Source organism: Monodelphis domestica, chromosome 4, assembly GCF_027887165.1.
Source record: "Monodelphis domestica isolate mMonDom1 chromosome 4, mMonDom1.pri, whole genome shotgun sequence".
NCBI classification, from domain to species: domain Eukaryota; kingdom Metazoa; phylum Chordata; class Mammalia; order Didelphimorphia; family Didelphidae; genus Monodelphis; species Monodelphis domestica.
This window is the reverse complement of record NC_077230.1, coordinates 426714469-426850690: the sequence shown is the minus strand read 5'-3', so window position 1 is coordinate 426850690 and position 136222 is coordinate 426714469. Positions and strand designations below refer to the sequence as shown.

At 38.6% G+C, this 136222-nt stretch overlaps 3 protein-coding genes across 3 annotated transcripts in view; all 3 read left to right on the top strand.

Annotated features, from left to right (window-relative positions):
* The first annotated feature begins 18317 nt into the window (after positions 1–18317).
* Positions 18318–32952, top strand: LOC130458752 (carcinoembryonic antigen-related cell adhesion molecule 1-like). The gene is made up of 3 exons (XM_056825374.1): positions 18318–18578; positions 31952–32227; positions 32607–32952. Exons 1-3 carry the CDS (start codon positions 18569–18571, stop codon positions 32933–32935), a joined length of 615 nt encoding a protein of 204 aa, XP_056681352.1. The 5' UTR covers positions 18318–18568; the 3' UTR covers positions 32936–32952.
* Positions 32953–48457: 15505 nt separating this feature from the next.
* On the top strand, positions 48458–106318 carry LOC103103868 (carcinoembryonic antigen-related cell adhesion molecule 5-like). Its single transcript, XM_056826225.1, has 10 exons — positions 48458–48539; positions 50709–50984; positions 51355–51606; positions 58648–58923; positions 59294–59545; positions 72913–73188; positions 73568–73892; positions 91694–91995; positions 92366–92617; positions 105991–106318. The coding sequence occupies exons 1-10, from the start codon at positions 48458–48460 to the stop codon at positions 106272–106274; spliced, it is 2577 nt and encodes an 858-aa protein (XP_056682203.1). The 3' UTR covers positions 106275–106318.
* Positions 106319–125348: 19030 nt separating this feature from the next.
* The window catches only part of LOC130458756 (carcinoembryonic antigen-related cell adhesion molecule 1-like), an 18795-nt gene continuing 7921 nt past the window's right edge, over positions 125349–136222 (top strand). The window contains exon 1 of the mRNA XM_056825375.1: positions 125349–125619. Coding sequence (XP_056681353.1) covers positions 125610–125619 — 10 coding nt within the window. The 5' untranslated portion in view covers positions 125349–125609. The remainder of the gene's footprint in view (positions 125620–136222) is intronic.

Here is a 136222-nt window from a genome sequence, read left to right as displayed (position 1 = left end):
CTGGTCCCATGGCACAGTGCATTGTGGTAGAAAGAGCCCTGAGCTCAGAATCATAAAACTTGGATAAAATCCTTTCTTTTCTGTCTACTCTCTGTGTAGTAAATGACTCCTCCTTTTGAGGCCTCAGTTTCTTTATCTGGAAAAATGAATTACATTTTCTCTGTATATAATAGCATTCTATGAGTAAAGGTCCTTTTTATATGGTAGGTATAAAAAGCATGTGAGTTGTCTTCATCATCCTTGTTATTGATATTGTATTATTCTCTTCTGTCCTAGTGATATACAACCTTCTTCATCTCCCAAATTCTAGGACCGCAGGTTCAATGACTGCCCAATACTCTTTCCTTCAATCCCTTTCCCTTGGTGCTGTGGAACCATGGAATATTTCTAGTCTTGGTTGAGTATAAGCTATGGTCATGCAATGGGGCTGGCCTTGATTCCCCTTGGTAGGGAAATTCTGGAGATGGAAAGGAAGATATAAACTTTGTCTCCTTTCACACAAAGAGATTCACCATTGGACATATATTTTCCTCTTTGTGGCATTAAATGCCACATGGAAGCATGTCTCTTGTGAGGCCTGGTTCTGATCTATTGGCTTTAGCATTCAGTAGCTGGATCCACTGTAGAATTCCTGCTGCCCAATTAATTCACTGGTCTGACTTTCTTATGTACAGATGACAGACCCTCCATTCCCATAATCACATTAATGTACAGCAGGACCAGAGAGAGATCATCTCTGGCCTTAGTTTCCTTTTATTTCATGTAGTTTTATTGTTACAAAACTTAGGGGTATCCCAACTTCCTGTCCCTGCCTCTAGGAATGTTCTGAATGGAGAGCAGTGGGGAGAGATAGAATTGTGAATTGGGGAAGTGACCTTGGGGAAGTCAGACACCAACAGGATATACTTTAGAGGTGGAATGATTTTTTATTGGCCTCAATCTGTACATGGGGATGATGAAAGCACACATTTTAAATGATCATATAATTATCTGTTTGTCATTTTCTTTTGTTAACTATTTTCCAATTACCTTTTCCCCTGGTTCATACAGCATCTGAGAATGTTGCAGGCTATGTATTTGACACCCATGGTTGAAAAGAGCTTTTTCTTAATTTATTTCTTTCCAATTAACTAAAATCTATTTTCTGTCCCCCTTCTACCTTCTACCAGTAATGAAAACTAAAATCTTTGGGACAGGTATGAGTTGTGCCTGCCTGTAGCCACAAATTAATATATTCCTAGGTGGACACCTGAGAAGGAGAGTTAGAAACTGAGAGAAAATGGGTGAAGGGGATATAGAGAAAGAGGAAATAGAACAAAGGAAGAGAGACTCAGAGACAAGGCTTCAAGAGCTTGGGATCCAGCCAGTGTGCTCCTCTGATGTTGGTAGAGAGAAAGAGAGAGTGAACTATATATGTCCTCAATCTTTTATTGGAGGATCAAGGAATGGGGAATGGAGGTAGCTAATGATCATTTTACAAGGCACAAGACTTAACATTGGTTCAACTGACTACCACAAGATCAAATAGGAGGGGTTTATTCAAACATGTGACCTGGTATGTAATCTGGTCAGACAAGGTGTGAACTAGGACCCTATGGCAGCTTACCGGGGAATTCTTCTTATTTTTGGACTGTAGATTTGGAGAGTAGTCAGAATTAATACAGTACCTATTAAATGCAATGATCAAGACTAATAAGCCTATGAATCCGGTACATGAGCACATAAGTTGCAATATTTACATATTAATAATTGTTTCAAGATTAAAATACATGTATAATGCCGCATGGACAATCAAGGAAAACTAATTTCAGAGCTCAAAAAATATGTGTTGCAACTTACACCCTCAGTCCATCCCATTTCTGAAGAGAGGCAGCTGATTTCATAGGAAGTCTATAGCTTTTTGTAGAAAGTGAGTAACTTATTTCATCATGGGTCTTCTGCAGTCCTGGTTGGTCAGTGCAGTGATGAGAGGTCCCATGGGTTTCCAAGTTGTTTGCCTTCAGAACAATGTGGGTATTGTATATATTATCTCTTGGTTCTACTCACTTCATTCTGTATCTGTTCAGATAAATCTTCTGAAGTTTCTTTTCTTGAACTCATTCTGTTCAATGTTTCTATGAGTGACTTGGATCAAATGAAATAATATCTGTAAAGAGTTTTGTAAATCATGACCATTAATGTTCTACTAATTCTATAGACAAGCAGAAGGCATAATTTTGAAACTGGAAGGAAAAAAAGAAATAATGAGAAAATTGGCAGGATAGGGATTGTTGGAACAGGTAGGATGCAGAAGTAGTTTAGGATGCTGGCACAGTAGACATAATGTGATAAGATGAATGTCATTGGGGATTGATATCAGGTCCTATCCTTGAGTAGAAAAAGTCCAAAACACAAAAAAGCATCGGCCTCGATGGGACAGTGACTGGTACCTATGCCATAGAAAAGAGTTGAAGTAATGGGGTATGGTTGATTTAAAAAAGGGGAAATTGGAAACAGACTATTAATGCCAATTTGGATTGCATAAAGAGATGTTGGGGATTATTGAGAGATCCACAAACTTATTATAAGTGGGAAAGGTAACAGGGTAGTTGAAAAAGCATAATGCATACTTTTTTAACCCTTCCCTTTTAGCCTTAGAATACATACTGTGCAATTGAGGTTAAATGAGTGGCCTAGGGTTATATATCTTTGAATTATTTGAGGTCAGATTTCATCCCAGAACCTCTGATCTCTAGGCCTGGCTCTTGATCCACAGAGCTAAACAACTACCCCAACCAATGCAGTCTTAAGAGAAGCATGTCCATTTCCAAGAATAAGGAGAAAGCTGCCCTTCTGTACTATCAGATGGCACTTGGATTATTGTATTTGGTTCTAGATGACTATTTACATGTGGCAACAGTGAACTGGGGAATGTTCAGCCAGATTGGTGAGGAGTCTGGAGTCTCTGAAGATCAATTGAGGGAACTACATATTAGAAAAATGCCTGGGACTTCTACTGAGTCACAATAGGGGGCTGCTAAAGAGTTGTAAGAAAGAAAGACTGCAACATTATCAAAGCAGGGATAATTAACATTTATTTTATGTAGCACACAAGGTTATCCTCAAGAAAAAGGTTGGGGATGTAATATGGAGGCCTCGAAGGAGCAGAAGTTCAGACCTCTGAATACCCTTCCTAATGGATCACAAACTGAATGCTCCCAGGGGATTGAAAATCAAACTTAACAACAAGTCTGAGCCAAGGAACCATCTTGCTGGACTTAATTCAAAAGGTACGCCCCCCGTCCCCCCATAAAGCCAGAATCTGAGAACACTCAGGGTTAAGGGGAAGACTGAAGGAAGGTCCCAGGACCCATCCCCCCACCCACCCAGAGTGCTGAGATTCCAATGGCAGCAGGAACTTCTGGGTGGTCAAAGGTGCTGGTCTGAAAGGCATAACTTGCAAGCAGAGCTGTGCCAAGTTCAGAGTGTCCAACACAGGTGTCGGGGAAGGAGCTAGAGAGGGAGCATAGACCTGGCAGCCGTGTCAGAGTGGTGGAGATCCTCCATATTTGCTCCAGCCTTCCAGGAAGTTTTGGACTCAGAGCACACCCAGCCCAACTAAGCTGAACTTAATCTCATCAAAAGACTCCAGAGTTCAGGGAAACCCAAGCTCCATATCCATCCTCATTGCCTGATGGACTTTAATGCAATCAAAAGCCTCCAGAGGTCAGGGAAGCTCAAACCCCACCAGAGGCTACACTGAGAGATCTCCTATTAAAGCTCCAAGAGGGGATACTGACAGAAGCCCCCAAAACCAAAAAAAAATGAGAGGAGTAAGAGCACAGACAAATATGGGGAGTAAAGAAGGGGTGAATTTCAGCAAACAACAGATAAAGAAGAAAGAAACTACAATAGACAGCTTCTACTCAGCAAATGGAACAGAGGGGGAGAGATCAGCAAACGATAAATCAGAAATCCCAGTGAATTGGATACAGGCTGTGGAAGAATTCAAAACAAAATCAAAAGAAGCTGAAGACAACTGGGAAAATAACTTAAAAATTAAGATAAGTCATCTGGAAACAGAGGCACTTGAACTAAAATGAGAAAATAGTGTCTTGAAAGCCAAAATCAACCACCTGGAAAATGAGGCAAAGGAGATGAAAGATGAGGCAAAGAAGATGAAAGATGGGACAAAGGAGAAGAAAGACAAGGTAAAGAGGATGAAAGAAGACCTTAAAAGAAAATCAGATCAGAAGGAAAAGGAGGACCAAAAATCCAGGGATGAAATTCAGTCTTAAAGAATCAGAATACAACAACTGGAATTAAGTGACCTCACAAGGAAACAGGACACTATACAACTAAACAAAAAGAATGAAAAAATTGAGGAAAATATGAAGCCTCTCATTCACAAAGCAGACAATTTAGAAAATCGTTTGAGAAGAGATAATTTAAGAATCATTGGTCTACCAGAAGACCATGACAAAAGAAAAAGCCTGGACATAATACTACAGGAAATTATTCAGGAAAACTGTCACAATATCCTAGAACAAGAGGGGAAAGTGGAGATTGAAAGAATCCACAGATCACCTCCTGTATTTAATCCCCAACTGATAACACCCAGGAATGTTATAGCCAAATTTAAAAACTATCAGACCAAAGAAAAGATATTACAAGCTGCCAAGATGACGCCATTCAGATGCAATGGATACACAGTGTGGATAACACAAGATCTGGCTACATCCACACTGAAGGACTGAAAGGCATGGAATATGATATTCTGGAAAGCAAGGAACTCTGGAACTAGGTCTACAACCAAGAATCAAATACCCATCAAAACTGACTATATTCTAACAGAGGAAAGTATGGTCATTCAACACAATAGAGGAATTCCAAGCATTTGTAAAGAAAAGATCAGACCTGAACAGAAAATTTTATGTCCAAGCATAGAACTCAAGAGAATCATCAAAAGGTAATTAAAAAAGAGGGGGAAAAGAAAAACAAAAAAAGAAGAAAAACATGTTTAAGAGACTCAATAAGTTAAAATTATATGTATCCCTATAAGAAAGAGAGGTCATTGGTAACTCATAAAAACTGTTGCTATCACCTGGGCAGTTGGTAGAATTACACTTAGAGGGAACTGTGACAAACTGTATAGGATGAAAGGACAAGACACAATAGGTATATAGATATATGCCTGCATAAATACATATACATGTGTGTGTGTGTGTGTGTATACAACCAGACCTAAAAAAAGAGGTTAATACTAAAAGAAACAAGGAAAGAAACAAATGGGGGTAAATTTATATGTCACAAAGAAGCTCATGACAGGGGGGGATAGAACATCGATACACTGGAAGGGTAAAGAGGGTGGAGATAGGAATTACTCATCGCTTATGTGCTTTGAAACTGACCTAAAGAGGGAAGAATAATCCAATTCATTGAGGCAGAGAATAGATTTGCGCCCTATATGGAAATAGAAGGGTAAAAAATGGACTGGTGGTGAGGGAAAGAAATACAAGGGAGGTTGAGGGTGGGGGGGAATTTAAAAAGATTACAGGGGAAAATAAGGTGGGGGATAAAAAGGGAAGGGGGGTAGAAAGGGAAGTAAAATAAGGGTGGTAACTATGTGGACTGATTATAAATAAACATTAGTGTAGAAGGAAATAGTGAAAGAAGAAAAGACAGGACCAGGAGTAGAAATCACACACGAGGAAGGTAGATAGGCATAGGGTGAAAGTTAGAGGATGGATCCAAATCTATTGGGCATCTACTGATAAAAAGAATGCAGGAGTCACAATCATGATATCTGACAAAGCCAAAGTAAAAATAAATCTAGTTAAAAGAGATAGGGAAGGTAATTACATCCTGATAAAAGGCAGTATAGACAACAAGGAAATATTTGTACTCAACATGTATGCACCAAATGGCATAGTATCCAAATTTCTAAAGGAGGAACCAGAGGAGCTCAAGGATGGAATAGATAGAAAAAGTATATTAGTGGGAGACCTGAACCTTCCTCTATCTGTACTAGATAAATCAAACCAAAAAATAAATAAGAAAGAGGTGATAGAAGCGAATGAAATCTTAGAAAAATTAGAGTTAGTAGACATGTGGAGAAAAATAAATAGGGACAAAAAGGAATACACCTTATTTTCAGCAGCACATGGTACATTCACAAAAATTGACTATGTATTAGGGCACAAAAACATTGCAAACAAATGCAAAAGGGTAGAAATAATAAATGCAAACTTCTCAGACCATAATGCAATGAAAATAAAAATTAGTAAGGGTACATGGAGAAGTAAACCAAAAATTAATTTGAAATTATACAGTATGATTCTCCAAAACCAGCTAGTTAAAGAACAAATCATAGAAACAATTAATAATTTCATTGAAGAAAAAGACATTGGTGAGACATCCTTTCAAAACCTATGGGATGCAGCCAAAGCAGTACTCAGGGGGAAATTTATATCCTTGAGTTTATATATAACAAATTAAGAAGAACAGAGGTCAATGAATTGGACATGCAAATTAAAAAACTAGAAAGTGAACAAATTAAAAATCCTCAGAAGAAGACTAAATTAGAGATCCTAAAAATCAAAGGAGAAATCAATAAAATTGAAAGCCAAAGAACTATTGATTTAATAAATAAGACTAGAAGCTGGTACATTGAAAAAAAAAACAAAATAGACAAAGTACTAATCAGTCTAATTAAAAAAAAGGAAAGAAAAAAACAAATTGACAGTATCCAAGATGAAAAGGCAGACCTCACCTCTAATGAAGAGGAAATTATGGTAATCATGAAAAACTACTATGCCCAATTATATGGCAAAAATATGGCTATCTAGGTGATATGGATGAATACTTAGAAAAATATAAATTGCCTAGACTAAAAGAAGAAGAAATAAATTACCTAAACAACCCCATATCAGAAAAAGAAATTGAAAAAGCCATCAAAGAACTCCCTAAGAAAAAATCCCCAGGTCCAGATGGATTCACAAATGAATTCTATCAAACATTCAAAGAACAACTAATCCCAATGTTATACAAAGTATTTTACAGAATAAGCCAAGAAGGGGTTCTACCAAGTTCTTTTTACACCACAAACATGGTACTGATCCCAAAGCCAGGCAGGTTAAAAACAGAGAAAGAAAATTATAGGCCAATCTCCCTAATGAATATAGATGCAAAAATCTTAAATAGGATACTAGCAAAAAGACTCCAGCAAGTCATCAAAAGGGTTAGCTACTACAGGTAGAATTCATACCAGGAATGCAAGGATGGTTCATTATTAGGAAAACCATCTACATAATTGATCATATTAACAAGCAAACCAACAAAATCACATAATTATCTCAAAAGATGCAGAAAAAAAAGCCTTTGATAAAATTCAGCACCCATTCCTATTGAAAACACCAGAAAATATAGGAATAGAAGGGCCTTTCATAAAAATAATAAACTGTATATATCTAAAACCTTCAGCAAACGTCATCTGTAATGGGGATAAACTCGAAGCCTTCCCAATAAGATCAGGAGTGTCAAACAAATATGCCCATTATCACCTTTATTATTTAATATTGTACTAGAAACACTAGCAGTAGCAATTAGAGAAGAAAGAGAAATTGAAGGTATTAAAATTGGCAATGAGGATACCAAGCTGTAACTCTTTGCAAATGATATGATGGTCTATTTAAAGTATCCTAGAGAATCAACTAAAAAGCTAGTGGAAATAATCAACAACTTTACCAAAGTTTCAGGATACAAAATAAACCCACATAAGTCATCAGAATTTCTATATCTTTTCAACACATCTCAACAGCAAGAATTAGAAAGAGAAATTTCATTTAAAATCACTCTAGACAATATAAAATACTTAGGAATCTATCTCCCGAGACAAACACGGGAACTATATGAACACAACGACGAAACACTCTCCACACCATTAAAACTACATCTAAACAATTGGAAAAATGTTGATTCCTCATGGGTGGGATGGGATAACATAATAAAAATGATCATCCTATCCAAACTTATCTATCTATTTAGTGTCATACCCATGGAACTTCCAAAAAACTTTTTTTTACCGAATTAGAGAAAACCATAACAAAGTTCATTTGGAAGAACAAAGGTTCAAGGATATCCAGGGAAATAATGAAAAAAAAAATACATAGGAAAGTGGCCTTGCCGTCCCCGATCTCAAAGTATATTACAAAGCAGTGGTCATCAAACAATTTGGTACTGGCTAAGAGACAGAAAGGAGTATCAGTGGAATAGACTTGGGGTAAATGACCGAAGCAAGACAGTCTATGACAAACACAAAGGCCCCTGTTTTTGGGAAAAAATCCACTATTTGATAAAAACTGCTGGGGAAATTAGAAGAGAGTGTGGGTAAGATTAGGTTTGGATCAACAAATCACACCCTACACCAAGATAAATTCAGAATGGGTGAATGACTTGAATATAAAGAAGGAAACTATTAGTAAATTAGGTGAACACAGAATGGTATACATGTCAAACCTTTGAGAAGGGAAAGATTTTAAAACCAAGCAAGACTTATAAATAGTCACAAAATGTAAAACAAATATTTTTGACTACATCAAATTAAAAAGATTTTGTATAAACAAAACCAATGTAACTAAAATTAGAAGAGAAGCAACAAATTGGGAAACAATCTTCATAACATAAAGCTCTGACAAAAGTCTAATTACTCAAATTTATAAAGAGCTAAACCAATTGTAGAAAAAGTGAAGTCATTATCCAATTGAAAAATGGGAAAGGGACATGAATCGGCAATTTTCAGTTAAAGAAATCAAAACTATTCATAAGCACGTGAAAAATTGTTCTAAATCTCTTATAATCAGAGAGATGCAAATCAAAACAACTCTGAGGTATCACCTTACACCTAGCAGATTGGCCAACATGACAGCAAAGGAAAGTAATGAATGCTGGAGGGGATGTCGCAAAATTTGGGACATTAATGCATTGCTGATGGGGCTGTGAACTGATCCAACCATTCTGGAAGGTAATTTGGAACTATGTCCAAAGAGCACTAAAAGATTGTCTGCCCTTTGATCCCGCTATAGCACTGCTGGGTTTGTACCCCAAATAAGGAAAAAGACATGTACAAGAATATTCATAGCTGTGCTCTTTGTGCTGGCAAAAAAAAAAAATTGGAAAATGAGGGGATGCCCTTCAATTGGGGAATGGCTAAACAAATTGTGGTATATGTTGGTGATGGAATACTATTGTGCTAAAAGGAATAATAAAGTGGAGAAATTCCATGGAGACTGGAACGACCTCCAGGAAGTGATGCAGAGTGATAGGAGCAGAGCCAGGAGAACATTGTACACAGAGACTGAGACACTGTGGCACAATTGAATGTAATGGATTTCTCCATTAATGGTAATGCAATGTCCCTGAACAATCTGCAGGGATCTATGAGAAAAAAAAAACGGTATCCTTAAGCAGAAGAGAAAGTGTGGCAGTAAAAACACAGAGGAAAGGCAACTACTTGACTACAGTTGTTGAGGGGATATGATTGAGGAGAAATGCTAAATGAGCACCCTAATGCAAATACCAACTTCAAGGATTAGGGTTCGGAGCAAGGGCACATGTGATACCCAGTGGAATCTCAAGTTGACTTGGGGAGGGTTGGTGGAAGGGGAGGTGAGGAAAAGAAAATGATCTCTGATTCCAATGAATAATGTATGAAAATGACCAAATAAAGTAATGTTTAAAAACTAAAAACTTAAAAAAAAAAAGGGAAATTGGATACAGACTATTAATGCCATGTTGGATTGCATAAAGAGATGTTGGGTATGATTGAGAGGTCCACAAACTTATTATCAGTGGGAAGGTAACAGGGTAGTTGAAAAAACATAATGTATACTTTTTTTAATCCTTCCCTATTAGCATTAGAATCCATGCTCTGCAATGGAGGTTAAATGAGTGGCCCAAGGTCATATATCTTTGAATTATTTGAGGTCAGATTTGATCCCACAACTTCTGATCTCTAGGCCTGGCTCTCAATCCACTGAGCTACACAACTACCCCAACCACTAATGCAGTCTTAAGAGAAGCATGTCCACTTCGAAGAATAAGGAGATAGCTGTCTTTCTGTACAATCAGATGGCACTTGGATTATTGTATTGGGTTCTAGATGACACAATTTACAAGTGGCAACAGTGAACTGGGGAATGTTCAGCCAGATTGGTGAGGAGTCTGGAGTCTCTGAAGATCAATTGAGGGAACTGCGTATTAGAAAACTGCCTGGGACCCCTAAGGAGTTGCAATAGGGGACTGCTAAAAAGTTTCAAGAAAGAAAGACTGCAACATTATCAAAGCAGGGATAATGAACGTTTATTGTATGCAGCATGCAAGATTTAAAGTTCTCCTCAAGAGAAACAATCTATTCTCCCCAATACTCCCCAGAATGTGAACAGGGGAGTTAACCCATTCTCAGGAGATCTTGGAATTGTTTATGCAGCCTTGAACTGAGATTTCTATGTTTTGGTATACTCAGCAGGAATAGTTTGTGTCAAACACCTGGGAAGAGGAATTTTTTCTCATGGGTTCCTGGAAGGTTCACTGCAATTCCCCATTTATTTTTAAGACATCAAATTCCTTTTGGTACAGGATCCCATTAATAGTTTTTTTGCAATTCAGGAAAACTAGTAATTAAAGCTTTTAGCAAACAAGACAAGCATAAGCAGATAAACAAAATCACAAGTGCACCAACTACAAGAAGAGTCATATCATTAAATAAGGAGGAAAACAATCCTTTTTATGTTTCAATCCAATTATACAAAGAATCTGCGATATGCTGTGGTTAGAGATCCTCCTGAGAGGATGAATCAATATTCTGAATTAATATACTGAGATTGTTAATATATTTGGTGATGTTTTCATGGTCCCATAATTCCTGTAATTGTAATTTAATTTTTTTCCAATGTTTTTGTGTCATTATTTACTCTTATATAGTAAGCAAAATGCAGTATATCTATAATCACATTTCATGTGTTTTTTCAATGACATATTCTACTTCATTTGTTAGATCAGTCATATTTTTCTGTAACATCATAATACTTTTGTAAAAACTTGTATCAATTTCTTTTTCTCTTTCTAATGCTGAGGTTAAATTTGTAGCCAATGCTTTCAAATGATTGGCGTCATTCTCCAGAGAATGTAAGTTAGATACTGATTGTGCTAAAGATACAGAATCTATTATAGTAGAAGCCAATGAAGAAACTAATGCTACTATGCCTAATGCAATACAAGTAATACATCGTTTATGTTGTGGTCTTATTTTTTGTTGTAATACATAAAGAATTTGATCCCCTGGGCTACCATACCATGAATCTTTATGTTCAGTGGCAAAAAGGGCCATGCGTGGTCACTTAATGATTAAGACAGGCCCATCCACCTGTGATCCTACACAGTAACTGACCCTACAGTTGCTACAGGTTACATTCCAATATTCAAATATCTAACTCTTTTGCTTGTTATTTCAGTAATGTTCAGCTTCAGGATGATTATTTACTGTAGGTATAAAAGCATATCCCCCTGTTAGGCAAGTCTGAATGTCTAATGTAACACTTGTATTTACTGGTTTTTGGACTTTTCCATTATTAGAAACATTAACATAGTGATACATATTTACTTTATCCAATGCCAGGGCTGTCTTTCCATAATCAATCAAAATCTGTATGAAATTAGCAGAACGTAACCAATTAGCTCTGGGGGCATCACCCACAAAGGCAAGCTGTATCCTCCTATAAAACTATGATGAAATTTATAAGAATCCAGTTTCTTTCCAATACACCTTGTGTCGTTATGCCAAGATACCCAAATCATATTTTTCCAATGAATACATGGTGCCCTTTTAGATCTACACAATAGCAAGGGAGGAAACATATTAACAGTGTCTCTTTGTTCATATTCCATCACAGAAGGACAAATAGGTATTTCTTGTCCCCAAGTACCATCACAAGATTCCCCTAGCCAAACTAAATATTGCAGTTGGCTGTACCCTTAATATTTTACCCCTTTGTCTACACGATAAGATCCTATCCAGAAAGAGTCTGACAGGTCAGGATGACCATAATAATGCGCCTGCAGAGATCTGAGGGGCAGGCATTCAGGATGGTCTCGTGTGAGGCACACTGGGGGTGCCTCAACTAGTCCAGTCCAATTGAAAGACACAAACAATTATTGGCCTGATTATTGTCCTTAGCTTGTCTCTCAAAATGGTAAATGCCAGGAATATCAGAATTAGTTTTTGTATATAAGATGACTTACGGTAAAGTGTGTCCCATGCCGACATACTCTACCCAAGGTGGTTGTTCCCAAAAAACCCATCTCTTTATTCCAGGAGCTGTACTTAAATTCTGGAATAGAAGTAGAAGAGTCAGTATCTTATTGAGACGTAGTCGAGTCTCCTTGTGAGGCTTCCGGGGTCCTCTTCTCGTCCTTCTCTTTATGGTCAGTCAGTCTCTTGAACTCAGCAGGAAGGGAGCCATACACTGTCTTTACCTGTGGAGCCACAAACAAAGCCTTGGCCTTGCAGGACCACTGGGTGAGGTCCTTGCCAGGATTGATCATCATCTTTCCATATGACAAATTTTTCTTCTGTAGCAGGGAATACAGGAGTAGTGGTACCTCAATTTCGTTCATAAGAAAATGCAGAGAAAACATTTTCAGCTCTGGATATATTATTGGAAGTAAAGATCAAATTATTTATAGTATATACAGTTATTGCCGATCGTTGATGTGGGGTGCTGTCTCCCCCTTTTTGTTTTAAAAGAAACATTTTTAGTATTTGATTACTATGCTCCACAATAGCTTGTCCTTGTGGAATGTATGGGATACCTGTGAGGTGTTGAATATCCCAAGTTTTACAAAAATGAAAAAAGTTGTTTGGAAGTATAAGCAGGTCCATTATCTGTTTTAAATGTTCTGGGGGGACCAGGCATCTGAAAAGTAAGCCCATAAAAACCCTGAATAAGTATCCACAGTGACATGGATATATTTAAGTCGTCCAAAGGACGGTTTGTGAGTCACATCCATTTGCCTTATATCTGTACTACTTAAGACTCTGGGATTCACACCAATATACATTGGGAGATGGTTTGGAACACAATTAGGACACTTTTTAACAATACTCCTGGCTTGATCTTTAGTGAGTTGCAACATTTGGCCTAAAGCAGTACTATTTTGGTGAAATCTATGATGGATTCCTCAGCTAATTGCATATCAGTTAGATAACATTGAGCAATCAAAGCTTGATCTATGATATCATTTCCTTTAAAAATAGGTCCAGGTAAATTGGTATGACTGCGTACATGCATGGCATACACTGGATGTGTCCTTTGTCATATGACAGTTTGTAATTTACAGAATAACATTTGTACTTTGCTTTGAGTAGATCTGATGACAGCTTGTTCTACACCTTGCAAAGACTGAAAAACATATTTAAAGTCCATTATGAGGTTGAAAGGCTCCTGAAATAACCAAAATTCTAGCAAAACAGCTGTTAATTCATTTTGTTGGGTAGAAGAAAAAGGAGTGGTAAAAATGACAGGTAGCTACCTTCCTTGTATACTCCTGCCTTATAACTAGCATTCGCATCAACATGAACATTAGGTCCTGATACTGGAAGATCTCTTAGAACACTAGGAAAAACAACAGGATGTTGGGACAAAAAAGAAAATTAACCTTGTGGAGTGTAGGTGGTAATAGTAATGGGGTATGCTAATTGTAAAGACTAAATATTTCTGTAGTATATCTTTAGCAATGGGTACCCAGATTTCATGAGGATACCATCCTAAACCTGAAACCACATATTCTATGCCTTTCCATATTAATTGAGCCATAAGACAATCCACAATTATAACTTTGTAAAGCCTTTCCCGATTTGCTTTTTAGATGTAACCCTTCAATGACTCTTTGTTTCTGAGTTATGGCTGGTACATAATTGCTCAAAATAATTGCTCAGAATTTCCTTAATTTCAACTTCATTGCTAACTTATTCATCCTTTTCATTTTTGCTTTTGGTAATTATGATTTCCTCTTTCTTTAATGAAATTAACCAATGGGTCATCTATTTAGTTGTATTTTTATTAAAAAAAAAAAACAGATCCTAGATTTATTTAATTCTGCATTTTTTCTTTTGATTTTATTAAATTCTCTTTGGATTTTCAGGATTTTCTGTTTAATTGGACATTTCCTGATCTTTCCAGGGAACTGAAGTCAGTTGTATCCACAGACAGCCCTAGAGAGGTTAAGATGCCCTAGATCACATTAGGTGTCAACTGCTACTCTGAAACTTTTTATGAGCCAGAGTTCTTCCTGTCCTGTGTAAACCTCAAAATTTCTTAGACTTATAAATGTTGGAAATTTCACCATTGGGAAATTTCATACTTGAAAAATTCCCTATTGATAGTGGGTCTTGGCTATTGGAATGTGAACCCCATTGGCATGGGAGTTTCCTCCTCTTCCCTTCTTAAGATTACTTTAGGACAGAAACCTTTTGCTGAACAATGGAAAGGACTTTGACCTATGCTTAAAGCATAGAACAGGAATTTCTTTGAGTCATGATTGATTTTAGAATTGATACAATGGAGATACTTGGAATCAATTTCCACCCTATTCAGTCCTAACAGGATTGAGTAAGGGCTGCAGCCTAGATCAAAATTTAATTATTCCAATCTCTATCCTCCTCAGGTTAACAGGATTTAGAAAGGGCTGTAGCAAAGGATCAAAGATTTAATTATTTGAAAATATGACCTTCAACAGACATGTGCAAAGGCCAGAGACCTCTGGGTGGTCCTGGGTTAAGCTAGAGCCTCCATTGGCACAGGGAAATTGATGGACATGTGATTGGGAGATGTGAGGACTGAGGGGAGAGAACTTGGAGGGTTTTCCTTAAGGATAGGAGGGTCTGAAGACTGGGGGTGATTGAGGAGTTTGTCTGAGTGGTTGCTGTGTGCTCTGAGAATCTTGCACTGAAGGAAGCTGAAGGTGGGGGCCCTGGAGACTGTTTCTCCATATTTGGTCACGTGAGTAATAGGGACTGATCTCCTTTCATTGCCCCAGCTATCTAAGGGCTTGGGCCTTTTGGCCCAGCCTAAACAGAAGGGGTATTCAAGCCCTATTCCCTTCTCTCCCCTTTCTTTCTCCCTCTATCTCTCTATCTCTAATTCCTTTCTTCCTCCTGTTTGTAATTAAAACTCCATAAAAGGTTGACGACTGACTTGAGTTTTCATTAAGGAATTACATAGCTGAATTCCTTGGCGACCTTAAATTAATATATATCAGTCTTTTAAAAGTGATTTCCTTGTCACACCTGGTAGTTCCACCTAGTGGACAGAAGGAGACCAATAGCAAGAGAGGAATATCTGAGGCCAGGGATGATTGAGCCAGCCTGATTTGCATCTGATCATAGAGGGGCAAATGTTGGAGTCCATCCTCACCCATGAAGGGATTGTGTTGGATGTGGACCTGTTTATGGGTCTCAGCACTGTTGCAGAGTCAGGCCAGGAATCCTGCTCAGTTAGTTCCCCAAGGCATCCCAAATCATTTTTGGAAGAGAAATGATCAGGGAGTGAAGTCCATTAAAACTGGATCCTCTTTGGCTCTGTGACCTTGAGCTAGTTACTTAACCCCCATTGCCTGGCCCTTTTGCTCTGGAAACAATACATAGTATTGATTCTAATGCAGAAGGTAAGGGTTAAAAAAAGGGTTGTTCTGTGATACACAAGAGATGAAAGGGTACCTGAATGTTGCTGTAAAGAGAATGGAAAATAGTCCCCGCCTGATCAATGTAAGCCACTGAACATCCCCTGGCAGGGGCACAGAACCCATTATAACTCCACCATCCATGGAGACACGTCTCCTCTCCCACTCAAGTCTTCTCTTCTTTGGGCTAAGCATCTCTAGTGCCCTCAATTGGTCCTTCAATTAAATATGTGTGTGCTCTAGTCTCTTCTCTGCTCATGACTCTCTATTGCCTACAGACTATCCTTGAGTGTTCTTGGTCTGTCATTAAACCTTAGCCATTCACAAAAGGGCATCAGGCCTTTCAGATACTTCTGGCCATGCATTGTGTGCTCAGACAGCATGAGTCTACATTTGGTACTCAGACTTACACTCTGTACTTTCCTTCCTCTGAACCGTTGTTTGGGCTATTTTCAGGATTTATACAGAACTTCTATATATGTTCTCATTTGGTCCAATAACACTAGGACTGAGAGTTTATTTTACCCATTTAACAGATCAGGAGACTGAGACACAGATAGGGACTTGCTAGTAAGACACACAGCCAGTAACATTTTGAGACAGAATTTGAACATAGGTCTTTCTCCCTCTTAGGCTACCACTGGTCACTATGTCATGTCAAGCACTGTATCCATTGATGCTGCCAAAACACCTTCCAAAAAGTCCTACCATGGCCTTCATGCCCAGGAGAATGCTCACTGTTCCTTCATATTCTCCCCCCACTACAAAAGGTAGCTAGCTGACCTCAGATTTGTCACTGTCCTGGCCAGTGTCACTTGGCTTTACTGGATACAAATGGGAGGCTCACTCTTCCTCACATTAAACTTCCCAATGGAGACCCAGGGATGGAGTTCAAGCTCTACCAAAATAACAAGGAGAAAGGTCAAGGAAGCTGAAATATTTCTAACTTATGACTATCAATTTGGAAATTATTTTTAAGACAGCTGGCCATGGATGACCCAGGACAGAGGCCTGACGATCCTCATGCATGTGCCCCAGAGATTGCTCTGGCATACATATCTCTCTCAGTGGCAAGGCCTTACTTCCAACTAGAGATAAGGAAACGGCTCTCCTTGGGCCATGAAGACTCTGGGAAAATTATTCCACATTAGTTTAGATTCCCAGCATAAAACCATATCTGAGCTTGAAGATCACCTTCAACATTCTCATTCTTATCTTATAGGGTAGGAAACACCTAAGGAAAAGGGAGAGGCCAAAGCAGGGAATTCCAGAATCTTCTGTAAAGGGTAGGAACTACTTCCTGTGGACAAATCATGTCCTAGGCACCAGAGATGTTATTGTGGGTTTGAAATCTCCAGACTTGAACCAGGTCTGACCTGACTCCCAGCCTGAGGCTCTTCCTTTTGTTCCCTGATACTAACTGATCTTTTTCCACTCTCTGCCTTTCCTTTTCTTTTCTCTTCAGAATTAAAGTAATGTTTCCCTTTCTGAGCACAGTCTCCCTGTGGCCTGTCCCTAGTCTATCCACACCAACCTCTCCCAATATCCTTATCAAGCTGTCAAGGTAAGGAACACTGGCTTCCGAAAGCCCAGGCCAAGGAATCATAAACTCTTGGTGGTTCTGCCAAGCTATAAAGGCCTCAAATCCAAGCCCAGGTGCTGGATGAAGGGGTCTGTCATCCCCAGTCCTGCTTGCCTCAGCCCAGAAAGACTGAGCACCCGGGGCTTGGACTCCATGTGAAAGTCTTTGTCAGTCACAGGAACTGAAGTTGAACTTTTCCTAAGGCCTGGAGGAGATGAGATCTGCACCAGAAAAAGGGGGGAGCTTTGCTATTGAAATCACAGGTTCTTGGTGTCTGGCCTCCAGCCTGCCAAGGTCTTAGACAGGCCACTTCTAAACCACTTATTTGGTTATAAGGTAAGAAAAAGAACCAACACAGTCATTTTCTGTCTATTCTCTGCGCAGGGCCAGTGTCCAAACCTACCATTGTCACCTCCAACATTACTGCAGTGGAGACCAAGGACTTCTCATTGACATGCCAGGCTACAGGTCAAATTCACGCTTACCAGTGGTTCATAAACGGAGTTGCCCCAGCTGGTAGCAGGATACAGCTGTCGCCAGATAAGAGGACACTCACTCTCAGCAGGCTCACAAGAAGAGATAACAAAGGGCCATATGAGTGTGAAATCCGGAATCCATTTTATAGCAATAGGAGTGATGCATTCACACTGGATGTTGCCTGTAAGTATATTGCTTCTTCCTATATGGTGCCTGCTTATAGCCTGGTGGTGTGTTCCCAGAGGCCAGGCTAATTCAGTCCCTTCTCTGAGAACTAAAGAGCTAGGCTCTGAGGTTCCCAAACCCCTTCATCTTTAGGGAGCCCAGATTGGCCTTGTCATGTGTTCTGGTGGAGGGTGGCCATCCAGGGTGCTGAACTGGAGAAAGCCCTAAGATCTTCCAAGTTCAGATCCAAACTGTAAAAGTAGAGGAGGAGCTGTGAATTTCCCAGCTCAAAGGAGCATCACAGTGGTCCCTGGTGATGGGTTACAGACTAGGAGATGCCCTTCTTTTCTGCCATAATCTAAATATGGAATCCTTCTTTTTCCCCCAGATGGCCCAGATATTGCCACAATTGACCATATAAGCGATCAGTTCGCAACTGGGATAAATGTTACCTTGAGCTGTGTTGCTGATTCTAACCCACCAGCACAATTCACTTGGTTACAGAATGGACAATCTGTCAGCAACTCAGCCTCATTTTCTATTATTACATCCCTGAATCATATCGGAAACTATACCTGTATTGCAACTAACTCATTTACTGGCTTGACGCGCACTGCAAACAAGACTCTTATGATCTATGGTGAGTAGCTTGATTGGGCCCCCAACTTTGTGTTGGGCTCTCTCTTTCCCTGGCAGAAATAGACATGGAGAGAAATAGACATAAGTGACATTCTGCCTCCGTGGTCCCATGGCACAATGCATTATGGTAGAAGGAACCTTCTACTCAGAATCATGAAACTTGGATTTAATCATTCCTCCTCTGTCTATTATCTGTGTGGTAAGTGTGTCTCCTCCTTTCACATCCTCAGCTTCTTCATCTGGAAAAGTGAATAATATTTGCTCTGTATATAATAGGATTTTATGTGGGGAAATTACTTTTTACATGTTAGGCACAAAAACATGTGAATTGTCATCATCATCCTTGTTATTGATATTGTATTATTCTCTTCTGTCCTAGTAGCATACAACCTTCTTTTTCTCCCAACTTCTAGGACTGCAGGTTCAATGACTGCTCCATAATCTTTCCTTCCATCCCTTTCGCTTGGTGCTATGGACCCACAGAATGTTTTTAATTCTTGGTTGGAGTATAAGCTATGGTCATGCAACAGGGCTGGCCTTCATCCTATTTGGCAAGGATATTCTGGAGATGGAAAGGAGGATGTAAACTTTGTCTCCTTTCACACACAGAGATTCACCATTGCACCTATATTTTTCCTCTTTGTGGCATAAAAAGTCACATGAAAGTATGGCTGCTATGAAACCTGATTCTTATCCATGTAAAGGGATGATTGGCTTTAGCCTCCAGTAACTGGGTCCACAGTAGAATTCCTGATGCCCAATTAATTCACTGGTCTGACATTCCTATGTATCGATGACAAAACCTTCAGTCTCATAATCACACTAATGGGCAGCAGGTTCATAGAGAGATCATCTCTGGCCTTAGTTTCCTTTTATTTCATGCAATTTTATTGTTACAAACCTTAGGGGTATCCCAACTTCCTCTCCTAGACTATGGGGATGTTCTGAATGGAGAGCAGCGGGGAGAGATAGAATTGTGAAGTGGGGAAGTGACCTTGGGGAAGTCAGACACCAACAGCATATACTTTAGAGGAGGGATGATTTTTTATTCGCCTCAATCTGTACATGAGGATGCCTAAAGCTCACATTTTAAATTATCATATAATTATCTGTTTGTCATTTTCTTTTGTTAACTATTTTCCAATTACCTTTTCCCCTGGTTCATGCAGCACCTGGGAATGTTGCAGGCTATGTATTTGACACCTGTGGTTGAAAAGAGCTTTTTCTTAATTTATTTTTTTTCCAATTAACTAAAATCTATTTTCTGTCCCCCTTCTACCTTCTACCACTAATGAAAATTAAAATCTTTGGGACAGGTATGAGTTGTGCCTGCCTGTAGCCATGAATTAATCTATTCCTAGGTGGACACCTGAGAAAGAGAGTTAGGAACTGAGGGAAAATGGGTGAAGGGGATATAGAGAAAGAGGGAATATAATAAAAGAAGAAAGACTCAGAGACAGTGCTTAAAAAGCCTTAATGTGTGCTCCTCTGATTCTAGTAGAGAGAGAGAAAAAGTAAACTACATATTTCCTCAATCTTTTATTGGAGGATCAAGGAATGGGGAATGGGAGGTAGCTAATGATCATGTAACATGTCATAAGAGTTAACATTGGCTCAACTGACAACCATTAGATCAAGGAGGAGGAGTTTATTCAAACATGTGACCTGGTATGGAATCTGGCCTGACAAGGTGGGAACCAGGACCCTGTGGCAGCCTACCCAGGAATTCTTCTGACTTTTGGACTGTAGATTTGGAGAGTGGTCAGAATTAATCCAGTACCTATTAAATACAATGATCAAGAACTACTTGCCCATGAATCTGGTATATAAGAATATAGGTTGCACTATTGATATATTAATAATTGTTTCAAGATTAAAATACACCTATGATGCCACATGGACAATCAAGGAAAACAAATTCTGATGCTCAAAAAATATCTGTTGCAACATACACCCTGACTGCATCCCATTTCTGAAGTGAGGCAGCTGATTTCATAGGAAGTCTGTAGGTTTTTGTAGGAAGTGAGTAACCCATTATCATGGGTTTTCTGCAATCCTTGTTAGCCACTGCATTGATCAGAGGTCCCAAGTTTTTCAAAGTTCTTTGACTTCGGAACACTGTAGTTATTGTATAAATCACCCTCTTGGTTCTACTCACTTCATTCTGCATTAATTCAGAGAAATCTGAAGTTTCTGTTTTTGAACTCATTCTGTTCAGTGTTTCGTTGAGTGACTTGGGATCAAATGGAATAATATCTGTAAAGAGCTTGGTAAATCATGACCATTAATGTTCTACTAATTCTTTTTTCCTTAATTTTTCTTTTGTATTTTTATTGTTGTACAAAACACTCCATTTGGGACATTGTAGTAAGAGCACATTTATACGTAACCAAATTCCAAAATAAAACCACAAATATACTAATATGAAAGGAAACTCCAATAGTTTTTTCCTCTGGAAGTGGATAACATTCCCTGTCATAAATCTTTCAGGATTGTCCCAGATTATTACATTACTGAGAGTAGCCAAGTTTTCACAGATGATCCTTGTACAATATTGCTGTTACTGTGTATAGTTCTTCCAGATTTGAACCCAGGACCTCCCATCTCTAGTCCTAGTTCTCAATGCACTGAGCTACCCAGCTGCCCCTTGTTTATCGTTTCTTTTTTTATTAATTTAATTTTTTTTTGGTTACAATAATCTCTTTATTTCCCTCCCTCCCCTCTACCTACCCTTCCCACAGCTGATGTGCAATTTCATTGGGTCTTACTTGTGTCCTTGATCAGAACCTATTTCCATGTTGTTGTTTGCACAAGGATGTTAATTTAGAGTCTACATCCCCAACCATATCCCTTCATCCCATGTATTCAAGCAGTTGTTTTTCTTGGGTGTTTTTACTCCCATAGTGTTTCCTCTGAATGTGGATAGTGTTTTTTTCTCGTAGATTCCTCCAAGTTGTTCAGAATCACTGCTGATTGTTCTTTAATGCCCTTTGGACATAGTTCCAAATTGCCCTCTAGAATGGTTGGATCAATTCACAACTCCATCAGCAATGCATTAATGCCCCAACTTTGCCACACCCCCACCAGCATTCATTACTTTGCTTTGCTGTCATATGAGCCAATCTGCTAGGTGTGAGTTGATAACTCAGAGTTGTTTTGATTTGCATTTCTCTGATTGTAAGTGATATAGAAAACTTTTTCATGTGCTTAATAATAGTATTGATTTCTTCATATGGAAGATGCTTACTCATGTTCCTTGCCCATTTATCAATTGGAGAATGGCTTGATTTTTTGTACAATTGATTTAGCTCTTTATAAATTTGAGTAATTAGTCCTTTGTCAGGGGTTTTTGTAATGAAGATTTTTTCCCAATTTGTTGCTTCCATTATAATTTTGGATGCATAAGTTTTGTTTGTACAAAAACTTTTTAACTTGATGTAATCAAAATTATTGATTTTACATTTTGTGATTTTTTCTAGCTCTTACTTGGTTTTAAAGTCTTTCCTTTCCCAAAAATCTGACAAATATACTATTCTATGTGCACATAATTTACTTATAATTTCCTTCTTTATATTCAGGTCATTCACCCATTCTGAGTTTACCTTGGTGTAGAGTGTGAGATGTTGATCTAAACCTAATCTCTCCCATACAGTCTTCCAATTTTGCCAGCAGTTTTTATCAAATAGTGGGTTTTGGTCCCCAAAACTGGGACCTTTGGACTTATCATAGACTGTCTTGCTGAGGTCATTTACCCCTAGTCTATTCCATTGATCCTACTTTCTGTCTCTTAGCCAGTACCAACTTGTTTTGATGACCCCTGCTTTATAATATAGTTTTAGATCTACGACTGCAAGTGCTCCTTTCTTTGCATTTTTTTTTCATGATTTCCCTGGATATCTTTGATCTTTTGTTCTTCCAAATGAATTTTATGTTTTTTTTTCCTAACTCATTAAAATTTTTTTTGGGGTATGGAACTAAATAAGTAAATTAATTTGGGCAGGATTGTCATTTTGATTATGTTAGCTTATCCTACCCATGAGCAACCAATGATTTTCCAATTGTTTAGATCTATTTTTAATTGTGTGGAGAGTGTGTTTTAGTTGTGTTCATAAAGTTCCTGTGTTTATCTCAGCAGATAGATTCCTAAGTATTTTATATTGTCTAAGGTGATTTTAAATGGTATTTCTCTTTCTAATTCTTGCTGCTGAGATGTGTTGGAGATATATAGAGAAATGTTGATGACTTATGTGGGTTTATTTTGTATCCTGCAACTTTGGTAAAGTTGTTGATTATTTCCACTAGCTTTTTGGTTGATTCTCTAGGATACTTAAGGTAGACCATCATATCATCTGCAAAGAGTGATAGCTTGGTCTCCTCATTGCCTATTTTAATACCTTCAATTTCTTTTTCTTCTCTAATTGCTACTGTTAGTGTTTCTAGTATAATGTTAAATAATAGAAGTGATAATGGGCATCCATGTTTCACTCCTGATCTTATTGGGAATGCTTCTAGTTTATCTCCATTGCAGATGATGTTGCTGATGATTTGAGATCTATACTGTTTTTTATTTTTAGGAAAGGCCCTTCTATCCTATACTTTCTAGTGTTTTCAATAGAAATGGGTGCTGTATTTTATCAAAGGCTTTTTCTGCATCTTTTGAGATAACCATGTGATTTTTATTGGTTTGCTTGTTAACATGGTCAGTTATGTGGATGGTTTTTGTTACCATGAAAATGTGGGTTCAAGACTGTGAATTGCCAAAACTGTAGAAATAATTTTAGTGTCTTGATTTTATATCAAAAATAAGTTGTTGCCATGGGAAAAACCCCAAATATGAAATACCCAAGTCAATTGGGTTTTATAGAGATTTTAATTAAAATGAATGAAGGAATTAAGGGAAAGGAGAGACAGAGTAAGAGGAAATAGTAGGAAAAGGCCTAGGGCCTAGGCCAAATGGCCTAGGCCTTTCTCTTTAAGAGAGAAAACTAAGTCAGTCTTTTATCCACTCACCACAAGATTTTGTTCCAAGCAAGATTCCAACTAAGTTCAGAGACCCAGCTACTCCAACAAGTCTGAGATCCAACTAACTCCTAAGTTGAGAGAACCATCTCCTTTTAAAGAAAAATTTCTCTCATGTCAGCTCCCCTAAATTTTCACATCTACTAATCACAGTAGATGATTTCCACAGGACTTACCATTCTTAATTCACATATTCTTTTGTTATCACCTTCTCTGAGTAGACTAAAACTTCACACCTCTTTTGTTATGCTTCCTTTTGTAAGTTGCTTGACCTTTTACTGATTAATTTAACCTTTATAGGAACTTAGTACCTTTTTGTATTAGATCAAAAAATAGACCTAGCTTAAGGTTTTGGACTCACTGTAAGTATGAATTAGGGACTTTTTCATTGTTCCAGTAAGGAGTTTTACAACTTTATCTTCCCCTAAAGTATGCCTAAGTATGGGTGGAGTAATGTTAAAATTCCCAGTACATTCCTGATCAAGTACCTCCGTTTTTAAATGGGGAATAGCCTTAACCAAATGTTCCAAGGTAGAGTCTGAGCAGTTTTAAGATTCATATTTTCCTAATATTGAACCATTCTTGCATTCCTGGTATGAATCCTACCTGGTCATAGTGAATAACCCTTGTGATGACTGGATGGAGTATTTTTGCTAGGATCCTATTTAAGAGTTTTGCATCTATATTCATTAGCGAGATTCATCTATATGTTTCTTTCTCTGTTTTTGACCTGCCTGGTTTTGGGATCAGTACCATATTTGTGTCGTAAAATGAATTTGGTAGAACTCCTTCTTTGCTTATTCTGCCAAATAGTTTGTATAATATTGGGATACGTTGTTTTTTGAATGTTTGATAGAATTCATTTGTGAATCCTTCTGGACCTGGGGATTTTACTTAGGAAATTATTTGATGGCTTGTTCAATATTTTTCTGATGTGGGGTTGTCTAGGTAACCAATTTCTTCCTCTGTTAGTCTAGGTAATTTATATTTTTCTAAGTATTCATCCATATCACCTAGATTGCCACATTTGCTGCCATATAATTGGGCATAATGATTCTTTTAATGATTGCCTTAATTTCCTCTTCATTAGAGGTGAGGTCTCCCTTTTCATCTTGGATGCTGACAATTTGGTTTTCTTCTTTCCTTTTTTAAATTAGATGGTCTAGTACTTTGTGTATTTTGTTTTTTCAAAGTATCAGCTTCTAGTCTTATTTATTAAATCATCAGTTCTTTGACTTTCAATTTTACTAATTTCTCCTTTGATTTTTAGGATCTCTAATTTAGTCTTCATCTGAGGATTTTTAATTTGTTCACTTTCTAGTTTTTTTAATTTGCATGCCCAATTCATTGACCTCTGCCCTCCCTAATTTGTTAATATATGAACTCAAGGATATAAATTTCCCCCTGAGTACTGCTTTGGCTGCATCCCATAGGTTTTGAAAGGATGTCTCATCATTGTCATTTTCATCAATGAAATTAATTGTTTCTATGATTTGTTCTTTGACTAACCAGTTTTGGAGACTCGTATTGTTTAATTTCCAATTAATTTTTGATTTACCTCTCCATGTACCCTTACTAATTATTATTTTCATTGCATTGTGATCTGAGAAGGTTGCATTTATTATTTCTGCTCTTTTGTACTTGTTTGCAATGTTTTTGTGCCCTAATACATAGTCAATTTTTGTGAATGTATCATGTGCTGCTGAAAAGAATGTGTATTCCTTTTTGCCCCCATTTATTTTTCTCCACATATCAACTAACTATAATTTTTCTAGGATTTCATTCACTTTTCTTGCCTCTTTCTCATTTATTTTTTGTTTTGATTTATCTAGTTCAGATAGAGGAAGGTTCAGGTCTCCCACTAGTATAGTTTTCCTATCTATTTCATCCTTGAGCTCCACTAGTTTCTGCTTTAGAAATTTGGATACTATGCCATTTGGTGCATATATGTTGAGTACTGATATTTCCTCGTTGTCTATACTGCCTTTCATCTGGATGTAATTACCTTCCCTATCTCTTTTAACTAGATTTATTTTTGCTTTGGCTTTGTCAGATATCATGATTGCGACTCCTGCCTTCTTTTTATCAGTTGATGCCCAATAGATTTGGCTCCATCCTCTTACTTTCACCCTATGCCTATCTATCTTCCTCATGTGTGTTTCTTGTAGACAGCATATGGTAGGGTTTTTGATTCTAATCCACTCTACTATTTGCTTGTGTTTTATGGATTTGTTCATTCCATTCACATTCAGAGTTATGATTACCAGATATGTATTTCCCAACATTTTGCTTTCTACTTGTAGTTCTGCATTTTCTTCATTCACTATTTCCTTCTATAATCTACTTTTAATCAGCCCTCCTAGTTTCCACCCTTATTTCACTACCCTTTCTACCCCATCCCTTCTTATTTCCCTCCTTATTTTTGGAAGTCTTTTAAAACTACCTCCCAACCCTCTCCATCCCTTATACTGCTTCCCTCCCCACCAGTCCATTTTGTAATATAAGAGATAATCTGTGTAAATATTTCTGGTTGTGGTAACTGGATATTCTGGCTTGTGACTAGAGAGCTGCTACAAGGGGACACCTGAGGTTGCCTAGTTATAATGGAGATAGATGAGAGATAAGGCTAGAGAGATAGATACTGCTAGAGGGGATTACTCTGGAGCTGCCTAAAGATCACTAAAGGCTAATAAATCAAACTATTTTCTACTCTCCACCCTTCACCTCCCAGTCTTCCACCTGAAGCCCTCCTGCTACCCTTTCCCCTCCCCTGGTCTTAGTCAGCCACCTTCTAAGTAACCCAGGGGAACTATGCGATTTCAGAGAAATATTCTTTACTCTTCTTTTCTCAGGTAAAGGGTTTATTGGTAACAAACAGAATGTGGATTGAGGTGAGAGGGATGAAGTTTGTCCCTAACCTACAAGGAGAATTAAGAAGGGTTTAGGAAATGTCAGTCTAGTCACAATTGTGACACTCTGGCTACAGCCAGAGAGATGGAAGATAACTGTTAAATCTTCCTTCTCCAGTCAGATAATCTCTGCTTGAGTAATTCAAGTCCAGACTCTTTCAAAAAACCACAAAGGTCTTTCTCTCTGCCTGTCAGGAAAAGCCAGGTTCTCTTGATCAGGAATCCAGAGAAGAGATTTCTCTCTTGGTCAGTCACTCCCAGAGAGAACCCCAAAGTCCCAGTTTCTCTCCTCTGTCCAGGGTCCCAACTGCCTCCTCCTGGGAACATTCCTTTTGGAATCTTCACCTTGATTTTGCAGATCTTGTCCCCAGTTTGATCTGCATGCTTGGCTTGTCCTGCAAATCCTCTCTTTCTTCATGCCTCTTCCACAATCCCCCCTTTTATTCTCCAAAAAAATCAACTTGCATTTTTCAATGATACTTACACTTATTAATTCTATCTATCTATTCTTCACCCTGTGCTATCTTAAGTATTCCCTTAGCCACCCCCAGATAAAAAAATCCTAACTTAACTATTCTGTCTACATAGATGTTAAGCTAAGAATCGTATAGGAAAATGGTTTAGGTAAGGGATTTACATGAATATAGTTTCACATAACAAATCCTGTAACATTTGTCAAATCAATCCAACAATTTCACTAACATTAAGAATATGCAAATGTCCTAATTCCTAATGTCTATACAGTCACTACGAAAAGTTTACTATCATTAACAAATGCTAACCTACAATCATAATGCAATGTAAATTCTATACTTCAGAACTTCTATGTCTACTTTCCTAAGACTTAAACAAATTCACTAGGCTGTCACTAATGTTAGTAGTTAGAATATTAATAAATTACTCAAATAAAAGTTAGCTCATTAGTCAATAGTAATTTACATGTGTACATAGGATCCATACACATTGACATATGTACATCATACTATATTTCTGTGCAAACTCATACAGAAAAGAAATCTTTGAATTTTCCACAGAAATTTGTATCAATGTGTCTTTTGTTATGCCACTATGCATGTTTTGTACTTACCCATTCTATGAGATATCTTACTAAAGTGTATTCTATGTAGGATGTGTGCATATATGTGCATATATGTGAGGTAACATGTATTATGCATTCTTACATACCCTCATGATCAAAAGTTCCAAAATTCCAAAGTTCCAAAGTCCTACCATGTCCTTTAACGATGTTTGCATAAAATCTTTCTTACTCTCTGGTCCTCTGTCTGGTCTGCATGCCAGTTGCCATCTTCCAGTCTTGATTGAAGATGTGGTCTTCAAATCAGGATCCACTGGAATAATCAATCAGGAACCCAGAACACACGAACAAACCACAAACATGTATGCATGTGACATTTTTATGTGTGTGCAAATAAGAGTGAAAAGTATATTTGCATGGAAGTAAGTTGAAATCTTCATGAATGTTTGTCAGAATTTATCAATCTTTATGTCTGCAGGTAAGATTTACATGTATTCTCTTCGTGCATGGAGGTAAGCTTTGCATATGTATATCTTCGTGAAAAGCAAGTAAGGTCTACATATGTTTTTTCACAGATGGGTGTGACCATTATGCATAGGTTCTCAGGATTTTGTTAAAAATAGTGATTTCAAGTTTGCTAATTCTTGTTGTTTCACTTTTCACTAGAAGATTTATTGAATGTTTACTGTACTTAGTTCTTGGCAGAGACTTTGTATAGAAATATATCGAGGCTTTTTCTAAGGCTTCTAATGCTATTCTTTTGGCTGCAACACTGGCTGCATTTGCTCCAGGGGTGCTTTCACTTAATCATGTTAACATATGTAGGACTCTCTTGTCTGTATTCTGGTGGCAAGTAGTCATGTCCTTTCATGTGTTGTCAGTAGGGACGGTCATTGCTTATTGATTATATTCCCAGAGCTAATCAACATTATGGGTGTGATGCAATTTCACATGTGAAGTATGGAACTATGGATCTCTTTGATCAACCTTTATAGATGTTGGGATTGTCATTATGACCTTAGTTGGTCTGATCCATCTTGATTCTGTAGGAGATTCTCTATTAAGGTTCTTGACATATACCTTATCACCTGGTTTTATCTCATGCAATGAAAAATCTAGTGGTATTCTTTGCCCAAGCAAACCCAGTTTCCTTAGTTCTTCAATCCTACGTTGTATCTGTTTTAAGTATTCATGAAGAACACATTCCCCTCTTAAGATGGACAAGTAAGGTGGTCTTACTGTCCTACCATGCCAAACTGGCTGACCATGTAGCATTTCAAAAGGTGATATAATGCAGGTCAGTCCTAAGCCTGGTTCTAATATTGAACAAATCAAGAGGCAAAACATCTGTCCATTTTAAATGTGTTTCTGAACAGAGTTTGCCTATTTATGTTTTCAGTTCTTTGTTCATATGCTTGACCTGCCTGGAACCTTGGGGTCGATATACTGAATGGTAATTGCACTTAATCCCTAAATTCTTGTAGATTACTTTTAGAATCTGGGAAGTAAAGTGAGACCCCTTGTCCGAATCTATGGTATCAGGAATGCCATGTCTAGGTATAATCTCCTTGAATAGAAATCTCACTACCGTAGCAGTGTCACTTTTCTTGGATGGACATGCCTCAACCCATCTAGTCATATTTATCCATAATCACCAATGCATATTTGTATCCCTTGTCTCTAGGCATGTTGATATAATCAATTTGAATACACTGAAAAAGCATATAGCTGAGTGGTCTGCTTCCCAATGCAGCACTCTTAAAATGTCCTTGATTATATCTCTTGCATGTTTCACATGCCTGACAAGTTCTAATGGTATTTTTTGTAATTCCTGGTGCTGTCCAATATCTCTTTATGGTATCCAGAATCCCTTGCACTCCATAATGTCCTTCTGCATGACTTACAGTGCATAGATGTTGATATAACTTTTTAGGGAGAATAGGTTTACCCCCTTGAGCAATCCAGACACCCTTGATTAGTTTAGTACCTAGCTGCTCTTTCCATGACTGCATCTCTTCTCCATCCTAGGCTTCAGTGAGATCCTGCCTTTTGGTCAGAGAGAAATTCAGCACATGGTGAGGATCGAACCTAGCAGCGTACTTTGATGTTGTGCCTGCTCAGTCATTCCCTAGGGGTATTCTGTCCTTCCCATGAGTGTGTGCCTTAAAATGGATTATGGCCACCTCTTTAGGAAAGTCTACAGCACTTATGATATGATCTATCAGATTGCGATATGCAATTGGTTTCCCAGCTGAAGTTTTATGCCCTCTGTTTTACCATATGTATGATGACCAATGCACCGTGGAGAAAGCATATTGTGAATCCTGAAAAATATTAACTCTTTTCCCTCTAGCTAATTCTAGGGCCATGATCCTCCCTAAGCGCCGACATGGCTTGGCAGTGATGCATGCCAAAGAGTTTTGTCATTGTCAACAACTGCTGCCCCTGTGAATTTTCTCCCATCATGAACATAAGAGGATTCATCCATGTATAACTCTATTTCTGGATCCATAAGAGGTGTATCTTTAAGGCATTCATTTGGCCTATGCATGAGTTCCACTATCTGATCCCAATCATGCAATACTTCTCCATCCATTGGCAAATCAGGGATCAGAGTTTCTGGGTTCGATGGTGCATATCTATGAATTGTGATGTTATAATTGCCTAACAAAATGACTTCATACTGGGATATTCTTGCATCGGTGAATGAATGCATATTCTGCGACCATAACAGTTTTTCAATTTGATGTGCGGAATACACATGCAATTTACATCCTAGTATTATATCATATGACTTCTTGACCATTAGAGCTGTAGCTACTAAGCTCCTGAGGCAATGAACCATTCCTTGTGCAACCGTGTCAAGGATAGGTCTGTAAAATGCAATAGCCCTCAGATTTAACCCAAAATACTGTGCTAATATTCCAGAAGCAACACCTTTTGCTTCATGGACATACAAGTGGAATTCTTTCATATAATCAAGTATTCCCAAAATTGGAACTGATAAAATAGCTCCTCTCAACTGTGACAAAGCATGTAAATGTTCTTTATTTAATTGCAATGGTTCTTTAATATCTTTCTTTGTCATATCAATCAAGCACTTGGAAATATGAGAATATCCTACTATGTACTGCCTTGAGAAACCAGCAACCGCCAGAAAAGCTCTTAAGTTCTTTCTTAGTTCTAGGGGTGCCTAGCTTCTGTATGTCTGCCCTCCTTTTATTAGATATTTTCCTGGTGTCCCCCTCCAGGACTAATCCTAAATATTCAACTGTTGGTAGGACCCATTGAATCTTCTTTTTAGAAACTTTATGTCCCCTCTTATAAGGTTCTATCAATAATTTCTTTGAATCTTCCAAACATGTTTTAGGGTCAGGAGATGCTAGCAACAAATCATCCACATAGTGTATCAATCTGCTATGTTTGAAATTTATAGTAGCTAGATCTCTCTGCAACAGTTGACAAAATATTGAAGCAGACTCGCAACATCCTTGCACTAATCTTGCATAGCACAGCTGGGTTTGTCTCCATTGAAAAGCAAAAATATTTTGAGAATCAAGGTGCAATAGTATAGTGAAGCAAGTGTTGCTCAGGTCCAACACTGTGTACCACCTAGACTCTGCAGGTATTTGAGTTGTGATATTGTCTGGAGATGGTGTTATAGTGTGTTTTTTTTTCATATAAAATTATTCACAGCCCTTAAATCCATCACAAATCTCCAGGCAGGAGTTCCATCTTCATTTAGCTTATTCTTTTTAATAGCTAATATTGGGTAAATGTATTCAGATACCATAGGTCTCAATATACCTTGCTCAAGCAAACTATTTATGATAGGTGTTATCTCTTCTCTTGCTTCTCTACTCAATTTGTATTGTGGTATCTTAGATGGTATTCCTTCCCTGACCTCAATCCTAACAGGAGTAATAGATTTAATCTAACTCATATCATTTTGATATTTTGCAAACACCCCTTGTGGTATATCTGTGGGTATGTCACACATAGAAGTTACAACTTGAATCTTTTCAGGTTCTTCTTCAAGTTGTTCTAATAGTGATAGTGCTTCAGTGAATTGCTGGATAGATGCAATTAAATCTCCCCAGATTTTTCTGTCTGGGGTCTGTCATCCCCAGTCCTACTTGCCTCAGCCCAGAAAGACTGAGCACCCGGGGCTTGGGCTCCATGTGAATGTCTTTGTCAGCCACAGGAACTGAAGCTGAACTTTTCCTAAGGCCTGGAGGAGTTGTGATCTGCACCAGAGAAAGGGGTGTCCTTGCCATTGAAATCACAGGTTTTTGGTCTCTGGCCTCCTGCCTTGCCAAGGTCTTAAACAGGCCACTTCCAAACCACTTATTTGGTTATAAGGTAAGAAAAAGAACCAACACAGTCATTTTCTTTCTATTCTCTGCACAGCGCCACTGTCCAAACCTACCATTCTCACCTCCAACAATACTGCAGTGGAGACCAAAGACTTCTCATTGACCTGCAATGCTACAGGTCAAATTCACGGTTACAAGTGGTTCATAGACGGAGTTGCCCCAGCTGGTCGCAGGATACAGCTGTCACCAGATAGGAGGACACTCACTCTCCGCAGTCTCACAAGAAGAGTTAACAAAGGGCCCTATGTGTGTGAAATCGAGAACCCATTTTATCGCAATAGGAGTGATCCATTCACACTGGATGTTGCCTGTGAGTAAATTTGTTCTTCCTATATGGTGCCTGCTTATAGCTAGGTGGTGTGTTCCTAGAGGCCAGGCTAATTCCATCCCTCCTTAGAGAGCTAAAGAGCTAGGCTCTGAGGCTCCCAACCCCTTTCATCTTTAGGGAGCCCAAATTGGCCTTGTCATGTGTTCTGGTGGAGGGTGGCCATCCAGGGTGCTGAACTGGAGAAAGCCCTAAGATCTTCCAAGTTCAGATCCACACTGGAAAAGTAGAAGATGAGTTGTGAATTTCCCAGCTCAAAGGAGGATCAGGGAGACACAGTGGTTCTTTTTGATGGGTTATAGACTAGGAGATGCCCCCTTATTTCTGCCATAATCTCAATATGGAATCCTTCTCTTTCTTCCAGATGGCCCAGATATCGCCACAATTGTACATTCCCCTGATGAGTACCCTACTGGGGCAAATATTACCTTGAGCTGTGTTGCTGATTCTAACCCTGCAGCACAATTCACTTGGTTACACAATGGACAACCAGTCAGCAACTCAGCCACATTTTCTATTATTGCATCCCTGAGTGATGCTGGCACTTATACCTGTACTGCATCTAACTCATTCACTGGTTTGACGCGTACTGCAACCAAGAATATTATAATCTATGGTGAGTATCTGGATTGGGCCCCCAACTTTGTGTGGGGCTCTCTCTTTCCCTGGCATGACAGAAATAGACAAAAGTGACACTCTCCCCCCCCCCCTGGTCCCATGGCACAGTGCATTGTGGTAGAAAGAGCCCTGAGCTCAGAATCATAAAACTTGGATAGAATCCTTTCTTTTCTGTCTACTCTCTGTGTAGTAAATGACTCCTCCTTTTGAGGCCTCAGTTTCTTTATCTGGAAAAATGAATTACATTTTCTCTGTATATAATAGCATTCTATGAGTAAAGGTCCTTTTTATATGGTAGGTATAAAAAGCATGTGAGTTGCCTTCATCATCCTTGTTATTGATATTGTATTATTCTCTTCTGTCCTAGTGATATACAACCTTCTTCATCTCCCAAATTCTAGGACCGCAGGTTCAATGACTGCCCAATACTCTTTCCTTCAATCCCTTTCCCTTGGTGCTGTGGAACCACGGAATATTTCTAGTCTTGGTTGGAGTATAAGCTATGGTCATGCAATGGGGCTGGCCTTGATTCCCCTTGGTAGGGAAATTCTGGAGATGGAAAGGAAGATATAAACTTTGTCTCCTTTCACACAAAGAGATTCACCATTAGACATATATTTTCCTCTTTGTGGCATTAAATGCCACATGGAAGCATGTCTCTTGTGAAGCCTGGTTCTGATCTATTGGCTTTAGCATTCAGTAGCTGGATCCACTGTAGAATTCCTGCTGCCCAATTAATTCACTGGTCTGACTTTCCTATGTACAGATGACAGACCCTCCATTCCCATAATCACATTAATGTACAGCAGGACCATAGAGAGATCATCTCTGGCCTTAGTTTCCTTTTATTTCATGTAGTTTTAATGTTACAAACCTTAGGGGTATCCCAACTTCCTGTCCCTGCCTCTAGGAATGTTCTGAATGGAGAGCACGGGGGAGAGATAGAATTGTGAAGTGGGGAAGTGACCTTGGGGAAGTCAGACACCAACAGGATATACTTTAGAGGTGGAATGATTTTTTATTGGCCTCAATCTGTACATGAGGATGATGAAAGCACACATTTTAAATGATCATATAATTATCTGTTTGTCATTTTCTTTTGTTAACTATTTTCCAATTACCTTTTCCCCTGGTTCATACAGCATCTGAGAATGTTGCAGGCTATGTATTTGACTCCCGTGGTTGAAAAGAGCTTTTTCTTAATTTATTTTTTTCCAATTAACTAAAATCTATTTTCTGTCACCCTTCTACCTTCTACCAGTAATGAAAACTAAAATCTTTGGGATAGAGATGAGTTGTGTCTGCCTGTAGCCACCAATTAATATATTCCTAGGTGGACACCTGAGAAGGAGAGTTAGAAACTGAGAGAAAATGGGTGAAGGGGATATAGAGAAAGAGGAAATAGAACAAAGGAAGAGAGACTCAGAGACAAGGCTTCAAGAGCTTGGGATCCAGCCTGTGTGCTCCTCTGATGGTGGTAGAGAGAAAGAGAGAGTGAACTATATATGTCCTCAATCTTTTATTGGAGGATCAAGGAATGGGGAATGGAGGTAGCTAATGATCATTTTACAAGGCACAAGACTTAACATTGGTTCAACTGACTACCACAAGATCAAATAGGAGGGGTTTATTCAAACATGTGACCTGGTATGGAATCTGGTCAGACAAGGTGTGAACTAGGACCCTATGGCAGCTTACCTGGGAATTCTTCTTATTTTTGGACTGTAGATTTGGAGAGTAGTCAGAATTAATACAGTACCTATAAAATGCAATGATCATGACTAATAAGCCTATGAATCCGGTACATGAGCACATAAGTTGCAATATTTACATATTAATTATTAATACATTAATAATTGTATATAATATATAATATATAATAATAATAAAACATAATATTAATACATAATAATTGTTTCAAGATTAAAATACATGTATGATGCCGCATGGACAATCAAGGAAAACTAATTTCAGAGCTCAAAAAATATGTGTTGCAACTTACACCCTCAGTCCATCCCATTTCTGAAGAGAGGCAGCTGATTTCATAGGAAGTCTATAGCTTTTTGTAGAATGTGAGTAACTTATTTCATCATGGGTCTTCTGCAGTCCTGGTTGGTCAGTGCAGTGATGAGAGGTCCCATGGGTTTCCAAGTTGTTTGCCTTCAGAACAATGTTGGTATTGTATATATTATCTCTTGGTTCTACTCACTTCATTCTGTATCAGTTCAGAAAAATCTTCTGAAGTTTCTTTTCTTGAACTCATTCTGTTCAATGTTTCTATGAGTGACATGGATCAAATGAAATAATATCTGTAAAGAGTTTTGTAAATCATGACCATTAATGTTCTACTAATTCTACAGACAAGCAGAAGGCATAATTTTGAAACTGGAAAGAAAAAAAGAAATAATGAGAAAATTGGCAGGATAGGGATTGTTGAAACAGGTAGGATGCAGAAGTAGTTTAGTATGCTGGCACAGTAGACATAATGTGATAAGATGAATGGCATTGGGGATTGATATCAGGTCCTATCCTTGAGTAGAAAAAGTCCAAAACACAAAAAAGCATCGGCCTCGATGGGACAGTGACTGGTACCTATGCCATAGAAAAGAGTTGAAGTAATGGGGTTTGGTTGATTTAAAAAAGGGGAAATTGGAGACAGACTATTAATGCCAATTTGGATTGCATAAAGAGATGTTGGGGATTATTGAGAGATCCACAAACTTATTATAAGTGGGAAAGGTAACAGGGTAGTTGAAAAAGCATAATGCATACTTTTTTTAACCCTTCCCTTTTAGCCTTAGAATCCATACTGTGCAATTGAGGTTAAATGAGTGGCCTAGGGTTATATATCTTTGAATTATTTGAGGTCAGATTTCATCCCAGAACCTCTGATCTCTAGGCCTGGCTCTTAATGCACTGAGCTAAACAACTACCCCAACCAATGCAGTCTTAAGAGAAGCATGTCCATTTCCAAGAATAAGGAGAAAGCTGCCCTTCTGTACTATCAGATGGCACTTGGATTATTGTATTTGGTTCTAGATGACTATTTACAAGTGGCAACAGTGAACTGGGGAATGTTCAGCCAGATTGGTGAGGAGTCTGGAGTCTCTGAAGATCAATTGAGGGAACTACATATTAGAAAAATGCCTGGGACTTCTACTGAGTCACAATAGGGGGCTGCTAAAGAGTTGTAAGAAAGAAAGACTGCAACATTATCAAAGCAGGGATAATTAACATTTATTTTATGTAGCACACAAGGTTATCCTCAAGAAAAAGGTTGGGGATGTAATATGGAGGCCTCGAAGGAGCAGAAGTTCAGACCTCTGAATACCCTTCCTAATGGATCACAAACTGAATGCTCCCAGGGGATTGAAAATCAAACTTAACAACAAGTCTGAGCCAAGGAACCATCCTGCTGGACTTAATTCAAAAGGTACGCCCCCCTCCCCCATAAAGCCAGAATCTGAGAACACTCAGGGTTAAGGGGAAGACTGAAGGAAGGTCCCAGGACCCATCCGCCCACCCACCCAGAGTGCTGAGATTCCAATGGCAGCGGGAACTTCTGGGTGGTCAAAGGTGCTGGTCTGAAAGGCATAACTTGCAAGCAGAGCTGTGCCAAGTTCAGAGTGTCCAACACAGGTGTCGGGGAAGGAGCTAGATAGGGAGCATAGAACTGGCAGCCTTGTCAGAGTGGTGGATATCCTCCATATTTGCTCCAGCCTTCCAGGAAGTTTTGGACTCAGAGCACACCCAGCCCAACTAAGCTGAACTTAATCTCATCAAAAGACTCCAGAGTTCAGGGAAACCCAAGCTCCATATCCATCCTCATTGACTGCTGGACTTTAATGCAATCAAAAGCCTCCAGAGGTCAGGGAAGCTCAAACCCCACCAGAGGCTACACTGAGAGATCTCCTATTAAAGCTCCAAGAGGGGAGACTGACAGAAGCCCCCAAAACCAAAAAAAAATGAGAGGTGTAAGAGCACAGACAAATATGGGGAGTAAAGAAGGGGTGAATTTCAGCAAACAACAGATAAAGAAGAAAGAAACTACAATAGACAGCTTCTACTCAGCAAATGGAACAGAGGGGGAGAGATCAGCAAACGATAAATCAGAAATCCCAGTGAATTGGATACAGGCTGTGGAAGAATTCAAAACAAAATCAAAAGAAGCTGAAGACAACTGGGAAAATAACTTAAAAATTAAGATAAGTCATCTGGAAACAGAGGCACTTGAACTAAAATGAGAAAATAGTGTCTTGAAAGCCAAAATCAACCAGCTGGAAAATGAGGCAAAGGAGATGAAAGATGAGGCAAAGAAGATGAAAGATGGGACAAAGGAGAAGAAAGACAAGGTAAAGAGGATGAAAGAAGACCTTAAAAGAAAATCAGATCAGAAGGAAAAGGAGGACCAAAAATCCAGGGATGAAATTCAGTCTTTAAGAATCAGAATACAACAACTGGATTTAAGTGACCTCACAAGGCAACAGGACACTATAAAACTAAACAAAAAGAATGAAAAAATTGAGGAAAATATGAAGCCTCTCATTCACAAAACGGACAATTTAGAAAATCGTTTGAGAAGAGATAATTTAAGAATCATTGGTCTACCAGAAGACCATGACAAAAGAAAAAGCCTGGACATAATACTACAGGAAATTATTCAGGAAAACTGTCACAATATCCTAGAACAAGAGGGGAAAGTGGAGATTGAAAGAATCCACAGATCACCTCCTGTATTTAATCCCCAACTGATAACACCCAGGAATGTTATAGCCAAATTTAAAAACTATCAGACCAAAGAAAAGATATTACAAGCTGCCAAGATGACACCATTCAGATACAATGGATACACAGTGCGGATAACACAAGATCTGGCTACATCCACACTGAAGGACTGAAAGGCATGGAATATGATATTCTGGAAAGCAAGGAACTCTGGAACTAGGTCTACAACCAAGAATCAAATACCCATCAAAACTGACTATATTCTAACAGCGGAAAGTATGGTCATTCAACACAATAGAGGAATTCCAAGCATTTGTAAATAAAAGATCAGACCTGAACAGAAAATTTTATGTCCAAACATAGAACTCAAGAGAATCATCAAAAGGTAATTAAAAAAGAGGGGGAAAAGAAAAACAAAAAAAAAGAAGAAAAACATGTTTAAGAGACTCAATAAGTTAAAATTATATGTATCCCTATAAGAAAGAGAGGTCATTGGTAACTCTTAAAAACTGTTGCTATCACCTGGGCAGTTAGTAGAATTACACTTAGAGGGAACTGTGACAAACTGTATAGGATGAAAGGACAAGACACAATAGGTATATAGATATATGCATGCATAAATACATATACGTGTGTGTGTGTGTGTGTATACAACCAGACCTAAAAAAAGAGGTTAATACTAAAAGAAACAAGGAAAGAAACAAATGGGGGTAAATTTATATGTCACAAAGAAGCTCATGGCAGGAGGGGAGAGAACATCGATACACTGGAAGGGTAAAGAGGGTGGAGATAGGAATTACACATCGCTTATGTGCTTTGAAACTGACCTAAAGAGGGAAGAATAATCCAATTCATTGAGGCAGAGAATAGATTTGCACCCTATATGGAAATAGAAGGGTAAAAAATGGACAGGTGGTGAGGGAAAGAATTACAAGGGAGGGAGAGGGTGGGGGGGGAATTTAAAAAGATTAAAGGGGAAAATAAGGGGGGGATAAAAAGGGAAGGGGGGTAGAAAGGGAAGTAAAATAAGGGTGGTAACTATGTGGACTGATTATAAATAAACATTAGTGTAGGAGGAAATAGTGAAAGAAGAAAAGACAGGACCAGGAGTAGAAATCACACACGAGGAAGGTAGATAGGCATAGGGTGAAAGTTAGAGGATGGATACAAATCTATTGGGCATCTACTGATAAAAAGAAGGCAGGAGTCACAATCATGATATCTGACAAAGCCAAAGTAAAAATAAATCTAGTTAAAAGAGATAGGGAAGGTAATTACATCCTGATAAAAGGCAGTATAGACAACAAGGAAATATTTGTACTCAACATGTATGCACCAAATGGCATAGTATCCAAATTTCTAAAGGAGGAACTAGAGGAGCTCAAGGATGAAATAGATAGAAAAAGGATATTAGTGGGAGACCTGAACCTTCCTCTATGTGTACTAGATAAATCAAACCAAAAAATAAATAAGAAAGAGGTGATAGAAGCGAATGAAATCTTAGAAAAATTAGAGTTAGTAGACATGTGGAGAAAAATAAATAGGGACAAAAAGGAATACACCTTATTTTCAGCAGCACATGGTACATTCACAAAAATTGACTATGTATTAGGGCACAAAAACATTGCAAACAAATGCAAAAGGGTAGAAATAATAAATGCAAACTTCTCAGACCATAATGCAATGAAAATAAAAATTAGTAAGGGTACATGGAGAAGTAAACCAAAAATTAATTTGAAATTATACAGTATGATTCTCCAAAACCAGCTAGTTAAAGAACAAATCATAGAAACAATTAATAATTTCATTGAAGAAAAAGACATTGGTGAGACATCCTTTCAAAACCTATGGGATGCAGCCAAAGCAGTACTCAGGGGGAAATTTATATCCTTGAGTTTATATATAACAAATTAAGAAGGACAGAGGTCAATGAATTGGACATGCAAATTAAAAAACTAGAAAGTGAACAAATTAAAAATCCTCAGAAGAAGACTAAATTAGAGATCCTAAAAATCAAAGGAGAAATCAATAAAATTGAAAGCCAAAGAACTATTGATTTAATAAATAAGACTAGAAGCTGGTACATTGAAAAAAAAAACAAAATAGAAAAAGTACTAATCAGTCTAATTTAAAAAAAGGAAAGAAAAAAACAAATTGACAGTATCCAAGATGAAAAGGCAGACCTCACCTCTAATGAAGAGGAAATTATGGTAATCATGAAAAACTACTATGCCCAATTATATGGCAAAAATATGGCTATCTAGGTGATATGGATGAATACTTAGAAAAATATAAATTGCCTAGACTAAAAGAAGAAGAAATAAATTACCTAAACAACCCCATATCAGAAAAAGAAATTGAAAAAGCCATCAAAGAACTCCCTAAGAAAAAATCCCCAGGTCCAGATGGATTCACAAATGAATTCTATCAAACATTCAAAGAACAACTAATCCCAATGTTATACAAAGTATTTTACAGAATAAGCCAAGAAGGGGTTCTACCAAGTTCTTTTTACACCACAAACATGGTACTGATCCCAAAGCCAGGCAGGTTAAAAACAGAGAAAGAAAATTATAGGCCAATCTCCCTAAGGAATATAGATGCAAAAATATTAAATAGGATACTAGCAAAAAGACTCCAGCAAGTCATCAAAAGGGTTAGCTACTACAGGTAGAATTCATACCAGGAATGCAAGGATGGTTCATTATTAGGAAAACCATCTACATAATTGATCATATTAACAAGCAAACCAACAAAATCACATAATTATCTCAAAAGATGCAGAAAAAAAAGCCTTTGATAAAATTCAGCACCCATTCCTATTGAAAACACCAGAAAATATAGGAATAGAAGGGCCTTTCATAAAAATAATAAACTGTATATATCTAAAACCTTCAGCAAACGTCATCTGTAATGGGGATAAACTTGAAGCCTTCCCAATAAGATCAGGAGTGTCAAACAAGGATGCCCATTATCACCTTTATTATTTAATATTGTACTAGAAACACTAGCAGTAGCAATTAGAGAAGAAAGAGAAATTGAAGGTATTAAAATTGGCAATGAGGATACCAAGCTGTAACTCTTTGCAAATGATATGATGGTCTATTTAAAGTATCCTAGAGAATCAACTAAAAAGCTAGTGGAAATAATCAACAACTTTACCAAAGTTTCAGGATACAAAATAAACCCACATAAGTCATCAAAATTTCTATATCTTTTCAACACATCTCAACAGCAAGAATTAGAAAGAGAAATTTCATTTAAAATCACTCTAGACAATATAAAATACTTAGGAATCTATCTCCCGAGACAAACACGGGAACTATATGAACACAACTACGAAACACTCTCCACACCATTAAAACTAGATCTAAACAATTGGAAAAAAATTGATTCCTCATGGGTGGGATGGGATAACATAATAAAAATGATCATCCTATCCAAAGTTATCTATCTATTTAGTGTCATACCCATGGAACTTCCAAAAAACTTTTTTTTACCGAATTAGAGAAAACCATAACAAAGTTCATTTGGAAGAACAAAGGTTCAAGGATATCCGGGGAAATAATGAAAAAAAAATACATAGGAAAGTGGCCTTGCCGTCCCCGATCTCAAAGTATATTACAAAGCAGTGGTCATCAAAACAATTTGTTACTGGCTAAGAGACAGAAAGGAGTATCAGTGGAATAGACTTGGGGTAAATGACCACAGCAAGACAGTCTATGACAAACACAAAGGCCCCTGTTTTTGGGATAAAAATCAGATATTTAATAAAAACTGCTGGGGAAATTAGAAGAGAGTGTGGGTAAGATTAGGTTTGGATCAACAAATCACACCCTACACCAAGATAAATTCAGAATGGGTGAATGACTTGAATATAAAGAAGGAAACTATTAGTAAATTAGGTGAACACAGAATGGTATACATGTCAAACCTTTTAGAAGGGAAAGATTTTAAAACCAAGCAAGACTTATAAATAGTCACAAAATGTAAAACAAATATTTTTGACTACATCAAATTAAAAAGATTTTGTATAAACAAAACCAATGTAACTAAAATTAGAAGAGAAGCAACAAATTGGGAAACAATCTTCATAACATAAAGCTCTGACAAAGGTCTAATTACTCAAATTTATAAAGAGCTAAACCAATTGTAGAAAAAGTCAAGTCATTATCCAATTGAAAAATGGGCAAGGGACATGAATCGGCAATTTTCAGTTAAAGAAATCAAAACTATTCATAAGCACGTGAAAAATTGTTCTAAATCTCTTATAATCAGAGAGATGCAAATCAAAACAACTCTGAGGTATCACCTTACACCTAGCAGATTGGCCAACATGACAGCAAAGGAAAGTAATGAATGCTGGAGGGGATGTCGCAAAATTTGGGACATTAATGCATTGCTGATGGGGCTGTGTACTGATCCAACCATTCTGGAAGGTAATTTGGAACTATGTCCAAAGAGCACTAAAAGATTGTCTGCCCTTTGATCCCGCTATAGCACTGCTGGGTTTGTACCCCAAATAAGGAAAAAGACATGTACAAGAATATTCATAGCTGTGCTCTTTGTGCTGGCAAAAAAAAAAAAAAAATTGGAAAATGAGGGGATGCCCTTCAATTGGGGAATGGCTAAACAAATTGTGGTATATGTTGATGATGGAATACTATTGTGCTAAAAGGAATAATAAAGTGGAGGAATTCCATGGAGACTGGAACGACCTCCAGGAAGTGATGCAGAGTGATAGGAGCAGAGCCAGGAGAACATTGTACACAGAGACTGAGACACTGTGGCACAATTGAATGTAATGGATTTCTCCATTAATGGTAATGCAATGTACCTGAACAATCTGAAGGGATCTATGAGAAAAAAAAAAACGGTATCTTTAAGCAGAAGAGAAAGTGTGGGAGTAAAAACACGGAGGAAAGGCAACTACTTGACTACAGTTGTTGAGGGGATATGATTGAGGAGAAATGCTAAATGAGCACCCTAATGCAAATACCAACTTCAAGGAATAGGGTTCGGAGCAAGGGCACATGTGATACCCAGTGGAATCACAAGTTGACTTGGGGAGGGTTGGTGGAAGGGGAGGTGAGGAAAAGAAAATGATCTCTGATTCCAATGAATAACGTATGAAAATGACCAAATAAAGTACTGTTTAAAAACTAAAAACTTACAAAAAAAGGGAAATTGGATACAGACTATTAATGCCATGTTGGATTGCATAAAGAGATGTTGGGTATGATTGAGAGGTCCACAAACTTATTATCAGTGGGAAGGTAACAGGGTAGTTGAAAAAACATAATGTATACTTTTTTTAATCCTTCCCTATTAGCATTAGAATCCATGCTGTGCAATGGAAGTTAAATGAGTGGCCCAAGGTCATATATCTTTGAATTATTTGAGGTCAGATTTGATCCCAGAACTTCTGATCTCTAGGCCTGGCTCTCAATCCACTGAGCTACACAACTACCCCAACCACTAATGCAGTCTTAAGAGAAGCATGTCCACTTCGAAGAATAAGGAGATAGCTGTCTTTCTGTACAATCAGATGGCACTTGGATTATTGTATTTGGTTCTAGATGACACAATGTACAAGTGGCAACAGTGAACTGGGGAATGTTCAGCCAGATTGGTGAGGGTTCTGGAGTCTCTGAAGATCAATTGAGGGAACTGCATATTAGAAAACTGCCTGGGGCTCCTAAGGAGTTGCAATAGGGGACTGCTAAAAAGTTTCAAGAAAGAAAGACTGCAACATTAACAAAGCAGGGATAATGAACGTTTATTGTATGCAGCATGCAAGATTTAAAGTTCTCCTCAAGAGAAACAATCTATTCTCCCCAATACTCCCCAGAATGTGAACAGGGGAGTTAACCCATTCTCAGGAGATCTTGGAATTGTTTATGCAGCCTTGAACTGAGATTTCTATGTTTTGGTGTACTCAGCAGGAATAGTTTGTGTCAAACACCTGGGAAGAGGAATTTTTTCTCATGGGTTCCTGGAAGGTTCACTGCAATTCCCCATTTATTTTTAAGACATCAAATTCCTTTTGGTACAGGATCCCATTAATAGTTTTTTTGCAATTCAGCAAAACTAGTAATTAAAGCTTTTATCAAACAAGGCAAGCATAAGCAGATAAACAAAATCACAAGTGCACCAACTACAAGAAGAGTCATATCATGAAATAAGGAGGAAAATAATCCTTTTTATGTTTCAATCCAATTATACAAAGAATCTGCGATATGCTGTGGTTAGAGATCCTCCTGAAAGGATGAATCAATATTCTGAATTAATATACTGAGATTGTTAATATATTTGGTGATGTTTTCATGGTCCCATAATTCCTGTAATTGTAATTTAATTTTTTTCCAATGTTTTTGTGTCATTATTTACTCTTATATAGTAAGCAAAATGCAGTATATCTATAATCACATTTCATGTGTGTTTTCAATGACACATTCTACTTCATTTGTTAGATCAGTCATATTTTTCTGTAACATCATAATACTTTTGTAAAAACTTGTATCAATTTCTTTTTCTCTTTCTAATGCTGAGGTTACATTTGTAGCCAATGCTTTCAAATGATTGGCGTCATTCTGAAGAGAATGTAAGTTAGATACTGATTGTGCTAAAGATACAGAATCTATTATAGTAGAAGCCAATGAAGAAACTAATGCTACTATGCCTAATGCAATACAAGTAATACATCGTTGATGTTGTGGTCTTATTTTTTGTTGTAATACATAAAGAATTTGATCCCCTGGGCTACCATACCATGAATCTTTATGTTCAGTGGCAAAAAGGGCCATGCGTGGTCACTTAATGATTAAGACAGGCCCATCCACCTGTGATCCTACACAGTAACTGACCCTACAGTTGCTACAGGTTACATTCCAATATTCAAATATCTAACTCTTTTGCTTGTTATTTCAGTAATGTTCAAAGCTTCAGGATGATTATTTACTGTAGGTATAAAAGCATATCCCCCTGTTAGGCAAGTCTGAATGTCTAATGTAACACTTGTATTTACTGGTTTTTGGACTTTTCCATTATTAGAAACATTAACATAGTGATACATATTTACTTTATCCAATGCCAGGGCTGTCTTTCCATAATCAATCAAAATCTGTATGAAATTAGCAGAACATAACCAATTAGCTCTGGGGGCATCACCCACAAAGGCAAGCTGTATCCTCCTATAAAACTATGATGAAATTTATAAGAATCCAGTTTCTTTCCAATACACCTTGTGTCGTTATGCCAAGATACCCAAATCATATTTTTCCAATGAATACATGGTGCCCTTTTAGATCTACACAATAGCAAGGGAGGAAACATATTAACAGTGTCTCTTTGTTCATATTCCATCACAGAAGGACAAATAGGTATTTCTTGTCCCCAAGTACCATCACAAGATTCCCCTAGCCAAACTAAATATTGCAGTTGGCTGTACCCTTTATATTTTACCCCTTTGTCTACACGATAAGATCCTATCCAGAAAGAGTCTGACAGGTCAGGATGACCATAATAATGCGCCTGCAGAGATCTGAGGGGCAGGCATTCAGGATGGTCTCGTGTGAGGCACACTGGGGGTGCCTCAACTAGTCCAGTCCAATTGAAAGACACAAACAATTATTGGCCTGATTATTGTCCTTAGCTTGTCTCTCAAAATGGTAAATGCCAGGAATATCAGAATTAGTTTTTGTATATAAGATGACTTACGGTAAAGTGTGTCCCATGCCGACATACTCTACCCAAGGTGGTTGTTCCCAAAAAACCCATCTCTTTATTCCGGGAGCTGTACTTAAATTCTGGAATAGAAGTAGAAGAGTCAGTATCTTATTGAGACGTAGTCGAGTCTCCTTGTGAGGCTTCCGGAGTCCTCTTCTCGTCCTTCTCTTTATGGTCAGTCGGTCTCTTGAACTCAGCAGGAAGGGAGCCATACACTGTCTTTACCTGTGGAGCCACAAACAAAGCCTTGGCCTTGCAGGACCACTGGGTGAGGTCCTTGCCAGGATTGATCATCATCTTTCCATATGACAAATTTTTCTTCTGTAGCAGGGAATACAGGAGTAGTGGTACCTCAATTTCGTTCATAAGAAAATGCAGAGAAAAAATTTTCAGCTCTGGATATATTATTGGAAGTAAAGATCAAATTATTTATAGTATATACAGTTATTGCCGATCGTTGATGTGGGGTGCTGTCTCCCCCTTTTTGTTTTAAAAGAAACATTTTTAGTATTTGATTACTATGCTCCACAATAGCTTGTCCTTGTGGAATGTATGGGATACCTGTGAGGTGTTGAATATCCCAAGTTTTACAAAAAAGAAAAAGTTGTTTGGAAGTATAAGCAGGTCCATTATCTGTTTTAAATGTTCTGGGGGGACCAGGCATCTGAAAAGTAAGCCCATAAAAACCCTTTATAAGTATCCACAGTGACATGGATATATTTAAGTTGTCCAAAGGACGGTTTGTGAGTCACATCCATTTGCCTTATATCTGTACTACTTAAGCCTCTGGGATTCACACCAATATACATTGGGGGATGGTTTGGAACACAATTAGGACACTTTTTAACAATACTCCTGGCTTGATCTTTAGTGAGTTGGAACATTTGGCCTAAAGCAGTACTATTTTGGTGAAATCTATGATGGATTCCTCAGCTAATTGCATATCAGTTAGATAACATTGAGCAATCAAAGCTTGATCTATGATATCATTTCCTTTAAAAATAGGTCCAGGTAAATTGGTATGACTGCGTACATGCATGGCATACACTGGATGTGTCCTTTGTCATATGACAGTTTGTAATTTACAGAATAACATTTGTACATTGCTTTGAGTAGATCTGATGACAGCTTGTTCTACACCTTGCAAAGACTGAAAAACATATTTAAAGTCCATTATGAGGTTGAAAGGCTCCTGAAATAACCAAAATTCTAGCAAAACAGCTGTTAATTCATTTTGTTGGGTAGAAGAAAAAGGAGTGGTAAAAATGACAGGTAGCTACCTTCCTTGTATACTCCTGCCTTATAACTAGCATTCGCATCAACATAAACATTAGGTCCTGATACTGGAAGATCTCTTAGAACACTAGGAAAAACAACAGGATGTTGGGACAAAAAAGAAAATTAACCTTGTGGAGTGTAGGTGGTAATAGTAATGGGGTATGCTAATAGTAAAGACTAAATATTTCTGTAGTATATCTTTAGCAATGGGTACCCAGATTTCATGAGGATACCATCCTAAACCTGAAACCACATATTCTATGCCTTTCCATATTAATTGAGCCATAAGACAATCCACAATTATAACTTTGTAAAGCCTTTCCCGATTTGCTTTTTAGATGTAACCCTTCAATGACTCTTTGTTTCTGAGTTATGGCTGGTACATAATTGCTCAAAATAATTGCTCAGAATTTCCTTAATTTCAACTTCATTGCTAACTCATTCATCCTTTTCATTTTTGCTTTTGGTAATTATGTTTTCCTCTTTCTTTAATGAAATTAACCAATGGGTCATCTATTTAGTTGTATTTTTATTAAAAAAAGAAAAAAACAGATACTAGATTTATTTAATTCTGCATTTTTTCTTTTGATTTTATTAAATTCTCTTTGGATTTTCAGGATTTTCTGTTTAATTGGACATTTCCTGATCTTTCCAGGGAACTGAAGTCAGTTGTATCCACAGACAGCCCTAGAGAGGTTAAGATGCCCTAGATCACATTAGGTGTCAACTGCTACTCTGAAACTTTTTATGAGCCAGAGTTCTTCCTGTCCTGTGTAAACCTCAAAATTTCTTAGACTTATAAATGTTGGAAATTTCACCATTGGGAAATTTCATACTTGAAAAATTCCCTATTGATAGTGGGTCTTGGCTATTGGAATGTGAACCCCATTGGCATGGGAGTTTCCTCCTCTTCCCTTCTTAAGATTACTTTAGGACAGAAACCTTTTGCTGAACAATGGAAAGGACTTTGACCTATGCTTAAAGCATAGAACAGGAATTTCTTTGAGTCATGATTGATTTTAGAATTGATACAATGGAGATACTTGGAATCAATCTCCACCCTATTCAGTCCTAACAGGATTGAGTAAGGGCTGCAGCCTAGATCAAAATTTAATTATTCCAATCTCTATCCTCCTCAGGTTAACAGGATTTTGAAAGGGCTGTAGCAAAGGATCAAAGATTTAATTATTTGAAAATATGACCTTCAACAGACATGTGCAAAGGCCAGAGACCTCTGGGTGGTCCTGGGTTAAGCTAGAGCCTCCATTGGCACAGGGAAATTGATGGACAGGTGATTGGGAGATATGAGGACTGAGGGGAGGGAACTTGGAGGGTTTTCCTGAAGGATAGGAGGGTCTGAAGACTGGGGGTGATTGAGGAGTTTGTTGGAGTGGTTGAGGTGTGCTCTGAGAAGCTTGCACTGAAGGAAGCTGAAGGTGGGGGCCCTGGAGACTGTTTCTCCATATTTGGTCACGTGAGTAATAGGGACTGATCTCCTTTCATTGCCCCAGCTATCTAAGGGCTTGGGCCTTTTGGCCCAGCCTAAACAGAAGGGGTATTCAAGCCCTATTCCCTTCTCTCCCCTTTCTCTCTCCCTCTATCTCTCTATCTCTAATTCCTTTCTTCCTCCTGTTTGTAATTAAAACTCCATAAAAGGTTGACAACTGACAAGTTTTCATTAAGGAATTACATAGCTGAATTCCTTGGCGACCTTAAATTAATATATATCAGTCTTTTAAAAGTGATTTCCTTGTCACACCTGGTAGTTCCACCTAGTGGACAGAAGGAGACCAATAGCAAGAGAGGAATATCTGAGGCCAGGGATGATTGAGCCAGCCTGATTTGCATCTGATCATAGAGGGGCAAATGTTGGGGTCCATCCTCACCCATGAAGGGATTGTGTTGGATGTGAACCTGTTTATGGGTCTCAGCACTGTTGCAGAGTCAGGCCAGGAATCCTGCTCAGTTTGTTCCCCAAGGCATCCCAAATCATTTTTGGAAGAGAAATGATCAGGGAGTGAAGTCCATTAAAACTGGATCCTCTTTGGCTCTGTGACCTTGAGCTAGTTACTTAACCCCCATTGCCTGGCCCTTTTGCTCTGGAAACAATACATAGTATTGATTCTAATGCAGAAGGTAAGGGTTAAAAAAAGGGTTGTTCTGTGATAGACAAGAGATAAAAGGGTACCTGAATGTTGCTGTAAGGAGAAAGGAAAATAGTCCCCACCTGATCAATGTAAGCCACTGAACATCCCCTGGCAGGGTCACAGAACCCATTATAACTCCACCAGTCCATGGAGACACGTCTCCTCTCCCACTCAAGTCTTCTCTTCTTTAGGCTAAGCATCTCTAGTGCCCTCAATTGGTCCTTCAATTAAATATGTGTGTGCTCTAGTCTCTTCTCTGCTCATGACTCTCTATTGCCTACAGACTATCCTTGAGTGTTCTTGGTCTGTCATTAAATCTTAGCCATTCACAAAAGGGCATCAGGCCTTTCAGATACTTCTGGCCATGCATTGTGTGCTCAGACAGCATGAGTCTACATTTGGTACTCAGACTCACACTCTGTACTTTCCTTCCTCTGAACCGTTGTTTGGTCTGTTTTCAGGATTTATACAGAACTTCTATATATGTTCTCATTTGGTCCAATAACACTTGGACTGAGAGATTATTTTACCCATTTAACAGATCAGGAGACTGAGACACAGATAGGGACTTGCTAGTAAGACACACAGCCAGTAACATTTTGAGACAGAATTTGAACATAGGTCTTTCTCCCTCTTAGGCTACCACTAGTCACTATGTCATGTCAGTCACTGTATCCATTGTTGCTGCCAAAACGCCTTCCAAAAAGTCCTACCATGGCCTTCATGGCAGGAGAATGCTCACTGTTCCTTCATATTCTCCCCCCACTACAAAAGGTAGCTAGCTGACCTCAGATTTGTCACTGTCCTGGCCAGTGTCACTTGGCTTTACTGGATACAAATGGGAGGCTCACTCTTCCTCACATTAAACTTCCCAATGGAGACCCAGGGATGGAGTGCAAGCTCTACCAAAATAACAAAGAGAAAGGTCAAGGAAGCTGAAATATTTCTAACTTATGACTCTCAATTTGGAAATTATTTTTAAGACAGCTGGCCATGGATGACCCAGGACAGAAGCCTGACGATCCTCATGCATGTGCCCCAGAGATTGCTCTGGCATACATATCTCTATCAGTGGCAAGGCCTTACTTCCAACTAGAGATAAGGAAAGGGCTCTCCTTGGGCCATGAAGACTCTGGGAAAATTATTCCCCATTAGTTTAGATTCCCAGCATAAAACCATATCTGAGCTTGAAGATCACCTTCAACATTCTCATTCTTATCTTATAGGGTAGGAAACACCTAAGGAAAAGGGAGAGGCCAAAGCAGGGAATTCCAGAATCTTCTGTAAAGGGTAGGCACTACTTCCTGTGGACAAATCATGTCCTAGGCACCAGAGATGTTATTGTGGGTTTGAAATCTCCAGACTTGAACCAGGTCTGACCAGACTCCCAGCCTGAGGCTCTTCCTTTTGTTCCCTGATACTAACTGATCTATTTCCACTCTCTGCCTTTCCTTTTCTTTCCTCTTCAGAATTAAAGTAATGTTTCCTTTTCTGAGCACAGTCTCCCTGTGGCCTGTCCCTAGTCTATCCACACCAACCTCTCCCAATATCCTTATCAAGGTGTCAAGGTAAGGAACACTGGCTTCCGAAAGCCCAGGCCAAGGAATCATAAACTCTTGGTGGTTCTGCCAAGCTATAAAGGCCTCAAATCCAAGCCCAGGTGCTGGATGAAGGGGTCTGTCATCCCCAGTCCTGCTTGCCTCAGCCCAGAAAGACTGAGCACCCGGGGCTTGGACTCCATGTGAATGTCTTTGTCAGTCACAGGAACTGAAGCTGAACTTTTCCTAAGGCCTGGAGGAGATGAGATCTGTACCAGAGAAAGGGGGGAGCTTTGTTATTGAAATCACAGGTTCTTGGTGTCTGGCCTCCAGCCTGCCAAGGTCTTAGACAGGCCACTTCCAAACCACTTATTTGGTTATAAGGTAAGAAAAAGAACCAACACAGTCATTTTCTGTCTATTCTCTGCACAGCGCCAGTGTCCAAACCTACCATTGTCACCTCCAACATTACTGCAGTGGAGAACAAGGACTTCTCATTGACATGCCAGGCTACAGGTCAAATTCACGCTTACCAGTGGTTCATGAATAGAGTTGCCCCAGCTGGTAGCAGGATACAGCTGTCGCCAGATAAGAGGACACTCACTGTCAGCAGGCTCACAAGAAGAGATAACAAAGGGCCATATGAGTGTGAAATCCGGAATCCATTTTATAGCAATAGGAGTCATCCATTCACACTGGATGTTGCCTGTAAGTATATTGCTTCTTCCTATATGGTGCCTGCTTATAGCCTGGTGGTGTGTTCCCAGAGGCCAGGCTAATTCAGTCCCTTCTCTGAGAACTAAAGAGCTAGGCTCTGAGGTTCCCAAACCCCTTCATCTTTAGGGAGCCCAGATTGGCCTTGTCATGTGTTCTGGTGGAGTGTGGCCATCCAGGGTGCTGAACTGGAGAAAGCCCTAAGATCTTCCAAGTTCAGATCCAAACTGTAAAAGTAGAGGAGGAGCTGTGAATTTCCCAGCTCAAAGGAGCATCACAGTGGTCCCTGGTGATGGGTTACGGACTAGGAGATGCCCTTCTTTTCTGCCATAATCTAAATATGGAATCCTTCTTTTTCCCCCAGATGGCCCAGATATTGCCACAATTGACCATATAAGAGATCAGTTCGCAATGGGGATAAATGTTACCTTGAGCTGTGTTGCTGATTCTAACCCACCAGCACAATTCACTTGGTTACAGAATGGACAATCTGTCAGCAACTCAGCCTCATTTTCTATTATTACATCCCTGAATCATATCGGAAACTATACCTGTATTGCAACTAACTCATTTACTGGCTTGACGCGCACTGCAAACAAGACTCTTATGATCTATGGTGAGTAGCTTGATTGGGCCCCCAACTTTGTGTTGGGCTCTCTCTTTCCCTGGCAGAAATAGACATGGAGAGAAATAGACATAAGTGACATTCTGCCTCCGTGGTCCCATGGCACAATGCATTGTGGTATAAGGAACCTTCTACTCAGAATCATGAAACTTGGATTTAATCATTCCGCCTCTGTCTATTATCTGTGTGGTAAGTGTGTCTCCTCCTTTCACATCCTCAGCTTTCTTCATCTGGAAAAGTGAATAATATTTGCTCTGTATATAATAGGATTTTAGGATATATAGGAATGTTTTTGTGTCATTATTTACTCTTATATAATAACAAAATCCAGTATATCTATAATCACATTTCATGTGTGTTTTCAATGATATATTCTACTTCATTTGTTAGATCAGTCATATTTTTCTGTAACATCATAATACTTTTGTAAAAACGTGTATCAATTTCTTTTTCTCTTTCTAATGCTGAGGTTACATTTGTAGCCAATGCTTTCAAATGATTGGCATCATTCTCAAGAGAATGTAAGTTAGATACTGATTGTGCTAAAGATACAGAATCTATTATAGTAGAAGCCAATGAAGAAACTAATGCTACTATGCCTAATGCAATACAAGTAATACATCGTTGATGTTGTGGTCTTATTTTTTGTTGTAATACATAAAGAATTTGATCCCCTGGGCTACCATACCATGAATCTTTATGTTCAGTGGCAAAAAGGGCCATGCGTGGTCACTTAATGATTAAGACAGGCCCATCCACCTGTGATCCTACACAGTAACTGACCCTACAGTTGCTACAGGTTACATTCCAATATTCAAATATCTAACTCTTTTGCTTGTTATTTCAGTAATGTTCAGCTTCAGGATGATTATTTACTGTAGGTATAAAAGCATATCCCCCTGTTAGGCAAGTCTGAATGTCTAATGTAACACTTGTATTTACTGGTTTTTGGACTTTTCCATTATTAGAAACATTAACATAGTGATACATATTTACTTTATCCAAAGCCAGGGCTGTCTTTCCATAATCAATCAAAATCTGTATGAAATTAGCAGAACGTAACCAATTAGCTCTGGGGGCATCACCCACAAAGGCAAGCTGTATCCTCCTATAAAACTATGATGAAATTTATAAGAATCCAGTTTCTTTCCAATACACCTTGTGTCGTTATGCCAAGATACCCAAATCATATTTTTCCAATGAATACATGGTGCCCTTTTAGATCTACACAATAGCAAGGGAGGAAACATATTAACAGTGTCTCTTTGTTCATATTCCATCACAGAAGGACAAATAGGTATTTCTTGTCCCCAAGTACCATCACAAGATTCCCCTAGCCAAACTAAATATTGCAGTTGGCTGTACCCTTTATATTTTACCCCTTTGTCTACACGATAAGATCCTATCCAGAAAGAGTCTGACAGGTCAGGATGACCATAATAATGCGCCTGCAGAGATCTGAGGGGCAGGCATTCAGGATGGTCTCGTGTGAGGCACACTGGGGGTGCCTCAACTAGTCCAGTCCAATTGAAAGACACAAACAATTATTGGCCTGATTATTGTCCTTAGCTTGTCTCTCAAAATGGTAAATGCCAGGAATATCAGAATTAGTTTTTGTATATAAGATGACTTACGGTAAAGTGTGTCCCATGCCGACATACACTACCCAAGGTGGTTGTTCCCAAAAAACCCATCTCTTTATTCCAGGAGCTGTACTTAAATTCTGGAATAGAAGTAGAAGAGTCAGTATCTTATTGAGACGTAGTCGAGTCTCCTTGTGAGGCTTCCGGAGTCCTCTTCTCGTCCTTCTCTTTATGGTCAGTCAGTCTCTTGAACTCAGCAGGAAGGGAGCCATACACTGTCTTTACCTGTGGAGCCACAAACAAAGCCTTGGCCTTGCAGGACCACTGGGTGAGGTCCTTGCCAGGATTGATCATCATCTTTCCATATGACAAATTTTTCTTCTGTAGCAGGGAATACAGGAGTAGTGGTACCTCAATTTCGTTTATAAGAAAATGCAGAGAAAAAATTTTCAGCTCTGGATATATTATTGGAAGTAAAGATCAAATTATTTATAGTATATACAGTTATTGCCGATCGTTGATGTGGGGTGCTGTCTCCCCCTTTTTGTTTTAAAAGAAACATTTTTAGTATTTGATTACTATGCTCCACAATAGCTTGTCCTTGTGGAATGTATGGGATACCTGTGAGGTGTTGAATATCCCAGGTTTTACAATAAAGAAAAAGTTGTTTGGAAGTATAAGCAGGTCCATTATCTGTTTTAAATGTGCTGGGGGGATCAGGCATCTGAAAAGTAAGCCCATAAAAACCCTGAATAAGTATCCACAGTGACATGGATATATTTAAGTCGTCCAAAGGACGGTTTGTGATTCACATCCATTTGCCTTATATCTGTACTACTTAAGCCTCTGGGATTCACACCAATATACATTGGGGGATGGTTTGGAACACAATTAGGACACTTTTTAACAATACTCCTGGCTTGATCTTTAGTGAGTTGGAACATTTGGCCTAAAGCAGTACTATTTTGGTGAAATCTATTATGGATTCCTCAGCTAATTGCATATCAGTTAGATAACATTGAGCAATCAAAGCTTGATCTATGATATCATTTCCTTTAAAAATAGGTCCAGGTAAATTGGTATGACTGCGTACATGCATGGCATACACTGGATGTGTCCTTTGTCATATGACAGTTTGTAATTTACAGAATAACATTTGTACATTGCTTTGAGTAGATCTGATGACAGCTTGTTCTACACCTTGCAAAGACTGAAAAACATATTTAAAGTCCATTATGAGGTTGAAAGGCTCCTGAAATAACCAAAATTCTAGCAAAACAGCTGTTAATTCATTTTGTTGGGTAGAAGAAAAAGGAGTGGTAAAAATGACAGGTAGCTACCTTCCTTGTATACTCCTGCCTTATAACTAGCATTCACATCAACATAAACATTAGGTCCTGATACTGGAAGATCTCTTAGAACACTAGGAAAAACAACAGGATGTTGGGACAAAAAAGAAAATTAACCTTGTGGAGTGTAGGTGGTAATAGTAATGGGGTATGCTAACAGTAAAGGCTAAATATTTCTGTAGTATATCTTTAGCAATGGGTACCCAGATTTCATGAGGATACCATCCTAAACCCGAAACCACATATTCTATGCCTTTCCATATTAATTGAGCCATAAGACAATCCACAATTATAACTTTGTAAAGCCTATCCCGATTTGCTTTTTAGATGTAACCCTTCAATGACTCTTTGTTTCTGAGTTATGGCTGGTACATAATTGCTCAAAATAATTGCTCAGAATTTCCTTAATTTCAACTTCATTGCTAACTCATTCATCCTTTTCATTTTTGCTTTTGGTAATTATGATTTCCTCTTTCTTTTATGAAATTAACCAATGGGTCATCTATTTAGTTGTATTTTTATTAAAAAAAAAAACAGATACTAGATTTATTTAATTCTGCATTTTTTCTTTTGATTTTATTAAATTCTCTTTGGATTTTCAGGATTTTCTGTTTAATTGGACATTTCCTGATCTTTCCAGGGAACTGAAGTCAGTTGTATCCACAGACAGCCCTAGAGAGGTTAAGATGCCCTAGATCACATTAGGTGTCAACTGCTACTCTGAAACTTTTTATGAGCCAGAGTTCTTCCTGTCCTGTGTAAACCTCAAAATTTCTTAGACTTATAAATGTTGGAAATTTCACCATTGGGAAATTTCATACTTGAAAAATTCCCTATTGATAGTGGGTCTTGGCTATTGGAATGTGAACCCCATTGGCATGGGAGTTTCCTCCTCTTCCCTTCTTAAGATTACTTTAGGACAGAAACCTTTTGCTGAACAATGGAAAGGACTTTGACCTATGCTTAAAGCATAGAACATGAATTTCTTTGAGTCATGATTGATTTTAGAATTGATTCAATGGAGATACTTTGAATCAATCTCCACCCTATTCACTCCTAACAGGATTGAGTAAGGGCTGCAGCCTAGATCAAAATTTAATTATTCCAATCTCTATCCTCCTCAGGTTAACAGGATTTAGAAAGGGCTGTAGCAAAGGATCAAAGATTTAATTATTTGAAAATATGACCTTCAACAGACATGTGCAAAGGCCAGAGACCTCTGGGTGGTCCTGGGTTAAGTAGAGCCTCCATTGGCAAAGGGAAATTGATGGACAGGTGATTGGGAGATGTGAGGACTGAGGGGAGGGAACTTGGAGGGTTTTCCTGAAGGATAGGAGGGTCTGAAGACTGGGGGTGATTGAGGAGTTTGTCTGAGTGGTTGAGGTGTGCTCTGAGAAGCTTGTGCTGAAGGAAGCTGAAGGTGTGGGCCCTGGAGACTGTTTCTCCATATTTGGTCACGTGAGTAATAGGGACTGATCTCCTTTCATTGCCCCAGCTATCTAAGGGCTTGGGCCTTTTGGCCCAGCCTAAACAGAAGGGGTATTCAAGCCCTATTCCCTTCTCTCCCCTTTCTCTCTCCCTCTATCTCTCTATCTCTAATTCCTTTCTTCCTCCTGTTTGTAATTAAAACTCCATAAAAGGTTGACAACTGACAAGTTTTCATTAAGGAATTACATAGCTGAATTCCTTGGCGACCTTAAATTAATATATATCAATCTTTTAAAAGTGATTTCCTTGTCACACCTGGTAGTTCCACCTAGTGGACAGAAGGAGACCAATAGCAAGAGAGGAATATCTGAGGCCAGGGATGATTGAGCCAGCCTGATTTGCATCTGGTCATAGAGGGGCAAATGTTGGAGTCCATCCTCACCCATGAAGGGATTGTGTTGGATGTGAACCTGTTTATGGGTCTCAGCACTGTTGCAGAGTCAGGCCAGGAATCCAGCTCAGTTAGTTCCCCAAGGCATCCCAAATCATTTTTGCAAGAGAAATGATCAGGGAGTCAAGTCCATTAAAACTGGATCCTGTTTGGCTCTGTGACCTTGAGCTAGTTACTTAACCCCCATTGCCTGGCCCTTTTGCTCTGGAAACAATACATAGTATTGATTCTAATGCAGAAGGTAAGGGTTAAAAACGGGTTATTCTGTGATAGACAAGAGATAAAAGGGTACTTGAATGTTGCTGTAAGGAGAAAGGAAAATAGTCCCCACCTGATCAATGTAAGCCACTGAACATCCCCTGGCAGGGTCACAGAACCCATTATAACTCCACCAGTCCATGGAGACACGTCTCCTCTCCCACTCAAGTCTTCTCTTCTTTGGGCTAAGCATCTCTAGTGCCCTCAATTGGTCCTTCAATTAAATATGTGTGTGCTCTAGTCTCTTCTCTGCTCATGACTCTCTATTGCCTACAGACTATCCTTGAGTGTTCTTGGTCTGTCATTAAACCTTAGCCATTCACAAAAGGGCATCAGGCCTTTCAGATACTTCTGGCCATGCATTGTGTGCTCAGACAGCATGAGTCTACATTTGGTACTCAGACTCACACTCTGTACTTTCCTTCCTCTGAACCATTGTTTGGTCTATTTTCAGGATTTATACAGAACTTCTATATATGTTCTCATTTGGTCCAATAACACTTGGACTGAGAGATTATTTTACCCATTTAACAGATCAGGAGACTGAGACACAGATAGGGACTTGCTAGTAAGACACACAGCCAGTAACATTTTGAGACAGAATTTGAACATAGGTCTTTCTCCCTCTTAGGCTACCACTAGTCACTATGTCATGTCAGTCACTGTATCCATTGATGCTGCCAAAACACCTTCCAAAAAGTCCTACCATGGCCTTCATGGCAGGAGAATGCTCACTGTTCCTTCACATTCTCCCCCCACTACAAAAGGTAGCTAGCTGACCTCAGATTTGTCACTGTCCTGGCCAGTGTCACTTGGCTTTACTGGATACAAATGGGAGGCTCACTCTTCCTCACATTAAACTTCCCAATGGAGACCCAGGGATGGAGTGCAAGCTCTACCAAAATAACAAGGAGAAAGGTCAAGGAAGCTGAAATATTTCTAACTTATGACTATCAATTTAGAAATTATTTTTAAGACAGCTGGCCATGGATGACCCAGGACAGAGGCCTGACAATCCTCATGCATGTGCCCCAGAGATTGCCCTGGCATACATATCTCTCTCAGTGGCAAGGCCTTACTTCCAACTAGAGATAAGGAAAGGGCTCTCCTTGGGCCATGAAGACTCTGGGAAAATTATTCCCCATTAGTTTAGATTCCCAGCATAAAACCATATCTGAGCTTGAAGATCACCTTCAACATTCTCATTCTTATCTTATAGGGTACGAAACACCTAAGGAAAAGGGAGAGGCCAAAGCAGGGAATTCCAGAATCTTCTGTAAAGGGTAGGAACTACTTCCTGTGGACAAATCATGTCCTAGGCACCAGAGATGTTATTGTGGGTTTGAAATCTCCAGACTTGAACCAGGTCTGACCTGACTCCCAGCCTGAGGCTCTTCCTTTTGTTCCCTGATACTAACTGATCTATTTCCACTCTCTGCCTTTCCTTTTCTTTCCTCTTCAGAATTAAAGTAATGTTTCCCTTTCTGAGCACAGTCTCCCTGTGGCCTGTCCCTGGTCTATCCAAACCAACCTCTCCCAATATCCTTATCAAGCTGTCAAGGTAAGGAACACTGGCTCCCGAAAGCCCAGGCCAAGGAAGCATAAACTCTTGGTGGTTCTGCCAAGCTATAAAGGCCTCAAATCCAAGCCCAGGTGCTGGATGAAGGGGTCTGTCATCCCCAGTCTTGCTTGCCTCAGCCCAGAAAGACTGAGCACCCAGGGCTTGGACTCCATGTGAATGTCTTTGTCAGTCACAGGAACTGAAGCTGAACTTTTCCTAAGGCCTGGAGGAGATGAGATCTGCACCAGAGAAAGTGGGGAGCTTTGCTATTGAAATCACAGGTTCTTGGTGTCTGGCCTCCAGCCTGCCAAGGTCTTAGACAGGCCACTTCCAAACCACTTATTTGGTTATAAGGTAAGAAAAAGAACCAACACAGTCATTTTCTGTCTATTTTCTGCGCAGCGCCAGTGTCCAAACCTACCATTGTCACCTCCAACATTACTGCAGTGGAGACCAAGGACTTCTCATTGACATGCCAGGCTACAGGTCAAATTCACGCTTACCAGTGGTTAATAAACAGAGTTGCCACAGCTGGTAGCAGGATACAGCTGTCGCCAGATAAGAGGACACTCACTGTCAGCAGGCTCACAAGAAGAGATAACAAAGGGCCATATGAGTGTGAAATCCGGAATCCATTTTATAGCAATAGGAGTCATCCATTCACACTGGATGTTGCCTGTAAGTATATTGCTTCTTCCTATATGGTGCCTGCTTATAGCCTGGTGGTGTGTTCCCAGAGGCCAGGCTAATTCAGTCCCTTCTCTGAGAACTAAAGAGCTAGGCTCTGAGGTTCCCAAACCCCTTCATCTTTAGGGAGCCCAGATTGGCCTTGTCATGTGTTCTGGTGGAGTGTGGCCATCCAGGGTGCTGAACTGGAGAAAGCCCTAAGATCTTCCAAGTTCAGATCCAAACTGTAAAAGTAGAGGAGGAGCTGTGAATTTCCCAGCTCAAAGGAGCATCACAGTGGTCCCTGGTGATGGGTTACAGACTAGGAGATGCCCTTCTTTTCTGCCATAATCTAAATATGGAATCCTTCTTTTTCCCCCAGATGGCCCAGATATTGCCACAATTGACCATATAAGCGATCAGTTCGCAACCGGGATAAATGTTACCTTGAGCTGTGTTGCTGATTCTAACCCACCAGCACAATTCACTTGGTTACAGAATGGACAATCTGTCAGCAACTCAGCCTCATTTTCTATTATTACATCCCTGAATCATATCGGAAACTATACCTGTATTGCAACTAACTCATTTACTGGCTTGACGCGCACTGCAAACAAGACTCTTATGATCTATGGTGAGTAGCTTGATTGGGCCCCCAACTTTGTGTTGGGCTCTCTCTTTCCCTGGCAGAAATAGACATGGAGAGAAATAGACATAAGTGACATTCTGCCTCTGTGGTCCCATGGCACATTGCATTGTTGTAGAAGGAACCTTGAACTCAGAATCATGAAACTTGGATTTAATCATTCCTCCTCTGTCTATTATCTGTGTGGTAAGTGTGTCTCCTCCTTTCACATCCTCAGCTTCTTCATCTGGAAAAGTGAATAATATTTGCTCTGTATATAATAGGATTTTATGTGGGGAAAGTACTTTTTACATGTTAGGCACAAAAACATGTGAATTGTCATCATCATCCTTGTTATTGATATTGTATTATTCTCTTCTGTCCCAGTAGCATACAACCTCCTTTGTGTCCCACCTTCTAGGACTGCAGTTTCAATGACTGCCCCATACTCTTTCCGTCAGTCCCTTTCCCTTGGTGCTGTGAAACCACAGAATATTTCTAGTCTTGGTTGGAGTATAAGCTCTGGTCATGCAACGGGGCTGGTCTTGGTCCTCTTTGGCAGGGAAATTCTGGAGATGGAAAGGAGAATGTAAACTTTGTCTCCTTTCACACACAGAGATTCACCATTGCACCTATATTTTTCCTCTTTGTGGCATAAAAAGTCGCATGAAAGTATGGCTGCTATGAAACCTGATTCTTATCCATGTAAAGGGATGATTGGCTTTAGCCTCCAGTAACTGGGTCCACAGTAGAATTCCTGATGCCCAATTAATTCACTGGTCTGACTTTGCTATGTATCGATGACAAAACCTTCAGTCTCATAATCACACTAATGGGCAGCAGGTTCATAGAGAGATCATCTCTGGCCCTCGTTTCCTTTTATTTCATGCAATTTTATTGTTACAAACCTTAGGGGTATCCCAACTTCCTCTCCTAGACTATGGGGATGTTCTGAATGGAGAGCAGCGGGGAGAGATAGAATTGTGAAGTGGGGAACTGACCTTGGGGAAGTCAGACACCAACAGCATATACTTTAGAGGAGGGATGATTTTTTATTCGCCTCAATCTGTACATGAGGATGCCTAAAGCTCACATTTTAAAATATCATATAATTATCTGTTTGTCATTTTCTTTTGTTAACTATTTTCCAATTACCTTTTCCCCTGGTTCATGCAGCACCTGGGAATGTTGCAGGCTATGTATTTGACACCTGTGGTTGAAAAGATCTTTTTCTTAATTTATTTATTTTTCCAATTAACTAATATCTATTTTCTGTCCCCCTTCAACCTTCTACCACTAATGAAAATTAAAATCTTTGGGACAGGTATGAGTTGTGCCTGCCTGTAGCCATGAATTAATCTATTCCTAGGTGGACACCTGAGAAAGAGAGTTAGGAACTGAGGGAAAATGGGTGAAGGGGATATAGAGAAAGAGGGAATATAATAAAAGAAGAAAGACTCAGAGACAGTGCTTAAAAAGCCTTAATGTGTGCTCCTCTGATTCTAGTAGAGAGAGAGAAAGAGTAAACTACATATTTCCTCAATCTTTTATTGGAGGATCAAGGAATGGGGAGTGGAGGTAGCTAATGATCATGTAACATGGCATAAGAGTTAACATTGGCTCAACTGACAACCATTAGATCAAGGAGGAGGAGTTTATTCAAACATGTGACCTGGTATGGAATCTGGTCTGACAAGGGGGGAACCAGGACCTTGTGGCAGCCTACCCAGGAATTCTTCTGACTTTTGGACTGTAGATTTGGAGAGTGGTCAGAATTAATCCAGTACCTATTAAATACAATGATCAAGAACTACTTGCCCATGAATCTGGTATATAAGAATATAGGTTGCACTATTGATATATTAATAATTGTTTCAAGATTAAAATACACCTATGATGCCACATGGACAATCAAGGAAAACAAATTCTGATGCTCAAAAAATATCTGTTGCAACATACACCCTGACTGCATCCCATTTCTGAAGTGAGGCAGCTGATTTCATAGGAAGTCTGTAGGTTTTTGTAGGAAGTGAGTAACCCATTATCATGGGTTTTCTGCAATCCTTGTTAGCCACTGCATTGATCAGAGGTCCCAAGTTTTTCAAAGTTCTTTGACTTCGGAACACTGTAGTTATTGTATAAATCACCCTCTTGGTTCTACTCACTTCATTCTGCATTAATTCAGAGAAATCTGAAGTTTCTGTTTTTGAACTCATTCTGTTCAGTGTTTCGTTGAGTGACTTGGGATCAAATGGAATAATATCTGTAAAGAGCTTGGTAAATCATGACCATTAATGTTCTACTAATTCTTTTTTCCTTAATTTTTCTTTTGTATTTTTATTGTTGTACAAAACACTCCATTTGGGACATTGTAGTAAGAGCACATTTATACGTAACCAAATTCCAAAATAAAACCACAAATATACTAATATGAAAGGAAACTCCAATAGTTTTTTTCTCTGGAAGTGGATAACATTCCCTGTCATAAATCTTTCAGGATTGTCCCAGATTATTACATTACTGAGAGTAGCCAAGTTTTCACAGATGATCCTTGTACAATATTGCTGTTACTGTGTATATTTCTTCCAGATTTGAACCCAGGACCTCCCATCTCTAGTCCTAGTTCTCAATGCACTGAGCTACCCAGCTGCCCCTTGTTTATCGTTTCTTTTTTATTAATTTAATTTTTTTTGGTTACAATAATCTCTTTATTTCCCTCCCTCCCCTCTACCTACCCTTCCCACAGCTGATGTGCAATTTCATTGGGTCTTACTTGTGTCCTTGATCAGAACCTATTTCCATGTTGTTGTTTGCACAAGGATGTTAATTTAGAGTCTATATCCCCAACCATATCCCTTCATCCCATGTATTCAAGCAGTTGTTTTTCTTGGGTGTTTTTACTCCCATAGTGTTTCCTCTGAATGTGGATAGTGTTTTTTTCTCGTAGATTCCTCCAAGTTGTTCAGAATCACTGCTGACTGTTCTTTAATGCCCTTTGGGCATAGTTCCAAATTGCCCTCTAGAATGGTTGGATCAATTCACAACTCCATCAGCAATGCATTAATGCCCCAACTTTGCCACACCCCCACCAGCATTCATTACTTTGCTTTGCTGTCATATGAGCCAATCTGCTAGATGTGAGTTGACAACTCAGAGTTGTTTTGATTTGCATTTCTCTGATTGTAAGTGATATAGAAAACTTTTTCATGTGCTTAATAATAGTTTTGATTTCTTCATATGGAAGATGCTTACTCATGTTCCTTGCCCATTTATCAATTGGAGAATGGCTTGATTTTTTGTACAATTGATTTAGCTCTTTATAAATTTGAGTAATTAGTCCTTTGTCAGAGGTTTTTGTAATGAAGATTTTTTCCCAATTTGTTGCTTCCATTATAATTTTGGATGCATAAGTTTTGTTTCTACAAAAACTTTTTAACTTGATGTAATCAAAATTATTGATTTTACATTTTGTGATTTTTTCTAGCTCTTACTTGGTTTTAAAGTCTTTCCTTTCCCAAAAATCTGACAAATATACCATTCTGTGTGCACCTAATTTACTTATAGTTTCCTTCTTTATATTCAGGTCATTCACCCATTCTGAGTTTACCTTGGTGTAGAGTGTGAGATGTTGATCTAAACCTAATCTCTCCCATACAGTCTTCCAATTTTGCCAGCAGTTTTTATCAAATAGTGGGTTTTGGTCCCCAAAACTGGGACCTTTGGACTTATCATAGACTGTCTTGCTGAGGTCATTTACCCCTAGTCTATTCCATTGATCCTACTTTCTGTCTCTTAGCCAGTACCAACTTGTTTTGATGACCCCTGCTTTATAATATAGTTTTAGATCTACGACTGCAAGTGCTCCTTTCTTTGCATTTTTTTTTCATGATTTCCCTGGATATCTTTGATCTTTTGTTCTTCCAAATGAATTTTATGTTTTTTTTCTAACTCAGTAAAAAATTTTTTTGGGTATGGAACTAAATAAGTAAATTAATTTGGGCAGGATTGTCATTTTGATTATGTTAGCTTATCCTACCCATGAGCAACCAATGATTTTCCAATTGTTTAGATCTATTTTTAATTGTGTGGAGAGTGTGTTTTAGTTGTGTTCATAAAGTTCCTGTGTTTATCTCAGCAGATAGATTCCTAAGTATTTTATATTGTCTAAGGTGATTTTAAATGGTATTTCTCTTTCTAATTCTTGCTGCTGAGATGTGTTGGAGATATATAGAGAAATGTTGATGACTTATGTGGGTTTATTTTGTATCCTGCAACTTTGGTAAAGTTGTTGATTATTTCCACTAGCTTTTTGGTTGATTCTCTAGGATACTTAAGGTAGACCATCATATCATCTGCAAAGAGTGATAGCTTGGTCTCCTCATTGCCTATTTTAATACCTTCAATTTCTTTTTCTTCTCTAATTACTACTGTTAGTGTTTCTAGTATAATGTTAAATAATAGAAGTGATAATGGGCATCCATGTTTCACTCCTGATCTTATTGGGAATGCTTCTAGTTTATCTCCATTGCAGATGATGTTGCTGATGATTTTAGAACTATACTGTTTTTTATTTTTAGGAAAGGCCCTTCTATCCTATACTTTCTAGTGTTTTCAATAGAAATGGGTGCTGTATTTTATCAAAGGCTTTTTCTGCATCTTTTGAGATAACCATGTGATTTTTATTGGTTTGCTTGTTAACGTGGTCAGTTATGTGGATGGTTTTTGTTACCATGAAAATGTGGGTTCAAATCTGTGAATTGCCAAAACTGTAGAAATAATTTTAGTGTCTTGATTTTATATCAAAAATAAGTTGTTGCCATGGGAAAAACCCCAAATATGAAATACCCAAGTCAATTGGGTTTTATAGAGATTTTAATTAAAATGAATGAAGGAATTAAGGGAAAGGAGAGACAGAGTAAGAGGAAATAATAGGAAAAGGCCTAGGGCCTAGGCCAAATGGCCTAGGCCTTTCTCTTTAAGAGAGAAAACTAAGTCAGTCTTTTATCCACTCACCACAAGATTTTGTTCCAAGCAAGATTCCAACTAAGTTCAGAGACCCAGCTACTCCAACGAGTCTGAGATCCAACTAACTCCTAAGTTGAGAGAACCATCTCCTTTTAAAGAAAAATTTCTCTTATGTCAGCTCCCCTAAATTTTCACATCTACTAATCACAGTAGATGATTTCCACAGGACTTACCATTCTTAATTCACATATTCTTTTGTTATCACCTTCTCTGAGTAGACTAAAACTTCACACCTCTTTTGTTATGCTTTCCTTTTGTAAGTTGCTTGACCTTTTACTGATTAATTTAACCTTTATAGGAACTTAGTACCTTTTTGTATTAGATCTAAAAATAGACCTAGCTTAAGGTTTTGGACTCACTGTAAGTATGAATTAGGGACTTTTTCATTGTTCCAGTAAGGAGTTTTACAACTTTATCTTCCCCTAAAGTATGCCTAAGTATGGGTGGAGTAATGTTAAAATTCCCAGTACATTCCTGATCAAGTACCTCCGTTTTTAAATGGGGAATAGCCTTAACCAAATGTTCCAAGGTAGAGTCTGAGCAGTTTTAAGATTCATATTTTCCTAATATTGAACCATTCTTGCATTCCTGGTATGAATCCTACCTGGTCATAGTGAATAACCCTTGTGATGACTGGATGGAGTATTTTTGCTAGGATCCTATTTAAGAGTTTTGCATCTATATTCATTAGCGAGATTCATCTATATGTTTCTTTCTCTGTTTTTGACCTGCCTGGTTTTGGGATCAGTACCATATTTGTGTCGTAAAATGAATTTGGTAGAACTCCTTCTTTGCTTATTCTGCCAAATAGTTTGTATAATATTGGGATACGTTGTTTTTTGAATGTTTGATAGAATTCATTTGTGAATCCTTCTGGACCTGGGGATTTTACTTAGGAAATTATTTGATGGCTTGTTCAATATTTTTCTGATGTGGGGTTGTCTAGGTAACCAATTTCTTCCTCTGTTAGTCTAGGTAATTTATATTTTTCTAAGTATTCATCCATATCACCTAGATTGCCACATTTGCTGCCATATAATTGGGCATAATGATTCTTTTAATGATTGCCTTAATTTCCTCTTCATTAGAGGTGAGGTCTCCCTTTTCATCTTGGATGCTGACAATTTGGTTTTCTTCTTTCCTTTTTTAAATTAGATGGTCTAGTACTTTGTGTATTTTGTTTTTTCAAAGTATCAGCTTCTAGTCTTATTTATTAAATCATCAGTTCTTTGACTTTCAATTTTACTAATTTCTCCTTTGATTTTTAGGATCTCTAATTTAGTCTTCATCTGAGGATTTTTAATTTGTTCACTTTCTAGTTTTTTTAATTTGCATGCCCAATTCATTGACCTCTGCCCTCCCTAATTTGTTAATATATGAACTCAAGGATATAAATTTCCCCCTGAGTACTGCTTTGGCTGCATCCCATAGGTTTTGAAAGGATGTCTCATCATTGTCATTTTCATCAATGAAATTAATTGTTTCTATGATTTGTTCTTTGACTAACCAGTTTTGGAGACTCGTATTGTTTAATTTCCAATTAATTTTTGATTTACCTCTCCATGTACCCTTACTAATTATTATTTTCATTGCATTGTGATTTGAGAAGGTTGCATTTATTATTTCTGCTCTTTTGTACTTGTTTGCAATGTTTTTGTGCCCTAATACATAGTCAATTTTTGTGAATGTATCATGTGCTGCTGAAAAGAATGTGTATTCCTTTTTGCCCCCATTTATTTTTCTCCATATATCAACTAACTATAATTTTTCTAGGATTTCATTCACTTTTCTTACCTCTTTCTCATTTATTTTTTGTTTTGATTTATCTAGTTCAGATAGAGGAAGGTTCAGGTCTCCCACTAGTATAGTTTTCCTATCTATTTCATCCTTGAGCTCCACTAGTTTCTGCTTTAGAAATTTGGATACTATGCCATTTGGTGCATATATGTTGAGTACTGATATTTCCTCGTTGTCTATACTGCCTTTCATCTGGATGTAATTACCTTCCCTATCTCTTTTAACTAGATTTATTTTTGCTTTGGCTTTGTCAGATATCATGATTGCGACTCCTGCCTTCTTTTTATCAGTTGATGCCCAATAGATTTGGCTCCATCCTCTTACTTTCACCCTATGCCTATCTATCTTCCTCATGTGTGTTTCTTGTAGACAGCATATGGTAGGGTTTTGGATTCTAATCCACTCTACTATTTGCTTGTGTTTTATGGATTTGTTCATTCCATTCACATTCAGAGTTATGATTACCAGATATGTATTTCCCAACATTTTGCTTTCTACTTGTAGTTCTGCATTTTCTTCATTCACTATTTCCTTCTATAATCTACTTTTAATCAGCCCTCCTACTTTCCACCCTTATTTCACTACCCTTTCTACCCCATCCCTTCTTATTTCCCTCCTTATTTTGGAAGTCTTTTAAAACTACCTCCCAACCCTCTCCATCCCTTATACTGCTTCCCTCCCCACCAGTCCATTTTGTAATATAAGAGATAATCTGTGTAAATATTTCTGGTTGTGGTAACTGGATATTCTGGCTTGTGACTAGAGAGCTGCTACAAGGGGACACCTGAGGTTGCCTAGTTATAATGGAGATAGATGAGAGATAAGGCTAGAGAGATAGATACTGCTAGAGGGGATTACTCTGGAGCTGCCTAAAGATCACTAAAGGCTAATAAATCAAACTATTTTCTACTCTCCACCCTTCACCTCCCAGTCTTCCACCTGAAGCCCTCCTGCTACCCTTTCCCCTCCCCTGGTCTTAGTCAGCCACCTTCTAAGTAACCCAGGGGAACTATGCGATTTCAGAGAAATATTCTTTACTCTTCTTTTCTCAGGTAAAGGGTTTATTGGTAACAAACAGAATGTGGATTGAGGTGAGAGGGATGAAGTTTGTCCCTAACCTACAAGGAGAATTAAGAAGGGTTTAGGAAATGTCAGTCTAGTCACAATTGTGACACTCTGGCTACAGCCAGAGAGATGGAAGATAACTGTTAAATCTTCCTTCTCCAGTCAGATAATCTCTGCTTGAGTAATTCAAGTCCAGACTCTTTCAAAAAACCACAAAGGTCTTTCTCTCTGCCTGTCAGGAAAAGCCAGGTTCTCTTGATCAGGAATCCAGAGAAGAGATTTCTCTCTTGGTCAGTCACTCCCAGAGAGAACCCCAAAGTCCCAGTTTCTCTCCTCTGTCCAGGCTCCCAACTGCCTCCTCCTGGGAACATTCCTTTTGGAATCTTCACCTTGATTTTGCAGATCATGTCCCCAGTTTGATCTGCATGCTTGGCTTGTCCTGCAAATCCTCTCTTTCTTCATGCCTCTTCCACAATCCCCCCTTTTATTCTCCAAAAAAATCAACTTGCATTTTTCAATGATACTTACACTTATTAATTCTATCTATCTATTCTTCACCCTGTGCTATCTTAAGTATTCCCTTAGCCACCCCCAGATAAAAAAATCCTAACTTAACTATTCTATCTACATAGATGTTAAGCTAAGAATCGTATAGGAAAATGGTTTAGGTAACTGATTTACATGAATATAGTTTCACATAACAAATCCTGTAACATTTGTCAAATCAATCCAACAATTTCACTAACATTAAGAATATGCAAATGTCCTAATTCCTAATGTCTATACAGTCACTACGAAAAGTTTACTATCATTAACAAATGCTAACCTACAATCATAATGCAATGTAAATTCTATACTTCAGAACTTCTATGTCTACTTTCCTAAGACTTAAACAAATTCACTAGGCTGTCACTAATGTTAGTAGTTAGAATATTAATAAATTACTCAAATAAAGTTAGCTCATTAGTCAATAGTAATTTACATGTGTACATAGGATCCATACACATTGACATATGTACATCATACTATATTTCTGTGCAAACTCATGCAGAAAAGAAATCTTTGAATTTTCCACAGAAATTTGTATCAATGTGTCTTTTGTTATGCCACTATGCATGTTATGTACTTACCCATTCTATGAGATATCTTACTAAAGTGTATTCTATGTAGGATGTGTGCATATATGTGCATATATGTGAGGTAACATGTATTATGCATTCTTACATACCCTCATGATCAAAAGTTCCAAAATTCCAAAGTTCCAAAGTCCTACCATGTCCTTTAACGATGTTTGCATAAAATCTTTCTTACTCTCTGGTCCTCTGTCTGGTCTGCATGCCAGTTGCCATCTTCCAGTCTTGATTGAAGATGTGGTCTTCAAATCAGGATGCACTGGAATAATCAATCAGGAACCCAGAACACACGAACAAACCACAAACATGTATGCATGTGACATTTTTATGTGTGTGCAAATAAGAGTAAAAAGTATATTTGCATGGAAGTAAGTTGAAATCTTCATGAATGTTTGTCAGAATTTATCAATCTTTATGTCTGCAGGTAAGATTTACATGTATTCTCTTCGTGCATGGAGGTAAGCTTTGCATATGTATATCTTCGTGAAAAGCAAGTAAGGTCTACATATGTTTTTTCACAGATGGGTGTGACCATTATGCATAGGTTCTCAGGATTTTGTTAAAAATAGTGATTTCAAGTTTGCTAATTCTTGTTGTTTCACTTTTCACTAGAAGATTTATTGAATGTTTACTGTTCTTAGTTCTTGGCAGAGACTTTGTATAGAAATATATCAAGGCTTTTTCTAAGGCTTCTAATGCTATTCTTTTGGCTGCAACACTGGCTGCATTTGCTCCAGGGGTGCTATCACTTAATCATGTTAACATATGTAGGACTCTCTTGTCTGTATTCTGGTGGCAAGTAGTCATGTCCTTTCATGTGTTGTCAGTAGGGACGGTCATTGCTTATTGATTATATTCCCAGAGCTAATCAACATTATGGGTGTGATGCAATTTCACATGTGAAGTATGGAACTATGGATCTCTTTGATCAACCTTTATAGATGTTGGGATTGTCATTATGACCTTAGTTGGTCTGATCCATCTTGATTCTGTAGGAGATTCTCTATTAAGGTTCTTGACATATACCTTATCACCTGGTTTTATCTCATGCAATGAAAAATCTAGTGGTATTCTTTGCCCAAGCAAACCCAGTTTCCTTAGTTCTTCAATCCTACGTTGTATCTGTTTTAAGTATTCATGAAGAACACATTCCCCTCTTAAGATGGACAAGTAAGGTGGTCTTACTGTCCTACCATGCCAAAGTGGCTGACCATGTAGCATTTCAAAAGGTGATATAATGCAGGTCAGTCCTAAGCCTGGTTCTAATATTGAACAAATCAAGAGGCAAAACATCTGTCCATTTTAAATGTGTTTCTGAACAGAGTTTGCCTATTTATGTTTTCAGTTCTTTGTTCATACGCTTGACCTGCCTGGAACCTTGGGGTCGATATACTGAATGGTAATTGCACTTAATCCCTAAATTCTTGTAGATTACTTTTAGAATCTGGGAAGTAAAGTGAGACCCCTTGTCCGAATCTATGGTATCAGGAATGCCATGTCTAGGTATAATCTCCTTGAATAGAAATCTCACTACCGTAGCAGTGTCACTTTTCTTGGATGGACATGCCTCAACCCATCTAGTCAATTTATCCATAATCACCAATGCATATTTGTATCCCTTGTCTCTAGGCATGTTGATATAATCAATTTGAATACACTGAAAAAGCATATAGCTGAGTGGTCTGCTTCCCAATGCAGCACTCTTAAAATGTCCTTGATTATATCTCTTGCATGTTTCACATGCCTGACAAGTTCTAATGGTATTTTTTGTAATTCCTGGTGCTGTCCAATATCTCTTTATGGTATCCAGAATCCCTTGCACTCCATAATGTCCTTCTGCATGACTTACAGTGCATAGATGTTGATATAACTTTTTAGGGAGAATAGGTTTACCCCCTTGAGCAATCCAGACACCCTTGATTAGTTTAGTACCTAGCTGCTCTTTCCATGACTGCATCTCTTCTCCATCCTAGGCTTCAGTGAGATCATGCCTTTTGATCAGAGAGAAATTCAGCACATGGTGAGGATCGAACCTAGCAGCGTACTTTGATGTTGTGCCTGCTCAGTCATTCCCTACGGGTATTCTGTCCTTCCCATGAGTGTGTGCCTTAAAATGGATTATGGCCACCTCTTTAGGAAAGTCTACAGCACTTATGATATGATCTATCAGATTGCGATATGCAATTGGTTTCCCAGCTGAAGTTTTATGCCCTCTGTTTTACCATATGTATGATGACCAATGCACCGTGGAGAAAGCATATTGTGAATCCAGAAAAATATTAACTCTTTTCCCTCTAGCTAATTCTAGGGCCATGATCCTCCCTAAGCGCCGACATGGCTTGGCAGTGATGCATGCCAAAGAGTTTTGTCATTGTCAACAACTGCTGCCCCTGTGAATTTTCTCCCATCATGAACATAAGAGGATTCATCCATGTATAACTCTATTTCTGGATCCATAAGAGGTGTATCTTTAAGGCATTCATTTGGCCTATGCATGAGTTCCACTATCTGATCCCAATCATGCAATACTTCTCCATTCATTGGCAAATCAGGGATCAGAGTTTCTGGGTTCGATGGTGCATATCTATGAATTGTGATGTTATAATTGCCTAACAAAATGACTTCATACTGGGATATTCTTGCATCGGTGAATGAATGCATATTCTGCGACCATAACAGTTTTTCAATTTGATGTGCGGAATACACATGCAATTTACATCCTAGTACTATATCATATGACTTCTTGACCATTAGACCTGTAGCTACTAAGCTCCTGAGGCAATGAACCATTCCTTGTGCAACCGTGTCAAGGATAGGACTGTAAAATGCAATAGCCCTCAGATTTAACCCAAAATACTGTGCTAATATTCCAGAAGCAACACCTTTTGCTTCATGGACATACAAGTGGAATTCTTTCATATAATCAAGTATTCCCAAAATTGGAACTGATAAAATAGCTCCTCTCAACTGTGACAAAGCATGTAAATGTTCTTTATTTAATTGCAATGGTTCTTTAATATCTTTCTTTGTCATATCAATCAAGCACTTGGAAATATGAGAATATCCTACTATGTACTGCCTTGAGAAACCAGCAACCGTCAGAAAAGCTCTTAAGTTCTTTCTTAGTTCTAGGGGTGCCTAGCTTCTGTATGTCTGCCCTCCTTTTATTAGATATTTTCCTGGTGTCCCCCTCCAGGACTAATCCTAAATATTCAACTGTTGGTAGGACCCATTGAATCTTCTTTTTAGAAACTTTATGTCCCCTCTTATAAGGTTCTATCAATAATTTCTTTGAATCTTCCAAACATGTTTTAGGGTCAGGAGATGCTAGCAACAAATCATCCACATAGTGTATCAATCTGCTATGTTTGAAATTTATGGTAGCTAGATGTCTCTGCAACAGTTGACAAAATATTGAAGCAGACTCGCAACATCCTTGCACTAATCTTGCATAGCACAGCTGGGTTTGTCTCCATTGGAAAGCAAAAATATTTTGAGAATCAAGGTGCAATAGTATAGTGAAGCAAGTGTTGCTCAGGTCCAACACTGTGTACCACCTAGACTCTGCAGGTATTTGAGTTGTGATATTGTCTGGAGATGGTGTTTTAGTGTGTTTTTTTTTTCATATAAAATTATTCACAGCCCTTAAATCCATCACAAATCTCCAGGCAGGAGTTCCATCTTCATTTAGCTTATTCTTTTTAATAGCTAATATTGGGTAAATGTATTCAGATACCATAGGTCTCAATATACCTTGCTCAAGCAAACTATTTATGATAGGTGTTATCTCTTCTCCTGCTTCTCTACTCAATTTGTATTGTGGTATCTTAGATGGTATTCCTTCCCTGACCTCAATCCTAACAGGAGTAATAGATTTAATCTAATTCATATCATTTTGATATTTTGCAAACACCCCTTGTGGTATATCTGTGGGTATGTCACACATAGAAGTTACAACTTGAATCTTTTCAGGTTCTTCTTCAAGTTGTTCTAATAGTGATAGTGCTTCAGTGAATTCCTGGATAGATGCAATTAAATCTCCCCAGATTTTTCTGTCTGGGGTAGGTCATCCCCAGTCCTACTTGCCTCAGCCCAGAAAGACTGAGCACCCGGGGCTTGGGCTCCATGTGAATGTCTCTGTCAGCCACAGGAACTGAAGCTGAACTTTTCCTAAGGCCTGGAGGAGTTGTGATCTGCACCAGAGAAAGGGGTGTCCTTGCCATTGAAATCACAGGTTTTTGGTCTCTGGCCTCCTGCCTTGCCAAGGTATTAAACAGGCCACTTCCAAACCACTTATTTGGTTATAAGGTAAGAAAAAGAACCAACACAGTCATTTTCTGTCTATTCTCTGCACAGCGCCACTGTCCAAACCTACCATTCTCACCTCCAACAATACTGCAGTGGAGACCAAAGACTTCTCATTGACCTGCAATGCTACAGGTCAAATTCACGCTTACCAGTGGTTCATAAACGGAGTTGCCCCAGCTGGTCTCAGGATACAGCTGCCGCCAGATAGGAGGACACTCACTCTCCGCAGTCTCACAAGAAGAGTTAACAAAGGGCCCTATGTGTGTGAAATCGAGAACCCATTTTATCGCAGTAGGAGTGATCCATTCACACTGGATGTTGCCTGTGAGTAAATTTGTTCTTCCTATATGGTGCCTGCTTATAGCTTGGTGGTGTGTTCCTAGAGGCCAGGCTAATTCCATCCCTCCTCAGAGAGCTAAAGAGCTAGGCTCTGAGGCTCCCAACCCCTTTCATCTTTAGGGAGCCCAAATTGGCCTTGTCATGTGTTCTGGTGGAGGGTGGCCATCCAGGCTGCTGAACTGGAGAAAGCCCTAAGATCTTCCAAGTTCAGATCCACACTGGAAAAGTAGAAGATGAGTTGTGAATTTCCCAGCTCAAAGGAGGATCAGGGAGACACAGTGGTTCTTGGTGATGGGTTATAGACTAGGAGATGCCCCCTTATTTCTGCCATAATCTCAATATGGAATCCTTCTCTTTCTTCCAGATGGCCCAGATATCGCCACAATTGTACATTCCCCCGATGAGTACCCTACTGGGGCAAATATTACCTTGAGCTGTGTTGCTGATTCTAACCCTGCAGCACAATTCACTTGGTTACACAATGGACAACCAGTCAGCAACTCAGCTACATTTTCTATTATTGCATTCCTGAGTGATGCTGGCACTTATACCTGTACTGCATCTAACTCATTCACTGGTTTGACGCGTACTGCAACCAAGAATATTATAATCTATGGTGAGTATCTGGATTGGGCCCCCAACTTTGTGTGGGGCTCTCTCTTTCCCTGGCATGACAGAAATAGACAAAAGTGACTCTCCCCCCCCCCCTGGTCCCATGAAACAGTGCATTGTGGTAGAAAGAGCCCTGAGCTCAGAATCATAAAACTTGGATAGAATCCTTTCTTTTCTGTCTACTCTCTGTGTAGTAAATGACTCCTCCTTTTGAGGCCTCTGTTTCTTTATCTGGAAAAATGAATTACATTTTCTCTGTATATAATAGCATTCTATGAGTAAAGGTCCTTTTTATATGGTAGGTATAAAAAGAATGTGAGTTGTCTTCATCATCCTTGTAATTGATATTGTATTATTCTCTTCTGTCCTAGTGATATACAACCTTCTTCATCTCCCAAATTCTAGGACCGCAGGTTCAATGACTGCCCAATACTCTTTCCTTCAATCCCTTTCCCTTGGTGCTGTGGAACCACGGAATATTTCTAGTCTTGGTTGGAGTATAAGCTATGGTCATGCAATGGGGCTGGCCTTGATTCCCCTTCGTAGGGAAATTCTGGAGATGGAAAGGAAGATATAAACTTTGTCTCCTTTCACACAAAGAGATTCACATTTGGACATATATTTTCCTCTTTGTGGCATTAAATGCCACATGGAAGCATGTCTCTTGTGAAGCCTGGTTCTGATCTATTGGCTTTAGTATTCAGTAGCTGGATCCACTGTAGAATTCCTGCTGCCCAATTAATTCACTGGTCTGACTTTCCTATGTACAGATGACAGACCCTCCTTTCCCATAATCACATTAATGTACAGCAGGACCATAGAGAGATCATCTCTGGCCTTAGTTTCCTTTTATTTCATGTAGTTTTATTGTTACAAACCTTAGGGGTATCCCAACTTCCTGTCCCTGCCTCTAGGAATGTTCTGAATGGAGAGCAGGGGGGAGAGATAGAATTGTGAAGTGGGGAAGTGACCTTGGGGAAGTCAGACACCAACAGGATACACTTTAGAGGTGGAATGATTTTTTATTGGCCTCAATCTGTACATGAGGATGATGAAAGCACACATTTTAAATGATCATATAATTATCTGTTTGTCATTTTCTTTTGTTAACTATTTTCCAATTACCTTTTCCCCTGGTTCATGCAGCACCTGAGAATGTTGCAGGCTATGTATTTGACTCCCGTGGTTGAAAAGAGCTTTTTCTTGATTTATTTTTTTCCAATTACCTAAAATCTATTTTCTGTCATCCTTCTACCTTCTACCAGTAATGAAAACTAAAATCTTTGGGACAGAGATGAGTTGTGTCTGCCTGTAGCCACAAATTAATATATTCCTAGGTGGACACCTGAGAAGGAGAGTTAGAAACTGAGAGAAAATGGGTGAAGGGGATATAGAGAAAGAGGAAATAGAACAAAGGAAGAGAGACTCAGAGACCTGGCTTCAAGAGCTTGGGATCCAGCCTGTGTGCTCCTCTGATGGTGGTAGAGAGAAAGAGAGAGTGAACTATATATGTCCTCAAACTTTTATTGGAGGATCAAGGAATGGGGAATGGAGGTAGCTAATGATCATTTTACAAGGCACAAGACTTAACATTGGTTCAACTGACTACCACAAGATCAAATAGGAAGGGTTTATTCAAACATATGACCTGGTATGGAATCTGGTCAGACAAGGTGTGAACTAGGACCCTATGGCAGCTTACCCGGGAATTCTTCTTATTTTTGGACTGTAGATTTGGAGAGTAGTCAGAATTAATACAGTACCTATTAAATGCAATGATCAAGACTAATAAGCCTATGAATCCAGTACATGAGCACATAAGTTGCAATATTTACATATTAATAATTGTTTCAAGATTAAAATACATGTATGATGCCGCATGGACAATCAAGGAAAACTAATTTCAGAGCTCAAAAAATATGTGTTGCAACTTACACCCTCAGTCCATCCCATTTCTGAAGAGAGGCAGCTGATTTCATAGGAAGTCTATAGCTTTTTGTAGAAAGTGAGTAACTTATTTCATCATGGGTCTTCTGCAGTCCTGGTTGGTCAGTGCAGTGATGAGAGGTCCCATGGGTTTCCAAGTTGTTTGCCTTCAGAACAATGTTGGTATTGTATATATTATCTCTTGGTTCTACTCACTTCATTCTGTATCAGTTCAGATAAATATTCTGAAGTTTCTTTTCTTGAACTCATTCTGTTCAATGTTTCTATGAGTGACTTGGATCAAATGAAATAATATCTGTAAAGAGTTTTGTAAATCATGACCATTAATGTTCTACTAATTCTACAGACAAGCAGAAGGCATAATTTTGAAACTGGAAAGAAAAAAAGAAATAATGAGAAAATTGGCAGGATAGGGATTGTTGAAACAGGTAGGATGCAGAAGTAGTTTAGGATGCTGGCACAGTAGACATAATGTGATAAGATGAATGTCATTGGGGATTGATATCAGGTCCTATCCTTGAGTAGAAAAAGTCCAAAACACAAAAAAGCATCGGCCTCGATGAGACAGTGACTGGTACCTATGCCATAGAAAAGAGTTGAAGTAATGGGGTATGGTTGATTTTAAAAAGGGGAAATTGGAGACAGACTATTAATGCCAATTTGGATTGCATAAAGAGATGTTGGGGATTATTGAGAGATCCACAAACTTATTATAAGTGGGAAAGGTAACAGGGTAGTTGAAAAAGCATAATGCATACTTTTTTTAACCCTTCCCTTTTAGCCTTAGAATCCATACTGTGCAATGGAGGTTAAATGAGTGGCCTAGGGTTATATATCTTTGAATTATTTGAGGTCAGATTTCATCCCAGAACCTCTGATCTCTAGGCCTGGCTCTTAATGCACTGAGCTACACAACTTCCTCAACCACCAATGCAGTCTTAAGAGAAGCATATCCATTTCCAAGAATAAGGAGAAGCTGCCCTTCTGTACTATCAGATGGCACTTGGATTATTGTATTTGGTTCTAGATGACTATTTACAAGTGGCAACAGTGAACTGGGGAATGTTCAGCCAGATTGGTGAGGAGTCTGGAGACTCTGAAGATCAATTGAGGGAACTACATATTAGAAAAATGCCTGGGACTTCTACTGAGTCACAATAGGGGGCTGCTAAAGAGTTGTAAGAAAGAAAGACTGCAACATTATCAAAGCAGGGATAATTAACATTTATTTTATGTAGCACACAAGGTTATCCTCAAGAAAAAGGTTGGGGATGTAATATGGAGGCCTCGAAGGAGCAGAAGTTCAGACCTCTGAATACCCTTCCTAATGGATCACACACTGAATGCTCCCAGGGGATTGAAAATCAAACTTAACAACAAGTCTGAGCCAAGGAACCATCCTGCTGGACTTAATTCAAAAGGTACGCCCCCCCTCCCCCCATAAAGCCAGAATCTGAGAACACTCAGGGTTAAGGGGAAGACTGAAGGAAGGTCCCAGGACCCTTCCCCCCACCCACCCAGAGTGCTGAGATTCCAAAGGCAGCGGGAACGTCTGGGTGGTCAAAGGTGCTGGTCTGAAAGGCATAACTTGCAAGCAGAGCTATGCCAAGTTCAGAGTGTCCAACACAGGTGTTGGGGAAGGAGCTAGAGAGGGAGCATAGACCTGGCAGCCTTGTCAGAGTGGTGGAGATCCTCCATATTTGCTCCAGCCTTCCAGGAAGTTTTGGACTCAGAGCACACCCAGCCCAACTAAGCTGAACTTAATCTCATCAAAAGACTCCAGAGTTCAGGGAAACCCAAGCTCCATATCCATCCTCATTGACTGATGGACTTTAATGCAATCAAAAGCCTCCAGAGGTCAGGGAAGCTCAAACCCCACCAGAGGCTACACTGAGAGATCTCCTATTAAAGCTCCAAGAGGGGAGACTGACAGAAGCCCCCAAAACTAAAAAAAAATGAGAGGAGTAAGAGCACAGACAAATATGGGGAGTAAAGAAGGGGTGAATTTCAGCAAACAACGGATAAAGAAGAAAGAAACTACAATAGACAGCTTCTACTCAGCAAATGGAACAGAGGGGGAGAGATCAGCAAACGATAAATCAGAAATCCCAGTGAATTGGATACAGGCTGTGGAAGAATTCAAAACAAAATCAAAAGAAGCTGAAGACAACTGGGAAAATAACTTAAAAATTAAGATAAGTCATCTGGAAACAGAGGCACTTGAACTAAAATGAGAAAATAGTGTCTTGAAAGCCAAAATCAACCAGCTGGAAAATGAGGTAAAGCAGATGAAAGATGAGGCAAAGAAGATGAAAGATGGGACAAAGGAGAAGAAAGACAAGGTAAAGAGGGTGAAAGAAGACCTTCAAAGAAAATCAGATCAGAAGGAAAAGGAGGACCAAAAAGCCAGGGATGAAATTCAGTCTTTAAGAATCAGAATACAACAACTGGATTTAAGTGACCTCACAAGGCAACAGGACACTATAAAACTAAACAAAAAGAATGAAAAAATTGAGGAAAATATGAAGCCTCTCATTCACAAAACAGACAATTTAGAAAATCGTTTGAGAAGAGATAATTTAAGAATCATTGGTCTACCAGAAGACCATGAGAAAAGAAAAAGCCTGGACATAATACTACAGGAAATTATTCAGGAAAACTGTCACAATATCCTAGAACAAGAGGGGAAAGTGGAGATTGAAAGAATCCACAGATCACCTCCTGTATTTAAACCCAAACTGAAAACACCCAGGAATGTTATAGCCAAATTTAAAAACTATCAATCAGACTAAAGAAAAGATATTACAAGCTGCCAAGATGATGCCATTCATGTACAACGGAAACACAGTGAGGATAACACAAGATCTGGTTACATCCACACTGAAGGACTGAAAGGCATGGAATATGATATTCTGGAAAGCAAAGAACTCTGGAACTAGGTCTACAACCAAGAATCAAATACCCATCAAAACTGACTATATTCTTACAGCAGAAAGTATGGTCATTCAACACAATAGAAGAATTCCAAGCATTTGTAAAGAAAAGATCAGACCTGAACAGAAAATTTTATGTCCAAGCATAGAACTCAAGAGAATCATCAAAAGGTAATTAAAAAAGAGGAGGAAAAGAAAAACAAAAAAAGAAGAAAAACATGTTTAAGAGACTCAATAAGTTAAAATTATATGTATCCCAATAAGAAAGAGAGGTCATTGGTAACTCTTAAAAACTGTTGCTATCACCTGGGCAGCTAGTAGAATTACACTTAGAGGGAACAGTGACAAACTGTATAGGATGAAAGGACAAGACACAATAGGTATATAGATATATGCATGCATAAATACATATACGTGTGTGTGTGTGTGTATACAACCAGACCTAAAAAAAGAGGTTAATACTAAAAGAAACAGGAAAAGAATCTAATGGGGGTAAATTTATATGTCACAAAGAAGCTCATGACAGGAGGGGCGAGAACATCAATACACTGGAAGGGTAAAGAGGGTGGAGATAGGAATTACTCATCTCTTATGTGCTTTGAAACTGACCTAAAGAGGGAAGAATAATCCAATTCATTGAGGCAGAGAATAGATTTGCGCCCTATATGGAAATAGAAGGGTAAAAAATGGACTGGTGGTGAGGGAAAGAAATACAAGGGAGGGAGAGGGTGGGGGGGGAATTTATAAAAAGATTACAGGGGAAAATAAGGGGGGGATAAAAAGGGAAGGGGGGTAGAAAGGGAAGTAAAATAAGGGTGGTAATTATGGGGACTGATTATAAATAAACATTAGTGTAGAAGGAAATAGTGAAATAAGAAAAGACAGGACCAGGAGTAGAAATCAAAATGAGGGGAAATACACAGCTAGTAATCATAACTCTGAATGTGAATGGAATGAATTCACCCAGAAAATGCAAGTGGATAGCAGAGTGGATTAGAATCCAAAACCCTAACATATGCTGTCTGCAAGAAACACACATGAGGAAGATAGATACGCATAGGGTGAAAGTTAGAGGATGGATCCAAATCTATTGGGCATCAACTGATAAAAAGAAGGCAGGAGTCACAATCATGATATCTGACAAAGCCAAAGTAAAAATAAATCTAGTTAAAAGAGATAGGGAAGGTAATTACATCCTGATAAAAGGCAGTATAGACAACAAGGAAATATTTGTACTCAACATGTATGCACCAAATGGCATAGTATCCAAATTTCTAAAGGAGGAACTGGACGAGCTCAAGGATGAAATAGATAGAAAAAGTATATTAGTGGGAGACCTGAACCTTCCTCTATCTGTACTAGATAAATCAAACCAAAAAATAAATGAGAAAGAGGTGATAGAAGCGAATGAAATCTTAGAAAAATTAGAGTTAGTAGACATGTGGAGAAAAATAAATAGGGACAAAAGAATACACCTTATTTTCAGCAGCACATGGTACATTCACAAAAATTGACTATGTATTAGGGCACAAAAACATTGCAAACAAATGCAAAAGGGTAGAAATAATAAATGCAAACTTCTCAGACCACAATGCAATGAAAATAAAAATTACTAAGGGTACATGGAGATGTAAACCAAAAATTAATTGGAAATTATACAATATGATTCTCCAAAACCAGCTAGTTAAAGAACAAATCATAGAAACAATTAATAACTTCATTGAAGAAAAAGACATTGGTGAGACATCCTTTCAAAACCTATGGGATGCAGCCAAAGCAGTACTCAGGGGGAAATTTATATCCTTGAGTTTATATATAACAAATTAAGAAGGACAGAGGTCAATGAATTGGACATGCAAATTAAAAAACTAGAAAGTGAACAAATTAAAAATCCTCAGAAGAAGACTAAATTAGAGATCCTAAAAATCAAAGGAGAAATCAATAAAATTGAAAGCCAAAGAACTATTGATTTAATTAATAAGACTAGAAGCTGGTACATTGAAAAAAAAACAAATAAAATAGACAAAGTACTAATCAGTCTTATTAAAAAAAGTAAAGAAAAAAACAAATTGACAGTATCCAAGATGAAAATGCAGACCTCACCTCTAATGAAGAGGAAATTAAGGTAATCATGAAAAACTACTATGCCCAATTATATGGCAAAAATATGGCTATCTAGGTGATATGGATGAATACTTAGAAAAATATAAATTGCCTAGACTAAAAGAAGAAGAAATAAATTACCTAAACAACCCCATATCAGAAAAAGAAATTGAAAAAGCCATCAAAGAACTCCCTAAGAAAAAATCCCCAGGTCCAGATGGATTCACAAATGAATTCTATCAAACATTCAAAGAACAACTAATCCCAATGTTATACAAAGTACTTTACAGAATAAGCCAAGAAGGGGTTCTACCAAGTTCTTTTTACGCCACAAACATGGTACTGATCCCAAAGCCAAGCAGGTTAAAAACAGAGAAAGAAAATTATAGGCCAATCTCCCTAATGAATATAGATGCAAAAATATTAAATAGGATACTAGCAAAAAGACTCCAGCAAGTCATCACAAGGGTTAGCTACTACAGGTAGAATTCATACCAGGAATGCAAGGATGGTTCAATATTAGGAAAACCATCTACATAATTGATCATATTAACAAGCAAACCAACAAAAATCACATGATTATCTCAAAAGATGCAGAAAAAAGCCTTTGATAAAATTCAGCACCCATTCCTATTGAAAACACCAGAAAGTATAGGAATAGAAGGGCCTTTCATAAAAATAATAAACTGTACATATCTAAAACCTTCAGCCAACGTCATCTGTAATGGGGATAAACTCGAAGCCTTCCCAATAAGATCAGGAGTCAAACAAGGATGCCCATTATCACCTTTATTATTTAATATTGTACTAGAAACACTAGCAGTAGAAATTAGAGAAGAAAAATAAATTGAAGGTATTAAAATTGGCAATGAGGATACCAAGCTGTCACTCTTTGCAAATGATATGACGGTCTATTTAAAGTATCCTAGAGAATCAACTAAAAAGCTAGTGGAAATAATCAACAACTTTACCAAAGTTTCAGGATACAAAATAAACCCACATAAGACATCAGCATTTCTATATCTTTTCAACACATCTCAACAGCAAGAATTAGAAAGAGAAATTTCATTTAAAATCACTCTAGACAATATAAAATACTTAGGAATCTATCTCCCGAGACAAACATGGGAACTATATGAACACAACTACGAAACACTCTCCACACCATTAAAACTAGATCTAAACAACTGGAAAAACATTGATTGCTCATAGGTGGGATGGGCTAACATAATAAAAATGATCATCCTATCCAAACTTATCTATCTATTTAGTGCCATACCCATGGAACTTCCAAAAAACTTTTTTTACCGAATTAGAGAAAACCATAACAAAGTTCATTTGGAAGAACAAAGGATCAAGGATATCCAGGGAAATAATGAAAAAAAAAATACATAGGAAAGTGGCCTTGACGTCCCCAATCTCAAACTATATTACAAAGCAGTGGTCATCAAAACAATTTGGTACTGGCTAAGAGACAGAAAGGAGTATCAGTGGAATAGACTTGGGGTAAATGACCTCAGCAAGACAGTCTATGACAAACCCAAAGACCCCTGTTTTTGGGAAAAAATCCACTATTTGATAAAAACTGCTGGGGAAATTAGAAGACAGTGCGGGTAAGATTAGGTTTGGATCAACAAATCACACCCTACACCAAGATAAATTCAGAATGGGTGAATGACTTGAATATAAAGAAGGAAACTATTAATAAATTAGGTGAACACAAAATGGTATACATGTCAAATCTTTGAGAAGGGAAAGATTTTAAAACCAAGCAAGACTTATAAATAGTCACAAAATGTAAAACAAATACTTTTGACTAAATCAAATTAAAAAGATTTTGTACAAACAAAACCAATGTAACTAAAATTAGAAGAGAAGCAACAAATTGGGAAACAATCTTCATAACATAAAGCTCTGACAAAGGTCTAATTACTCAAATTTATAAAGAGCTAAACCAATTGTAGAAAAAGTCAAGCCATTATCCAATTGAAAAATGGGCAAGGGACATGAATCGGCAATTTTCAGTTAAAGAAATCAAAACTATTCATAAGCACGTGAAAAATTGTTCTAAATCTCTTATAATCAGAGAGATGCAAATCAAAACAACTCTGAGGTATCACCTTACACCTAGCAGATTGGCCAACATGACAGCAAAGGAAAGTAATGAATGCTGGAGGGGATGTCGCAAAATTTGGGACATTAATGCATTGCTGGTGGGGCTGTGAACTGATCCAACCATTCTGGAAGGTAATTTGGAACTATGTCCAAAGGGCACTAAAAGATTGTCTGCCCTTTGATCCCGCTATAGCACTTCTGGGTTTGTACCCCAAATAAGGAAAAAGACATGTACAAGAATATTCATAGCTGTGCTCTTTGTGCTTGCAAAAAAAAAATGGAAAATGAGGGGATGCCCTTCAATTGGGGAACGGCTAAACAAATTGTGGTATATGTTAGTGATGGAATACTATTGTGCTAAAAGGAATAATAAAGTGCAGGAATTCCATGGAGACTGGAACGACCTCCAGGAAGTGATGCAGAGTGATAGGAGCAGAGCCAGGAGAACATTGTACACAGAGACTGAGACACTGTGGCACAATTGAATGTAATGGATTTCTCCATTAATGGTAATGCAATGTCCCTGAACAATCTGCAGGGATCTATGAGAAAAAACGGTATCCTTAGGCAGAAGACAAAGTGTGGGAGTAAAAACACGGAGGAAAGGCAACTGCTTGACTACAGTTGTTGAGGGGATATGATTGAGGAGAAATGCTAAATGAACACCCTAATGCAAATACCAACAGCAAGGAATAGGGTTCGGAGCAAGGGCACATGTGATACCCAGTGGAATCACACGTTGACTTGGGCGGGTTGGTGGAAGGGGAGGTGAGGAAAAGAAAATGATCTCTGATTCCAATGAATAATGTATGAAAATGACCAAATAAAGTAATGTTTAAAAACTAAAAACTAAAAAAAAAAAAGAGAAATTGGATACAGACTATTAATGCCATGTTGGATTGCATAAAGAGATGTTGGGGATGATTGAGAGATCTATAAACTTATTATTAGTGGGAAGGTAACAGGGTAGTTGAAAAAACAAAATCTATACTTTTTTTAATCCTTCCCTATTAGCATTAGAATCCATGCTGTGCAATGGAGGTTAAATGAGTGGCCCAAGGTCATATATCTTTGAATTATTTGAGGGCAGATTTGATCCCAGAACTTCTGCTCTCTAGGCCTGGCTCTCAATCCACTGAGCTACACAACTACCCCAACCACCAATGCAGTCTTAAGAGAAGCATGTCCACTTCGAAGAATAAGGAGATAGCTGTCCTTCTGTACAATCAGATGGCACTTGGATTATTGTATTTGGTTCTAGATGACACAATTAACAAGTGGCAACAGTGAACTGGGGAATGTTCAGCCAGATTGGTGAGGGTTCTGGAGTCTCTGAAGATCAATTGAGGGAACTGTGTATTAGAAAACTGCCTGGGACTTCTAAGGAGTTGCAATAGGGGACTGCTAAAAAGTTTCAAGAAAGAAAGACTGCAACATTATCAAAGCAGGGATAATGAAAGTTTATTGTATGCAGCACGCAAGATTTAAAGTTCTCCTCAAGAGAAACAATCTATTCTCCCCAATCCTCCCCAGAATGTGAACAGGGGAGTTAACCCGTTCTCAGGAGATCTTGGAATTGTTTATGCAGCCTTGAACTGAGATTTCTATGTTTTGGTGTACTCAGCAGGAATAGTATGTGTCAAACACCTGGGAAGAGGAATTTTTTCTCATGGGTTCCTGGAAGGTTCACTGCAATTCCCCATTTATTTTTAAGACATCAAATTCCTTTTGGTACAGGATCCCATTAATAGTTTTTTTGCAATTCAGCAAAACTAGTAATTAAAGCTTTTAGCAAACAAGGCAAGCATAAGCAGATAAACAAAATCACAAGTGCACCAACTACAAGAAGAGTCATATCATGAAATAAGGAGGAAAACAATCCTTTTTATGTTTTAATCTAATTATACAAAGAATCTGCAATATGCTGTGGTTAGAGATCCTCCTGAAAGGATGAATCAATATTCTGAATTAATGTACTGAGATTGTTAATATATTTGGTGATGTTTTCATGGTCCCATAATTCCTGTAATTGTAATTTAATTTTTTTCCAATGTTTTTGTGTCATTATTTACTCTTATATAGTAAGCAAAATGCAGTATATCTATAATCACATTTCATGTGTGTTTTCAATGACACATTCTACTTCATTTGTTAGATCAGTCATATTTTTCTGTAACATCATAATACTTTTGTAAAAACTTGTATCAATTTCTTTTTCTCTTTCTAATGCTGAGGTTACATTTGTAGCCAATGCTTTCAAATGATTGGCGTCATTCTCAAGAGAATGTAAGTTAGATACTGATTGTGCTAAAGATACAGAATCTATTATAGTAGAAGCCAATGAAGAAACTAATGCTACTATGCCTAATGCAATACAAGTAATACATCGTTTATGTTGTGGTCTTATTTTTTGTTGTAATACATAAAGAATTTGATCCCCTGGGCTACCATACCATGAATCTTTATGTTCAGTGGCAAAAAGGGCCATGCGTGGTCACTTAATGATTAAGACAGGCCCATCCACCTGTGATCCTACACAGTAACTGACCCTACAGTTGCTACAGGTTACATTCCAATATTCAAATATCTAACTCTTTTGCTTGTTATTTCAGTAATGTTCAAAGCTTCAGGATGATTATTTACTGTAGGTATAAAAGCATATCCCCCTGTTAGGCAAGTCTGAATGTCTAATGTAACACTTGTATTTACTGGTTTTTGGACTTTTCCATTATTAGAAACATTAACATAGTGATACATATTTACTTTATCCAATGCCAGGGCTGTCTTTCCATAAATAATCAAAATCTGTATGAAATTAGCAGAACGTAACCAATTAGCTCTGGGGGCATCACCCACAAAGGCAAGCTGTATCCTCCTATAAAACTATCATGAAATTTATAAGAATCCAGTTTCTTTCCAATACACCTTGTGTCGTTATGCCAAGATACCCAAATCATATTTTTCCAATGAATACATGGTGCCCTTTTAGATCTACACAATAGCAAAGGAGGAAACATATTAACAGTGTCTCTTTGTTCATATTCCATCACAGAAGGACAAATAGGTATTTCTTGTCCCCAAGTACCATCACAAGATTCCCCTAGCCAAACTAAATATTGCAGTTGGCTGTACCCTTTATATTTTACCCCTTTGTCTACACGATAAGATCCTATCCAGAAAGAGTCTGACAGGTCAGGATGACCATAATAATGCGCCTGCAGAGATCTGAGGGGCAGGCATTCAGGATGGTCTCGTGTGAGGCACACTGGGGGTGCCTCAACTAGTCCAGTCCAATTGAAAGACACAAACAATTATTGGCCTGATTATTGTCCTTAGCTTGTCTCTCAAAATGGTAAATGCCAGGAATATCAGAATTAGTTTTTGTATATAAGATGACTTACGGTAAAGTGTGTCCCATGCCGACATACTCTACCCAAGGTGGTTGTTCCCAAAAAACCCATCTCTTTATTCCAGGAGCTGTACTTAAATTCTGGAATAGAAGTAGAAGAGTCAGTATCTTATTGAGACGTAGTCGAGTCTCCTTGTGAGGCTTCCGGAGTCCTCTTCTCGTCCTTCTCTTTATGGTCAGTCAGTCTCTTGAACTCAGCAGGAAAGGAGCCATACACTGTCTTTACCTGTGGAGCCACAAACAAAGCCTTGGCCTTGCAGGACCACTGGGTGAGGTCCTTGCCAGGATTGATCATCATCTTTCCATATGACAAATTTTTCTTCTGTAGCAGGGAATACAGGAGTAGTGGTACCTCAATTTCGTTCATAAGAAAATGCAGAGAAAACATTTTCAGCTCTGGATATATTATTGGAAGTAAAGATCAAATTATTTATAGTATATACAGTTATTGCCAATCGTTGATGTGGGGTGCTGTCTCCCCATTTTTGTTTTAAAAGAAACATTTTTAGTATTTGATTACTATGCTCCACAATAGCTTGTCCTTGTGGAATGTATGGGATACCTGTGAGGTGTTGAATATCCCAAGTTTTACAAAAAAGAAAAAGTTTTTTGGAAGTATAAGCAGGTCCATTATCTGTTTTAAATGTTCTGGGGGGACCAGGCATCTGAAAAGTAAGCCCATAAAAACCCTGAATAAGTATCCATAGTGACATGGATATATTTAAGTCGTCCAAAGGACGGTTTGTGAGTCACATCCATTTGCCGTATATCTGTACTACTTAAACCTCTGGGATTCACACCAATATACATTGGGGGATGGTTTGGAACACAATTAGGACACTTTTTAACAATACTCCTGGCTTGATCTTTAGTGAGTTGCAACATTTGGCCTAAAGCAGTACTATTTTGGTGAAATCTATGATGGATTCCTCAGCTAATTGCATATCAGTTAGATAACATTGAGCAATCAAAGCTTGATCTATGATATCATTTCCTTTAAAAATAGGTCCAGGTAAATTGGTATGACTGCGTACATGCATGGCATACACTGGATGTGTCCTTTGTCATATGACAGTTTGTAATTTACAGAATAACATTTGTACATTGCTTTGAGTAGATCTGATGACAGCTTGTTCTACACCTTGCAAAGACTGAAAAACATATTTAAAGTCCATTATGAGGTTGAAAGGCTCCTGAAATAACCAAAATTCTAGCAAAACAGCTGTTAATTCATTTTGTTGGGTAGAAGAAAAAGGAGTGGTAAAAATGACAGGTAGCTACCTTCCTTGTATACTCCTGCCTTATAACTAGCATTCGCATCAACATAAACATTAGGTCCTGATACTGGAAGATCTCTTAGAACACTAGGAAAAACAACAGGATGTTGGGACAAAAAAGAAAATTAACCTTGTGGAGTGTAGGTGGTAATAGTAATGGGGTATGCTAATAGTAAAGACTAAATATTTCTGTAGTATATCTTTAGCAATGGGTACCCAGATTTCATGAGGATACCATCCTAAACCTGAAACCACATATTCTATGCCTTTCCATATTAATTGAGCCATAAGACAATCCACAATTATAACTTTGTAAAGCCTTTCCCGATTTGCTTTTTAGATGTAACCCTTCAATGACTCTTTGTTTCTGAGTTATGGCTGGTACATAATTGCTCAAAATAATTGCTCAGAATTTCCTTAATTTCAACTTCATTGCTAACTCATTCATCCTTTTCATTTTTGCTTTTGGTAATTATGTTTTCCTCTTTCTTTAATGAAATTAACCAATGGGTCATCTATTTAGTTGTATTTTTATTAAAAAAAGAAAAAAACAGATCCTAGATTTATTTAATTCTGCATTTTTTCTTTTGATTTTATTAAATTCTCTTTGGATTTTCAGGATTTTCTGTTTAATTGGACATTTCCTGATCTTTCCAGGGAACTGAAGTCAGTTGTATCCACAGACAGCCCTAGAGAGGTTAAGATGCCCTAGATCACATTAGGTGTCAACTGCTACTCTGAAACTTTTTATGAGCCAGAGTTCTTCCTGTCCTGTGTAAACCTCAAAATTTCTTAGACTTATAAATGTTGGAAATTTCACCATTGGGAAATTTCATACTTGAAAAATTCCCTATTGATAGTGGGTCTTGGCTATTGGAATGTGAACCCCATTGGCATGGGAGTTTCCTCCTCTTCCCTTCTTAAGATTACTTTAGGACAGAAACCTTTTGCTGAACAATGGAAAGGACTTTGACCTATGCTTAAAGCATAGAACAGGAATTTCTTTGAGTCATGATTGATTTTAGAATTGATACAATGGAGATACTTGGAATCAATTTCCACCCTATTCAGTCCTAACAGGATTGAGTAAGGGCTGCAGCCTAGATCAAAATTTAATTATTCCAATCTCTATCCTCCTCAGGTTAACAGGATTTAGAAAGGGCTGTAGCAAAGGATCAAAGATTTAATTATTTGAAAATATGACCTTCAACAGACATGTGCAAAGGCCAGAGACCTCTGGGTGGTCCTGGGTTAAGCTAGAGCCTCCATTGGCACAGGGAAATTGATGGACATGTGATTGGGAGATGTGAGGACTGAGGGGAGGGAACTTGGAGGGTTTTCCTGAAGGATAGGAGGGTCTGAAGACTGGGGGTGATTGAGGAGTTTGTCTGAGTGGTTGCTGTGTGCTCTGAGAATCTTGCACTGAAGGAAGCTGAAGGTGGGGGCCCTGGAGACTGTTTCTCCATATTTGGTCACGTGAGTAATAGGGACTGATCTCCTTTCATTGCCCCAGCTATCTAAGGGCTTGGGCCTTTTGGCCCAGCCTAAACAGAAGGGGTATTCAAGCCCTATTCCCTTCTCTCCCCTTTCTTTCTCCCTCTTTCTCTCTATCTCTAATTCCTTTCTTCCTCCTGTTTGTAATTAAAACTCCATAAAAGGTTGACGACTGACTTGAGTTTTCATTAAGGAATTACATAGCTGAATTCCTTGGCGACCTTAAATTAATATATATCAGTCTTTTAAAAGTGATTTCCTTGTCACACCTGGTAGTTCCACCTAGTGGACAGAAGGAGACCAATAGCAAGAGAGGAATATCTGAGGCCAGGGATGATTGAGCCAGCCTGATTTGCATCTGATCATAGAGGGGCAAATGTTGGAGTCCATCCTCACCCATGAAGGGATTGTGTTGGATGTGGACCTGTTTATGGGTCTCAGCACTGTTGCAGAGTCAGGCCAGGAATCCTGCTCAGTTAGTTCCCCAAGGCATCCCAAATCATTTTTGGAAGAGAAATGATCAGGGAGTGAAGTCCATTAAAACTGGATCCTCTTTGGCTCTGTGACCTTGAGCTAGTTACTTAACCCCCATTGCCTGGCCCTTTTGCTCTGGAAACAATACATAGTATTGATTCTAATGCAGAAGGTAAGGGTTAAAAAAAGGGTTGTTCTGTGATACACAAGAGATGAAAGGGTACCTGAATGTTGCTGTAAAGAGAATGGAAAATAGTCCCCGCCTGATCAATGTAAGCCACTGAACATCCCCTGGCAGGGGCACAGAACCCATTATAACTCCACCATCCATGGAGACACGTCTCCTCTCCCACTCAAGTCTTCTCTTCTTTGGGCTAAGCATCTCTAGTGCCCTCAATTGGTCCTTCAATTAAATATGTGTGTGCTCTAGTCTCTTCTCTGCTCATGACTCTCTATTGCCTACAGACTATCCTTGAGTGTTCTTGGTCTGTCATTAAACCTTACCCATTCACAAAAGGGCATCAGGCCTTTCAGATACTTCTGGCCATGCATTGTGTGCTCAGACAGCATGAGTCTACATTTGGTACTCAGACTTACACTCTGTACTTTCCTTCCTCTGAACCGTTGTTTGGGCTATTTTCAGGATTTATACAGAACTTCTATATATGTTCTCATTTGGTCCAATAACACTAGGACTGAGAGATTATTTTACCCATTTAACAGATCAGGAGACTGAGACACAGATAGGGACTTGCTAGTAAGACACACAGCCAGTAACATTTTGAGACAGAATTTGAACATAGGTCTTTCTCCCTCTTAGGCTACCACTGGTCACTATGTCATGTCAAGCACTGTATCCATTGATGCTGCCAAAACACCTTCCAAAAAGTCCTACCATGGCCTTCATGGCAGGAGAATGCTCACTGTTCCTTCATATTCTCCCCCCACTACAAAAGGTAGCTAGCTGACCTCAGATTTGTCACTGTCCTGGCCAGTGTCACTTGGCTTTACTGGATACAAATGGGAGGCTCACTCTTCCTCACATTAAACTTCCCAATGGAGACCCAGAGATGGAGTGCAAGCTCTACCAAAATAACAAGGAGAAAGGTCAAGGAAGCTGAAATATTTCTAACTTATGACTATCAATTTGGAAATTATTTTTAAGACAGCTGGCCATGGATGACCCAGGACAGAGGCCTGACGATCCTCATGCATGTGCCCCAGAGATTGCTCTGGCATACATATCTCTCTCAGTGGCAAGGCCTTACTTCCAACTAGAGATAAGGAAACGGCTCTCCTTGGGCCATGAAGACTCTGGGAAAATTATTCCCCATTAGTTTAGATTCCCAGCATAAAACCATATCTGAGCTTGAAGATCACCTTCAACATTCTCATTCTTATCTTATAGGGTAGGAAACACCTAAGGAAAAGGGAGAGGCCAAAGCAGGGAATTCCAGAATCTTCTGTAAAGGGTAGGAACTACTTCCTGTGGACAAATCATGTCCTAGGCACCAGAGATGTTATTGTGGGTTTGAAATCTCCAGACTTGAACCAGGTCTGACCTGACTCCCAGCCTGAGGCTCTTCCTTTTGTTCCCTGATACTAACTGATCTTTTTCCACTCTCTGCCTTTCCTTTTCTTTTCTCTTCAGAATTAAAGTAATGTTTCCCTTTCTGAGCACAGTCTCCCTGTGGCCTGTCCCTAGTCTATCCACACCAACCTCTCCCAATATCCTTATCAAGCTGTCAAGGTAAGGAACACTGGCTTCCGAAAGCCCAGGCCAAGGAATCATAAACTCTTGGTGGTTCTGCCAAGCTATAAAGGCCTCAAATCCAAGCCCAGGTGCTGGATGAAGGGGTCTGTCATCCCCAGTCCTGCTTGCCTCAGCCCAGAAAGACTGAGCACCTGGGGCTTGGACTCCATGTGAAAGTCTTTGTCAGTCACAGGAACTGAAGTTGAACTTTTCCTAAGGCCTGGAGGAGATGAGATCTGCACCAGAAAAAGGGGGGAGCTTTGCTATTGAAATCACAGGTTCTTGGTGTCTGGCCTCCAGCCTGCCAAGGTCTTAGACAGGCCACTTCTAAACCACTTATTTGGTTATAAGGTAAGAAAAAGAACCAACACAGTCATTTTCTGTCTATTCTCTGCGCAGGGCCAGTGTCCAAACCTACCATTGTCACCTCCAAAATTACTGCAGTGGAGACCAAGGACTTCTCATTGACATGCCAGGCTACAGGTCAAATTCACGCTTACCAGTGGTTCATAAACAGAGTTGCCCCAGCTGGTAGCAGGATACAGCTGTCGCCAGATAAGAGGACACTTACTCTCAGCAGGCTCACAAGAAGAGATAACAAAGGGCCATATGAGTGTGAAATCAGGAATCCATTTTATAGCAATAGGAGTGATCCATTCACACTGGATGTTGCCTGTAAGTATATTGCTTCTTCCTATATGGTGCCTGCTTATAGCCTGGTGGTGTGTTCCCAGAGGCCAGGCTAATTCAGTCCCTTCTCTGAGAACTAAAGAGCTAGGCTCTGAGGTTCCCAAACCCCTTCATCTTTAGGGAGCCCAGATTGGCCTTGTCATGTGTTCTGGTGGAGGGTGGCCATCCAGGGTGCTGAACTGGAGAAAGCCCTAAGATCTTCCAAGTTCAGATCCAAACTGTAAAAGTAGAGGAGGAGCTGTGAATTTCCCAGCTCAAAGGAGCATCACAGTGGTCCCTGGTGATGGGTTACAGACTAGGAGATGCCCTTCTTTTCTGCCATAATCTAAATATGGAATCCTTCTTTTTCCCCCAGATGGCCCAGATATTGCCACAATTGACCATATAAGCGATCAGTTCGCAACGGGGATAAATGTTACCTTGAGCTGTGTTGCTGATTCTAACCCACCAGCACAATTCACTTGGTTACAGAATGGACAATCTGTCAGCAACTCAGCCTCATTTTCTATTATTACATCCCTGAATCATATCGGAAACTATACCTGTATTGCAACTAACTCATTTACTGGCTTGACGCGCACTGCAAACAAGACTCTTATGATCTATGGTGAGTAGCTTGATTGGGCCCCCAACTTTGTGTTGGGCTCTCTCTTTCCCTGGCAGAAATAGACATGGAGAGAAATAGACATAAGTGACATTCTGCCTCCGTGGTCCCATGGCACAATGCATTGTGGTAGAAGGAACCTTCTACTCAGAATCATGAAACTTGGATTTAATCATTCCTCCTCTGTCTATTATCTGTGTGGTAAGTGTGTCTCCTCCTTTCACATCCTCAGCTTCTTCATCTGGAAAAGTGAATAATATTTGCTCTGTATATAATAGGATTTTATGTGGGGAAATTACTTTTTACATGTTAGGCACAAAAACATGTGAATTGTCATCATCATCCTTGTTATTGATATTGTATTATTCTCTTCTGTTCTAGTAGCATACAACCTTCTTTTTCTCCCAACTTCTAGGACTGCAGGTTCAATGACTGCTCCATAATCTTTCCTTCCATCCCTTTCGCTTGGTGCTATGGACCCACAGAATGTTTTTAATTCTTGGTTGGAGTATAAGCTATGGTCATGCAACAGGGCTGGCCTTCATCCTATTTGGCAAGGATATTCTGGAGATGGAAAGGAGGATGTAAACTTTGTCTCCTTTCACACACAGAGATTCATCATTGCACCTATATTTTTCCTCTTTGTGGCATAAAAAGTCACATGAAAGTATGGCTGCTATGAAACCTGATTCTTATCCATGTAAAGGGATGATTGGCTTTAGCCTCCAGTAACTGGGTCCACAGTAGAATTCCTGATGCCCAATTAATTCACTGGTCTGACATTCCTATGTATCGATGACAAAACCTTCAGTCTCATAATCACACTAATGGGCAGCAGGTTCATAGAGAGATCATCTCTGGCCTTAGTTTCCTTTTATTTCATGTAATTTTATTGTTACAAACCTTAGGGGTATCCCAACTTCCTCTCCTACACTATGGGGATGTTCTGAATGGAGAGCAGCGGGGAGAGATAAAATTGTGAAGTGGGGAAGTGACCTTGGGGAAGTCAGACACCAACAGCATATACTTTAGAGGAGGGATGATTTTTTATTCGCCTCAATCTGTACATGAGGATGCCTAAAGCTCACATTTTAAATTATCATATAATTATCTGTTTGTCATTTTCTTTTGTTATCTATTTTCCAATTACCTTTTCCCCTGGTTCATGCAGCACCTGGGAATGTTGCAGGCTATGTATTTGACACCTGTGGTTGAAAAGAGCTTTTTCTTAATTTATTTTTTTTCCAATTAACTAAAATCTATTTTCTGTCCCCCTTCTACATTCTACCACTAATGAAAACTAAAATCTTTGGGACAGGTATGAGTTGTGCCTGCCTGTAGCCATGAATTAATCTATTCCTAGGTGGACACCTGAGAAAGAGAGTTAGGAACTGAGGGAAAATGGGTGAAGGGGATATAGAGAAAGAGGGAATATAATAAAAGAAGAAAGACTCAGAGACAGTGCTTAAAAAGCCTTAATGTGTGCTCCTCTGATTCTAGTAGAGAGAGAGAAAAAGTAAACTACATATTTCCTCAATCTTTTATTGGAGGATCAAGGAATGGGGAATGGGAGGTAGCTAATGATCATGTAACATGTCATAAGAGTTAACATTGGCTCAACTGACAACCATTAGATCAAGGAGGAGGAGTTTATTCAAACATGTGACCTGGTATGGAATCTGGCCTGACAAGGTGGGAACTAGGACCCTGTGGCAGCCTACCCAGGAATTCTTCTGACTTTTGGACTGTAGATTTGGAGAGTGGTCAGAATTAATCCAGTACCTATTAAATACAATGATCAAGAACTACTTGCCCATGAATCTGGTATATAAGAATATAGGTTGCACTATTGATATATTAATAATTGTTTCAAGATTAAAATACACCTATGATGCCACATGGACAATCAAGGAAAACAAATTCTGATGCTCAAAAAATATCTGTTGCAACATACACCCTGACTGCATCCCATTTCTGAAGTGAGGCAGCTGATTTCATAGGAAGTCTGTAGGTTTTTGTAGGAAGTGAGTAACCCATTATCATGGGTTTTCTGCAATCCTTGTTAGCCACTGCATTGATCAGAGGTCCCAAGTTTTTCAAAGTTCTTTGACTTCGGAACACTGTAGTTATTGTATAAATCACCCTCTTGGTTCTACTCACTTCATTCTGCATTAATTCAGAGAAATCTGAAGTTTCTGTTTTTGAACTCATTCTGTTCAGTGTTTCGTTGAGTGACTTGGGATCAAATGGAATAATATCTGTAAAGAGCTTGGTAAATCATGACCATTAATGTTCTACTAATTCTTTTTTCCTTAATTTTTCTTTTGTATTTTTATTGTTGTACAAAACACTCCATTTGGGACATTGTAGTAAGAGCACATTTATACGTAACCAAATTCCAAAATAAAACCACAAATATACTAATATGAAAGGACACTCCAATAGTTTTTTCCTCTGGAAGTGGATAACATTCCCTGTCATAAATCTTTCAGGATTGTCCCAGATTATTACATTACTGAGAGTAGCCAAGTTTTCACAGATGATCCTTGTACAATATTGCTGTTACTGTGTATAGTTCTTCCAGATTTGAACCCAGGACCTCCCATCTCTAGTCCTAGTTCTCAATGCACTGAGCTACCCAGCTGCCCCTTGTTTATCGTTTCTTTTTTTATTAATTTAATTTTTTTTTGGTTACAATAATCTCTTTATTTCCCTCCCTCCCCTCTACCTACCCTTCCCACAGCTGATGTGCAATTTCATTGGGTCTTACTTGTGTCCTTGATCAGAACCTATTTCCATGTTGTTGTTTGCACAAGGATGTTAATTTAGAGTCTACATCCCCAACCATATCCCTTCATCCCATGTATTCAAGCAGTTGTTTTTCTTGGGTGTTTTTACTCCCATAGTGTTTCCTCTGAATGTGGATAGTGTTTTTTTCTCGTAGATTCCTCCAAGTTGTTCAGAATCACTGCTGACTGTTCTTTAATGCCCTTTGGACATAGTTCCAAATTGCCCTCTAGAATGGTTGGATCAATTCACAACTCCATCAGCAATGCATTAATGCCCCAACTTTGCCACACCCCCACCAACATTCATTACTTTGCTTTGCTGTCATATGAGCCAATCTGCTAGGTGTGAGTTGATAACTCAGAGTTGTTTTGATTTGCATTTCTCTGATTGTAAGTGATATAGAAAACTTTTTCATGTGCTTAATAATAGTATTGATTTCTTCATATGGAAGATGCTTACTCATGTTCCTTGCCCATTTATCAATTGGAGAATGGCTTGATTTTTTGTACAATTGATTTAGCTCTTTATAAATTTGAGTAATTAGTCCTTTGTCAGGGGTTTTTGTAATGAAGATTTTTTCCCAATTTGTTGCTTCCATTATAATTTTGGATGCATAAGTTTTGTTTGTACAAAAACTTTTTAACTTGATGTAATCAAAATTATTGATTTTACATTTTGTGATTTTTTCTAGCTCTTACTTGGTTTTAAAGTCTTTCCTTTCCCAAAAATCTGACAAATATACTATTCTATGTGCACATAATTTACTTATAATTTCCTTCTTTATATTCAGGTCATTCACCCATTCTGAGTTTACCTTGGTGTAGAGTGTGAGATGTTGATCTAAACCTAATCTCTCCCATACAGTCTTCCAATTTTGCCAGCAGTTTTTATCAAATAGTGGGTTTTGGTCCCCAAAACTGGGACCTTTGGACTTATCATAGACTGTCTTGCTGAGGTCATTTACCCCTAGTCTATTCCATTGATCCTACTTTCTGTCTCTTAGCCAGTACCAACTTGTTTTGATGACCCCTGCTTTATAATATAGTTTTAGATCTACGACTGCAAGTGCTCCTTTCTTTGCATTTTTTTTTCATGATTTCCCTGGATATTTTTGATCTTTTGTTCTTCCAAATGAATTTTATGTTTTTTTTTTCCTAACTCATTAAAATTTTTTTTGGGGTATGGAACTAAATAAGTAAATTAATTTGGGCAGGATTGTCATTTTTATTATGTTAGCTTATCCTACCCATGAGCAACCAATGATTTTCCAATTGTTTAGATCTATTTTTAATTGTGTGGAGAGTGTGTTTTAGTTGTGTTCATAAAGTTCCTGTGTTTATCTCAGCAGATAGATTCCTAAGTATTTTATATTGTCTAAGGTGATTTTAAATGGTATTTCTCTTTCTAATTCTTGCTGCTGAGATGTGTTGGAGATATATAGAGAAATGTTGATGACTTATGTGGGTTTATTTTGTATCCTGCAACTTTGGTAAAGTTGTTGATTATTTCCACTAGCTTTTTGGTTGATTCTCTAGGATACTTAAGGTAGACCATCATATCATCTGCAAAGAGTGATAGCTTGGTCTCCTCATTGCCTATTTTAATACCTTCAATTTCTTTTTCTTCTCTAATTGCTACTGTTAGTGTTTCTAGTATAATGTTAAATAATAGAAGTGATAATGGGCATCCATGTTTCACTCCTGATCTTATTGGGAATGCTTCTAGTTTATCTCCATTGCAGATGATGTTGCTGATGATTTTAGATCTATACTGTTTTTTATTTTTAGGAAAGGCCCTTCTATCCTATACTTTCTAGTGTTTTCAATAGAAATGGGTGCTGTATTTTATCAAAGGCTTTTTCTGCATCTTTTGAGATAACCATGTGATTTTTATTGGTTTGCTTGTTAACATGGTCAGTTATGTGGATGGTTTTTGTTACCATGAAAATGTGGGTTCAAGACTGTGAATTGCCAAAACTGTAGAAATAATTTTAGTGTCTTGATTTTATATCAAAAATAAGTTGTTGCCATGGGAAAAACCCCAAATATGAAATACCCAAGTCAATTGGGTTTTATAGAGATTTTAATTAAAATGAATGAAGGAATTAAGGGAAAGGAGAGACAGAGTAAGAGGAAATAGTAGGAAAAGGCCTAGGGCCTAGGCCAAATGGCCTAGGCCTTTCTCTTTAAGAGAGAAAACTAAGTCAGTCTTTTATCCACTCACCACAAGATTTTGTTCCAAGCAAGATTCCAACTAAGTTCAGAGACCCAGCTACTCCAACAAGTCTGAGATCCAACTAACTCCTAAGTTGAGAGAACCATCTCCTTTTAAAGAAAAATTTCTCTTATGTCAGCTCCCCTAAATTTTCACATCTACTAATCACAGTAGATGATTTCCACAGGACTTACCATTCTTAATTCACATATTCTTTTGTTATCACCTTCTCTGAGTAGACTAAAACTTCACACCTCTTTTGTTATGCTTCCTTTTGTAAGTTGCTTGACCTTTTACTGATTAATTTAACCTTTATAGGAACTTAGTACCTTTTTGTATTAGATCAAAAAATAGTCCTAGCTTAAGGTTTTGGACTCACTGTAAGTATGAATTAGGGACTTTTTCATTGTTCCAGTAAGGAGTTTTACAACTTTATCTTCCCCTAAAGTATGCCTAAGTATGGGTGGAGTAATGTTAAAATTCCCAGTACATTCCTGATCAAGTACCTCCGTTTTTAAATGGGGAATAGCCTTAACCAAATGTTCCAAGGTAGAGTCTGAGCAGTTTTAAGATTCATATTTTCCTAATATTGAACCATTCTTGCATTCCTGGTATGAATCCTACCTGGTCATAGTGAATAACCCTTGTGATGACTGGATGGAGTATTTTTGCTAGGATCCTATTTAAGAGTTTTGCATCTATATTCATTAGCGAGATTCATCTATATGTTTCTTTCTCTGTTTTTGACCTGCCTGGTTTTGGGATCAGTACCATATTTGTGTCGTAAAATGAATTTGGTAGAACTCCTTCTTTGCTTATTCTGCCAAATAGTTTGTATAATATTGGGATACGTTGTTTTTTGAATGTTTGATAGAATTCATTTGTGAATCCTTCTGGACCTGGGGATTTTACTTAGGAAATTATTTGATGGCTTGTTCAATATTTTTCTGATGTGGGGTTGTCTAGGTAACCAATTTCTTCCTCTGTTAGTCTAGGTAATTTATATTTTTCTAAGTATTCATCCATATCACCTAGATTGCCACATTTGCTGCCATATAATTGGGCATAATGATTCTTTTAATGATTGCCTTAATTTCCTCTTCATTAGAGGTGAGGTCTCCCTTTTCATCTTGGATGCTGACAATTTGGTTTTCTTCTTTCCTTTTTTAAATTAGATGGTCTAGTACTTTGTGTATTTTGTTTTTTCAAAGTATCAGCTTCTAGTCTTATTTATTAAATCATCAGTTCTTTGACTTTCAATTTTACTAATTTCTCCTTTGATTTTTAGGATCTCTAATTTAGTCTTCATCTGAGGATTTTTAATTTGTTCACTTTCTAGTTTTTTTAATTTGCATGCCCAATTCATTGACCTCTGCCCTCCCTAATTTGTTAATATATGAACTCAAGGATATAAATTTCCCCCTGAGTACTGCTTTGGCTGCATCCCATAGGTTTTGAAAGGATGTCTCATCATTGTCATTTTCATCAATGAAATTAATTGTTTCTATGATTTGTTCTTTGACTAACCAGTTTTGGAGACTCGTATTGTTTAATTTCCAATTAATTTTTGATTTACCTCTCCATGTACCCTTACTAATTATTATTTTCATTGCATTGTGATTTGAGAAGGTTGCATTTATTATTTCTGCTCTTTTGTACTTGTTTGCAATGTTTTTGTGCCCTAATACATAGTCAATTTTTGTGAATGTATCATGTGCTGCTGAAAAGAATGTGTATTCCTTTTTGCCCCCATTTATTTTTCTCCATATATCAACTAACTATAATTTTTCTAGGATTTCATTCACTTTTCTTACCTCTTTCTCATTTATTTTTTGTTTTGATTTATCTAGTTCAGATAGAGGAAGGTTCAGGTCTCCCACTAGTATAGTTTTCCTATCTATTTCATCCTTGAGCTCCACTAGTTTCTGCTTTAGAAATTTGGATACTATGCCATTTGGTGCATATATGTTGAGTACTGATATTTCCTCGTTGTCTATACTGCCTTTCATCTGGATGTAATTACCTTCCCTATCTCTTTTAACTAGATTTATTTTTGCTTTGGCTTTGTCAGATATCATGATTGCGACTCCTGCCTTCTTTTTATCAGTTGATGCCCAATAGATTTGGCTCCATCCTCTTACTTTCACCCTATGCCTATCTATCTTCCTCATGTGTGTTTCTTGTAGACAGCATATGGTAGGGTTTTGGATTCTAATCCACTCTACTATTTGCTTGTGTTTTATGGATTTGTTCATTCCATTCACATTCAGAGTTATGATTACCAGATATGTATTTCCCAACATTTTGCTTTCTACTTGTAGTTCTGCATTTTCTTCATTCACTATTTCCTTCTATAATCTACTTTTAATCAGCCCTCCTACTTTCCACCCTTATTTCACTACCCTTTCTACCCCATCCCTTCTTATTTCCCTCCTTATTTTGGAAGTCTTTTAAAACTACCTCCCAACCCTCTCCATCCCTTATACTGCTTCCCTCCCCACCAGTCCATTTTGTAATATAAGAGATAATCTGTGTAAATATTTCTGGTTGTGGTAACTGGATATTCTGGCTTGTGACTAGAGAGCTGCTACAAGGGGACACCTGAGGTTGCCTAGTTATAATGGAGATAGATGAGAGATAAGGCTAGAGAGATAGATACTGCTAGAGGGGATTACTCTGGAGCTGCCTAAAGATCACTAAAGGCTAATAAATCAAACTATTTTCTACTCTCCACCCTTCACCTCCAAGTCTTCCACCTGAAGCCCTCCTGCTACCCTTTCCCCTCCCCTGGTCTTAGTCAGCCACCTTCTAAGTAACCCAGGGGAACTATGCGATTTCAGAGAAATATTCTTTACTCTTCTTTTCTCAGGTAAAGGGTTTATTGGTAACAAACAGAATGTGGATTGAGGTGAGAGGGATGAAGTTTGTCCCTAACCTACAAGGAGAATTAAGAAGGGTTTAGGAAATGTCAGTCTAGTCACAATTGTGACACTCTGGCTACAGCCAGAGAGATGGAAGATAACTGTTAAATCTTCCTTCTCCAGTCAGATAATCTCTGCTTGAGTAATTCAAGTCCAGACTCTTTCAAAAAACCACAAAGGTCTTTCTCTCTGCCTGTCAGGAAAAGCCAGGTTCTCTTGATCAGGAATCCAGAGAAGAGATTTCTCTCTTGGTCAGTCACTCCCAGAGAGAACCCCAAAGTCCCAGTTTCTCTCCTCTGTCCAGGCTCCCAACTGCCTCCTCCTGGGAACATTCCTTTTGGAATCTTCACCTTGATTTTGCAGATCTTGTCCCCAGTTTGATCTGCATGCTTGGCTTGTCCTGCAAATCCTCTCTTTCTTCATGCCTCTTCCACAATCCCCCCTTTTATTCTCCAAAAAAATCAACTTGCATTTTTCAATGATACTTACACTTATTAATTCTATCTATCTATTCTTCACCCTGTGCTATCTTAAGTATTCCCTTAGCCACCCCCAGATAAAAAAATCCTAACTTAACTATTCTATCTACATAGATGTTAAGCTAAGAATCGTATAGGAAAATGGTTTAGGTAAGGGATTTACATGAATATAGTTTCACATAACAAATCCTGTAACATTTGTCAAATCAATCCAACAATTTCACTAACATTAAGAATATGCAAATGTCCTAATTCCTAATGTCTATACAGTCACTACGAAAAGTTTACTATCATTAACAAATGCTAACCTACAATCATAATGCAATGTAAATTCTATACTTCAGAACTTCTATGTCTACTTTCCTAAGACTTAAACAAATTCACTAGGCTGTCACTAATGTTAGTAGTTAGAATATTAATAAATTACTCAAATAAAAGTTAGCTCATTAGTCAATAGTAATTTACATGTGTACATAGGATCCATACACATTGACATATGTACATCATACTATATTTCTGTGCAAACTCATACAGAAAAGAAATCTTTGAATTTTCCACAGAAATTTGTATCAATGTGTCTTTTGTTATGCCACTATGCATGTTTTGTACTTACCCATTCTATGAGATATCTTACTAAAGTGTATTCTATGTAGGATGTGTGCATATATGTGCATATATGTGAGGTAACATGTATTATGCATTCTTACATACCCTCATGATCAAAAGTTCCAAAATTCCAAAGTTCCAAAGTCCTACCATGTCCTTTAACGATGTTTGCATAAAATCTTTCTTACTCTCTGGTCCTCTGTCTGGTCTGCATGCCAGTTGCCATCTTCCAGTCTTGATTGAAGATGTGGTCTTCAAATCAGGATCCACTGGAATAATCAATCAGGAACCCAGAACACACGAACAAACCACAAACATGTATGCATGTGACATTTTTATGTGTGTGCAAATAAGAGTGAAAAGTATATTTGCATGGAAGTAAGTTGAAATCTTCATGAATGTTTGTCAGAATTTATCAATCTTTATGTCTGCAGGTAAGATTTACATGTATTCTCTTCGTGCATGGAGGTAAGCTTTGCATATGTATATCTTCGTGAAAAGCAAGTAAGGTCTACATATGTTTTTTCACAGATGGGTGTGACCATTATGCATAGGTTCTCAGGATTTTGTTAAAAATAGTGATTTCAAGTTTGCTAATTCTTGTTGTTTCACTTTTCACTAGAAGATTTATTGAATGTTTACTGTACTTAGTTCTTGGCAGAGACTTTGTATAGAAATATATCGAGGCTTTTTCTAAGGCTTCTAATGCTATTCTTTTGGCTGCAACACTGGCTGCATTTGCTCCAGGGGTGCTTTCACTTAATCATGTTAACATATGTAGGACTCTCTTGTCTGTATTCTGGTGGCAAGTAGTCATGTCCTTTCATGTGTTGTCAGTAGGGACGGTCATTGCTTATTGATTATATTCCCAGAGCTAATCAACATTATGGGTGTGATGCAATTTCACATGTGAAGTATGGAACTATGGATCTCTTTGATCAACCTTTATAGATGTTGGGATTGTCATTATGACCTTAGTTGGTCTGATCCATCTTGATTCTGTAGGAGATTCTCTATTAAGGTTCTTGACATATACCTTATCACCTGGTTTTATCTCATGCAATGAAAAATCTAGTGGTATTCTTTGCCCAAGCAAACCCAGTTTCCTTAGTTCTTCAATCCTACGTTGTATCTGTTTTAAGTATTCATGAAGAACACATTCCCCTCTTAAGATGGACAAGTAAGGTGGTCTTACTGTCCTACCATGCCAAAGTGGCTGACCATGTAGCATTTCAAAAGGTGATATAATGCAGGTCAGTCCTAAGCCTGGTTCTAATATTGAACAAATCAAGAGGCAAAACATCTGTCCATTTTAAATGTGTTTCTGAACAGAGTTTGCCTATTTATGTTTTCAGTTCTTTGTTCATACGCTTGACCTGCCTGGAACCTTGGGGTCGATATACTGAATGGTAATTGCACTTAATCCCTAAATTCTTGTAGATTACTTTTAGAATCTGGGAAGTAAAGTGAGACCCCTTGTCCGAATCTATGGTATCAGGAATGCCATGTCTAGGTATAATCTCCTTGAATAGAAATCTCACTACCGTAGCAGTGTCACTTTTCTTGGATGGACATGCCTCAACCCATCTAGTCATATTTATCCATAATCACCAATGCATATTTGTATCCCTTGTCTCTAGGCATGTTGATATAATCAATTTGAATACACTGAAAAAGCATATAGCTGAGTGGTCTGCTTCCCAATGCAGCACTCTTAAAATGTCCTTGATTATATCTCTTGCATGTTTCACATGCCTGACAAGTTCTAATGGTATTTTTTGTAATTCCTGGTGCTGTCCAATATCTCTTTATGGTATCCAGAATCCCTTGCACTCCATAATGTCCTTCTGCATGACTTACAGTGCATAGATGTTGATATAACTTTTTAGGGAGAATAGGTTTACCCCCTTGAGCAATCCAGACACCCTTGATTAGTTTAGTACCTAGCTGCTCTTTCCATGACTGCATCTCTTCTCCATCCTAGGCTTCAGTGAGATCCTGCCTTTTGGTCAGAGAGAAATTCAGCACATGGTGAGGATCGAACCTAGCAGCGTACTTTGATGTTGTGCCTGCTCAGTCATTCCCTAGGGGTATTCTGTCCTTCCCATGAGTGTGTGCCTTAAAATGGATTATGGCCACCTCTTTAGGAAAGTCTACAGCACTTATGATATGATCTATCAGATTGCGATATGCAATTGGTTTCCCAGCTGAAGTTTTATGCCCTCTGTTTTACCATATGTATGATGACCAATGCACCGTGGAGAAAGCATATTGTGAATCCTGAAAAATATTAACTCTTTTCCCTCTAGCTAATTCTAGGGCCATGATCCTCCCTAAGCGCCAACATGGCTTGGCAGTGATGCATGCCAAAGAGTTTTGTCATTGTCAACAACTGCTGCCCCTGTGAATTTTCTCCCATCATGAACATAAGAGGATTCATCCATGTATAACTCTATTTCTGGATCCATAAGAGGTGTATCTTTAAGGCATTCATTTGGCCTATGCATGAGTTCCACTATCTGATCCCAATCATGCAATACTTCTCCATCCATTGGCAAATCAGGGATCAGAGTTTCTGGGTTCGATGGTGCATATCTATGAATTGTGATGTTATAATTGCCTAACAAAATGACTTCATACTGGGATATTCTTGCATCGGTGAATGAATGCATATTCTGCGACCATAACAGTTTTTCAATTTGATGTGCGGAATACACATGCAATTTACATCCTAGTATTATATCATATGACTTCTTGACCATTAGAGCTGTAGCTACTAAGCTCCTGAGGCAATGAACCATTCCTTGTGCAACCGTGTCAAGGATAGGTCTGTAAAATGCAATAGCCCTCAGATTTAACCCAAAATACTGTGCTAATATTCCAGAAGCAACACCTTTTGCTTCATGGACATACAAGTGGAATTCTTTCATATAATCAAGTATTCCCAAAATTGGAACTGATAAAATAGCTCCTCTCAACTGTGACAAAGCATGTAAATGTTCTTTATTTAATTGCAATGGTTCTTTAATATCTTTCTTTGTCATATCAATCAAGCACTTGGAAATATGAGAATATCCTACTATGTACTGCCTTGAGAAACCAGCAACCGCCAGAAAAGCTCTTAAGTTCTTTCTTAGTTCTAGGGGTGCCTAGCTTCTGTATGTCTGCCCTCCTTTTATTAGATATTTTCCTGGTGTCCCCCTCCAGGACTAATCCTAAATATTCAACTGTTGGTAGGACCCATTGAATCTTCTTTTTAGAAACTTTATGTCCCCTCTTATAAGGTTCTATCAATAATTTCTTTGAATCTTCCAAACATGTTTTAGGGTCAGGAGATGCTAGCAACAAATCATCCACATAGTGTATCAATCTGCTATGTTTGAAATTTATAGTAGCTAGATCTCTCTGCAACAGTTGACAAAATATTGAAGCAGACTCGCAACATCCTTGCACTAATCTTGCATAGCACAGCTGGGTTTGTCTCCATTGGAAAGCAAAAATATTTTGAGAATCAAGGTGCAATAGTATAGTGAAGCAAGTGTTGCTCAGGTCCAACACTGTGTACCACCTAGACTCTGCAGGTATTTGAGTTGTGATATTGTCTGGAGATGGTGTTATAGTGTGTTTTTTTTTTCACATAAAATTATTCACAGCCCTTAAATCCATCACAAATCTCCAGGCAGGAGTTCCATCTTCATTTAGCTTATTCTTTTTAATAGCTAATATTGGGTAAATGTATTCAGATACCATAGGTCTCAATATACCTTGCTCAAGCAAACTATTTATGATAGGTGTTATCTCTTCTCTTGCTTCTCTACTCAATTTGTATTGTGGTATCTTAGATGGTATTCCTTCCCTGACCTCAATCCTAACAGGAGTAATAGATTTAATCTAACTCATATCATTTTGATATTTTGCAAACACCCCTTGTGGTATATCTGTGGGTATGTCACACATAAAAGTTACAATTTGAATCTTTTCAGGTTCTTCTTCAAGTTGTTCTAATAGTGATAGTGCTTCAGTGAATTCCTGGATAGATGCAATTAAATCTCCCCAGATTTTTCTGTCTGGGGTCTGTCATCCCCAGTCCTACTTGCCTCAGCCCAGAAAGACTGAGCACCCGGGGCTTGGGCTCCATGTGAATGTCTTTGTCAGCCACAGGAACTGAAGCTGAACTTTTCCTAAGGCCTAGAGGAGTTGTGATCTGCACCAGAGAAAGGGGTGTCCTTGCCATTGAATCGCAGGTTTTTGGTCTCTGGCCTCCTGCCTTGCCAAGGTCTTAAACAGGCCACTTCCAAACCACTTATTTGGTTATAAGGTAAGAAAAAGAACCAACACAGTCATTTTCTTTCTATTCTCTGCACAGCGCCACTGTCCAAACCTACCATTCTCACCTCCAACAATACTGCAGTGGAGACCAAAGACTTCTCATTGACCTGCAATGCTACAGGTCAAATTCACGCTTACAAGTGGTTCATAGACGGAGTTGCCCCAGCTGGTCGCAGGATACAGCTGTCACCAGATAGGAGGACACTCACTCTCCGCAGTCTCACAAGAAGAGTTAACAAAGGGCCCTATGTGTGTGAAATCGAGAACCCATTTTATCGCAATAGGAGTGATCCATTCACACTGGATGTTGCCTGTGAGTAAATTTGTTCTTCCTATATGGTGCCTGCTTATAGCTTGGTGGTGTGTTCCTAGAGGCCAGGCTAATTCCATCCCTCCTCAGAGAGCTAAAGAGCTAGGCTCTGAGGCTCCCAACCCCTTTCATCTTTAGGGAGCCCAAATTGGCCTTGTCATGTGTTCTGGTGGAGGGTGGCCATCCAGGGTGCTGAACTGGAGAAAGCCCTAAGATCTTCCAAGTTCAGATCCACACTGGAATCAGGGAGACACAGTGGTTCTTGGTGATGGGTTATAGACTAGGAGATGCCCACTTATTTCTGCCATAATCTCAATATGGAATCCTTTTCTTTCTTCCAGATGGCCCAGATAACGCCACAATTGTACATTCAGCCAATGAGTACCCTACTGGGGCAAATATTACCTTGAGCTGTGTTGCTGATTCTAACCCAGCAGCACAATTCACTTGGTTACACAATGGACAACCAGTCAGCAACTCAGCCACATTTTCTATTATTGCATCCCTGAGTGATGCTGGCACTTATACCTGTACTGCATCTAACTCATTCACTGGTTTGACGCGTACTGCAACCAAGAATATTATAATCTATGGTGAGTATCTGGATTGGGCCCCCAACTTTGTGTGGGGCTCTCTCTTTCCCTGGCATGACAGAAATGGACAAAAGTGACTCTCTCCCCCCCCTGGTCCCATGGCACAGTGCATTGTGGTAGAAAGAGCCCTGAGCTCAGAATCATAAAACTTGGATAGAATCCTTTCTTTTCTGTCTACTCTCTGTGTAGTAAATGACTCCTCCTTTTGAGGCCTCAGTTTCTTTATCTGGAAAAATGAATTACATTTTCTCTGTATATAATAGCATTCTATGAGTAAAGGTCCTTTTTATATGGTAGGTATAAAAAGCATGTGAGTTGTCTTCATCATCCTTGTTATTGTTATTGTATTATTCTCTTCTGTCCTAGTGATATACAACCTTCTTCATCTCCCAAATTCGAGGACCGAAGGTTCAATGACTGCCCAATACTCTTTCCTTCAATCCCTTTCCCTTGGTGCTGTGGAACCACGGAATATTTCTAGTCTTGGTTGGAGTATAAGCTATGGTCATGCAATGGGGCTGGCCTTGATTCCCCTTGGTAGGGAAATTCTGGAGATGGAAAGGAAGATATAAACTTTGTCTCCTTTCACACAAAGAGATTCACCATTGGACATATATTTTCCTCTTTGTGGCATTAAATGCCACATGGAAGCATGTCTCTTGTGAAGCCTGGTTCTGATCTATTGGCTTTAGCATTCAGTAGCTGGATCCACTGTAGAATTCCTGCTGCCCAATTAATTCACTGGTCTGACTTTCCTATGTACAGATGACAGACCCTCCATTCCCATAATCACATTAATGTACAGCAGGACCATAGAGAGATCATCTCTGGCCTTAGTTTCCTTTTATTTCATGTAGTTTTATTGTTACAAACCTTAGGGGTATCCCAACTTCCTGCCCCTGCCTCTAGGAATGTTCTGAATGGAGAGCAGGGGGGAGAGATAGAATTGTGAAGTGGGGAAGTGACCTTGGGGAAGTCAGACACCAACAGGATATACTTTAGAGGTGGAATGATTTTTTATTGGCCTCAATCTGTACATGAGGATGATGAAAGCACACATTTTAAATGATCATATAATTATCTGTTTGTCATTTTCTTTTGTTAACTATTTTCCAATTACCTTTTCCCCTGGTTCATGGAGCACCTGAGAATGTTGCAGGCTATGTATTTGACTCCCGTGGTTGAAAAGAGCTTTTTCTTAATTTATTTTTTTCCAATTAACTAAAATCTATTTTCTGTCACCCTTCTACCTTCTACCAGTAATGAAAACTAAAATCTTTGGGACAGAGATGAGTTGTGTCTGCCTATAGCCACAAATTAATATATTCCTAGGTGGACACCTGAGAAGGAGAGTTAGAAACTGAGAGAAAATGGGTGAAGGGGATATAGAGAAAGAGGAAATAGAACAAAGGAAGAGAGACTCACAGACCTGGCTTCAAGAGCTTGGGATCCAGCCTGTGTGCTCCTCTGATGGTGGTAGAGAGAAAGAGAGAGTGAACTATATATGTCCTCAATCTTTTATTGGAGGATCAAGGAATGGGGAATGGAGGTAGCTAATGATCATTTTACAAGGCACAAGACTTAACATTGGTTCAACTGACTACCACAAGATCAAATAGGAGGGGTTTATTCAAACATGTGACCTGGTATGGAATCTGGTCAGACAAGGTGTGAACTAGGACCCTATGGCAGCTTACCCGGGAATTCTTCTTATTTTTGGACTGTAGATTTGGAGAGTAGTCAGAATTAATACAGTACCTATTAAATGCAAAGATCAAGACTAATAAGCCTATGAATCCGGTACATGAGCACATAAGTTGCAATATTTACATATTAATAATTGTTTCAAGATTAAAATACATGTATGATGCCGCATGGACAATCAAGGAAAACTAATTTCAGAGCTCAAAAAATATGTGTTGCAACTTACACCCTCAGTCCATCCCATTTCTGAAGAGAGGCAGCTGATTTCATAGGAAGTCTATAGCTTTTTGTAGAAAGTGAGTAACTTATTTCATCATGGGTCTTCTGCAGTCCTGGTTGGTCAGTGCAGTGATGAGAGGTCCCATGGGTTTCCAAGTTGTTTGCCTTCAGAACAATGTTGGTATTGTATATATTATCTCTTGGTTCTACTCACTTCATTCTGTATCAGTTCAGATAAATCTTCTGAAGTTTCTTTTCTTGAACTCATTCTGTTCAATGTTTCTATGAGTGACTTGGATCAAATGAAATAATATCTGTAAAGAGTTTTGTAAATCATGACCATTAATGTTCTACTAATTCTACAGACAAGCAGAAGGCATAATTTTGAAACTGGAAAGAAAAAAAGAAATAATGAGAAAATTGGCAGGATAGGGATTGTTGAAACAGGTAGGATGCAGAAGTAGTTTAGGATGCTGGCACAGTAGACATAATGTGATAAGATGAATGTCATTGGGGATTGATATCAGGTCCTATCCTTGAGTAGAAAAAGTCCAAAACACAAAAAAGCTTCGGCCTCGATGGGACAGTGACTGGTACCTATGCCATAGAAAAGAGTTGAAGTAATGGGGTATGGTTGATTTAAAAAAGGGGAAATTGGAGACAGACTATTAATGCCAATTTGGATTGCATAAAGAGATGTTGGGGATTATTGAGAGATCCACAAACTTATTATAAGTGGGAAAGGTAACAGGGTAGTTGAAAAAGCATAATGCATACTTTTTTTAACCCTTCCCTTTTAGCCTTAGAATCCATACTGTGCAATGGAGGTTAAATGAGTGGCCTAGGGTTATATATCTTTGAATTATTTGAGGTCAGATTTCATCCCAGAACCTCTGATCTCTAGGCCTGGCTCTTAATGCTCTGAGCTACACAACTACCTCAACCACCAATGCAGTCTTGAGAGAAGCATGTCCATTTCCAAGAATAAGGAGAAAGCTGCCCTTCTGTACTATCAGATGGCACTTGGATTATTGTATTTCGTTCTAGATGACTATTTACAAGTGGCAACAGTGAACTGGGGAATGTTCAGCCAGATTGGTGAGGAGTCTGGAGTCTCTGAAGATCAATTGAGGGAACTACATATTAGAAAAATGCCTGGGACTTCTACTGAGTCACAATAGGGGGCTGCTAAAGAGTTGTAAGAAAGAAAGACTGCAACATTATCAAAGCAGGGATAATTAACATTTATTTTATGTAGCACACAAGGTTATCCTCAAGAAAAAGGTTGGGGATGTAATATGGAGGCCTCGAAGGAGCAGAAGTTCAGACCTCTGAATACCCTTCCTAATGGATCACACACTGAATGCTCCCAGGGGATTGAAAATCAAACTTAACAACAAGTCTGAGCCAAGGAACCATCCTGCTGGACTTAATTCAAAAGGTACTCCCCCCTCCCCCCATAAAGCCAGAATCTGAGAACACTCAGGGTTAAGGGGAAGACTGAAGGAAGGTCCCAGGACCCATCCCCCCACCCACCCAGAGTGCTGAGATTCCAATGGCAGCGGGAACTTCTGGGTGGTCAAAGGTGCTGGTCTGAAAGGCATAACTTGCAAGCAGAGCTGTGCCAAGTTCAGAGTGTCGAACACAGGTGTCGGGGAAGGAGCTAGAGAGGGAGCATAGACCTGGCAGCCTTGTCAGAGTGGTGGAGATCCTCCATATTTGCTCCAGCCTTCCAGGAAGTTTTGGACTCAGAGCACACCCAGCCCAACTAAGCTGAACTTAATCTCATCAAAAGACTCCAGAGTTCAGGGAAACCCAAGCTCCATATCCATCCTCATTGACTTCTGGACTTTAATGCAATCAAAAGCCTCCAGAGGTCAGGGAAGCTCAAACCCCACCAGAGGCTACACTGAGAGATCTCCTATTAAAGCTCCAAGAGGGGAGACTGACAGAAGCCCCCAAAATTAAAAAAAATGAGAGGAGTAAGAGCACAGACAAATATGGGGAGTAAAGAAGGGGTGAATTTCAGCAAAATACGGATAAAGAAGAAAGAAACTACAATAGACAGCTTCTACTCAGCAAATGGAACAGAGGGGGAGAGATCAGCAAACGATAAATCAGAAATCCCAGTGAATTGGATACAGGCTGTGGAAGAATTCAAAACAAAATCAAAAGAAGCTGAAGACAACTGGGAAAATAACTTAAAAATTAAGATAAGTCATCTGGAAACAGAGGCACTTGAACTAAAATGAGAAAATAGTGTCTTGAAAGCCAAAATCAACCAGCTGGAAAATGAGGCAAAGGAGATGAAAGATGAGGCAAAGAAGATGAAAGATGGGACAAAGGAGAAGAAATACAAGGTAAAGAGGATGAAAGAAGACCTTCAAAGAAAATCAGAATAGAAGGAAAAGTAGGACCAAAAAGCCAGGGATGAAATTCAGTCTTTAAGAATCAGAATACAACAACTGGATTTAAGTGACCTCACAAGGCAACAGGACACTATAAAACTAAACAAAAAGAATGAAAAAATTGAGGAAAATATGAAGCCTCTCATTCACAAAACTGACAATTTAGAAAATCGTTTGAGAAGAGATAATTTAAGAATCATTGGTCTACCAGAAGACCATGAGAAAAGAAAAAGCCTGGACATAATACTACAGGAAATTATTCAGGAAAACTGTCACAATATCCTAGAACAAGAGGGGAAAGTGGAGATTGAAAGAATCCACAGATCACCTCCTGTATTTAAACCCAAACTGATAACACCCAGGAATGTTATAGCCAAATTTAAAAACTATCAATCAGACTAAAGAAAAGATATTACAAGCTGCCAAGATGACGCCATTCAGGTACAATGGAAACACAGTGAGGATAACACAAGATCTGGTTACATCCACACTGAAGGACTGAAAGGCATGGAATATGATATTCTGGAAAGCAAAGAACTCTGGAACTAGGTCTACAACCAAGAATCAAATACCCATCAAAACTGACTATATTCTTACAGCAGAAAGTATGGTCATTCAACACAATAGAAGAATTCCAAGCATTTGTAAAGAAAAGATCAGACCTGAACAGAAAATTTTATGTCCAAGCATAGAACTCAAGAGAATCATCAAAAGGTAATTAAAAAAGAGGAGGAAAAGAAAAACAAAAAAAGAAGAAAAACATGTTTAAGAGACTCAATAAGTTAAAATTATATGTATCCCTATAAGAAAGAGAGGTCATTGGTAACTCTTAAAAACTGTTGCTATCACCTGGGTAGCTAGTAGAATTACACTTAGAGGGAACAGTGACAAACTGTATAGGATGAAAGGACAAGACACAATAGGTATATAGATATATGCATGCATAAATACATATACGTGTGTGTGTGTGTGTATACAACCAGACCTAAAAAAAGAGGTTAATACTAAAAGAAACAGGAAAAGAAACAAATGGGGGTAAATTTATATGTCACAAAGAAGCTCATGACAGGAGGGGCGAGAACATCAATACACTGGAAGGGTAAAGAGGGTGGAGATAGGAATTACTCATCTCTTATGTGCTTTGAAACTGACCTAAAGAGGGAAGAATAATCCAATTCATTGAGGCAGAGAATAGATTTGCGCCCTATATGGAAATAGAAGGGTAAAAAATGGACTGGTGGTGAGGGAAAGAAATACAAGGGAGGGAGAGGGTGGGGGGGGAAATTTATAAAAAGATTACAGGGGAAAATAAGGGGGGGATAAAAAGGGAGGGGGGTAGAAAGGGAAGTAAAATAAGGGTGGTAATTATGGGGACTGATTATAAATAAACATTAGTGTAGAAGGAAATAGTGAAATAAGAAAAGACAGGACCAGGAGTAGAAATCAAAATGCTGGGAAATACACAGCTAGTAATCTTAACTCTGAATGTGAATGGAATGAATTCACCCAGAAAATGCAAGTGGATAGCAGAGTGGATTAGAATCCAAAACCCTAACATATGATGTCTGCAAGAAACACACATGAGGAAGATAGATACGCATAGGGTGAAAGTTAGAGGATGGATCCAAATCTATTGGGCATCAACTGATAAAAAGAAGGCAGGAGTCACAATCATGATATCTGACAAAGCCAAAGTAAAAATAAATCTAGTTAAAAGAGATAGGGAAGGTAATTACATCCTGATAAAAGGCAGTATAGACAACAAGGAAATATTTGTACTCAACATGTATGCACCAAATGGCATAGTATCCAAATTTCTAAAGGAGGAACTGGACGAGCTCAAGGATGAAATAGATAGAAAAAGTATATTAGTGGGAGACCTGAACCTTCCTCTATCTGTACTAGATAAATCAAACCAAAAAATAAATGAGAAAGAGGTGATAGAAGCGAATGAAATCTTAGAAAAATTAGAGTTAGTAGACATGTGGAGAAAAATAAATAGGGACAAAAAGGAATACACCTTATTTTCAGCAGCACATGGTACATTCACAAAAATTGACTATGTATTAGGGCACAAAAACATTGCAAACAAATGCAAAAGGGTAGAAATAATAAATGCAAACTTCTCAGACCACAATGCAATGAAAATAAAAATTACTAAGGGTACATGGAGATGTAAACCAAAAATTAATTGGAAATTATACAATATGATTCTCCAAAACCAGCTAGTTAAAGAACAAATCATAGAAACAATTAATAACTTCATTGAAGAAAAAGACATTGGTGAGACATCCTTTCAAAACCTATGGGATGCAGCCAAAGCAGTACTCAGGGGGAAATTTATATCCTTGAGTTTATATATAACAAATTAAGAAGGACAGAGGTCAATGAATTGGACATGCAAATTAAAAAACTAGAAAGTGAACAAATTAAAAATCCTCAGAAGAAGACTAAATTAGAGATCCTAAAAATCAAAGGAGAAATCAATAAAATTGAAAGCCAAAGAACTATTGATGTAATAAATAAGACTAGAAGCTGGTACATTGAAAAAAAAACAAATAAAATAGACAAAGTACTAATCAGTCTTATTAAAAAAAGTAAAGAAAAAAACAAATTGACAGTATCCAAGATGAAAAGGCAGACCTCACCTCTAATGAAGAGGAAATTAAGGTAATCATGAAAAACTACTATGCCCAATTATATGGCAAAAATATGGCTATCTAGGTGATATGGATGAATACTTAGAAAAATATAAATTGCCTAGACTAAAAGAAGAAGAAATAAATTACCTAAACAACCCCATATCAGAAAAAGAAATTGAAAAAGCCATCAAAGAACTCCCTAAGAAAAAATCCCCAGGTCCAGATGGATTCACAAATGAATTCTATCAAACATTCAAAGAACAACTAATCCCAATGTTATACAAAGTACTTTACAGAATAAGCCAAGAAGGGGTTCTACCAAGTTCTTTTTACGCCACAAACATGGTACTGATCCCAAAGCCAAGCAGGTTAAAAACAGAGAAAGAAAATTATAGGCCAATCTCCCTAATGAATATAGATGCAAAAATATTAAATAGGATACTAGCAAAAAGACTCCAGCAAGTCATCACAAGGGTTAGCTACTACAGGCAGAATTCATACCAGGAATGCAAGGATGGTTCAATATTAGGAAAACCATCTACATAATTGATCATATTAACAAGCAAACCAACAAAAATCACATGATTATCTCAAAAGATGCAGAAAAAAGCCTTTGATAAAATTCAGCACCCATTCCTATTGAAAACACCAGAAAGTATAGGAATAGAAGGGCCTTTCATAAAAATAATAAACTGTACATATCTAAAACCTTCAGCCAACGTCATCTGTAATGGGGATAAACTCGAAGCCTTCCCAATAAGATCAGGAGTCAAACAAGGATGCCCATTATCACCTTTATTATTTAATATTGTACTAGAAACACTAGCAGTAGAAATTAGAGAAGAAAAATAAATTGAAGGTATTAAAATTGGCAATGAGGATACCAAGCTGTCACTCTTTGCAAATGATATGACGGTCTATTTAAAGTATCCTAGAGAATCAACTAAAAAGCTAGTGGAAATAATCAACAACTTTACCAAAGTTTCAGGATACAAAATAAACCCACATAAGTCATCAGCATTTCTATATCTTTTCAACACATCTCAACAGCAAGAATTAGAAAGAGAAATTTCATTTAAAATCACTCTAGACAATATAAAATACTTAGGAATCTATCTCCCGAGACAAACACGGGAACTATATGAACACAACTACGAAACACTCTCCACACCATTAAAACTAGATCTAAACAACTGGAAAAACATTGATTGCTCATAGGTGGGATGGGCTAACATAATAAAAATGATCATCCTATCCAAACTTATCTATCTATTTAGTGCCATACCCATGGAACTTCCAAAAAACTTTTTTTACCGAATTAGAGAAAACCATAACAAAGTTCATTTGGAAGAACAAAGGATCAAGGATATCCAGGGAAATAATGAAAAAAAAATACATAGGAAAGTGGCCTTGACATCCCCAATCTCAAACTATATTACAAAGCAGTGGTCATCAAAACAATTTGGTACTGGCTAAGAGACAGAAAGGAGTATCAGTGGAATAGACTTGGGGTAAATGACCTCAGCAAGACAGTCTATGACAAACCCAAAGACCCCTGTTTTTGGGAAAAAATCCACTATTTGATAAAAACTGCTGGGGAAATTAGAAGACAGTGCGGGTAAGATTAGGTTTGGATCAACAAATCACACCCTACACCAAGATAAATTCAGAATGGGTGAATGACTTGAATATAAAGAAGGAAACTATTAATAAATTAGGTGAACACAGAATGGTATACATGTCAAATCTTTGAGAAGGGAAAGATTTTAAAACCAAGCAAGACTTATAAATAGTCACAAAATGTAAAACAAATACTTTTGACTAAATCAAATTAAAAAGATTTTGTACAAACAAAACCAATGTAACTAAAATTAGAAGAGAAGCAACAAATTGGGAAACAATCTTCATAACATAAAGCTCTGACAAAGGTCTAATTACTCAAATTTATAAAGAGCTAAACCAATTGTAGAAAAAGTCAAGCCATTATCATTTTCAGTTAAAGAAATCAAAACTATTCATAAGCACGTGAAAAATTGTTCTAAATCTCTTATAATCAGAGAGATGCAAATCAAAACAACTCTGAGGTATCACCTTACACCTAGCAGATTGGCCAACATGACAGCAAAGGAAAGTAATGAATGCTGGAGGGGATGTCGCAAAATTTGGGACATTAATGCATTGCTGGTGTGGCTGTGAACTGATCCAACCATTCTGGAAGGTAATTTGGAACTATGTCCAAAGGGCACTAAAAGATTGTCTGCCCTTTGATCCCGCTATAGCACTTCTGGGTTTGTACCCCAAATAAGGAAAAAGACATGTACAAGAATATTCATAGCTGTGCTCTTTGTGCTTGCAAAAAAAAATGGAAAATGAGGGGATGCCCTTCAATTGGGGAACGGCTAAACAAATTGTGGTATATGTTAGTGATGGAATACTATTGTGCTAAAAGGAATAATAAAGTGCAGGAATTCCATGGAGACTGGAACGACCTCCAGGAAGTGATGCAGAGTGATAGGAGCAGAGCCAGGAGAACATTGTACACAGAGACTGAGACACTGTGGCACAATTGAATGTAATGGATTTCTCCATTAATGGTAATGCAATGTCCCTGAACAATCTGCAGGGATCTATGAGAAAAAACGGTATCCTTAGGCAGAAGACAAAGTGTGGGAGTAAAAACACGGAGGAAAGGCAACTGCTTGACTACAGTTGTTGAGGGGATATGATTGAGGAGAAATGCTAAATGAACACCCTAATGCAAATACCAACAGCAAGGAATAGGGTTCGGAGCAAGGGCACATGTGATACCCAGTGGAATCACATGTTGACTTGGGCAGGTTGGTGGAAGGGGAGGTGAGGAAAAGAAAATGATCTCTGATTCCAATGAATAATGTATGAAAATGACCAAATAAAGTAATGTTTAAAAACTAAAAACTAAAAAAAAAAAAAAAGAGAAATTGGATACAGACTATTAATGCCATGTTGGATTGCATAAAGAGATGTTGGGGATGATTGAGAGATCTATAAACTTATTATTAGTGGGAAGGTAACAGGGTAGTTGAAAAAACAAAATCTATACTTTTTTTAATCCTTCCCTATTAGCATTAGAATCCATGCTGTGCAATGGAGGTTAAATGAGTGGCCCAAGGTCATATATCTTTGAATTATTTGAGGTCAGATTTGATCCCAGAACTTCTGCTCTCTAGGCCTGGCTCTCAATCCACTGAGCTACACAACTACCCCAACCACCAATGCAGTCTTAAGAGAAGCATGTCCACTTCGAAGAATAAGGAGATAGCTGTCCTTCTGTACAATCAGATGGCACTTGGATTATTGTATTTGGTTCTAGATGACACAATTAACAAGTGGCAACAGTGAACTGGGGAATGTTCAGCCAGATTGGTGAGGGTTCTGGAGTCTCTGAAGATCAATTGAGGGAACTGTGTATTAGAAAACTGCCTGGGACTTCTAAGGAGTTGCAATAGGGGACTGCTAAAAAGTTTCAAGAAAGAAAGACTGCAACATTATCAAAGCAGGGATAATGAACGTTTATTGTATGCAGCACGCAAGATTTAAAGTTCTCCTCAAGAGAAACAATCTATTCTCCCCAATCCTCCCCAGAATGTGAACAGGGGAGTTAACCCGTTCTCAGGAGATCTTGGAATTGTTTATGCAGCCTTGAACTGAGATTTCTATGTTTTGGTGTACTCAGCAGGAATAGTATGTGTCAAACACCTGGGAAGAGGAATTTTTTCTCATGGGTTCCTGGAAGGTTCACTGCAATTCCCCATTTATTTTTAAGACATCAAATTCCTTTTGGTACAGGATCCCATTAATAGTTTTTTTGCAATTCAGCAAATCTAGTAATTAAAGCTTTTATCAAACAAGGCAAGCATAAGCAGATAAACAAAATCACAAGTGCACCAACTACAAGAAGAGTCATATCATGAAATAAGGAGGAATACAATCCTTTTTATGTTTCAATCCAATTATACAAAGAATCTGCAACATGCTGTGGTTAGAGATCCTCCTGAAAAGATGAATCAATATTCTGAATTAATATACTGAGATTGTTAATATATTTGGTGATGTTTTCATGGTCCCATAATTCCTGTAATTGTAATTTAATTTTTTTCCAATGTTTTTGTGTCATTATTTACTCTTATATAGTAAGCAAAATGCAGTATATCTATAATCACATTTCATGTGTGTTTTCAATGACACATTCTACTTCATTTGTTAGATCAGTCATATTTTTCTGTAACATCATAATAGTTTTGTAAAAAGTTGCATCAATTTCTTTTTCTCTTTCTAATGCTGAGGTTACATTTGTAGCCAATGCTTTCAAAAATTGGCGTCATTCTCAAGAGAATGTAAGTTAGATACTGATTGTGCTAAAGATACAGAATCTATTATAGTAGAAGCCAATGAAGAAACTAATGCTACTATGCCTAATGCAATACAAGTAATACATCGTTTATGTTGTGGTCTTATTTTTTGTTGTAATACATAAAGAATTTGATCCCCTGGGCTACCATACCATGAATCTTTATGTTCAGTGGCAAAAAGGGCCATGCGTGGTCACTTAATGATTAAGACAGGCCCATCCACCTGTGATCCTACACAGTAACTGACCCTACAGTTGCTACAGGTTACATTCCAATATTCAAATATCTAACTCTTTTGCTTGTTATTTCAGTAATGTTCAAAGCTTCAGGATGATTATTTACTGTAGGTATAAAAGCATATCCCCCTGTTAGGCAAGTCTGAATGTCTAATGTAACACTTGTATTTACTGGTTTTTGGACTTTTCCATTATTAGAAACATTAACATAGTGATACATATTTACTTTATCCAATGCCAGGGCTGTCTTTCCATAATCAATCAAAATCTGTATGAAATTAGCAGAACGTAACCAATTAGCTCTGGGGACATCACCCACAAAGGCAAGCTGTATCCTCCTATAAAACTATGATGAAATTTATAAGAATCCAGTTTCTTTCCAATACACCTTGTGTTGTTATGCCAAGATACCCAAATCATATTTTTCCAATGAATACATGGTGCCCTTTTAGATCTACACAATAGCAAGGGAGGAAACATATTAACAGTGTCTCTTTGTTCATATTCCATCACAGAAGGACAAATAGGTATTTCTTGTCCCCAAGTACCATCACAAGATTCCCCTAGCCAAACTAAATATTGCAGTTGGCTGTACCCTTTATATTTTACCCCTTTGTCTACACGATAAGATCCTATCCAGAAAGAGTCTGACAGGTCAGGATGACCATAATAATGCGCCTGCAGAGATCTGAGAGGCAGGCATTCAGGATGGTCTCGTGTGAGGCACACTGGGGGTGCCTCAACTAGTCCAGTCCAATTGAAAGACACAAACAATTATTGGCCTGATTATTGTCCTTAGCTTGTCTCTCAAAATGGTAAATGCCAGGAATATCAGAATTAGTTTTTGTATATAAGATGACTTACGGTAAAGTGTGTCCCATGCCGACATACTCTACCCAAGGTGGTTGTTCCCAAAAAACCCATCTCTTTATTCCAGTAGCTGTACTTAAATTCTGGAATAGAAGTAGAAGAGTCAGTATCTTATTGAGACGTAGTCGAGTCTCCTTGTGAGGCTTCCGGAGTCCTCTTCTCGTCCTTCTCTTTATGGTCAGTCAGTCTCTTGAACTCAGCAGGAAGGGAGCCATACACTGTCTTTACCTGTGGAGCCACAAACAAAGCCTTGGCCTTGCAGGACCACTGGGTGAGGTCCTTGCCAGGATTGATCATCATCTTTCCATATGACAAATTTTTCTTCTGTAGCAGGGAATACAGGAGTAGTGGTACCTCAATTTCGTTCATAAGAAAATGCAGAGAAAACATTTTCAGCTCTGGATATATTATTGGAAGTAAAGATCAAATTATTTATAGTATATACAGTTATTGCCGATCGTTGATGTGGGGTGCTGTCTCCCCATTTTGTTTTAAAAGAAACATTTTTAGTATTTGATTACTATGCTCCACAATAGCTTGTCCTTGTGGAATGTATGGGATACCTGTGAGGTGTTGAATATCCCAAGTTTTACAAAAAAGAAAAAGTTGTTTGGAAGTATAAGCAGGTCCATTATCTGTTTTAAATGTTCTGGGGGGACCAGGCATCTGAAAAGTAAGCCCATAAAAACCCTGAATAAGTATCCACAGTGACATGGATATATTTAAGTCGTCCAAAGTACGGTTTGTGAGTCACATCCATTTGCCTTATATCTGTACTACTTAAGCCTCTGGGATTCACACCAATATACATTGGGGGATGGTTTGGAACACAATTAGGACACTTTTTAACAATACTCCTGGCTTGATCTTTAGTGAGTTGCAACATTTGGCCTAAAGCAGTACTATTTTGGTGAAATCTATGATGGATTCCTCAGCTAATTGCATATCAGTTAGATAACATTGAGCAATCAAAGCTTGATCTATGATATCATTTCCTTTAAAAATAGGTCCAGGTAAATTGGTATGACTGCGTACATGCATGGCATACACTGGATGTGTCCTTTGTCATATGACAGTTTGTAATTTACAGAATAACATTTGTACATTGCTTTGAGTAGATCTGATGACAGCTTGTTCTACACCTTGCAAAGACTGAAAAACATATTTAAAGTCCATTATGAGGTTGAAAGGCTCCTGAAATAACCAAAATTCTAGCAAAACAGCTGTTAATTCATTTTGTTGGGTAGAAGAAAAAGGAGTGGTAAAAATGACAGGTAGCTACCTTCCTTGTATACTCCTGCCTTATAACTAGCATTCGCATCAACATAAACATTAGGTCCTGATACTGGAAGATCTCTTAGAACACTAGGAAAAACAACAGGATGTTGGGACAAAAAAGAAAATTAACCTTGTGGAGTGTAGGTGGTAATAGTAATGGGGTATGCTAATAGTAAAGACTAAATATTTCTGTAGTATATCTTTAGCAATGGGTACCCAGATTTCATGAGGATACCATCCTAAACCTGAAACCACATATTCTATGCCTTTCCATATTAATTGAGCCATAAGACAATCCACAATTATAACTTTGTAAAGCCTTTCCCGATTTGCTTTTTAGATGTAACCCTTCAATGACTCTTTGTTTCTGAGTTATGGCTGGTACATAATTGCTCAAAATAATTGCTCAGAATTTCCTTAATTTCAACTTCATTGCTAACTCATTCATCCTTTTCATTTTTGCTTTTGGTAATTATGTTTTCCTCTTTCTTTAATGAAATTAACCAATGGGTCATCTATTTAGTTGTATTTTTATTAAAAAAAGAAAAAAACAGATACTAGATTTATTTAATTCTGCATTTTTTCTTTTGATTTTATTAAATTCTCTTTGGATTTTCAGGATTTTCTGTTTAATTGGACATTTCCTGATCTTTCCAGGGAACTGAAGTCAGTTGTATCCACAGACAGCCCTAGAGAGTTTAAGATGCCCTAGATCACATTAGGTGTCAACTGCTACTCTGAAACTTTTTATGAGCCAGAGTTCTTCCTGCCCTGTGTAAACCTCAAAATTTCTTAGACTTATAAATGTTGGAAATTTCACCATTGGGAAATTTCATACTTGAAAAATTCCCTATTGATAGTGGGTCTTGGCTATTGGAATGTGAACCCCATTGGCATGGGAGTTTCCTCCTCTTCCCTTCTTAAGATTACTTTAGGACAGAAACCTTTTGCTGAACAATGGAAAGGACTTTGACCTATGCTTAAAGCATAGAACAGGAATTTCTTTGAGTCATGATTGATTTTAGAATTGATACAATGGAGATACTTGGAATCAATCTCCACCCTAATCAGTCCTAACAGGATTGAGTAAGGGCTGCAGCCTAGATCAAAATTTAATTATTCTAATCTCTATCCTCCTCAGGTTAACAGGATTTAGAAAGGGCTGTAGCAAAGGATCAAAGATTTAATTATTTGAAAATATGACCTTCAACAGACATGTGCAAAGGCCAGAGACCTCTGGGTGGTCCTGGGTTAAGCTAGAGCCTCCATTGGCACAGGGAAATTGATGGACAGGTGATTGGGAGATGTGAGGACTGAGGGGAGGGAACTTGGAGGGTTTTCCTGAAGGATAGGAGGGTCTGAAGACTGGGGGTGATTGAGGAGTTTGTCTGAGTGGTTGCTGTGTGCTCCGAGAAGCTTGCGCTGAAGGAAGCTGAAGTTGGGGGCCCCAGAGACTGTTTCTCCATATTTGGTCACGTGAGTAATAGGGACTGATCTCCTTTCATTGCCCCAGCTATCTAAGGGCTTGGGCCTTTTGGCCCAGCCTAAACAGAAGGGGTATTCAAGCCCTATTCCCTTCTCTCCCCTTTCTCTCTCCCTCTATATCTCTATCTCTAATTCCTTTCTTCCTCCTGTTTGTAATTAAAACTCCATAAAAGGTTGACGACTGACTTGAGTTTTCATTAAGGAATTACATAGCTGAATTCCTTGACGACCTTAAATTAATATATATCAGTCTTTTAAAAGTGATTTCCTTGTCACACCTGGTAGTTCCACCTAGTGGACAGAAGGAGACCAATAGCAAGAGAGGAATATCTGAGGCCAGGGATGATTGAGCCAGCCTGATTTGCATCCGATCATAGAGGGGCAAATGTTGGAGTCCATCCTCACCCATGAAGGGATTGTGTTGGATGTGGACCTGTTTATGGGTCTCAGCACTGTTGCAGAGTCAGGCCAGGAATCCTGCTCAGTTAGTTCCCCAAGGCATCCCAAATCATTTTTGGAAGAGAAATGATCAGGGAGTCAAGTCCATTAAAACTGGATCCTCTTTGGCTCTCTGACCTTGAACTAGTTACTTATCCCCCATTGCCTGGCCCTTTTGCTCTGGAAACAATACATAGTATTGATTCTAATGCAGAAGGTAAGGGTTAAAAAAAGGGTTGTTCTGTGATAGACAAGAGATAAAAGGGTACCTGAATGTTGCTGTAAAGAGAAAGGAAAATAGTCCCCGCCTGATCAATGTAAGCCACTGAACATCCCCTGGCAGGGGCACAGAACCCATTATAACTCCACCATCCATGGAGACACGTCTCCTCTCCCACTCAAGTCTTCTCTTCTTTGGGCTAAGCATCTCTAGTGCCCTCAATTGGTCCTTCAATTAAATATGTGTGTGCTCTAGTCTCTTCTCTGCTCATGACTCTCTATTGCCTACAGACTATCCTTGAGTGTTCTTGGTCTGTCATTAAACCTTAGCCATTCACAAAAGGGCATCAGGCCTTTCAGATACTTCTGGCCATGCATTGTGTGCTCAGACAGCATGAGTCTACATTTGGTACTCAGACTCACACTCTGTACTTTCCTTCCTCTGAACCGTTGTTTGGGCTATTTTCAGGATTTATACAGAACTTCTATATATGTTCTCATTTGGTCCAATAACACTAGGACTGAGAGATTATTTTACCCATTTAACAGATCAGGAGACTGAGACACAGATAGGGACTTGCTAGTAAGACACACAGCCAGTAACATTTTGAGACAGAATTTGAACATAGGTCTTTCTCCCTCTTAGGCTACCACTAGTCACTATGTCATGTCAGGCACTGTATCCATTGATGCTGCCAAAACACCTTCCAAAAAGTCCTACCATGGCCTTCATGCCCAGGAGAATGCTCACTGTTCCTTCATATTCTCCCCCCACTACAAAAGGTAGCTAGCTGACCTCAGATTTGTCACTGTCCTGGCCAGTGTCACTTGGCTTTACTGGATACAAATGGGAGGCTCACTCTTCCTCACATTAAACTTCCCAATGGAGACCCAGGGATGGAGTGCAAGCTCTACCAAAATAACAAGGAGAAAGGTCAAGGAAGCTGAAATATTTCTAACTTATGACTATCAATTTGGAAATTATTTTTAAGACAGCTGGCCATGGATGACCCAGGACAGAGGCCTGACGATCCTCATGCATGTGCCCCAGAGATTGCTCTGGCATACATATCTCTCTCAGTGGCAAGGCCTTACTTCCAACTAGAGATAAGGAAAGGGCTCTCCTTGGGCCATGAAGACTCTGGGAAAATTATTCCCCATTAGTTAGATTCCCAGCATAAAACCATATCTGAGCTTGAAGATCACCTTCAACATTCTCATTCTTATCTTATAGGGTAGGAAACACCTAAGGAAAAGGGAGAGGCCAAAGCAGGGAATTCCAGAATCTTCTGTAAAGGGTAGGCACTACTTCCTGTGGACAAATCATGTCCTAGGCACCAGAGATGTTATTGTGGGTTTGAAATCTCCAGACTTGAACCAGGTCTGACCTGACTCCAAACCTGAGGCTCTTCCTTTTGTTCCCTGATACTAACTGATCTATTTCCACTCTCTGCCTTTCCTTTTCTTTCCTCTTCAGAATTAAAGTAATGTTTCCCTTTCTAAGCACAGTCTCCCTGTGGCCTGTCCCTAGTCTATCCACACCAACCTCTACCAATATCCTTATCAAGCTGTCAAGGTAAGGAACACTGGCTTCCGAAAGCCCAGGCCAAGGAATCATAAACTCTTGGTGGTTCTGCCAAGCTATAAAGGCCTCAAATCCAAGCCCAGGTGCTGGATGAAGGGGTCTGTCATCCCCAGTCCTGCTTGCCTCAGCCCAGAAAGACTGAGCACCCGGGGCTTGGGCTCCATGTGAATGTCTTTGTCAGCCACAGGAACTGAAGCTGAACTTTTCCTAAGGCCTGGAGGAGATGAGATCTGCACCAGAGAAAGGGGGGAGCTTTGCTATTGAAATCACAGGTTCTTGGTGTCTGGCCTCCAGCCTGCCAAGGTCTTAGACAGGCCACTTCCAAACCACTTATTTGGATATAAGGTAAGAAAAAGAACCAACACAGTCATTTTCTGTCTATTCTCTGCGCAGCGCCACTGTCCAAACCTACCATTGTCCCCTCCAACATTACTGCAGTGGAGACCAAGGACTTCTCATTGACATGCCAGGCTACAGGTCAAATTCACACTTACCAGTGGTTCATAAACGGAGTTGCCCCAGCTGGTAGCAGGATACAGCTGTCGCCAGATAAGAGGACACTCACTCTCAGCAGGCTCACAAGAAGAGATAACAAAGGGCCATATGAGTGTGAAATCCGGAATCCATTTTATAGCAATAGGAGTGATCCATTCACACTGGATGTTGCCTGTAAGTATATTGCTTCTTCCTATATGTTGCATGCTTATAGCCTGGTGGTGTGTTCCCAGAGGCCAGGCTAATTCAGTCCCTTCTCTGAGAACTAAAGAGCTAGGCTCTGATGTTCCCAAAATCCTTCATCTTTAGGGAGCCCAGTTTGGCCTTGTCATGTGTTCTGGTGGAGGGTGGCCATCCAGGGTGCTGAACTGGAGAAAGCCCTAAGATCTTCCAAGTTCAGATCCAAACTGTAAAAGTAGAGGAGGAGCTGTGAATTTCCCAGCTCAAAGGAGCATCACTGTGGTCCCTGCTGATGGGTTACAGACTAGGAGATGCCCTTCTTTTCTGCCATAATCTAAATATGGAATCCTTCTTTTTCCCCCAGATGGCCCAGATATTGCCACAATTGACCATATAAGCGATCAGTTCGCAACGGGGATAAATGTTACCTTGAGCTGTGTTGCTGATTCTAACCCACCAGCACAATTCACTTGGTTACAGAATGGACAATCTGTCAGCAACTCAGCCTCATTTTCTATTATTACATCCCTGAATCATATCGGAAACTATACCTGTAGTGCAACTAACTCATTTACTGGCTTGACGCGCACTGCAAACAAGACTCTTATGATCTATGGTGAGTAGCTTGATTGGGCCCCCAACTTTGTGTTGGGCTCTCTCTTTCCCTGGCAGAAATAGACATGGAGAGAAATAGACATAAGTGACATTCTGCCTCCGTGGTCCCATGGCACATTGCATTGTGGTAGAAGGAACCTTGAACTCAGAATCATGAAACTTGGATTTAATCATTCCTCCTCTGTCTATTATCTGTGTGGTAAGTGTGTCTCCTCCTTTCACATCCTCAGCTTCTTCATCTGGAAAAGTGCATAATATTTGCTCTGTATATAATAGGATTTTATGTGGGGAAAGTACTTTTTACATGTTAGGCACAAAAACATGTGAATTGTCATCATCATCCTTGTTATTGATATTGTATTATTCTCTTCTGTCCCAGTAGCATACAACCTTCTTTGTGTCCCACCTTCTAGGACTGCAGTTTCAATGACTGCCCCATACTCTTTCCTTTAGTCCCTTTCCCTTGGTGCTGTGAAACCACAGAATATTTCTAGTCTTGGATGGAATATAAGCTCTGGTCATGCAATGGGGCTGGTCTTGGTCCTCTTTGGCAGGGAAATTCTGGAGATGGAAAGGAGAATGTAAACTTTGTCTGCTTTCACACATAGGGATTCACCATTGCTTCTATATTTTTCCTTTTTGTAGCGTAAAATGCCACATGGAAGCATGTCAGTTATTTAACCTGATTCTGATATATTGACTTTAGCCTCCAGTAACTGTTTCCACTGTAGAATTCCTGCTGCCCAATTAATTCACTGGTCTGACTTTCCTATGTACAGATGACAGACCCTCCATTCCCATAATCACACTAATGGCAGCAGGACCATAGAGAGGTCATCTCTGGCCTTAGTTTCCTTTTATTTCATGCAGCTTTATTGTTATAATTCATAGGGGTATCTCAGCTTCCTGTCCCTGACTCTAGGTATATTCTGAATGGAGAGCGGGGGGTGAAATAGAATTTTGATGTGTGGAAGTGACCTCTGGAAAGTCAGATACCAACAGCATATACTTTACAGGAGGGATGACTTTTTATTGGGCTAAATCTGTACATAAGGATGCTTAAAGCACACATTTTAATTTAGCATATAATTATCTGTGTATCTTTTTTTTTTGGTTAACTATTAAAGCTTCCTCAGAGGGGAGAGAAGCTTTAAGGTAGGAAGATAGACATAGGATAGAAGTTTTAGATACCACAAGGGGGATGACGGAGTCAAATTAGAGATATGAGGTGGCAGGAATGAGTCTTTATTAATTTTCCATGAGCCACAGCTAAACTCTGATCAAAGGACCCTTCCAAAGGCTTTTACCAGTCCAGAGATCCACATTTAATCCCACACAGGTCAGAGAGATGAAAGAGAGATAGAGAAGATTTAAAGATGGAGCTTGGCCAGAGGCCAAGTCCTGCCAGGACAGCCACCAGCTAGCCTGAAAGAGAGAGAGAGAGGCGGAGCTTGCTGGGCTATATATAATCTTTGATATGCAAATATACACAGTACACAGGGATGATGATCATTGGTTAATGACAAGGTATAGGTGTGGTTTCTATTAACCAGGTGAGCACAAAGAAACCTGTGTTCCCGCTTAACCTGGGGGAAGCTGGGGTCAAGGGTCAGAGGCTTTCCCAGCCATGTGCAATACTTAGCATGCTCAAGACTGAGCATGCTCTCTTCTAAGGCAATCTGTACATACCGACTGTTCCCCTTGCCCATAGCTAGGGGTGGACTGCTACAACTATTTCCCAATTACCTTTTGACCTGGTTCAGGCAGCACCTGGCAATGTTGCAGTCTATGTATTTGAAACCTGTGTTTGAAAGGAACTTTTTCTTAATTTACTTTTTCCAATTAATCACAATCTATTTTCTGTTCCCCTTCTACCTTCTACCACTAATGAAAAAGAATATGTTTGGGATATGTATGGGTTGTGTCTGCCTATAGCCACAAATTAATGTATTCTTAGTTGGACACCTGAAAAGGAGAGTTAGAAACTGAGGAAAAATGGGTAAAGGGGATATAGAGTAAGAGGGAATATAATAAAGGAAGAAAGACTCAGAGCCAGGAATTAAAGAGCTTGGGATCCAGCCTGTGTCCTCCTCTGATGATGGGAGAGAGAGAGAGAGAGAGAGAGAGAGAGAGAGAGAGAGAGAGAGAGTGAACTACATATTTCCTCAATCTTTTACTGGAGGATCAAGCAATGGGGAATGGGAGGTAGCTAATGTTTATGTGACATGGCATAAGACTTAATATCGGCTCACCTGACAACTACAAGATCAAAGAGGAGTAGATTAACTCAGCATATGACCTTGTATGGAATCTGGTCTGGCAAGGTGGGAACTAGGACAATGTGGCAGCCTACCCAGGAATTCTTCTGACCTTTGGGATGTAGATTTGAAGAGTAGTCAAAATTAATAGAGTACCTATTAAATACAATGATCAAGAACTAATATATCTGTGAATATGATACCTGAGCACATAGGTTGCAATATTAATATATTAGTAATTCTTTCAAGATCAAAATACTCATGTGGAAATATCAAGGTAAAGTAATTCTCAATCTCAATAAATATCTGTTGCAACTTACAGCCTGAGTCCATCCTATTTCTGAATTGAGGCAGCTGATTTCATAGCAAGTCTGTAGCTTTTTGTAGGAAGTGAGTAACTTATTATCATGGGTCTTCTGCAGTCCTTGTCAGCCACTGCATTGATCAGAGGTCCCAAGTTTTTCAAAGTTCTTTGACTTCACAACACTATCGTTATTGTATAAATTACCTTCTTGTTCTACTCACTTCATTCTACATCAGTTCAGACAAATCTTTTGAAGTTTCTGTTCTTGAACTCATTCCGTTCAATGTTCCTATGAGTGACTTGGCTCAAATGAAATAATATCTTTAAAGACCTTAGTAAATGGTGACCATTAATGTTCTAGTAATTCTGTAGACAAGCAGAAAGCATAATTTTGGACCTGGAAGGAAAATATAGAGAAAGAAAAAATTGGCATGATAGGGATGGTAAAAACAGATAGGATGTAGAAGTAGTTCAGGAAGCTGGTACAGTAGGTGGAATGTGATAATATGAATATTATTGGGAATTGATATCAGGTCCTATCCTGGAATACAAAATGTCAAAATCACAAAAAAAAATCGACCTCGATGGGGCAGTTACTAGTATACATGTCATAGAAAAAAGTTAAATTGATGTGGCATGGTTGATTTAAAAAAAGGGGAAATTGGATACAGATCATTAATGCCAAGTTAGATTTCATAAAGAGATCTTGGGGATGATTGAGAGAACCACAAAGTTATTATCTGTAGGAAAGGTAATAGAGTAGTTGAAAAAACATAATGCAAACTTCATTTTAACCCTTACCTATCAGACGTAGGATCAATACTATGCAATGGAAGTTAAGTGAGTGGCCCAGGGTCATATAGCTAGGAATTATTTGAGGTCAGATTTGATCCCAGAACCTCTGATCTCTAGGCCTGGCTCTCAATCCACTGAGCTACACAACTACCCCAACCACTAATGCCGTCTTAAGAGAAGCATGTCCATTTCCAAGAATAAGGAGATAGCTGCCCTTCTGTACTATCAGATGGCACTTTTACTATTGTATTTGGTTCTAGATGACACATTTTACAAGGGGCAACAGTGAACTGGGGAGTGTTCAGCCAGATTGCTGAGGGTTTGGGAGTCTCTGAAGATCAATTGAGGAACTACATATTAGAAAAAGGAATAGAAAGCTTTGGGGAGAGGCCTGATAGCAATATTCTGGACTCTTACATGGAAGAGGATTTAGAAGTGTTCTGTGTGGCCACAGAGGGCTGAACTAGAATCATAGAGGCAAATGATGATGGAAAGCAAAACCCTTATGTGTGAGGAGAAATTGTTAACAAGTAATTATAGAGTCATGTACAACTCTTCCTGACTCCATTTCTTAGCAGAGATGCTGGAGGGGTTTGCACTCCTTGTCTAGCTCATTTTACAGATGAGAAAACTGAGGCAAAGATGGTGAAGTGACTTTCCCAGGGTCACACATCTATTGAGTGTCTGAGACCAGATTTGAACTCAGAAAGATGAGTTTTTTGACTCCAGACTCCATCCACAATATTTCCTAGCTGTAATTTAATCATTAATTAGAGCTTAATCCCCAAACCTGGCTCTATTTGGGGAAAAAAGCAAAAGTTCAGCTTGCTTCCCTCCCCCAATACTTAACCATTTCTCACCAATCCAAAGTTTTCTGCAGTGCGGTTGTAGCTTTGATCAGTCTTGATTACTGGTTCTGGTCAACATCTTGGTGTATTTTAGCCAATCTAAATAAACTATAATAACTTACTTAAGAATAGTTTAGGAAGAGTTAAATGTAAAGAGACTGAACAAAATGATAGTACATGTCAAATTGGAAAGAGTGAGAGACAGAGAGAGAGAGAGAGAGAGAGAGAGAGAGAGAGAGAGAGAGAGAGAGAGAGAGAGAGAGAGAGAGAGAGAGATTGAGAGAGAGAGAAGAGCAGGAGCAATTCCTTGGATTAACAAGGGGGCAGTTTCTGTCGGATCAGTTTCCCTTCTCCTTGGTTTCAACTTCCTTTCTCTGAGGGTTTCTCAATACCAGTCAATCTCAATGATAAATGACCTACAGGTCAGTGATTGATGATATCAAACAAAAACACATAATCTGGAGGGAAATTCCTTTTAACACTAATATCTCTTGACCTTTCTTCCATTTTCCCCTCTCTTTACCAATACTACTACTACTACTACAACTACAACAAGAACAACTACTACTACTACTACTACTACTACTACTACTACTACTACTACTACTACTACTACTACTACTACTACAGCTCCAAACAATTTCTCAAATAAAAATATTACATAACCTAGTGTAGGAAAAAGACTCCTGAGAAAGATCCAACACTCCATAGGCTAGCTGAGTAGGAGAATAATAGTGTATATGGCTGAAGGACTAACTTTGAGGTAGTTGCATGTCAGTGATGAGGCTTGATGAGGGAGGGGGAAAGAAACCCTGGTGCCTGGGAAGTAATCTTATATTTTAAGAAGCTCCAAAGACAACTCTTCTCTAAGTATCCCTTCTTTCTCAAGTAACTCAATTGCTCTGATTGAGACCTTAGTCAAATCATATCTGATACTTATTCAGGGACAACTACCATGTCCTTACAAAGTACAAATCGTTAGTATCCAATCCCTGCAAATAAATTTAAGAACCAACAGAATTAGCCACCAGTGTGTTCTCCTAGTGGCTCCTTTGTTCTGAAAGACTTCTCCAATCTCCATTTCTGTATCTTTTCCAAATTTGGAGGCATGGACTTCCAAGGGCCAGGTTCCTCCTTTACCTAACTTATGAAAGGCACCTGGGATTCTTCCCTCCCAGTCCTAGAGAGAAAGCCTTGCCCTATTCTGAGCCACAGAGTGGCAAGAGCCATCCAGCCCAATCTGGCCAAGTCAGACTTGCAGAAGAGGACTTGTTTCCCAGGAGTCATATTCTCACCCATACTTCACCACCTTGTTTTTGGCACTGTATGTGAGATGTGGGTGTCTTCCTTTGGTGAGTTTTCCTGCTACTAAGGAATCTCAATAAAGAGAAATCAGAAACACATGAAGAGTTTATGAATTAGGAGAAGTCTGAAATAGACTAATAAGGCACCTCTCCATGCCAGTCATCTAGTGCTAAAGTTGCTGGATCATGCAGGAATTGGAACACTGAGGAAGCATTTCCTTCCGAGAATGGTGGTAATTCTCTAGTTCTCAGGTCTCTCCCACAGCTTTCTCCTTTTAATGGTTTCTCTTTTTCTCACAACAAGATGAAAGGGCTCAGTGAATAGAGGGGACAGGCCTGGAGTCATAAGGACCTAGCTTCAAATCTGTCCTTATTCACTTTGTATCTCTGTTACCCTGGGCATTCCACTTACCCCCAAATCCCAAGCCCTTATGCTATTCTGCTTTAGAAACAATATTTAATATATATTCTAAAACAGAATTTAAGGGATTTTTTTTAATGTGAGACCCCTGGGCCCCAGAGCAAGAAATGAGGAAGAGGATGATGTGCACTTCCTCTACCCACTTTATAAGACAGATATTCTACATTTGCTCTTTTTCTCCATAAAAATTTTCCAGGGTCAAGATGTTTTTTTTTGTTAACTCCTTTTGCCCCTTTAGGATTGGTATTCTTGCATGTTGGTGGTCATTGGTTTCTTAGCTTCTGTCTCAAGGGCTTTGCCTTGTGAGTATCTTTCGTTCCCTTTCTGAGGATTGAATGAGGGCAGGTACATCTCTGTTGTTTTTTTTTATGTGTAGTTCCTGCTTCAAAGCATTTTTTCCTAAGGCTATCTTCCTCAGCTGTTGCTTCTTGTATTTTCAACTGCAACATGGGTTTTGCACTAAGTTCATCATCCTCCACTCTGCTTTGGCTACCCTTTTGGCTGCCCCTTTGCTTCCCCTGCTGCAAGGACTGTGTTATTTAGCTTTGAGTCTCACTGCCAAGGCCAGCCACAGCCCTCAGGGGTATTCTGTGGTGCTCTCAGTCTTCCCCTGAGACGTTGGAAATTCTCCTGGCCCTGGCATTAACTGTGGTTCAGTATTTGATGTGGGGGAAAGTGTGATCAACTAGTGCTTTGATTTGAGCAGTTTCTTTTCTTTATGGCATAGGAATCCTCACTCACTGCCTACCTTTCACACTGTGACCAGTGGGAGAGTGCCTTTATTTCTCTGGTTCTGATTTTTGTCCTTTTGAGATGCTTTGTTTTTTGTTTTTTTTAACCCTTACCTTCCGTCTTGGAGTCAATACTGTGTATTGGCTCCAAGGCAGAAGAGTGGTAAGGGCTAGGCAATGGGGGTCAAGTGACTTGCCCAGGGTCACACAGCTGGGAAGTGTCTGAGGCCAGATTTGAACCTAGGACCTCCCGTCTCTAGGCATGGCTCTCAATTCACTGAGCTACCCAGCTGCCCCCTTGAGATGCTTTGTAATGATTGGTTAGAAGGAGATTCAGAGAAGCTCCTGCTATGCTGCCATCTTGACTCTTCCCCTGTTGGTTTCTAACTGCTTCCCCTCTGGTTCTCCTGGTCATTCCCACTTCAATGGCTCACCTATTGAGATCAGCTTTATCCCTTACCCCCAGGGAATTGACCTAAACTGAGTAATCTTCTATGCACAGAGAAATGAAATGATACTAATTACAAGAGTTTCCAGATGCCCAGCATTTTAAAGTCTACTAAGCAATATAGCATCTCATTGTGTTCTGTAACAGTTAAAAGAGTGGTCTGGTATAAACTGTGGCAGTTAAAAGAGTGGTTGGCTTAAATTGTGACCGCAGAAAATATGGTTTCAGTACAGTGTCTTGATTTAAATCAAATATAAAGTGGTCGCCAGGGAAAAATTCCCATATATGAAATATACCCAAGTCAGCTGGGTTTTATAGAGATTTTAATTAATACAAATGAGGAATTAAAGAAAGGGAGAGAGAGAGAGAGAGAGAGAGAGAGAGAGAGAGAGAGAGAAAGGAAATAATGAGAAAAAGGCTAGGCCAGCTTAGGCTAACCTTAAGAGAGATCAGTCAGTCTTTTATCAACTCACCACAAGATCTGTCCAAAGCAAGATTTTAGTGTTCAGAGAGACAACAGTTCAGCTTCAGCTAGCTCAATCAAGTTCAGCCACCATTCAGCCTTTCCCAGTTCAATCTCTCCAGCTGATTCCTTCCAGCTGAATTTCCCCAGAGCCCTTTCTGAGCTCCTTTTAAAAGCGAATTTTCTTCTATGTCACCTCCCCTATGTTCTTACAACTACTAATCACTGTAGACGATTTAAAAAGGACAGACCATTCTCAATTCACACCTGAGTAGACTAAACTTTGAGTAATTCACACCTGAGTAAGTTCTCCCCTCTTTGCTCCTTGCAAGTTTACAAGTTGTCTGACCTTTATAGGTATTTAGCACCTTTTTGAATTAGATCTAAAAATAGGCACAGCTTAAGGGTTTTTGCCTTACTATAAGTATGGGTTAAGTACTTTTCATTGTTCAGCAAGGAGTTTACAACTTTATCTTCCCCTAAGGCATGCTTAAGTATGGGTGAAGTAGAGTTCCCACTTCCTGATCTAAGTCCCTTCATTGTTTAAAATGGGGAATGGTCTTAACCAAGTGTTCTGAAGTAGGGTCTGAGAATTTTTAAGATTCACAATCCCCCCTGATGATCACTGGGTGACTAGTCTCCCCATTGATCATTTAACATAATCATCTTGTAGTCCTAAATGCACTTCTAACTATAGATATATACAATATTCAATTTTCTGAGAGGAAATTAGAGTAGTAAGGGAGGAAATAGAAAGAAAGAAAGCAAAACCAATGTTTTGCTAGGCACAATGACAGAAAGCCAAATTAGGGGCAGTCCCTTTTGTCATAAATGTGTACATTTACAATAAATGTTCAATTAAATTTTAGTTCAATCAACCATATCCAAAGTTCATTCTTGATCTTCTTGATGTAATAATGTATGTTTTTGCATCTTTCTGCAACAGTTCATTCCCTGGATTTAGGAGTTAGCAAGCTTCTTATTGAAGATCTTTTCTAGAACAAAAATCAAAATCTTGGATTTTAAATTAAAATACAGTTCCAAAGCACAAGCATTATCTTCATTTGAATGATAAGGCTGATATGTAGTACTGGATGAATGCCAAGCCCTCCTCCCTCCTTCCCCATCTCCCACATTACTAATCCTATTCTTATCAGTCCACTGGTACATGCATGCATGCATGTATGCATGCATTCATTCATTCATTCATTCATTCATCTAACTGACCTGGGCCACAACTGGCCATTCACCTCTATCCCACAATATTTTTCACCCACTTTCTCAGCAAAAAGTCCCTAGGCTATGGACTTGAGATACAGGAAAATGACTCAGTCCCTGCCCTCCTTCCAGGAGTATGTCCCAAACTAGAGGAACCAAAGGAAGAAAATGACTGAGACAGCCAGTATTGTTCAGAATCACAAAATTTCCCTTTCAGAAAAGGAAAAATTGTTGTTCAGTTATTTCGGACATGTCTGTGTCTTCATGACCCTATTTGGTGTTTCTTACCAAAAGTTATGAAGTGTTTTTTTATTCCCTTCTTCAGCTTATTTTACTGATGAGAAAACTGAAGCAAACAGGGTTGATTGTGTACTGAGGATGCCAGGTGTAATAAAGGTTGTTGGTTAAGCACAAAGCATTAGCAATCATGAGAATAATCTGTGATGTGATGCCAGGACCATTATCATTTTGATTATGTGATCTGGGATATCCAATCTTAGGAATTACCTCATTAAGAAGGGCTTTTATTACTTTCTGCCTTTTTTGTTCTTCTGGGCAATGCCCCCAACTATTCAATAAAGGCAACTACAAAAAATTAGGACCCTGTATCTTAAACCTTTTGCAAGATTGTAGGTAGATGATTCTATTTGCCAATTAATCCCAGGACCTCAATGGAATGGAAATCTCAAACTTCCTTCCAAACTCCAAATTCTTTATATTTTTACTTATAACAGTTTTTTAAAATTTTGCATTCCCACCCTCCTACCTGGTCCTGACCCATTGTGAAGACAAAAAATGTGATGTCCTTTGTACATATGAAATTATGTAAAACATATGTACATATTATCCACTTTGTAACAACAACACAAAAGCCAAGAAAAAAGAAATTGAAAGAAGTATTGTTTATACAACATTTAGACACCATCAGATCTTTCTCTGGAGGTAGAGAGTATATTTCTTCATCATAAATCCTTTGAAAATGTCTTAGATCAATGTATTGATCAGGATAGCTAAGTCATCAGTCTCTTGTGAAAGATAGGATTAACTCTCCTCTTGTCTATTTTTTTTTATCTTTTAAAAAAAGTTGCTTTATTTAACTTAAAGAAATAGCACCATATGGAAATTATTTCCATTTAAACATGTTTTTATATTTTTCTACATAATATTTACAAACATGATTTGTAGCCAGTTCTGGAGTAAAACATAACTTGAGTGTGGCGAATGTAAATATTTAGGATTTAAGTCTTATAGCTACTGAAATATTTCATGGAGTTATATTTTAAATTTTATATAGTCAATTTAGAACATTATTTCTTGGTTTCAAGAATCATATCCTTTCCCTCTTTCTACTTCCTCCACCCCTTCCTGTAGCTGAAATGCAATTTCACTGTGTTTTATATGTGTTCTTAATCAGAACCTATTCCCATATTGTTGATGTTTGCACTAGGGTGATCATTTAGAGTCTACATGCCCAATCATATCCCCTTCCATCAATGTAATGAAACAATTCTTTTTCTTCTGTGTTTCTGCTCCCACAGTTTTTCCTTCGAATATGGATAGTTTTCTTCCTCATAGATCCCTCCGAGTTGATCAGGATCACTGCATTTGGAACTAATGGAGAAGTCTATTACATTTGATTGTACCACAGTGTATCAGTCTCTGTGTAAAATGTTCTCCTGCTTCTGCTCCTTTCACTCTGCATCAATTCCTGGAGGTCATTCCAGTTCCCATTGAATTCCTCCAGTGTATTATTCCTTTGATCACAATAGTATTCCATCATCAACATATACCACAATTTTTTCAGCCATTCCCCA

Coding starts and splice junctions, on each gene's coding strand:
- LOC130458752 (XM_056825374.1), top strand. Junction 32,228..32,606: donor ATTCACACTGGATGTTGCCT/GTGAGTAAATTT, acceptor TCTTTCTTCCAG/ATGGCCCAGATATCGCCACA.
- LOC103103868 (XM_056826225.1), top strand. CDS start 48,458: ATGTTGGGGTCCATCCTCACCCATGAAGGGATTGTGTTGGATGTGAAC. Junction 73,893..91,693: donor CATGACAGAAATAGACAAAA/GTGACTCTCCCC, acceptor GAACCAACACAG/TCATTTTCTGTCTATTCTCT. Junction 91,996..92,365: donor ATTCACACTGGATGTTGCCT/GTAAGTATATTG, acceptor TTTTTCCCCCAG/ATGGCCCAGATATTGCCACA.